General features: G+C 36.5%; 6 protein-coding genes and 1 long non-coding RNA gene across 7 annotated transcripts in view; 4 read left to right on the top strand and 3 right to left on the bottom strand.

Moving 5' to 3' along the window:
• LOC121422060 (beta-1,3-galactosyltransferase 1-like) overlaps nt 1-1,817 on the top strand; it is a 2,514-nt gene extending 697 nt beyond the window's left edge. Inside the window, exon 1 of the mRNA XM_041616863.1 lies at nt 1-1,817. This exon is cut by the window's left edge and continues 697 nt beyond it. Within this exon, the coding sequence (XP_041472797.1) occupies nt 1-745 (745 nt within the window). The 3' untranslated portion in view covers nt 746-1,817.
• A 16,431-nt stretch (nt 1,818-18,248) lies between these two features.
• LOC121421542 (beta-1,3-galactosyltransferase 5-like) lies at nt 18,249-20,182 on the bottom strand. Its single transcript, XM_041616284.1, has one exon. The coding sequence runs from the start codon at nt 19,941-19,943 to the stop codon at nt 18,768-18,770; it is 1,176 nt and encodes a 391-aa protein (XP_041472218.1). The 5' UTR covers nt 19,944-20,182; the 3' UTR covers nt 18,249-18,767.
• An 8,511-nt stretch (nt 20,183-28,693) lies between these two features.
• LOC121421900 (lactosylceramide 1,3-N-acetyl-beta-D-glucosaminyltransferase A-like) lies at nt 28,694-30,313 on the top strand. Its single transcript, XM_041616702.1, has 2 exons — nt 28,694-29,300; nt 30,285-30,313. Exons 1-2 carry the CDS (start codon nt 28,694-28,696, stop codon nt 30,311-30,313), a joined length of 636 nt encoding a protein of 211 aa, XP_041472636.1.
• A 9,247-nt stretch (nt 30,314-39,560) lies between these two features.
• Nucleotides 39,561-42,267, top strand: LOC121421592 (lactosylceramide 1,3-N-acetyl-beta-D-glucosaminyltransferase A-like). Its single transcript, XM_041616345.1, has one exon. It carries the CDS (start codon nt 40,053-40,055, stop codon nt 41,127-41,129), a length of 1,077 nt encoding a protein of 358 aa, XP_041472279.1. The 5' UTR covers nt 39,561-40,052; the 3' UTR covers nt 41,130-42,267.
• A 13,076-nt stretch (nt 42,268-55,343) lies between these two features.
• Nucleotides 55,344-69,157, bottom strand: LOC121421515 (epoxide hydrolase 1-like). The gene is made up of 7 exons (XM_041616257.1): nt 68,681-69,157; nt 66,712-66,880; nt 65,413-65,527; nt 62,544-62,673; nt 61,538-61,743; nt 57,566-57,797; nt 55,344-56,644 (listed from the first exon to the last, which is right to left on the bottom strand). The coding sequence occupies exons 1-7, from the start codon at nt 69,010-69,012 to the stop codon at nt 56,443-56,445; spliced, it is 1,386 nt and encodes a 461-aa protein (XP_041472191.1). The 5' UTR covers nt 69,013-69,157; the 3' UTR covers nt 55,344-56,442.
• A 19,025-nt stretch (nt 69,158-88,182) lies between these two features.
• Nucleotides 88,183-90,772, bottom strand: LOC121422017. Its single transcript, XR_005971057.1, has 2 exons — nt 89,934-90,772; nt 88,183-88,265 (listed from the first exon to the last, which is right to left on the bottom strand). It is a non-coding gene; the product is annotated as an uncharacterized LOC121422017 (long non-coding RNA).
• Nucleotides 90,773-113,297: 22,525 nt separating this feature from the next.
• On the top strand, nt 113,298-143,186 carry LOC121421513 (tetraspanin-18-like). Its single transcript, XM_041616256.1, has 8 exons — nt 113,298-113,373; nt 130,075-130,180; nt 132,547-132,676; nt 133,683-133,762; nt 134,297-134,506; nt 135,517-135,618; nt 136,662-136,748; nt 137,334-143,186. Exons 2-8 carry the CDS (start codon nt 130,118-130,120, stop codon nt 137,388-137,390), a joined length of 729 nt encoding a protein of 242 aa, XP_041472190.1. The 5' UTR covers nt 113,298-113,373; nt 130,075-130,117; the 3' UTR covers nt 137,391-143,186.
• The last annotated feature ends 993 nt before the right edge of the window (nt 143,187-144,179 follow it).

Here is a 144,179-nt window from a genome sequence, read left to right as displayed (position 1 = left end):
CCATTACTACAACCTCACCATCAAACTCGTGATGAGCTTAAAGTGGGCGGTCAATTTCTGTAGCGACACCGAGTTTGTGATGTCCATTGATGACGATGTCATGCTTGACGTTGTGACTCTTGTCCGGGATTTAGAGTCGCTGCCGATGGAGCGTCAGTCGGACTTCTTCCTGGGGAAGCCAAACATCGGCCCACCAGACCGAAATGCGTACAGCAAATGGTACATCCCGAGAGAGTTGTACCCAGAGGATACCTACCCAGTGTCACCGTTTGGTCACGGATATGTAATGTCACAGGATGTGGTACAGAAGCTCTACGAAGCCTCCACAGAATGCCTTCCTAGGGTTCCATTTGATGACGTCTACTGCGGAATGCTGTTGCAAAGGAGAAACATCGAGATTGTCGACAGACTAAACTTCTACAAAGAGCTTCATCCGAAGAGACGATCCAAAGACTACATGAAGCTACAGCTCTCCGAAAATGAGATGAAGCGTACTTGGAATTGCATGCGCTTGGAAAACCTCTATGGATCCGCCCAAAGGTTTACATGCGAAAATTCAGTCTTATTTATACTAATATTGATTTCATTACTCATTACCATCATTGTAAGGAATTGGTACCACCACAATCTGGAACATAGTAGAACGCTTTCGAGGACACTGGGTTTCAGTGGCCTCATACTCTCCATCTCAAGAAAAAAGTTAGGTAGTAAAACATTTCAAGGACGCAATTTTTCTTTCGTGTAATATCAGGATATAACATGGTAAATTCTTAAGAAATTCTTAAGATATTGTAGACGTCATCTTTGTATCGTGCTAACAGGAAATGAAGGAAGGTTCCATGAACATTTGCAGAGCTTTATCTCACAGGAGTCCACTCATATTGTTTCATTTGTGACAAAACAATGGCTAACAAGAAAGAAAGATTTCAAAGTTTTTAAAATGAGAAGGGAAGAATTCTGAGTTCAGCAATGGAAACAATACTGCGATGTGTATAGCGTCAACCTCTTTGAAACATCTTAAAGTGAGATAATGATTTGTTAATTGCTTGATGTCGCTTAACAAGAAAACTGAGAACAATAACTAATGACTAAATGACATGTCATTTAATAATTAATGTGTTTTATATGGTTCAGACTGTAAAATACAAATTGTACATGGATAGCTACTTCAATAATCACCCTAAATATATACTAACTGTGAGTGGAAGTTGGAAAATGATATTAAGGTTATGTTTGATAAGATTCATGTCATAAAGAAGTGATAAGTAGATTTTAATAATCAATCCCTAATCATGAATTGGACACGGAGGTGCCGTGGGGGCTGTGGCCGAGTGGTCTAAGGCGCCTGGCTATACATAGAAAGTCCGTGGCTCGATCCACGGCTGCGGCACCTATGCCCGTGAGCAAACATTTAATGTATAATGCTTTTTTTATCCTGCTTTCAAATGGAAATGCTATATGCATTATTGGTAACTTGGTGTGCACTTTTTTAAAAAAGAATATGTTTCAGAACGTTGGATCAAATTAGCAACGCGTGACCATTAAAACGACGCGATCACCTGACCTAATGTCCTGAAAAATCACAAAACACTAAATTCATGATTGTGCAATTCAATTTTAGTTGAAAGAATGGATTTCCTTTGATTTTTTCTGCACATTTTAGTTGAAAGAATGCAAGACGATTCAACACTGCAAATGTAGAGTAATACAGGGTAATACCCGTTTGTTGAGCAATGTGGAACAGATCGAGCATACTGATCTTATGATTTTCATTACAGATCGAGCATACTGATCTTAAACAAATAGGAGTAATGCCGAAATTTGTTAAACAAATGTGGAACTTGTTGACACAATGTGAGCTAAAAAGCTAGCTTCGATGCGGAAATGCAGATATGTTGTTCAAACTTACGCAGCTTTAACCGCCATTCTCTTCAACAGTCCTACATAATTATCTGGGGGGAGGCGTTTCATGAAAGGACTTGTCAGACGTTTTATCCCACAAGTCCCATTTTATCCGACAGTTACCATAGGAACAGTGCCTCTCAGCCAATCAAAATTATGGAAAGATGTCAGATCTGACAACTTGTCGGATGAAAATATTGATGAAACGCTCCCCAGGACAATTATTATTTTCTATTTAATCAACGTGAGGTCAACCCATTGAGAGGTTCTAAAATTTATAATACACTAATTTTGTAAGCCATAGGTACAGTGCTAGAGTGCAAGCAGATCATACATGGGTTCCTTTACACGGAGGTTTGTGATTGATTGCAATTATGAAGGAACGCTCCTGATTGGCTCTTGGTCAGTCATTTGAACGAAATGCGCATGCAACAATGATTTTGATTGGCCATTGGCATTTAGCGATTGGTTGTAAATCTCTGTGTAAAAGAACCCATGATACCTGGGCTCTGCATTCAACACAATTGATTGCCATGGATTGCAGGTATGACGGAAACTCCTGATTGGCTATTGCTATTTTGCGACTGATCGCAAGCCTCTGTGACACGGGGACAGGAATGTAATTACAGTTTGGAGTTACTTTGCCACTTGTTTTTCGTATAAAGGAATTTCGCAATTTTTGTTCGTTTTTGCTTATTTGTTGTGCTGCATTTGATGATATTGTCATGTTTTTCCTCAAACTAATGATGTGAACGTGATAATGTACCCTACCTCCTCTTCCATGCAAATAGGTCTTATTCTAAACCAATTACATGGTTTCATGAATTTATGTTTTATTTATATGTTATGATAATATATATATACTAATAATTAACAACATGATTGTAATGTATCTTACACTAGAAAAGGTTGAGTAAAAAAATGAAACATTACCTACTATTGTTGAGTTAAAAAGGAAGTTTGAAATGTGATATGCGACGAAAATTATGTTCGGTTGATAAATATTCATATGCATTGTTGAAATTTACGAAGCATATGGGGTTGACTCTGTTCAACAAAATCATTTTTCATCTTAACTCAGTGTAAGGTCAAACTTCATGTATATAGTGCCGATAGTTCTACTATTTCAGTTATACTCAGAGCGATAGAAATTTAGGTATATTCATGTGAATTTAATTGTTAAATGTTAGCAGATGATATATGTGTGGCCCCGTTACACAAATGTTTTGCGATTGATTGTAAACATGAAGGAGTACTCCTGATTGGACTCTGGTCAGTCTTTTGAACGAAATGCCCATGCCACAATGATCTTGATTGGCCATTTCCATTTAGTGATTGATTGCAAACATTTGTGTAACAAAACCCATGTCATCACACTTTGCTTCTTGCAAGTTCTTAGGATATTGTCATTATGTATTATAAAAATCTCATTTTCATTTTAATCTATTTATTTATCCAAAGTCAAACAATGGCTAATAAGGACTGATAATTTATTATTAATATTGAATAACAATAGATCCATTTACATGGTTAAGAATCAAATAGATCATGAAAGCATTTTTAATAGTCACCCTATAAATAAAGAGTCATCTTTGAAAGAAGTGGGAGAGCCACAAACGTAGTAAGGTTACAGTTGAGATGATTCACGCGATAACTATGATATATCTCTTTTGAATAATAATGATAATACGTAACTCATCATGCAGGCCTATGTATAAAAGTTTAGAGGTATTGACCAAAGTGGCCACAAAAAATGACGCTCTCAGAAATTGTTACGATTTAAGAATTACTCAGAATGATAGAGATTTGGGTATATTCATTCTTGTTCAGTGTTGAAATTCGAACAGATCATACATGGGACCCGTTTCACAAATGTTTGTGACTAATTGCAATGATGAAGGAACACTCCTGATTGGTTCTCGGCCAGCCTTGTGAAGAAAATGCGCATGCATCAATGATCTTGATTGGCCATTGCACTTTAGCGATTGATTACAAGCATTTGTGATACTGAACTCCTGTTTTAATCATTGTTAGTAACTAAAATACCACTGCCTTGATTGGTACTTATTTTTGTTTCTAGAAAGATGGTGGTATATAAATATCTATCATAATTTTTATTTCCTTTAGAAATTTACTGAATTTCACTGAATTGTATCATATTCATTGGATTTTATTATATTTAGTGTTGTTGTCTTTTTATTTAGCAATAATGACAAGGATATAATATCAAACTATATCTCCCGTTCATGCACATAGAATTCATTTGAAAACATTTATAGTTTAATTTCTCATTAACATTCGATTTGTTTATGATTTGTACGAACGTAAGTGATTCATATTTTTTTTAAACTGATAATGTAATAAAATCAACATGACTGCCATGCAACATAGCAGATACGCCTGTTATATGATAAAACCCGCTTAACACTTACGTGCTTAACGTCATTTGAAATAATTATGATTTATAACTGTGGTTTTCTACAATGACATACAGTATCCATGGAGCTATTAGCTCCATGCAGTATCTATTACTCTCCATTGTACAATTGAAAGTTTGGTGCGTGTTTTAAGCAATCTCTCTGACGATATTAATCAGAGGAACCGTCCAATTCCTATCTTGCCAAGCACAGTAAGCAACACATCCAAGTGACGTCATAATACTTTTAATAACATGCATTTTACTCAATGACAACTCAATGACATCGCAGCATTTTTATCTTAAAATTGGTTTACATTCATTCATTTTTTTAATGTGAATTTTCATTTCTTCCTCCTAAAAACAAGCAAAAAAATATTTCGTTGAGTCTTAGGCCTACATATCACAGAAAATAGGAATGTCAAATTATTAAATAGTTTTCCTAATCAAAATATACAATATGATGATACAATTATTCCAAACTTAAATGGGTACTGCAGGCTGACGAATATGATTCGAAAATTGGACAAAGAAAACACTCCGCACACCCACCCACATCCTTCGAAACACACACATGTATGTGTGTGTGTGTGTGTATTTGTGTTAGTGTGTGTGGTGTATGTGTATGTGTTTATAGATTATGAACTTTAATGGGATAATTCATTAGCCTCAATTCTAATGGATCCTCTTTAAAACATATCATGTGAAGATTATGCTCTATTTGTTGGACCGGTATTTTAATGAATTGTATGTATTTTTTTTTATACCAATTTCTTCTTGTCTTATGCAGCCTCTGAATTGTGAATTGTTAACATTTTTGGGGAAATTGAATTTTTACTTCCTTTTAAATAACATGATAAGCATAATGTCTCATATTTACCAAGGTTAGCCACAGGGCTTCTGCTTATAGCTGATCTTCCAGTGGGCCTTGCATATAACATGCTCATTCCTCATTTTATTTCGTTTTAAATTGCCAAAATAATGTGTATAATGAGTGATATTTAAGTTTTCCTATAAAACATTCAGTATATTTTATATAGTTAAATGATACACTTTTTGCTAAAGTCATCCCAAGGGGTCAAAATCAACAGAAAATCTGGTACGTACATACATTTTAACCAAGTATATTGACCCTTTTACCAGAATATGTTTTGATCGCATAATCACAAATACATTGTTAATTTAGACCGATCGTATTGTAAGAGCTTATCATTGTGTTTGTTTTTATCTTTTTAATTCAATAATGTATGCTTTCGTATTTCATATTTTAACCATGCCATTTGCTTTTCAAAGCTATGAAGTTGGAAAAGTTGCAAATTTGCTCTTATATGACTATGTTATTTACTCTGTAAACAGTTGAATTTGTTGAGTTGTGTATGTTTCTCTATATGTATTTGCTACTTGTCTTGAATGAGGAAATATGTAATGATAATGATAACAGTGGTAAGGTGCTTAATGCGAACTTGGATGTTACAGGAGGGGCTATTGGTAATATAGTTCGATGACTGTGCTATGATTCTGAAACGCAATAAATACTGGTAACCGCATTTGCAATTCAATCGTTCGCTTAATTTGATAGTGTTGTTTCATCTGTTTGTGACAAATGCATAAATTATCTTCTATTTATCATTCTCCGCACGAGCATATTTCCCATAATGCAGTTAACATTGTAAATTTCGTGTGTTTGCACGAACCATGTGCGTGATTCAGTTGTACGGTTCATAGTGAAACTAGTCGACCGTGAATGAAGTTTATTGCATCAATATATCAGGGAAATGCATATTCTACTGCAATAAATTCCTGTGGCTATCATACCGGAATAATTATAACAATACCGTGTTACTGTCCATTCATTATGATTTGTAAAGTAAAATCGTGTACTCGGCCTGGTTTGTAATATATTGCTGCACATAATGTAGACCTTGAGTATTCATACAGTGAAAATTCAAATTCAAAATAATTTCAAACGGAAAATTATAACACCAAATCACTTCATGTAATTACAAAATGTAGTGAGTGCAACTAAGAAACTGCAGTATGTAAAAACGTAATTTATATTTTTTTTGTAGACAGATCGTAATAAATAATGCATTTTATTAGAATTTTTGCACTGTAAAAACTGCGGTGTTAAAACTGACACCAATTGGTGTTAATAGAGGACCACACCCTGAGGTGTTAATATTACACCCTAGAGATTAAACATAACACCAAAGAGTGTAAATGTAACAACAAAAGGTGTTGTAATAACACCTATAGTGTAAAACTAACACCACCAATTTAACACCGGTGTAAAATAACTGGTGTGGTCCTCTATGTACACCGGTTAACACCACAGTTTTTGCTGTGTGGCAATCAAGCATTTGAGAGTTCAAATTCGATCAGTTTCTTTTTACTTCAGATTGGCAGCATGACATTTCTCTTCCACTGCGATATAGTTTTGCTATATAAAGTTTTTTTCCTTCTTTTCCTCATCGCAATTTTTGCCGCAAGCATCATTTCGGTTGATGACCTGAAAATTCATTTTATTTTGTAAGGGCGCACTACTGACTGACGCGTATGCAAATCAGTAAAAGAAACACAGTAAAAGAAACACATATGCAAATAAGTTAAAAGAAACACGTTAAAAGAGACACAATTGCTCATAACTACGTTGATAAAATTCTAAAATCCGCTTTGGTGCTGTCTGGTTTGGTTAGTAGACTTGTGATACAATCATTATATTTATATGTCTGTAATACTTTCACTGTTATAAGATATTGAGCCTGTTCGGGGGCGGCTCTTTAGACTATTTCGAGTAGGGCAAGATTTTCTCTTTTTTTTGGGGGGGGGGCTCTTATTGAATAATTGGAGTATCGTACATAGGCGGCGGAAGCGGGGGGACGTGTCCCCCTAAATTTGAGGTGGGGGACGACCCCACCCCCCTAAATTTGTAGTTAATAACCTTTTTTTTTTACTTGTCAACTTTTTCCTGCGTCCCCCTTCCTAAAATTTTTGATTGATAAGCTTTTTTTTTTGCTTGCTTGTCAAAATATTTGGTGGTTCCTCCTAAAATTTTTGGCTTCCGCCGCCAATGGTGTTGTAGCGTTGCACAGTCCATTCTCTTCTTTCTTCCTTTTTATTTGTCTTTCCACTTTCCATCCTTCTTTTCGATAATTAAGTAACATGTGATTTAGTGCCGCCCCTGTTCATTGACTCACACTTCAACACAATGAATATTCCGTGTGTGTGTGTGTGTGTGTGTGTGTTTCTGTCTCTAACGACGATCACCATGCATTTCAAAGGCACAAATATGAATATAAATTGTAAAAAGCCATTGATCGAGGTTCTCACAGTCTACTGCGTTTTGTACTGAACTGTGTAAGCGCACACGGCAATCATATTCAGAGAGCATTTGAATAAAACTCGCGTTTTTCAAAATGAACTGTGAAAGAGAAATATGACAAATACAAGGCTTCCTCATTGTATTCCCACATTTACTGGGTACTGGTAGAATAGGGTCCAATTCATGGTGTCATAACACGCAACTCATTCAGGGACTGACTGTATTCAAACGACGGGATGCATGTAATAAATGGCAATATTTATTTTTACTTGATCAATCGCTTAGCTTTCTGTAACAGGCAGGAGTGTTAGAGGGGCGGGAAACTTTTCCATTTCCTTAGGGACTTCCCCTTGAAAAGTACTTTAAAAGGAAAAAAATAACATAAAAAATATCATTGAAAAAATTAACATGAATTAACATAAAAAATCAACATTTAAAATTGACATAAAAAAATCAAAACATACATGTATCTGATAACTTGTTTTTTGCTATTACATGTGCTGCTTCAGATAGGTCCATGAAGGAGTATTGTTTAGTGAATTGGGGGTTTTATGCCTTAAACTTGTACAAGAATACTTATCAAACTTTGTCGATTTATGCAGTTGCAGTCACTCTCATTATATCGACCCCAAACATAATACATTACATTTGGTTCGGCTTGAATGGGTTTTGGCATTACGATTTTCCCTAAACTGGTAATTTCATTTATTTAATTCCACTCTGTGATTTCAAAGTGAAAATATGATAACAATATATATCATCTTTTACTATAAATGATGTGAAATAAATAATAAAAAAAAACGGAGAAGGATGCGGACAATGCCGTTAGTGATATGACGCACTGCAAAAACTGCAGCGTTAATTTAACACCAGTCCGGAAACTATATATGACACACCGGTTTGGTTTTGGACTAATTCAAGGTAGGCGTGTATACAACACCAATTAGTGTTAAAACATCATCGACATACTTTCAAACCGGTGTTGTTTCAACACTTCTCTGGAGTGGTCCTAATATAGATTCCGAACTGGTGTTAAATTAACACCGCAATTCTTGCAGTGCATGCTTAGCAGTATTTGAGGGGAGTAGAAAATAGGCCTTCATTACACTAAAATGGCTGCATTCGTCATTTTCCTAGTCGTTGGATGTAACGAGCTGAAGTTAATTACTGGCTTCATTTTACCCCCTATGTGTTCCAGGTAGCTGAAAGATAATGGCATCACACTGGATGTGATTAATCAGCACTTAAGATAAAAGGATGGGTATTATTGTAAATGCTGATCGGAGCTGGTTGAGACTCCTTCGTTAATAGATAGTATCATTACATTATCATAGTCCCTGATAGGGGTCGCGGATCACGGACGGGGGCCTTTTGGGGATCCTCCCCCCCCCACACACACACACATACACACCCATCCTTGCACCCACACATCCACTTTTTTATAATCGTGCGTGTAAAAAAAACTTACACAATTTTTTTTTTGGGGGGGGGTATCTAAAGTTGGTGAAATTGCATTTTTTCTGTGCTATTCTTGTTTAGTCAGCCCTTCAATGGACACTGGCGGAATTTTTCCACCACTTAAACCTCGCACACTGTCTAGCACAGTGGCGTATTTAGCGAAATCGTGAGAGGGCACATTGCAGTGTATTGGGTGAATTTACAAAAAATTGCAAGGGAGCAAAGCGACCGTGCAACATTAATAACTTTTAAAAAATGCAATCTGGTGTTATTTTTATTGAATATTTAACATACTTTAAAACAATTTTCAGAAAATATTCTCATAATTTACTAATTTTTCTGTTTCTCTCTCTCTTTCTTTCCTTTTTTCTAGGTCGTAGAATTTTTACTTTTCTTCCTTTTTTTTTTTTGGGGGGGGGGGTTAAGTGCCCAAGCCTCTTTCACCAGTTGTCTGTTTATCATTTATCTCTGGACTACAGTGAATTCTGTCATGTGGCTTTTATAGGGGTCATTGTTCAACTGATCAAGCCGATTGTTTTACACTTTGGGGCAAAACTGTAACGAGAACAGATATAGAGTGGAATGCGAAATGTCTCACATAAATATTTTCATGGAAGTTGGACAATTCGTTACCACTTTTAATAGTTTCTACGCAAATCACCTTCTTGCTAATTATGCACGTCATGACTTCTAAAAAAATAACAAATTACTTCATGAGAAATTGTCGTAGCATATTTTTTTGCAATAAGTATACTAGGACGCTCATGGCTTTTCAGGCGGAGGGGGGGGGGGGGCAAGGAGTGAGGCCAGCCCCCTATGTCATTTCAAGTAATGAATAGAAGAGGAAAACAGAAGGGGAGGGGGAATCTTCAAAATACACCAGCATTTTCCCTGCACACCACTCTCCAAAAACTGTGGTGCTACCCAGTGTACATAGAGATCCACACCAGCTATTTTACACCGGTGTTAAATTGGTGGTGTTAGTTTTACACCTATAAGTGTTATTACAACACCTTTTATTGTTACATTTACGCTCTTTGGTGTTATTTTTAATCTCTAGGGTGTAATTTTAACACCTCATGGTGGTGGTCCTCTATTAACACCAATTTGTGTCAGTTTTAACACCGCAGTTTTTACAGTGCATATATGATTCATCGTGAAAGTTATATAATGATGTAATATAGTGGTCGTTTCTCACTCATTCACCATCAAAATACACCCAAGCTAAATCCTTTACATAATTATATCGGATATGTAGTCCCTATCTGCATGCATGGTGATGAATTTGGGCGGTGGCTTGTGCTGGCTGGTCGCCATGGTGATGAAAGAAATCAATCCTTGCGCTTCGGTTCCCTTCGATATTTCAAATTGATTGATCAGAATGATGCAGCCGTGTATGTGACCCTGAGAACGTCTGCTGACTTCACAATGAGCACGCTGGGAGGCTGTACCCAGCACGACATTGTATAGCCAAATGTGTGTGCGTGGGGATATGTGGGTGTATTTCAGTGCGGGGTGTAGGCGTGTGTGGGGAAGGTTGTGGGGCGGTGTATGTGCGCGTGTGTGAGTGAGGTTGTGTGTGTGTGTGCACTGCAAAAATTCCGGTGTTGATTTAACACCAGCCCGGAATCTATATATGTCCACACCAGAGAAGTGTTGAGACAACAACAGTTTGGAATCAAACCGATGCTGTTTTAATACCGATTGGCGTTAAATAAACACCTTACTGGTGTTAGACCAAAATTAAACTGGTGTTGTTTAACGTACAGTGTATACGCTTCTCTGGTGTGGACATATATAGATTCGAGGCTGGTGTTAAGTCAACACCGGAGTTTTTGCAGTGTGCCGTTGTGAGAGCGTGTATGAGGGTGGGGTGTATGGTCTAAGGTGCCTAGCTGTATACGGAAAGTCCGGGGTTCGATCCCCGGCCGCGGCACCTATGCCCGTGAGCAAGGCACTTAATCTACAATGCTCTTTTTTCCTGCTTTCAAATAAATGAAAACGCTATATACATTATTGGTAACTTGTTAAATAATAATAATAATGTGTGCGTGATGTGGGGTGGTGTGTGAGGGGATGTGTGTGTGTGGAGTGAGGGAGAGAGGCTGTGGTGAGGGCGGATGAGGGTGCCTGCATGTGTATGTGTGTTTTGATTGCGTGTGTGGGGATGGGAGGGTGCGTGCGTGTGTGGAGGCGCGTGGCCGAGTGGTCTAAGGCGCCTGGCTATACATGGAAAGTCCGGGGTTCGATCTCCGTCCGCGGCACCTACGCACGTGAGCAAGGCATTTAGTGTTTTGGCATGAGTAACGGATCAACGAGTGATGATTATTTGCGTCTAGACAGACGTCACCATGGGAAGGACGTGACCAGCGCTGGAACTTCGAACCTCTCCATCAATGTGTAACTTCCCCCTGTAATTTGGATTACAGACAATCGCCTTTCTAACTATCATTTAGCCTAATTTCCATTGGACCGTGTCCTAAAACTCGTTATGATAACAAATTTGCAGTAACAGTTAAAAGCTACTGAAATCAAATCATTTTTTTTGGCTGATAGCAAATTTGTTTTAAAAAATGGTCAATTCGTTTTAAGTGTTTGCAGTGAAAAGCTTTTTTTTGTGTCAAATTTGTATTCCAGACAAGCAGCCCCTGTTTAAAAAATGGCTCCCAACTAGGGCCCTGAGGTCTCAGACATAAGGCTTTTCGCTCCTCGACACACGGCAGATTCAGAAACATAGAAAAGTTATTGAAATGCCCCTCATGACAATGAACAACTCAGGGGACCGTTTCATCAACATTTTTGTCCGACAAGTTGTCAGATCTGACATCTTTCCTTGATTCTGATTGGCTGAGAGGCACCGTTACTATAGTAACTGTCGGATAAAATGGGACTTGTCGGATATTAACGTCCGACAAGTCCTTTCATGAAACGCTCCCCTAGACCAACGACATATTTGCTATTTTCGTCAGGTCCAGAACTTAGAACGAATACCAATTTTCGACAAAGACCTCCCAGCTGTTCTTTTATTTGTCATTTTGCGGGCATTTTCTATACTCTGTTCTTGAATCCACAGTGAATCTCGGTGTGGAAACTCCCTCTCGAGGCGTTTTTTTTTTAAGAACTGCTAATCGATGACGCGTGCTTGTATCATCAACGGTTCAAAGTAAGAGCGATTGTGCCGATCTTTATCACAATGAACCCATTATGAGTCAAAGGAATTTACGCTACAAATAAATCGACGTAGCTGAATGATCTAATGAATGGTAATGTACTCCTTGGAAACGGTTGCCTAGCAACATGGTTTCCATAAATACTGCTGCTGTTGGGTTTAAAATGATACAGGGCCTTTTCACCCGTGAATCTTGAATCATCATTGTAATGATGATTGTGACCTTGATCAGCGTTCGTAATCTAATCATGTTCTAGTGTGGTTTCACACGTGCTAAATATTGGTCATTAGCCTTATTTTTCACTGGAATTATCATTCAAATTACGATATTTTTTAAGTGTGAAAGGGTGGACAGACTATGAGGAATGAAATGTTTAACTGATGAAGGGAATAACAGAAGCTCAATCACACATGAAATAGTACAGCAAACGGAGAGAAGAGGAATTTAGGAGACACAACAAAGTGGAACTGTACTCAATGAGGTCTTGTAGTGCACTGGTTTTATTAGAGGGCTGCTTTGCCACATCAGAATTAAATCATATGTTCAATTTACATATATTCAAATTAAGTAAAATCAACCAATCAAATTAAAGTACGATGATTCACCAATCTGGCGGACTGTACTTTAATAACCCAGTTCGTAGTTCCTTTCTGCGCATGATCAAAAGATTCTACGCATGATCAGAAGAAGGTCATTTGTACTAAAGTGACATGGTGCTTTACAATCTCATGAGATAAGCACCAACTTTGATGTCTTGATTATTCATATATTCTTTTGAATTGTCGTTTTCATTTACATCCACAAAAAACAACAATGCTTCCACGAACGACTTTAAGAACCCCATGGAAGAACAGTGGTATCTTATTGATACCGCTAAAATGGGCCATCCTCCATCTGTATGTTATGTTAAATAGATCATGTATATATTTTATCTTTTTATATGGAAATAAATACAAACAAACAAACGACTGGTATTTCACAGTTTGTCAAGTACATTGTGCAACATGCTAAGATATGCATTTAAAGTAAGAATGCAACAAATACCTTCATTAAGTGTTTATTGGTGTGCTATTCTAGTCACCTGGTCTATTCAATTTCTTCATCCTGCTAAGTAAGTCAAGCTTACGTGTGTAATATCTTGCTTTGAAATATGCCTATCATGATGAAAGAAATGAAAGGTCATTTGACCAAAATTGCCCATGGAGTAACTACGAACTGGTCTATTGATGATGATGATGAGTGGTGGAACCAACTAAAAGTGGAAGAGTCTAATTCATGAGTGGACGAGATGAATAAGATATTGGGACGATTATATAATAAGAATGCTGAACAAAAGAATCAGATGTGGGAATGTCATGAATTAAAGCATCTCAATAAGGAAATAATGATTAGAGAAGTAGGTTGAAAGTCAAATGAAAATGGATCACAACAGAAGCATCAAGAACGTAAACAAAGCCGAACTAAATACCAAAGTTGGAACTGTAAATAAATAAACTATAAAAGGAAACCAAATGTCAAAATATAAGTCCTACACGACAAACAACAATTCTCTTTAATCAAAACGACGTAGCCTATACGAAAAACATTCTCTTTCAATATGGGATCTGATAGATCAATATATCTGTATGAAATCGAATTTCAAAAAAAAAATCCGTCCTAAAGATTTGGTAGTTCAGTCTTTGTATTTAATCACTGTAAGTAGTCCAATTCCACTAACATATTTTAAAATTTAAAATGTAGAACTTAACATTCAGAATTTAATTTTGAAATTCTAAAGTTTGAAATTTAAAATTTAGAATTTCAAATTCATAACTTATAACTTAAAAATAAAAAACAAAATTATTATTACGTCAGCCACTATGACTATGACTGAAAATTACAGATTCAGAATTTAGAATTTGGAATTCTAAATTTGGATTTTGAAATTGAAAAAAAAACATAATAAAAAATCAATTTCAAAATTCAAACTTTTATATTTAAACATTGTTATTATTAGTTATAATCCAGCAAACATGACAATCATATAGATACATACACATATCATATTTACCCAGCGCCGTGGGTTGTATAATACAGTGCAATTTTTATCATATTTGTACGTGTATGTGATTCACATACAGTAATGTACATGTAGTGTAGACACACACATAATATGTCCAAATACAAATAAATCAATGTCCAACGTCGGCTACCCCTGTCACGGTTAAACATTAATTTTATTGCTCGCTAGCAAATGGAAAAAAATATTATATCCGGTGAATGTCACTGGCGTACAGATGGGGGAGGGGCTTGGGAGGATTTTGCAACCCCCCCCCCCCCACCCATCTTCACGGCCAGCGGGGAAAGAGGAGGAAATATATTACAGTGAAATATCTTCTTATTTTCTGAATACTATGTCAAAATCCATCAAATACTTGGATTTTTGTAATGCAAATGTCTAAATTTTGGCTCGCTCGCTTCACTCGTTCTCAACTTCTTCTTGAATTTACGTGATACGCCATATCGAGCGAGCCCCCTCGAATTTTTTGGCTCGTTACGCCACTGGTGGAAGTCACATCTGGTCGCTGTAACACAAAGTTTAGCGATTAATCGCTAAATGAAAAGCCCAATCATATTCCTAGTTGCATGCGCATTTTGCTTAGTAGACCGACTATGAACCAATCAGAATTGTTCTTTGAAATTAGCGATCAATCGCTAAAGTACCTTTTTAGTGACGGGACCCTGAACGTTTTAAAAGGCGTAGGCCGAGTTATGTAGACTGACAAGAACTGCGTTAAAAAAAAATAACTCTTCATATAAAGAATTACTAATTCTGTCAACAAAATGCAATATCTTGATACCTGGACTGGAATGCTTAAAAATATGAAATAAGATTGCCGGAAAAAACGACTGCACAGCAAAAACTGTGGTGTTAACCGGTGTACATAGAGGACCACACCAGTTATTTTACACCGGTGTTAAATTGGTGGCGTTAGTTTTACACCTATAGGTGTTATTACTACACCTTTTGTTGTTACATTTACACTCTTTGGTGTTATGTTTAATCTCTAGGGTGTAATTTTAACACCTCAGGGTGTGGTCCTCTATTAACACCAATTGGTGTCAGTTTAAACAACGCAGTTTTTACAGTGTGGCTGCGCGTATACAGTACGTCGGCATAAAATGGCTGATAGTTTATTTCTGACAACCCCAATATCATTCAATATAATGGGATGTTGCAAGGAACTTGAAATTGATCGCGAGTCAATTTTATGTCCCAAAATCAATACAAAGTCATGCAATTAATTGCAAATTTGCAATTGATTTATGGTCAGCTTTCTGTATCAAAAAAATATATATTGATAGTTTGTTTTAGTCAAATTCGATTTATTTCTTGTAAATTTTTAATCTGAAATTTGCAATTGATTGCTGATATTTTTTTCAACACCCCCTAAGTGTTGACTAAAATTTATTTGATTTGAAGATAAACTTATGTTTAAAGTGATTGGTTAACATTGGTTTGACTTTTAAAAAATCTGAGTTACACAAGGTCACACTTGTCAACTGTGTCTGTGATATGTTACAAAAATGAAGCCCAGAAAAAATTGCGTTCAAAAATAATTATTTACTGCTTCAAAAATTGAAATAATAATGGCTGTTTTCAGGGTTTATAAGTTCTAATACATGCACTTGTACACATGTTTCATCTTGGTTTGAGAATTTTTTAAATCGGCTGCTCACAAAGTTAAACAATACCTTTAATGACAGTGTCATACATGGTAGTTTGTACTTTGTTCTTGTGTGTTTTACAAATCATAGTAATATGCAGCAATGATCAAAGTATGTATCAGTGTTGTGCCTGGCGTTAAACCACACATTACAACTGCGAGTCTGTCTTTTTATATACGAAACAAAAAAAAATAAAGAAAACGCATTTGTGTTCCTTGCTCTGATTTGCATATGTGCTTGCCTGCAAAAACAAAATATATCCCTCAACAAATAACTCAAACGTTCATTCTATTGTCTTAGTGTATATTATGAGGCACATTATGTGATACTTCAAGTGTTAACAATAGAGAAAATTATATTCATGTTCCTTCTATTACTTTACAGCTTAATTATTTGTTAGTGCTATTCATTTTAATACGGTTAGCACACATGATATCAGCTGAAGATTTCCTATTGGCAAGTTCAAGTATACAAATGTAATACTACAGGTATAAAAATGTAAAACCAACATACATGATTGAACAATAAAAACAAAGTAAACATATCAAAGTGTACATTTTATAAAACATTTGACAACACGATTATTAGCACACTCGAGCACCCATAAAATACTCCCACTCTTTCCCCAAACGCATTCATTTTTGTTTCATATAATTATGTAGATATTGAACAAATCAAGCAAAGGTCAAGATCAAAATCAGTATGTCTTTGAATCATGGAAAATTAATATGATATGCATATGAAAAAAGTAAAACTAACTTCTTTTTTGTGCTAGTTGAGGTAGTTCCTTAAGTAAAAGGAAGATTTTCCAGTGAAAGAAAGCTACAATAAATGCGTTAACAGATCATCAAATCATTACATATATGAGGCAATGACATCATATGAGGTTGTTACACTAAAGACCATTTAAGTAATTTCCTCTCGACTTTAGTAATTGGATATATACGTGATTGTTATTGTTATTATTACTATTACCTCAGTCAAAGGTTTTTTTTAGATAAGCCTACCCATGAAAATCGCAAGCCTTTCTTTTTAAATTATGTTACCCTTGATATCAAATTTCATAACATACTTCTATACTCTCATTTTATACCTTTATAGTTGCCAACATCTTGTAGTTTATGGTAAATGCAGTTTACAGAAAATTGAAAGTAAAAAATACTTCCTTATTACTTGATTCTCACCGTGTCATATTCTTTTCGAGATTTTATTTTTCAAACGATTCCCTTCCTCGTATTTCCATCTAATTGAGTTCACTGTAATATTTCTTTCATGAAGCAAAAAAAGAAGACTTACAATGAAAGTGAAACTCCACAAACATTTAAAGCAACTTCCTTAACACAGATAGTAGGCCTACCGTGTTTTTCTTCATATCTCTTCTCCGCGAATCCTAATGCAATTACACATCAGACAGAATATACATGTACACTTCTGTGGGGTTTGTTTGCCAAGCATAAAAGACAGGGTAAATAAGCCTGTTCACGGTTGTAAACTGCGCACGAGCTGAAAAGGGTCATTTGAGATAAACCATGAAGGTGGCTTTCAAATTCACTGACATAGGCAGATGTGATTTGATGATTATTTATGTATTCTTTTCAAAATATTCATTTTATCACATCCAAGATGAAGAGTAATAAATAGAACCTTTATAATCACTGGTATTTGACAGTAGCCTAAACAATAGTCAAATGTGCCAAAGGCAGACAATAAAACAGATTTCCAAACTTTATCCCTGATGTACTATTCTAGTCACCTGGTCTATACAATGGCTTTTGTTCTGGGAATTTGAATACTCTACCGGTAAAGCTTACGCAACATCTACATTTGAAAATAATAGTGTTTATCCTAATGAAAAATCGCAAATGTCATTTGAGAAAAGTTGATCATGAGCTAACCCTGAACTGGCTTATTGTCGATTGGTCTGCAATCACCGTGGCTACTGACCTCTTGGTCTCAGCCCAGATGAACTAATCCCATTTTGTCTCCAACCAGTTCGTTCAACAGGGCCGTCGCCAGGGGGGTGCGGAACCAAAAAAAAAAGAACCAAAAAAAATAAATAAATAAAAAAAATTAAAAAAAAAAAAAAAATTAAAAAAAAAAAAAAAACCCGGAGTGGGGTTAGGGATACTTGAGGGCTCTTTTGAAATAGATCTGGCCGGCGGGCTATATAACTGCATGAAATTGAGTTAATACGTTGTTTTTTGTGTTTTTGTGTTTTTTTTTCATAAAAAGGACCCCCCTAGAAAAAAGCTGGTGACGGCCCTGCTCAAAAACCCTTTGGACTAACTGCCACTTTATCTTTCCACCACTACGTCTAATATCCATTAAGGCTATACCCATTTCGTCTAATGTCTACTTAGTCTTTATGGATATGTCAAACTATTTATGAACCAAATTCTCATTTGACAAAGTAAAAATAAAAACTAGATAAGGTGGATATTGGACCAACTATTCAGCTTCATAAGCAGATGATGAAGAATGAGAAAGTGAAGTGCATCATTAAACGACAATTAGGCTTGTAGACCAATTGACAATATACAGTAATGTGCAAAGGTTAGCGAATCAAACCGGAAAATGATCATATTTCAAAGTGTTCAGGTTCTGCCATGTATTAGATATTAATTGTGAAGTAAGGAAACATAATATTGCATTCAATAAAAGTTGTTTATCTTGGCTCGCCAAGCATCGTAGTGCTGTTGTCTACATTCAAAAGTCAGCATGAATTAAGGAGTGCATTTTGTGGTTGTGTTCACTAAGTTTTGAGCACAACTGCAAGTCTTCCAATGTGTAACTATGAGAGAGTTATCTGGTGGTCAATACTGGCATGGTGAAAATACTTTACAATGATGATTATAAGTAATGATAGTAATATCAACCAAAACAATACTGAATTGGTACATGTGAAATTTGGGAGGTTTTCGGAAAGGGTCCCGAGGCGCATGGATTCCCAAGTTCGTTTCATGGCCCCCTCGGAGAGTTCGAGCATCACGTAGTCTTTGGATCTTCTCTTCGGATGAAGCTCTTTGTAGAAATTTAGTCTGTTGACAATCTCGATGTTTCTCCTTTGCAACAGCATTCCACAGTAGACGTCATCAAATGGAACCCTAGGAAGGCATTCTGTGGAGGCTTCGTAGAGCTTCTGTACCACATCCTGTGACATTACATATCCATGACCAAACGGTGACACTGGGTAGGTATCCTCTGGGTACAACTCTCTCGGGATATACCATTTGCTGAACACATTACGGTTTGGTGGGTACGTGTTTGGCTTCCCCAGGAAGAAGTCCGACTGACGCTCCATTGGTAGCGCTTCTAAATCCTGGACAAGAGTCACAACGTCAAGCATTACATCATCGTCTATGGACATCACAAACTCAGTGTCCCGACAGAAGTTGACCACCCATTTTAAGCTCATAACGAGTTTGATCGTGAGGTTATAGTAATGGTCGGTAAAGTCCACTTGTAAGACATCCCCGTACAGTTCAGCTTCTACCCCGATGGCTTTTCGGTCCTGCTCATCCTCAGTGTTTCCCAGGACAAACAACACCCTTGCGGACACTCTGTACTCCTTGATACCACTGGCATAGGTCTCTCGTATGGCATCCCTGTGCGATCTATGAGAGGGTGCGGACTTCACCAAAACCAGCAGCTTGATCCTGGTAATCCCTTCCTTACACGTATCCATCGGATTGATCGGAAAGTCATAGGAATCCACTTGTAGGGTCCCTGGTGTCCAATGAACGGTCCTCAGCCAGCCAAACCCATATGGATTCTGATCAACGACTAGTAGAAACATCCAAGCAAAGCTGACCAGAAGAAAAACGGACAATGTGACCATTGCACAGGATATCTTCGCAGAACATTTCGGCAATCCATAAGATGACATGCTGGTAAGCACCTCGGAAAGAACAAGCGACGATTGGAGTCTGTTTTGACGCGTTCTGTTTCTCATAGTAATTATATACATGTATATATATACTTCAAACAAAGCCCTCCTTTTCTGCGTTGGCCTTGCGCCGAGTCCACACTAGGCAGAGATCGTGATCATAAATACTGTATAATGAAGATATGAGTATCGTAAACACTTTATGAATTCGGTAATCAAATATCCCTATATTAATTCAGAGTTCAAGTTATGAATGTTTACTCAACAATCGACCTAGTTGGTCAACAGACACGAGTTACTATTAAGACTGTTGGCCTACATACTCTTATGCGGAAGTAAAGGGCGCTTACATGGCAACAGGGGCGGATCCAGGATTTTCCCAGGGGGAGGCATTGTTGTACTGGATAAAATTTACAAGATCCCCCTCCCCCCCCCCCAAAAAAAAAGGGCTTCTGACGATTGTCTGCGTTCGCGGAGCGGGGGTGGCCGAATCCTTTCGATAAACCGGTGAGCTTTTCTCGAAAGGGTGCGTTGGGGGAGGGGAGTCAAATTAACGCACCTTTTCTTGACAACCGGGGAGAGCTTTTCACGAGAGCCCGCGCTGAGTAGCCTCTTGTACCAGTTGTTTATTTGTTTGTCTGTGTAAGTTTGTGTGAGGGTATGGAGATCTAAAGGTGACGTGAGGGTGTGTAGGGGGTGTAACTGAAGAAGGAAAGAAGGGATAAACACAATTTTTGCATTTTTATTTTAGGCTTATTTATTTCATTAATCTCAACGGCGACCGGTTGCCGTACATTGAAAGCCCGTATTAAAATAACTTGCTTCAGTGGTGTACAGATGAGGGGAGGGGGGCTTGGGGTCGCTTGCCCCTCAATTTTGTTTTTACGACAAACACTAAAAGAGAGAAAATAAAAGAGAGAAGGGTGAAATATAGCATTTAAAAAATATTATACATACATCATTGAATATATGTCATCATTGGATTTTCATTTTTGATAAATATCACAATTTTTGCTCGCTCGCAATTATTTATATATTTTTGCCCGATACACCATATCTGGCCCCCTCAAAATTTTTGGCCCATTAAGCTACTGATTTCTTTCATCACACTTCTATGCAAATGCAAATTTATTCAGAATAGAATACGCTTTTCCTCTTATGCTATTGTTCTATATGGCTTTGATGAATTGTGGGGGGGGGTTCTAGAATTACTTCATTGTGCAATTTTATCGAAAATCACGAAAAACTGCTTCTCTCTTATTTTTCTTCTAATGATCAGTTGCGTAATGAGACAGAAATTTTTAGAGGGCCAGGTATGTCATATCAGGTCAAATTTGATCAAAGTTGTTTAGCGAGCAAGCAAAATTTTGACATTTTTATTTCATAACTCCAATATTGTATCAGATATTGACATAATAATATTCAGAAAATGATATCGTATTTCACCCTTCTCTCTTTTTTTCTTTCTATTTCTTTTTTTTCTTGGTCGTGATTCTAATAATCTATTAATATTATATTGCTGTAATTATTTGATGAATAATTTTCAAAGAAACGGTTGGCTCAGGAAACTATTTAACACAACATTTCATGAAACCTCCCCGTAATGGTGCGTTAAATTGACTCCCCTCCCCCAACCCACCCTTTCGAGAAAAGCTCCCCCGGTTTTATCGACAGGGTGCGGCGGCCATCCCCGCTCCGCGAACGCAGACAATCGTCATAAGCCCCCCCCCCCCTCCAAAAAATAGTTTTTCTACCAAATCGAGGTCATATCTTCAAGGAAAAAATTGACAGGCATGCAACCAAAACGAAAAACAAACAAAAAATTTTCTTCCTTCCAAATCGAGCAAATCCAGGTCAAATTCTTCCATGAAAAAGTTGACAAGCAAAGGGTGAAAAAGGTTCCTCAGTAACATATGCATGATCTCTTGATCCGCCGCTGCATGGAGAAATATGTAGAGTTTACACGTGGGCAGAAATAGACTAGATCTTGTGTGCCCCCTTCAAGCTTTTTTTTTTGCTCACTACGGCACTGCTCATTTATTTGCTTAATAGTTTGTTTGTGTTTGTCACCTTAGACACGCTTATTCTAGCATCGGGGAGTCCCCTCCGAGATCCCCCTGTCAGATTCCGTTTTCTTATTTCGTGTTGACTTTGGTTTTGCAAAATCATTATGTATGGAATGGAGAAGTGTGTCATTTATGAGCGACAGAAATTAGCCGGTTCACGCGATAAATTACAATGTACTATATGAGTAGAAATGACAGTGGTAGTACGAGTAGTTTTTATCTATTCATTTCACATCTTTATACAGAGTAACCAATTCAGCTATACACGATAAAAACATTAACAATGATGAAAAAGCTGGTTTAGAATTGGGCCCTGTTAATTAAAATACATACAAATTATAATGGTAAATATATGGTTCATGGTACAGTACATGATATGCAAAATAGACAAGAAATGAATATTTAAAAATCCCAACACTGTGCCGTCATCAGATTCATCAGAAACACATGAAAGCACCCAAACCCACACACACACACCTACTTACTCACATACTATGGCACATTCTGCAGACTCGTACTTACTTGTAACATACAATACTTAATTTTAACATTATTTTATGATTACATATTGACATGAGCGAAAACATATTATGCAATTAAATGATATGCGAATATTTTTAGGAATTCAGAAGTCGTTTGAATATTACCAATGATTGAGCAGATCGAATGTCTTGAGATAAACAGTCCCATTCACTTATACCTACCGGTATAAATGTATTTTGCAATACTGCGTTTTGAGTTTCGGGGCTCGTAGCATTAATCTATTAGTTCTTCGTGTTATACGCACTGATACATTATCATTAAAAATAAATTTGGTACTTAAGTGTGCAGCTTATCCATTTTCACACTTGTATAACATACGGGCATGGTGGCTCAGCGGTAGAGCGTCCGCCTCATGAACGGGAGATCGTGGGTTCGATCCTCGGCCGAGTCATACCAAAGACTTATAAAAATGGGACCTTCTGCCTTCTTGCTAGGCGCTCAGCATTTAGATTGGAGAAGGGTAATAATAACATGTTGTGTTATGAAGGGCCCGCTGGTAGAGCAGTTTCCTAACTGAAGTGGCTACCCTGGGTAAATAAAACGTTATTATTATTATTATTATTATTATTATAATGTAGAGTTCCTGTACAATTCTTTTAAAGAAGACTAGGATAGGATTTGAAAAACACGCTTTGATGGGGTTTCCTGTGTATGCATGTATTAGAACTAATAAACCCTGAAAACAATCATTATTGAGAATAAAAAAATAAAAATACAAGGCAAACCCCGATTTTGTAAATAGGCGTCTTATAGACACCTAAATAGTACACATAAGTATATGGGATGAAATTAAGATGGTGTTTCCGGTCACTTTATATTTCAATTTTTTAAGCACTAAATAATTATTTTTGAACGCAATTTTTTCTGGGCTTCATTTTTGTAACATATCGTAGACACAGGTGACAAGTGTGACCTTCTAGCTTAGATTTTTTAAAAATCAAACCAATGTTAACCAATCACTTTAAATTGACTCCCCTCCCTCAACCCACCCTTTCGAGAAAAGCTCCCCGGTTTTATCGACAGGGTGCGGCGGCCATCCCCGCTCCGCGAACGCAGACAATCGTCATAAGCCCCCCCCCCCCTCAAAAAAAAATATTTTTTCTACCAAATCGAGGTCATTTTCTTCAAGGAAAAAATTGACAGGCTTGCAACCAAAACGAAAAACAAACAAAATTAATTTCTTCCTACCAAATCGAGCAAATCCAGGTCAAATTCTTCCATGAAAAAGTTGACAAGCAAAGGGTGAAAAAGGTTCCTCAGTAACATATACATGATCTCTTGATCCGCCGCTGCATGGAGAAATATGTAGAGTTTACACGTGTATAACCGCTCACAATGTATGCTGCACGTTTATGTAATTTTTGCCCCGTATTATAATTAGATTCAGATCTATACGACCACAAATTTGAACAATACATTGCACGAGGGAGAACAAACCCTATGTATAATCGTTGAAGTTGTTCCACATTAAGAATTAACCCAAGCTTTTGTTTCATTACTTTTACAATTGAATCAACATGGTTTTTTGAATGTCAAAGTATCATCAATTATCACGCCCAAACATTTGTGCTGTGATGCAAGCTCTAAAATAGTGTTGTTGATTATTACAGATTTTGTTTTGGCCTGCAAGGTTGATAACCGCTGTCGAGAACCAAGAAGCATTACTTTGGGGGTTTATCATTTAATATCAATCTCTTTTTACATGTCCACTCATATACATCTTTCATTGCAGAGTTAAGCTGATTTTCTAGATTCTATGGTATTACCGCTAATATACAGCGTTGCACCATCAGCAAACCTAACAATCTTCCCTGATTTGATACTAGAAGCCAGATCATTAATATAAATTGTAAATAGAAGGGGCCCTAAAACTGAGCCTCGTGGGACCCCAGAACAGGTTGATTTTATACTCGCTTTGATCCCTCGTATACAGTGCGTCCCAAAAAAATCTGTACACTTTTGAAATTGCTGCCAAATAGAAAATGTAGCACTTTGGGGAAAAAAACATATATGGAAAGCCAATAAAATAAACTTTTACATGACACCAAAAAGTTGGAAAACTATTCATGCTTGAGCGAGCACTGCCGCTGAAAAAAGGGGAAGGAAATTAGGGTGGGCTGGAATTAGACTTTGAATTTATGTCAGATTTTGAGAGGCAAATCCTTTCGAACTTGCAAGGTTAAGGGCGTTGTGATAAATTAATGATCAACCGTGACCAGTTTTGGTTGCTTAAGCAAATCTTTTAAATTATTAAACTGAACTTTTATGCATGAGTGAACATAAATTACACTTTTTGGGCAGCATTTCAACTTTATCATTTGGATCTCTTTTGGGGCAGCATTTCAACTTTATCATGTGGATCTCAGCAATGTGTTCATGGGAGTCGGGAGAATAGGGGGTGAGATAGGACTTAAGTGGGAGAAGAAGGTTGATGGAATAAGGGTCAACAGAACATTCAGCCGGGCCCGCCCCCTCCCTCTTTCCCGCTCTCCCCTCCTGTTGAGAGACTGATGGCTATTGTCATGTACGCGTGAAGTCCAGAGCAGAACGTTGACTAAATGATTAATTCTGAATTGGGTCATCAACTTTTTCCTATCAATCATTTAATCAACAATTTATCAGTAAATCAACTCATTCAATGTGATCAATCAAATATTCATTTTTTTTATAAATCACTTCCTTACCATCAGCCACCGGTCACTTGGCAGTTAAGTTTTGAATAGAGAGGGTGGCTGGGAAATGGAGGTGGAGAGGGAAGGGTACATATGACTTTTGATTTGAAAAAGGACAAAAAGAAGAGGAATGCCTTTTTCACCAAGTCTTAGCATATCTCGCCCTCTTGCTTGTAACAGGTACCATCACATTACTCTGACTCTCACGGACACACTTCTGAGGTCCACAAGATGAATATGCTACACTAAAATTACAATTCCTGTTCACTCATGCATTACATTTCAATTTAGTAACTCGTGAAATTTGTCTAAGAAACCATAACTTATCTCATTCATAAATAGCATGACACCCTTAGCTTTGTAAGTTCCAAAGGAATAACCTCTCAAAAAACTGTAAGGCTAATTCCTGCCCAGCCTAGCCAAGCTTAGTCTCTCAGGAGAAGAGAAGGGGGTAGAGATGGAGGGAGGGGTTGCTAAATGTTCTGTTGACTTTTATCCCATCAACGTACTTCACCTACCTAAGTCATATTACCCCCCTCTTCTCCTGACTGTCATGAACACATTGTTGAGATCCACATGACAAAGACAAATGTTGCGCTAAAAATTGCAATTCATGATCACTCATGCATTAAATTTCAATTTAATAACGCATTAAATTTTCACAAACAACAAACAGATCACATCTGATCTTTAATTCACAATAAACCTTAATTGCAAGTACCAAACAAAAAAACCTAAAAGAAATTGGAAGGCTAAGTCCGGCCAATTTAACTCAATTTAACACCGGTGTAAAATAACTGGTGTGGTCCTCTATGTAGACCTACACCGGTAAACACCACGGTGTTTGCTTTGTATGTAACCTCTCGTGAACCCCCCCCCCCAAATAAAACAATGTCTTATTCATTGCCGGGTTACCCTGTGTTTAGAAAACAAAATGAATAAATGTCGAAATGAATTTGCGTATTTTCTATTTTCTATAAACTTTTCTCAACAGGATAAAACATTAATCAGCTTGCAAGCTAATTAACATTCTGCATAAAGAGGAAAATCAATAAATGAATGAATTAAACGAAAGCGCAATAATGTTCTTGCAAATCGTGTGATTAAGGCATGTTAGGAATCACTTCGCACACGCTTTCTGTAACACAGATAATCTATTATCAAAAGCTCTTCGTAACAAAGTAACCTTTGTCGTAGTTCGGTGATCACATCAGCAGTGTTGTCCTTTACTCTGGACGAACGATATATTTGCAATTTTCGTCCGGTCCGAATCTTTATGTGCTTTCCCAATCCACCAACTTTCGACAAAGACCATTTAATCTTTCCATTGTTATTTGACGGCGATATTCAACAGGTTCTCAGCGTTGCATAAAACGTCTACGCTGAGGGGTGGATGCTAAAACACGCTGAATATTTCGATTTCCTGATACGTAGTTGAGGGAGGTGTATCGTATCGCCCTCTTACGGTGGGTCTGTTAAAGTCATAACCAACCTTGATGCATTGATGGGGGGGGGTATGCATATTTTCATCTGTGATCAAAGCATTGATACAACTCGTTGGAGCGTGGATTCGGGTGGAAGGCTGGATGGAAATTCTATAATAAATGCGTCTGAATACATCAGTGTATTGTCGAACAGAAGCGAGGCTGAACGGTTAAAGGGAAATGCTAGCCAAAAAAAAATGTTTTGTTTCTCTTGCAAGAGGATGTTATAAAGATCAAAGAAATATACATGTGGAAGTAGTCTTGAATCAAATCTGACAGATTGCAATTTTTCTATTTGTGTAGGGTCCTTTCAATTCTTCTGCATTCATGTTTTTGGCAAAGCATGTAATACTGTAGGAGCAATTCTGTAGATAAGCATGGTAATCTAAATAAATTCGATTCAAACTCCAGAATATCACGACGACGTTTAGAAAGTTCAAAAACTATAATGTGTTTGGTATAGTGGACGAATATGTATTTTCACTGTGATTTTTATTTTCCTTTTTTTCTGTGGAAAACCTGCATTTCCATCAGCACACGAAATGACACTAATTCGGGATATAATACCAGCCTTTCTTAATAAACAAAAAGCGATCACATTGAGGTAACAAAGAATAAATTAATGAAACGAAAAAGACGGGGAAATACTGCTAAATTGGTCAGTGCCAATGGCCAAATGTGTTTTTTCGCTGTGATTTTTTGTTTATTTTTTTCTGTGGAAAACCTGACTTTAGCACACAAAGTTACTCTGACTAATTCGGTTTATAATACCAGCCTTTCTTAATAAGCAAAAAGCGATCACAGTGGTATGATCAAAGAATAAATTGATGAGACGAAAAAGGCAAGAAAATACTGCCGAATTTGTCAGTTCCAATAAATAATGTACCCAGACAAGATTGTTTTACATTTTAAAAATGGCTCTTTAGTGAGTTTAATCGAAGAGGATCTCATGCCATTGGTACACTGTAAAAACTGACACCAATTGGTGTTAATAGAGGACCACACCTTGAGGTGTTAAAATTACACCCTAGAGATTGTACATAACACCAAAGGGTGTAAATGTAACAACCAAAGGTGGCATAATAACACCTATAGGTGTAAAACTAACACCACCAATTTAACACCGGTGTAAAATAACTGGTGTGGTCCTTTATGTACACCGATTAACACCACAGTTTTGGCAGTGTACACTTGATGCTTAATAATAAGCTTTCATGCTTTCTTACATATCTGGTATAACATTTACCAACACTAATAAGCAAACTTGACTTCAGGAACAATGGTTTTAAATATCTTGTCTCTATTTAACTTGTTTAATGGTTCTATTTATGCAGTACAAGAACTAATCCAGAGGAGCAATCAACTGGGGCAAGCATTAATATGAAAGCAATGGAGAGCAAATAATTGCAGCTAAAATAAGAGCGTTACTAACATTCCATTGTTGTAAAAATTATGAAAGATCTATCAGATCATTTTTCTGGGCGACGGTGTACAAGCAGACGTAACATTGGTAGCACTGTATAGAATTTTCACTCGGAACCAAACAAACGCGCCCGTGTGGTATAAAAACGGTTCATCATTGCTATATACCACGGGGGCAAAGATGCGGGTCGATATAACATTTTATCAACTGGTGTCTATTCCGAATGGTATTTCTTCAAAATGCGTCATGTAAACGTTTATACAACTAGCATCACATGGACAAGGATAATTATCATTTTAGATATGCATAGGACCTACGCTCGGTGGTTGAAATCCTAAATACTGGATATACTTGGCTGTCAACGCGAACACAATGATGTTACACATGTAAATGCCACGATATGTATTCGGTTTATATTCTGTTATACACAATTTATATGATCGGCCGGAAATCGTGGAAGAGGGTGAAAGTGGTGGTATGTTGGATAATTTTCATCATATGCATTTTCAAATGGCTCACCTTTCCCAGCAGGTTTATAAAAGTTCCTGTAGAAGAAAACCCGATATCAGTTGGTTGGCTGAAGACTGTTCGTTGGACACCTAGGACGCTAAAAGTAAACATTTATGACTTTCTGATAAATCCCATGGATACGTGCAAAGTAGGAGAGAGCAATACAACATTACTTGTCTTGATTAAGTCAGCACCGTCGCACAGACCACGAAGAGACGTGATTCGGGAGACATATATGAGTGACATCAAGAAGATGAATTTATCCGCTAAGGTGTTATTTGTCCTCGGAACAACAAAGGTAGCACAGGACCAAGAGAGCATCAAGGACGAGACTGAGCTCTACGGAGACATTCTGCAGGCGGACTTCAAAGACCACTACTATAACCTGACAATCAAGCTTATTATGGGGTTCAAGTGGGTGACCAACTTCTGTAGGAGCACTGAATTCATGATGTCGATAGACGATGATGTGATGCTGGACCTCGTGACCCTTGTTCAAGACCTAGAGGGGTTACCTTCGCGGAACCGCACCAACTTCTGCCTAGGTGAGCCAAACGTGGGCAAGCCAATACGAAATACGTCAAGCAAATGGTACTGTCCGAAGGCGATTTACCCAGAGGACACCTATCCGGTGTCGCCGTATGGCGCTGGCTACGTCCTATCTCAAGATGCAGTCCAGAAGCTATACAATGCTTCGAAGAAATTGCTGCCTGTAGTGCCTTTTGATGATGTGTACTGTGGTATGCTCTTGCACTCGCAAGGAATTTCCATTGTTAACAGAGGAAAGTTGTTCAAAGAACTGCATCCGCACACCAAGCCACCGGATTACCTATGGAGCCAACTGTCTGTAAAGCAAATGAAAGTACACTGGCATGCCTGGATAACCTCTGATGGCAAAGCGAGACAATTTCACCGGAGGCAGCGGAAACCTGCTCCTTCAAATGCATTGGTTTTAATACTAATATTTTTATCACTGTTTATTCTAATTTTCATTTGTTGCTGCGCACATTTCCTATCATGAAGAGCTTACGATCTCCGATAGCAGGTTCCAGGACCGCGGTTCGAGATCTTTGAATACAGAGCTTCCACGCGCCATCCAACTCTGGCAATGCATACTGAAAAACCAATGCTGGTCATTCTTTACCTTTTGGTGATGTCTTTTTCTGAATAATGTCATGGAAATCGTAAGAACGCAAAAAGGTGCAACGTTCCAGCATGCCAGATATGAGTATTCGAAACGGCGATTTCTATTGAAACAATATAAGTTATCGCCGTTCAAACGTTCAAACATGTCAAATACTTGGACAATTTGTCTATCCCATACTAAGATCGTTACTGTCCGATGGTTGAAAAATGAACAACACACGGTATATACACGATTAAAACGCTGATTACCTTTCAAGCATGTTTAAGGCCGTCACTCTGACAATAAGTTGTTTAAAGTTTTAAACAAGTTGTTTTAAAAAAAGTTTAAATAATCACCTTTTTAGCAAGTTTAAACAACTAAGAGTGACGGATTTAACCAACATGCTTTTTTTACTGTCTAGAATCACAATTAAGATTATCATCATAAGACCTAGTAAACACAAAATGGGGAAATTCGTTTCAAAGCGAATTAAATTTGGCGCACACCTGGCGCATGAGGTTTTGATTTTATTTTCTTTAGTTCTCCTGAAATTCATCCATTACTTGGAAAAATTCCCTGCATCTATGTGAAATATTAGGTAAATGGTCACCTGTTGGTTTCAGTTGACTACCACTTCCTCGACGATATCTATGGTCGGGTGCCTCAACAAAACTTGGGGGACAGAATTTATAAAGGCACCATTTTTTTACATGTTGGTCACAAAAAAAAAAACTGTATCAAGAGCACCAATTCGAGAGAAGGATCCAAGAAATCGTTGATTGGCATCCTATTTTAAGAATGCTAATTTATGCAAATTTTAAGCCGAAAAACCACCAAAAAATAATTATAGGGCCTGTCTCATTGTAGAGAAAAGCCCGATTTACTGAATAAGATTCAATTTTAGACGGAGCATCAAACGTAATTAGGATTTCATAAAAAAAATGTTTGACAAAGAAGATTCTATTAAAAATGCTAATTTATGCACATTCATATGCTAATTATATGAAAAAATCGCAAGTTAAAAACAATTTCATGGTCTAGCATTTAAAAAGTTGTAATTCCTTTGCATATTCATCACTTTTGAATAGCGCAATAGCTTAGAATAAAATTCTATCACATGGGTGACTGAAAATCTACCTAAAATGCTAACATCCATGCAAATTATTTAGAAATTTGCATGTACATGTAAGTGCAAGAAACGCACAAAATCAGTGCAGATTTCAACACAAAGCCTTTTTTATTTTGTTTATTCCTCCTTATTAGATGGAGCATAATACTACAAAGTGCATGTGCAAACAGAGTGGCGAATTGTCACTTTTAAAGAAGGCTAATATTATGCAAATTTTATGAAGAAAACACAAAATCTACCATATCTCAACGTGGACTAATGATAAAAGCCAAATTCTTGCATGTAGATCATTTCTAGTTGTAGGATTCTATAGTATGCTATGAAACATACTACTTTGGTTCTATTGAAAAAGAACCATTTACACAAAGTGGCTTGCAGGACAACAGTTAGTAAAATCAAATTCATGGGATACCGTTGAAAAGGGTAATGGTTTTGACTAGTAGTCACTGTTGAAAAGAGCATTAATGGACAAGTCCATCCCAACAAAAAGTTGATTTGAATAAAAAGAGAAAATCAAACAAGCATATCACTGAAAATTTCATCAAAATCGGATGTAAAATAAGAAAGTTGTGACATTTGAAAGTTTCGCTTTATTTCACAAAACAGCTATATGTACATCCTGGTTGGTATGCAAATGGGGAGTCTGATGACGTCATCCACTCACTATTTCTTTTTTTATTTCATTGTATGAAATATGAAATATTCTAATTTTCTCCTCATTGTCAAGTAATACAACGATTAATTCCTCCCCGAACATGTGGAATTGGCATTGTTTAATACTATATGGTTTAGTCAAGTTGATCCTTATTGTCAAATCTGTAAAAAATGAAATAATGTATATTTCAAACAATAAAAAACAAAAGAAATAGTGAGTGATTGACATCATCGACTGACTCACCTAGTTGTGCATGTCACTGTTTTGTGAAAAATAAGCGAAATTTTAAAATGTCATAACTTTCTCTTTTTACATCCGCTTTTTATGAAATTTTCAGCGTTATGCTAATTTGATTTTTCTCAATTTATTCAAATCAGCATTTTCCTGGGGTGGACTTGACATTTAACTTTGGTAAGGATTCGATGTACTGGTGACCGACACTCAACTTTGAGTTTTAATTTATGCCAATTTTATCAGAAGCACGTGGGCAATTCCAAGCTTTGCTTTCCAGAAGGTTCCCATTTCATTTCACTGTGTTGCATTGTCACTAAATTGCTTTACTTTGTAATTTTGTTCAAAATTTGAAATGAAATAAATTCGTTATCAATCAATCAAATGCTGATTTACATGTGTATATAAATTACTGCTCATTAAAATTTTATGCATGGTTTTAAATGACATTTCTTGGAAGAAATTTGAAGATACTGTTTATTACATTGAAATATTGATTTATGCATAGATTACTAATAATTAAAATATTTTTATATTGGCGTATTTCTGCATGAAGGTTTGAATTAAAAAAATATTTATTATGTGAAAACTTTGAACGTATTTATCTGACAGACATCTACAAACGTTTCACCCTTTTGCATTTCATATTGTTTATGACATTGAAACATTGATTTATACATTTTTTTGTAAATCACTAATAATTCGCATATATTGATTAATTCTGCGTGAAGATTTGATTTTCAATAACGTTTCCTATGAGAAATTTGAAGGCATTGATCTGACGGAGTTTAAACCTTGTTTTGCATTGTCATAGTAATTGTTTTCAATCAAATCCAAAGGTCATTTGATATACATGTAGCACCTTTTCCTTTCGGTTGTAAAACGCGCTATGCACACACAACTCCAAGTTTAGGCCACTAAAACAATAGTTTAACACCTCAGAATGGTCAGCTTAGTCCATGCATGGACCTACTAGAGGTCCATGGTCCATGTCATTCATTGTCCTTTTCAGTAATTTTATGGGACTTACTGGCTTTCTTGAATAACAGAGGAGGCCGTCTTCACAGTATAGCAGGAAGGTGAATTCCATAGCTTTACAGGGAAGGAGAATTCACCTGCTGGTGCCCGTTTCTCAACACCGTCATAAGTCTAACTTCTTGACTAAATCGGAGATAGTGAGCTACTTGTCCGTTAACCGTTTCACGAAGCCCTCTTTACCAAGATCGGGTACAACAACCTCACTAAATATTTATGACACCTCCGAACCTGTCATAACTTCTTTCTTAATGACGTAGTGGCATCACGTGGGTAGACTATGACATGCAAAAGTGCCGAGAAATTTAAAAATTATAATCTTACGTAATCAATCATAGAGGTTGAAATTACATCCCAAAATAAGTGGGATAATGCATTCAATGATCATTGTAATACAAAGTAACTACGAAAACTGTTGGTACAACGCCACAAAACCATTCATTTTGAAATAGTAAAATAATTTAATCGATAAAAATTCTACCACGTCAGGCCATCCATAACTGGACTTGTATTTGTCGTTTTCAGACCCTATTGACATTCGGATAAATTCTAATCTCTAAGTTATGCATAGAATTTGTCAAATCATACATGTAAGATCGGTATCAAAGATTTATAAAAAAAATGTTAAACTATATTTCGATGATGGTTGGAATCGTAAAACATTGTATAATTATCATAATTTTACAAATAAAACCGTTATGGTTTACTTTCGTAAACTATTAAAATTGGATATCCCGGGGGTACCCATCTCAACGTCCACATGTGATTTTTTAGCCATGAAATAAATTATTCATAATTCAATTTTTCAGCAATTGAATGCCCCAGTCTTCATGGTCTAAGTATGTATGATGCATAATTTACCTGTGCTATTATTTTTAAAAGATGTAATTCCCAATTCATCACAATATTTGCAATTTTGTCATAATTTTTCTTTTTGAAAATTATGCTATTTTGTGACTAAGGCTACGTCTCGTCTGCTCTTTTTACCGATAGTATCGATATCAAGGTATTTTAGTTAGGAAGCCTTTCGTGAAACAGGTTTAGTAAGATTGGAACTAACTCCGTGGTTTGTGGATAAAGATATGACTAACTTGTCCAGGTGTTGAGAAACGGGCCCCTGGTATCTTAGAAAGATGCTGAATGAGCCAAATCACTTAGCGTACCTAAGGGGGCAGACTACCCCCCCCCCCCTGACGAGTCACAACTGATCCAGGGGACGTGCCCCTTCCCCTTTTGAGAAGAAAAATTAATAATTTGTTATAATTTTTGGCTGAAGACCTTTTTTTTTCTTGTCAATTTTTTTGCGGACGAAATATCCTCCAAAAAATTTTGCGTCTCCCCCCCCCTTGGAAAATCCTAGGTACGCCGCTGACCCAAATTGATGAAGATGAACTAGTAGCACGAACGTGAGAGCTGTGAATATTTTTTATTGCTTTGAAATGTTGATTTTTGCATACATTATTAGAAATTTACATAAATTGGCATATTTATGCATGGGATTTTATAATCAATTCTTCACGCAAAAGAAGCTCTGTCAGGAAGTTAAGGAGCATGGATCTGACGTTGAACGCGGGTAGCAGCAACTCCCATCTTTTAACATCTTTTGGTCTGACGCGGCCGGGGTTTGAACCCCCGACCTCCCGGTTGTGAGACGGACGCTCTACAAACTGAGCCAACACACCAGTAAAAATTAAATCTAATGATTCTACACCATTTTGTACTTATTCTGAACACATGTGAGATTGGTTACATGACATTTGCTCCGGCGACAATTGCTCCAATGAAAAATCTGCACCGTATTAAAGAAAAACATACATCTAACCTCCAAAACTCAGTAAAACCTAATCCTTATCTTCATATTGTATTGAACCAATGACTCTATGATAATAATAATAATCAACATTTATATAGCGCTTAATACAAAATGTTTCTAAGCGTTGCATACTATTACCCCGGCTTTAGCACGGCTACCCTGATCGGGCGCATCGAGCATTCAAGGAATTTCTTCCTACCAGGTACCCATTTACTACACCTGGGTCGAGAGTGGCAAATGTAGATAAACCGCATTGCCAAAGGACGCTATTGCTGCAGTGGGATTTGAACCCCGGATCTTGTGGTTCACAGTCCGGAGACTTATCCACTGAGCCACAACAACTCTACAACACCTCAACAACTCTATGACAAACTCTAACCCTATACCATGAGATATCAAGACCGAAGTAAATGTCGTGGAACCAATCTCACGCAATGTTGCCTCTTCCATTATAATCACAAGGGTATTCAAATCGACCTGTACGACAAAGGAGTCTATCATTTAAAACTGGGAGGATCAAATATATTGCAGCATAATATTATTGGCAACAAAGTGAATTTTCAGATGTTTATTTGCTGTTGATTTTTACTTTTATCATCAAAATAGGGCTGATCGAAAAAGATCTATTTTATTCCCGCCACAATGTGCATACCTCGCCGTTGATTAATTGAAACTATCTTTTTATATCAATCATGCACATTTAGAATGCCACTTTCGCAAACAAATACTTAAATTTCTCTCCATTCCTATTTTTCCACGACATTGTAATGCCATTAACCGTGTTTTTTTTGGGGGGGGTATTTATCAATTGAATACATATTTTATTGATTGAATGAAACATCACGTCTGATAAACATGATAATGTTATTTGTACTCAGGCACAGATTCAGGATTAACCAAAGGGGGATATTTTTGTTCCAATAAAAATACACAAGCAAAAAAGGGGGTCTTCACTCGCTTATATGCATGCGACATTTTTCTCATTTTTAGGGGAGGCATGGGCCGGATGAGCCCCCCCCCCCCCCACCTGGATCCGCCTGTGTTTGTATTCGTCATTTCATTGCAGTTGGGCTTGGGTTGTGGGTTGCTACGTATTTCTACTTTTATCAAACCATTTATCTATCTAACTCAATCCACAATAAAAAAAATAATAATATCATTCTCATGTGACGTGTTTGATGTGTCTTAGGTGATCTGTGATACAAATCCTTACAAAGAAACATGTGATAACACATTATCCAGACAAACACAATGAAAGTTGTTTTTTATGTTCATTTATTCAGGTTACGTTTCATTATACCGTACTAATATCGATATTTCACATTATTTTCTGTTTGCAGCAGTAATTGATGAATGATATACATTTGTATGTCTGTATTGTAACATCCCATTCAAGATCACTTATAATTTATATTTTTGTACCTTGTTTTACATGTTGCTATTTTTCTTATCCTCAAATATTCCTCAATTGTATGTACGTTTTGTACTACTTTGTATATTTGTATTGAAAGGGAATATTGGCAGATGGCAATGTTGTTCCAATAAGTTCTATTCAATTTATACATAAATATGCAAGTATATACATACGTCTATGTATATTGATCAAATGATCCCCCAAAAATTGGAGCCGTGCCATATTTATTTGACCAAAATTAGTAAGTCATGAAAACAATGTTTATATGACATGTCCAAATCGTGACTCTAATTGTCTATGTAGTTTTGTTTTCTGGGACTTCAGGCAGTATTTCTATAGGCCTATATTTCCAAGATAGTCTAATACAACTTGGCTATATAAATCCATTTTGTATTCTATCAGTTTGGACTTATTGACGGTTGATATACACAGCACTAGGTTTAATACCCACCTAGCATTATGCCCAGACGATTAATTTCCTATTCTTCTCCATATTATCTTGAACTTTGTCAAGTCAAAAATTTATTCGTGGACACTTCATCTATAGGCCTATATATAAAAGAGTGGGAATAGACCAGTTGGTTTATTATACGAAATGGGGGAACAACTGGAAATTAGACAACATGATAAAGATCCAATGATTGTCTTGAACTTTTCCAAATGAAAATTGATTCGTGAATAGTTCCTCTTGTATAGAAAGTATGGTGTCAAATGGATATTAGACGAAATGGAGGCAGCCTAACGGGCAATTAGATAACGTGATAAATAGGCGAAATGGCAATTAAATCCACCGATTAGTAGGTTAGTTAGTCAGTCAGTCAGTCAGTTAGCTAGCTAGCTAGCTAGCTAGCTAGTTAGTTAGTTAGTTAGTTAGTTAGTTAGTTAGTTAGTTAGTTAGTAGACCATGTGGCACTGGGGCCAAGCGGAAGGTACATAGACGAAGTGGGAGTCACTGTAGACCAAGTTACATTTACCATTATAAATATTATCTTGCATATATCTTGCCCTATACCATGTATACTGTGTTATCGTTGGAGTTCGCGTTTTATAATATTTCAATCAGCAATCACTGGTCGGAGGGTTTCGTATGTATTTTATTTCAATGCGAAACCCGCATATACTTTGCATATAAATAGGTGGCCAGTGCACCTTTGAAAGCATTTGTTTTCATCCACGTAAACACAAAAGCTTACCGTTTGGTTGAACAGCTGATGTTTTTTACGATTGATTATTAATAGTAAATGCAAGCAATAGTAGAAATCATCCCCATGATCAGATGCAGAGTTTAGTGTGACGGGGTCCTGGCATTTGGATCTGGAATATTATAATAATATTTTGTAGGGCGCTTTATACTGGTGTTTCAAAGCGCACAGGTTGGCAGATTATATACAGTCAATCGGTCAAAAAAAAATTATGAGAAAATGAGAGCTTTCAGTGACGATTTGAAAATTTCTACGGAGGGAACATTTTGGATATGAACTGGGAGTTTATTCCAGAGGGTGGGAGCAATTACAGAAAATGCACGATCCCCATAGCGGGTCTTAGTGCGAGGGCCATGAATTAAATCATTGGAATATGATGAACGTAAGGATCTGACAGAAGAGGAAAAACGAAGGGAAATTAAGGTCTTGGAGATATTTGGGTGACATATTATTATGGGTAATTTTGTATACAATGAGTAGAATTTTTTCCAAGTTAAGCGTGTAGTCGTGAATAAGGGTATGCACACTGGCAGTCTTGAAATAAAATGAATTGAATAAAAGACGCGGTGTGTTACTGTCATGATTGTTGTCTATTATGTGCGTTTCTTCTATAGATAAAGCATTTGGGTGGAGCCAGGAATGAACTAAAAGGGGAGGGTATTAGACCAATGGACTTTGCTATAGTACTTCATGAACATGCTTATATGTGCGTTCGGGCCGTATAGTCGCCCATTTGTCGTGTCGTAATGTTTTATGAGAGTTTTTCTCATTGAGAGAGAGATTACGAGGTTACACTTGGGGAGTGCATTGATGTGTAATTGCAGTATGTTATATGCGGCCGTCCAGACCCCCTTTCAACCCCTTGCCAGCAGTTCCCAAGCATTTGATTTACAACCTTTTACATTGATCAACCCCTTCTCCTCCTTTCCTAAGCCCCTCATTTCAGGCGTCAGCCCTCCTAGACCCCCATTAAACTATTCTAAAGTACCTCCATTCGCAGAGGGTTATCAAGTTCTGAAGACCCAGATTCCAAGCAACTTCAGTTCTTCTGTGTATGGTTTCAGATTTGGGGGCCAAACACCCTATCCTATCCAATTACGAGTGCCCCCCCCCCCCCGAGATTACCTAGTGTCGTCCCTTTTGTCTTGCAGCCGACAATCATTTATTGATAAGAAATGTGATTTGCTTGCCATCATGCTTTCCTCAAATTTGTTTCTTTAAATGAGATTATATTTTATTGAAATCCGAGTAGTTGCTTTTTTATGTTAGTTGTGATATTGAAAATCTTAAGTGCTAAAAGCATGGTGCATGATAATACTCGCCGTACAAATAACGGGTAAATTTTGTTCTATTGAAACCAACTTTCTTCGTTGTAATGATAGGTATGAGAGGTATATATCCTTTTCGTTAGTATCATATTATGTGATTGCTATTGATATTATCATCATTGTAATTATTATCCCTATTACTATCACTATCATCAATTTGGAAACAAGCCAAACTACAAGTACGCTTCACTATTAATTTTGTAATGATTGATTGTTACGTAAATGATCATAATAATGATAATAATGATACACCACCATTAAAACTGGAATAATAGTAGTAATAATAATAATATAATAATGAAGTAGAAGACGAAGAAAGAGAATGTAGACAGCCCCCATCACACTTATTCCGAATCAAGCAGAATTGGCCGGAATGAAAGGACTACTGTTTGACCACCAGTTGGTCATTTAAATCTACTTCGAACACCGTTCGAAATTACCCCTCGAATGTTTTGAACATGGCCAAAACCTTCGGGGCGTCCAAAAGAAATGACTCAGAATGCAGTCAGAATATTTAGAATGCGCCGAGAATGTCCAAGAATTTAGCACGAATTATCAATCTGACTCCATTGTGGTTCATTTTGACTAGTGTATGATGATTCACCTGGTCAATTTACTGAATTTCAACTCCAGTTTGGTGAATAAATAAGTTCCTCTTAAAAATTTCTAGATTTTTTGAATATTTGTTTCGTTCCAGCTTCTGCTTCATTCCTGCTGATTCCGAATAAGTGGGGGCTTAAGGGGGTGTTGCAAGAAAATATTTGCGATCAACTGCAAATATTCTGTTGCAAATTTACAACTGATAGATCAACGTTAGCTGTAGCAAATAAGATTACACTTTTTGTTTCAAGGAGGGGATACGCAATCAATCACTGATTTACAATTAACTACAAGATATGTGATTGATTTAGGGACCAAAAATAGACTTGCAATTGATCGCAAGTTTCTTGCAACACCCCAATAGTGTAATAACATCAATATTTCTCGGATGAGTTATTGTTCTTTGACGCACGAGGTTTTTTTTAACAATTATAAACATTTAGCAATTGGCACATGATAAGGGAGGATATGCACTATACCCAATACTGAGCTAAATCTCTCAAGGTAACTGAACCGTTTGGAACACTTCATTGAGTTAATATAATATAAATCACGGAAGACACTCTCACTTCATTTTGCCTTGTGCAATAGTGTATAACCACACAAGCCATAATACCCTCTTTTGTTGGCCTATAGTAAAATGCTTTCCATTCGATGGAATAGGGCGTATGGTACATACTAATGCACCCTTCACTGTCAACGTGTAGATATACCAAGGAAGGGTAAGCGAGGATATATAACATTTTAATGCACCTGGTGATGAAGCCGTTGTATATTTCGGAGATATCATTTATATAAACTACTTCACTGCCTGATAAGTTATTTAAAACAATACCCGATGCAGCGATTATTATATTCCAGCTCTTGTTGGCCATTGAGCCGATCGGATATATTTGAAATACTGGGGAATACAACTCGTTGTTGATAGACATCGTCTTTTGAAAGTGGTTACTATCTTTATGGTGCATACGACAAAGATGAGGGGTAGAATGTTTAAAAGGTTGTGGATCGTATCCGCCATATCCGTTTTTCTACTAGTTGCATACTCTAGCATCGTTCTAGTACCCGCGAAGGAGAATCCTCTGGAAGTTGGCTGGCTGAAAGATGTCCATTGGACGCCGGGAACGCTGAAAGTGGGTATCTACGACTTCTTGATAAACCCGTCGGACGCCTGTAAGTTGGGAAGCAGGGATATGACATTGCTACTCCTGGTCAAGTCAGCGCCCTCCAACAAACCCCGCAGGGATGTTATTCGAGAGACCTATGTAAGTGGTATCAAGGAATTGAACTTACCCGCTAGGGTGCTCTTTGTCATGGGAAACCTCGAGGACAGCATGGAGCGAGAAAGCATCAGGGAAGAAGCTGATCTGCACGGGGATATCCTCCAGGCTGACTTCAAAGACCACTACTATAACCTGACCATCAAGCTCATCACGGGTTTCAAGTGGGTGGCCAATTTCTGCAGGAACACCGAGTTTGTGATGTCCATTGATGACGATGTGATGCTGGACATCGTGACCCTTGTTCAGGACCTAGAGGGGTTACCTTCCTGGAACCGTACCAACCTCTGCCTCGGTGAGCCTAACGTGGGCAAGCCGATCAGGAACGAGGACAGCAAATGGTACTGTCCGAAGGAGCTATACCCAGAGGATACCTATCCTCTGTCACCATTTGGCGCGGGTTACGTACTGTCCCAGGACTCCGTACAGAAACTCTACGTCGCATCTAAAGTAGTGTTACCCAAAGTGCCTTTTGATGACGTCTACTGTGGCATGCTCCTAGATGCGACGGGGATCGCCATCGCCGACAGAGTCAAACTATACGCTAAACTGCATCCAGATCGTAAACCGAAAGACTATCTAAAGAGTCAGTTGTCTGTGCATCAAATGACAAAAGCCTGGGATAATTGGGAGGACTTCAAGGACGTCAGTGAAAGGGAAAATCACAGAACTAAACGTGCAAAATTATTCATTTTTCCATTTTTATTAGTATTGCTATTATGTATGTTTTTCATTTGTACGATTGTGCATTGCTGACCTCGGATATTTGAATTTTCTGATTCAAAATTTAATAATAGCATTAATTTCAATAACTATATCAGATCATCATTGATGTAATAATGGGGGTATACACAAGCATATTGTTTTATATCTCAGCATCCAAGTTAATCCAAGTAAATAACAAATGTATGAACGAAAAGCGAAATATTTAGGTTTTCTTCAATCAGATTTACAGAAGAACATCATCAACTCACTCAACTTCCTATTTCATATTCATGTTGAAAGTTTCACCGAAACTATATATAAGCAAAATCTTATTGGGTTTTTTTTAAGTTTATACTCTTTATGAATGCTCTGTGCTTGTATTTATATATTCGAAGTAGTGTGTAATTTCGAAACAAACCTCTTAAAGGAAACCCCAAAACCAAGAAGAGAAGCAATCTTATTGGAAAGAGTAACGAGAGGAACAATTTAAAACACGTCTAATCAAAATCGTGAAATAAACAAGTTATGGACGTTCAAAAGGTCTTGTTGTACTTTCTATGGGGATTCTCAAATTGGCAAACATGCTTCAAAATGGCTGGTTTGTGGACAACTCTCCATTCGTGGTGTACACATTTTTTTATGAATTTTCCCATATTCTTTCAAATTGCATATTGGGAAAATATAATACACACCACATATATCAAGGTCAGGAGGAAATGATGTGAAATATTTAAAATAAAAGGGAAAAACTCAAAAAAATCTCATAAAACAAATGGAGAGTTGTCCACAAAATCAGCCATTTTGAAGCATGTTTGCCAATTTGAGGATTCCCATAGAAGGTACAACAAGACTTTTTAAACTTCCATAACCGATTTTGACGAAACTTGTTTTATATTGTTCCTCTTGTTTTACTCTTTCCTATGAGATTGCTTTTCTTCTCGGGTTTTTGGTTTTCTTGAACTTTAATAAACAATGTACTAGTTAGCCGTCGACATTGAGATTTGAAATAGGAACAAGACGGTAGCTCTTTTTTCCCCAGAAGAAGCTTTTCCTAGATGTTTGAAGGAGGAACATGGTCGTCTGTACAGAAGAGTTGGGCATTCTTTGTGATTAAAAACACCCTGGCAGCAAAAAGTTGATTTGAAAAAAAGAGAAAAATGCAACTAGCATAACACCGACAAAAAGTTATGATATTTTTAAAGTTTCGTTTAATTTCACAAAACATATTATGCACATCTGGTCGGTATGCAAATGAGGAGACTGATGGCGTCATCCACTCACTTTTATTTTCGTATCTATTAAATGAAAATATGAAATATTCCAATTTTCTCCTCATTGACGAGTGAAACAATGATTAATTCCTCCCTGAACATTGTAAAAGTAGCATTGTTTAATACCATATGGTTCAGTCAAGTTGGCCCTTATTGTCAGATCTATAAAGAATGAAATATTGTATAATTCAAACAATAAAATCAAGAGGAGTAGTGAGTGAGTGAGTGAGTGACATCAACGACTGTCTCATTTGCATGTCACTGGACATAAAAATAACTGTTTTGAGATAAATAAGCGAATCTTTGAAGCATCATAACTTTCTTATTTTACATCAGACTTTGATGAAAATTTCAGCGTTATGTTTTTTTTCCTCTATTTATTCAACATTTAATTCAATTAATCAACACTTTTCTGGGGTGGACTTGACCTTTAAAATCTTTTCTATCTTGAGTGTATATTCCGTAACATGTCCCTTTACGAAAATGCCAGCTTATGGTCATGCCGGGATTTTTTTTTTTGTGACGGCAAAGTCAAGTATAGGTGGAATATACATTTGGACGTAAACGGGTTTTAATATTTTTTGGCCCAAAGACACCACAAATGTTTAAACCCCTTCGTGGTCACATAAATTATGCCCCACCTAGCTGACTAGTTTTTTCTAGCTCAGGACGTTTCACAGGAAATTGATGCGATTTTAAAGCGCTTTGGCTTGATCAGTGTTATTTTGTTACTTCTACGGTAGAAAGGGCCAACGTTAGAATAGAGTACAAAATATCAAGTTATTATATCGAATCTTAAAATGTTCTATTAATCTGGTAATATTTTGCATTGTTTGACTTTGTTAATGTATACTGTTTTTCTTTGAAATAAAGATATGATTGCAATATTGGTTTATTCCCAATTCGTCCAGTGCCAATTCGTCCAATTGCCAACTCGTCTACCATCAGTTCGTCACTATCTACATGGTCTACTTTCATTTAGTCTAATGCCATTCCGTCTAATAGGAGTTGGTTCAATAGCAATTTAGTCCATATTTGGTCTAATTGGACTAAATGTTCAATTCTGCAAAATGAATGAAAATGAAATGGACATTAGACCATCTGGTTATGAGACGAAATGGTCATAGACGAAATGGTGATTAGACGAAGTGATGATTGGACCAAATGGTTGAAAGGCGACATTTCGATGGACGGAATGGCATTAGACTAAATGAAAGTAGACCATTTGGTGAGTGGACGAGTTGGCAATTTACCGCAATGTTGAACCCCATTGGTCAGATGAAACTATCACCCAACCTACGATTGACATTCGTCTTAAATACCATGAACGAATTTGAGTTTAACCAAGATTTGGTTTACATCAGCCACCTTAAAATGGAATAAACATGCCAAAGAATATGGAATATTTAATGCTGGAGTGAGGTGGTGGAAATTAATATAGCATTTCATTGTTACCATTGAAAGATAATCATATTATTTTTTATAAATAAAAATCGATATATCGATGCGGAAAATAAATAATGTTCCTCGTTGAATTCTAGCTTTCTATTTTAGATTTTTAATATTTTCTGTCTGATTTAAAACTTACACAAAATTGGACGAGTCATGTGAAAGTCATGTTGATTGAATGAATGAATAAATAGATTAATGGATGGATGGATGGATGAAATGATGAATGAATGAATGAATGGATGGATGGATGAATGGATGGATGGGTGGATGGATGGATGGATGGATGAAAGAAGAAAGAATGAATGAATGGATGGATGGATGAATGAATGAATGAATGAAATGAAAGAATTAATGTATGCATGAATAAATAAATGAATTGATGGATGGATGGATGGATGGATGGATGAAAGAAAGAATGAATGAATGAAAGCTTACAAGGAGGAACTGAAACCTGAACAATTATGACGTCATTATGTGGACCTATAGGCCTACGCATAGAAGTACTGTGCCTAAATTGGGAGACACTTCCTCTTTAATCTGTATATTTGGAATATGATAGGAAAGAACATAAATCATACAATGTAGCATTTGGTACCGTTCCTGAATAAAAACCGAATAACTAAAGGTAATCATTGCACACTCTAAATTGGCAACGCTATAAAATAACCCATTTGAAATGAAGACAACTATTTCACATTTTGACTCTTGTTAAATCCATATTCATATTGATGATGAATGAAAATGGATCGAAAATTAAGGATTGTTGCCGATTTGAAGAGAAAATGCAGATTAATGTACTTACCTTATGAAAGCTATATTCAACTGTATCAATTGATTGTGTAATGAGTTATATTAGGCCAAAATATGTTTTCTAAAGTTCCGCGTATTAGGCCTAATTGAGAATTTGAGATGCTTCAAAACCACTTTCCACAAATGTTCTAAAAGCTACCAATTAATGATACAAACAACAAAGCCGGATTCTATATTCTGTCCGACTTTTCGTTCGAACAAGATTTAGGTTTTGTTTCATGAAGACACATTATTATAACAAATGCACGATTTCTATAACAATTTTACTATCAGCCAATTAGATTGAATGATTTAGTAGCTTTTAACAATTATTTTAAACTTTTCAATATAATAAGTTTCATTAAGTGGACCCAAACCTAGTTTTTTTTCAAGACGACCTTAAGATGACACCCCATCTCCGTCCTTGACATTTAGTAGTAAAAAAAAAACAGAAGTGGAAAGAAAGAGAGAGAAATAAAAGCATAAACAATAAAGGATTTGGTCTTGTAACCAATGTGTTGGCTCAGTTGGTACAGCGTCCGTCTCACAACCGGGAGATCGAGGGTTCAAACCCCCGGTCGCGTCAGACCAAGAAGACATTAAAAGATGGGAGTTGGTGCTATACCCTGTTTGACGTGATCGTCGATCTGGCGCTACACAATAATAATAATAACGTCATATTTTTACCCATAGCCACCTCAATTCCGCAAACTGTTCTCCCAGCGAGCCCTACTTAAAGGTCAAGTCCACCTCAGAAAGATGCTGATTTGAATCAATAGAGAAAAATCAGACGAGCACAATGCTGAAAATTTCATCAAAATCGGATGTAAAATAAGAAAGTTATGACATTTCAAAGTTTCGCTTATTTTTAACAAAATAGTTATATGAACGAGCCAGTTACATCCAAATGAGGGAGTCGATGATGTCACTCACTCACTATTTCTTTTGTTTTTTATTGTTTGAATTATACAATATTTCAATTTCTACGAATTTGACAATGAGGACCTCCTTGCCTGAAGCACAAAATGTTAAAATAATGGAATTCCATGTGTTCAGGGAGGAATGAAACTTTGTTTCACATGACAATGAGGAGAAAATCAAAATATTTCATATTTCATATAATAAAATACAAAAGAAATAGTGAGTGATTGATGTCATCAGTTCCCTCATTTGCATACCGACCGAGATGTGCATATAACTGTTTTGTGAAATGAAGCGACAATTTAAAATGTCATAACTTTCTTATTTGACATCTGATTTTGATGAATTTTTTTAGTGTTATGCTTGAATTATTCTTTTTTTATTCAAATCAAGTTTTTGTTGTGGTGGATTTGTCCTTTAACATGATTATGTTGTTATTGCCCCTGCTTTAGCACGGCTACCTTAATCGGGCGCTCGAGTATTCGAGGAATTTCTTCCTCCCGGGTACCCATTCACACCACCTGGGTCGAGTGCAGCACAACGTGGGTAAATTTCTTGCTGAAGGAAAACACGCCATTGCTGCCGGGCCCACGATCAATTAGGTACTTCTATTTTAAGATTTCATCTCGAACACCAAAAAAAATTGTTTTTTTTTTAATATTACCCCTGTAATTCAATTGAAAAGTAATTGCGAAATCGATTCAGACAGATCATATAAAATTATTTTCCTTTATTCGAATGGAATATCATAACATCGGTCGGTTTGGAGTCAGTCTCGTATAGGTGTGACTGGAGCGCAGGGCGCCAAAAGGCTTTGGATTCCCGGGGGGCACTTACATTGACGAGTGGATACAATGCGCGACCAAAAAAAAAACACATAAAAGGGGATGTCTTTTTCACGATAGGGCACGTTACGTACGTAACGTGATAAGGGTATCAAAAACACCAAATAATGAAAAAGGGGTATCTATTTCGCTAGGAAAGCTACGTGTTTAGGGTCAAATTTTCGGGGATGATAAAACGAAATTAAAATGTTTGATAAAGGATGTCCTTTTTGCCCCAACACTACTTGTTTAGAGTCCGATTTGCGCGAGTTGTGGAAGATGGGGTCGAACGAAACCAAATTAATGATGTGTTAAGGTAAAACCGACGACCGACGGACCCGTACGTGACAATATATCGCTGTACTTGTTTAGAGTATCGTTTTGTTTTCAATACCTGTTAAGGGTAGGGTTTGAGACACCAATACTTGTTAAGGGGTGCATTTTCAGAATATGGAAAATACGTGTTTAGGGTGCTTTTCAAGACCCCATGGTAGCGCATGGTATCCACTCGTCAATAGAAGTGGCCCCCGGGTTTGGATTGAAATAATGTTACTGTAAAGTTATATACAAGCCAGTTCGTAGTTCCACTCTGCGCATGATCAGAGGAAAGTCATTGGTACTATACTCAAGTGACATGTGGTATAAAATGCAATGAGATAAGCACCATCTTGATGTCTTGATATTCATATATTCTTTTGAATTGAGTTTTTCATTTGGCACAAAAAAACACCAACGCGTCCACGAACGACTGGTATTTCAGTTTTCCAAGTACATGAAATGTCAGCATGCTATGATATGCATTCGATTTAGAAATGCAACAAGTACCTCATAGATTGTGTTCATTTGTGTGTTATTCTAGGTCTCTTCGATTTCTTCATCCTGCTATGTAAGGCATGCTTACGTAAAATTTTGCTTTGAAATCTGCCTATCATTGATATAAATGAAAGGACATTTGACCAAGAAGTTTCTAGACTGGAGTTCCAACAGGCAACAAAATCAAGCAGCTGTTCATTTCTAAAGAAGCACAAAAGAAAGAACGGCAATAAGGACCTTTTGATGTCCGTCTTCGAAGCCGCCAGTTTCAGTGAAGAAATCCGAGGAGTGAAATTTTACGAATATCCATTTGGATCAATTTTCCATCTTTTATATTAATAAACAAACAGAAATTTGTACGTACACATGACAAGACATCAATAACCAAGCACTATTACGCTGAGATATTTGCCCAGATTATATCAATTTACCTTTTAATTTGTGGAAAAAGTAAGAATTTGACCTTTACTGAAACCAGATTTTAACACTTTTCCGATCGTTTGCGGCAAATGAAAATTTCATATGTGGTCGATGGAATATTGCTATTCATTATTGTGTATGACAGATGAGTGCCCACACATGCATGCCCAGTCGAGGAAATTGGAGTCATATTTCAGGACATATTGCATAGTTTATTTTCGCATGCCTCCGAATTATGTACTACACATATAACCAGACCAGATGCGGCGAAAAAGTAATTATCATCACAATAGCATATTTCCCTTTATGTATGACCTATAGCTGCAGAGTCAGGCGGGAATCATTTGTCTACACAATTATTGCAAGAGATGTTGAGCAAAGTGCATGCCTGACATACTTTCTGCTGGCGGCTTTTAACCTTGTTCAAAGGGATTCTATTTGCTGTTACTCCATCTCATTTGAAACCTCCTTGATTCGACCAAAATTGTGCATGAAGTACTGGTTGTCCATGAACTGGTCTATAAGACCTGCCCTTCCCTTTAAAGAAACATGAAACCAAAACACTTCAATAGACAGACTTATTACCCATTCATAGACATAATAAACCTTTGATGAGATAGAATAAGGTCATTAAAAAAAAAATCTGCGCTATTCAGTCTGACCGATTTCCCTTTGGCTGTTCAACAATTTGATTGAACTGCTTGCTATTGATATCAGTGACGTGTGGATACTGAAAAGGGTGTTACGTAATGAGTGGATTGGGAAATCGATGGGCAACCATGCATGCAAATAGTACTTGAATTATTTGTTGTAGTTGGGTTTTTTTTTTCAAATTCTACTACGCTATCGTAACAATCTCGTTCTCAGTTCATTTCAGTTCATTTAAAATTCCGTATAAATATGACACAAATTCACATATATAATGGGAAGGAAACGATTAGTCTGCTGGGCAAACCATTCACTCGAGTAAAGGGTCTGAATTGCAGCCTAATCATGTACTGAAGGCCCTCCCTGCATTGAAACAGCAAGTTTTGTATGTGCTAGTCTTTGCGTGGAGACACAACCTGTTGATCAAAGTTTCAATCAGGGTCTGTGCCTGCAGACTAGGTAATGATAATGCACTATATAAAGGAGTTAGGAAAATTAAGCACCCCCCCCCCCAAAAAAAAAGCCTGCAGATGGCGTGTCGAGTCGGCTGCCCTTTAATGCCATAAACTTTAACTAGGTTAAGTCATGTTAGCGAACCCCACCCCCTTCCCCAATATGAATTTCCGACAAGCAGTAAAAGAGAACAATGAAAACGAGGAAGTAATTGGGAAAAGAAGAAAGAATTGTATCAAAAAAGAGGTCTCGATTGTATATAAACTGTTTATAATATCAAATTTCTAGGTAAGTTCACGCCTCCGTCAAAATTCCTGAATCTGAATATTAATCAATTAGCGTGATGGTGTTGAATACTATGGTTGTGCCAACACCATCATCAATTGTTACCCTCAGCCCCCAAGAAATTAATTTGGAAGAATGGAACAAACATTTAGAAAATATAAAAAGTAACCCTAAATTATATTTGTCGTATGAATCCTATTCAAGTCGTAAAGTGGGATACTGACAACTTAATTTTATCGTTCGATCTGTCGCTAAGCTCGTCCACATAGATTTAAAAAAATATCAAATGTGGTGGACGTCGGTTGAACTTTTTGGCACAAACAAACACATACACGCGTCAATTAGAAAATGGCCTCCATCTCCACCTGAGTTTTATTTTAATTCGATCAGAAATATCAGGGGCGGATGCAGGATTTTGCAAAAAGGGGGCAGGTTTTACCGAGGAAAATTTGACAAGCCAAAAAAAGGTCCTCGCTTTCAAATGGGGGGGGGGCACACTTGTGTTAGAATGGATCGGTAGTGTGCCCCCCCCCCTCCCCCTGGATCGGCCAGTGATATATATGTGTGTGTGTGACATATCCGAATGACCTTCATATAACTGTAGATGTTCAACCCCACCAATTTAATTTCCCTTGTCGGGTGTAGATGAGTTTTGAACGATAGATAGATAGATAGATAGATAGATAGATAGACAGACAGACAGACAGACAGACAGACAGACAGACAGATAGATAGATAGATAGGTAGATAGATAGATGTATATTTATATGTGTGTGTGTGTCTGTCTGTACAGGCCTCATGGACAAGTTCTCATAATTCATGGTTATTTTCATACACTGGTTGGTTGTGAAACTGAATACGAGCCTTTCTGAGTTCATGTTTAAAAATAAATATGCATGTAATTCATGCCCAAAGTGTATCCGTTTAAGAAGTCGGCATTAGTACGTCTAGAGCGTTAATGTGCCATCAAATAATTATGAACAATTTACCATTTGGGGATTTCCCAGATACATAAACTACTGGGAAAGATGCTAGAAGTGATTCGACATTTTGCCAGTTAAAAATGAAACCTGATTTTTTTTTTTGTTTTTCATAACGCCTACAGCTGTTGTTGAAAAACATTAATATCCGCATTGGTTATTAATACTGGCGTATGGATGGGGGAGGAGGGGTCTTGGTGCCATCAATGCCCCTACCCGGCCGCATAAATAATCCCCCCCCCAAAAAAAAAAAAAAAAAATAAACAAATAAATAAATAAATAAATAAAATAAAATATATTAAAAAAGGAAGGAAAAGTGTTATAACTTATATAATTTTCAAAATATATTGTCAAAATCTGTAATTTCATATTCTTATTAAAAAGTTCAGAATTTTTGCTCGCTCGCAACTTTTTCATGCCCCATTCACCATGTTTCACCACCTCGGGGGGGGGGGCTCGTTTGTTGCGCCACAAATTATCATATATTTCATATGGTATGAGCACTCTGACAAACTCCTCAAAATATTTTATGAGGGCTTTTATTCATTTTATAATATATTCAGTTTAGTCCTTTGGTTTTCTATATTCTTTCTAATTAACATTTTTTGGGGTAGAATCGACCATTAAAATTATATCATCGAGTTGACTTGAAGATTGAGAACCATAATGCAGAACACTGGCGTAAATCCCGGGGGATGAGGGGATATATCCCCCCACTTTTCGAGGAGGAGGGGATGGCCCGTACAAATACCCCCCCCCCCCCCCTTTACGAAAGAAATGAAAAAAAACACAAGAGATAATTGTTTTATTGGTGAAAATTCTTCCTAAAATACCGCTAACAAATAAAACAATATTATTGAATCATAAAATGCAAATAGAGCCAGTTCACCATTTCCAAACGAAATACTTATGTCCTTATTATATAATAACATTGAAGAGAAACCCCATTTCCTCTAATTCATCAATGTTGTGGTCTTTTGGGAAGGGATTAAGGAATGTCAAAAAATTTTGAATGTAATCTCTAATAAAACCATTAAACCATCATGGGGTAAAAAAGATAATATCGGAGGGGTATTTGCCATATGGACATAAAGTGACGTAACTACGGGGGGGGGGGGGGCACATGTCTCCCTCCCCCCCCCCCCCCCCCATCGGCTGACCATATATAATAATTTGCCCAGGGCCTACGTCTTCATTGTTCCTGGTGCTCATATAATCCTGTAGTACTAAAACATCCCCTTTTCAAGTAAATATAAACCAAATATATTTCCCACCACTTGAGTTATCATTGTTTATGTATATTATGCTTCTTTTACATGACTCAAAAAGTGATTGCCCCATGTTCAGGTCTTCGAATATAATTTTTTATGAAACATTTCCTATCCGTGATTATGTTAACATTAGTGGATTGGTGAGATATGTCTGCTCTTCATGAATTCCTAAAATCAGTCCTTCTCCTGATCTGAATATCAAAAATTTTCAGCTCGCACTTCGCACTCGCATCATTTGGTTAATGAAATTCGTATGGTCCTAGCTAATTCCTACAAAGAAACCTTAAAATGCTTCGCTTCAGGTCTGAATTATCTAAATCTTCAGCTCGCGCTTCGCGCTGGCAATCGTTGATTAGTGAGATGGGTATGATAATCATGATTGCAATAAATACAAAAGTGTTTCATGTGTTCAGCTGTAATTCTGATAAAATCCGCAAGCGCTTGTCACTCGCATGAGATGACTATGGTGAGATATGCATACTCTTAATGGATTCCTAAAATATATTCCTTATAATCTCGCTGTTTGGGGTCAAAAATATACAAAAATTTCAGCCATTGTTTAGCGAGACAGGTACCTATCATGATTACACAAATTTGATTATGATGTCCCTTTTTAGGTGTGAATATAAATAAATCAGCTCAGTGAGATAGATATCCGTTTAATGACATTGTCCTTCAAATGTCTCTATTAGGTCAGTATAACTGGCAACTGAGCGCGTTTCGCGTGCTCACTCAGTGATTCAAAAAATTTGCGGGTGCCCCCCCCCCATGCTGTAACCCACGGTACGCCACTGTGGACATATCAATGACAATTTCTTGCATATCTAAAATCCTGATTGCAAAAAAATGCCACAATATTTCAGTAATCCCCCACCCATCAACACGGATTTACGCCAGTGATGCAGAAGACAAAATCTGAGATGACATCAACTGAAACTGATGAGGATGAAAACACAAGATATTAGATGTCGTCAAATCAACTTGATGAGGAAAAGAGAACAAGATCTTAAATGTCATCAAATTAACTTGAAGAGGACAAGAAGATCATAGATGTCATCAAATTAATTGATGAGAACAAAAAGACAAAATTTTAGAAGTCATAAAATCAAATTGAAGAGGACATTAAGATCTGTGACACCATCAAATTAACTTGGTGGGGACGAGAAGACAAAATTTTAGATGTCATCAAACTAATTTGAACAGGGCATGAAGATATGTCATCAAATTAACTTGATGATGACAAGATCTTAGACAATCCAGTTAATTTGAAGAGGACAAGAAGACAATATCTCAGATGTTACCAAATAAACTTAAGGACAAGATCTTAGATGACATCAAATTGACCCGAAGAGGACCAAAATACAAGATCTCAGATAAAATCATATTTACATGAATAGGACAAGACAAGAGCTTAGATGTCAGCCAAGTAACTTCAGTTTGAGTTAGTACAGTTTCAGGTCAAAAAGACAAAATCTTATGTCATCAATTTTGCTTGATGACGAAAAGACAAGACAAGATAGTTAAAAAGATAAAGAAAATGTATGTATATTAGTAAAATAAATCTATGATTCATTTATTATTCAAATATCAATTATATGGATCACATCCATCTTGTACATCAAGTATAAAATCTTCAATCTATCATATACATCATTATCACACACACAAGTACTAGTAGGCCTAAATTCACAAATGTAGTTTCAACTATGCGAAGGTACAAGACCATGACAATTCATTATCACGCTTCATTCCAAGCATGGAGCATCATTATTTAAGCATGAATTTAGCCTTTGCCAGTAGCGTGCATAATTGAAGTTATCTTAGGGGCTTTTCACACGTAAATCTTAAATCATCATTGTAATGATGCTTGCAATTCGTCTTTAGAATCATCAGACCTTTCACAAGTTCAAATACTGTAATTTGAATTCATATTCTTGAGCGAAGGCGGTATAGTGTATTTTAGTGACTTGTCAATCAAAGCAATGTGTCACAAATACAAACTGCAATGAATGCATGACAATTGTATTACCTGCGGAAGTGCTTGAAAGGTCACGTACGCTCCATCCCTCAAAAGATGTTTAGGAGGTCAAGCCTTTCACACGCAAAATTTGTACCATAATATGAGTGAAACTTCCCTGGAATTCACCTCCGAAGTAGAATTTGAATTTGTGATTGTGATTAGCGTTCGTGATTCTCGTTTGGTTTCACACATGCTGAAAATTTGTCATTAGAATTATTTTTCACTGGAATCATTCAAATTACAATTTTGGTAGTACCGTGTAAAAGGGTGGTTAATGTACACAATAGTGTAATTATCTGCATACCCAATGACTTAGTACCATAGTACAGTTGAGAACACCTTCATCAATTTGAGGCATTTTGGATGCTAAGGCTCTGTCACATTGTTATGTGCAAGACTTACATGACTTGCGGTAACTAAGTTTTGCTACCCTCAGGTCACCTGCATTGACAGTATCTCACATGCAGTTGCCCGCAGGAGCGTGCGCAAGTCTAATTTGCACGTAGATAACTTTAGAACATGCTCAAAACTTTGTTGCGGGTGAGTTGGCAGCAATCACCCACAACTCACCCACAAAAGCTTGCATGGGACGCTGTGACAGGACCTTAAATCACTAAATCAACATGAATCATTTGGCTTAATCAAAATCACCATGTAAAATTTATAATTCAAATCTTCTACATCATCAAATCTACTCTAAAAAATGAATTATTTGAGATTATAAATAATAAAATAGAAAAGAAGAGTGAGTGTGTGACAGCACTGACTCCCTTATTTGCATACTGATCAGGGGCATGTTTCACAAGACTTGTTACAATAACAAATTTCCAATTACAGTTTAAAGCTAGTGAAATCAATCAATTTGATTGGCTGATCATATGCTTGTTATAGAGACTGTGCATTTGTTATTATAACAAGTCCTTAAGAAATGGGTCCCAGGATGTGCATAAACAGTTTTGTGGAAATATGTAAAATTTAAAAGGCCAGGGCCCTGTCTTACAAAGAGTTGCAATTGATCAAATCAATCGTGATTATGGATGGCCAGCAACATAAACATCTACCAGTCATGTTCAAAATGTTTTCTAGCTATGATACATATTCATGCATAATTATTGTGAGACTCTTATATGGCTACAAGAATGCACATTGGAATCTCAATACTTTTTTTGTATCATCGTAAAAAATGAAACAAAACTTAATAATAATGGTAGTAAATCATAAAACAAAATCTGTTAATTGTTAATAAATGAATGACCAAGAACCTTGGTTTCATTTTTTTCTTGGATGCAATTTACATGACCCCTAATAGCCCTATACAATATGAATTCGGTGGATTCAAAATATGATGTGCCATCTATCGGTTGCAGTGAACAGTGGGGGTCAAAATCACATACAGGCGCAGGTGTTTAGTTTACTGTATTAAATGTGACTGAAATGCTTTTAAAATTAAAACCATATCGCAAGAATTCACCAAAAATGGTCTAACTTCACAAAGAAATATGCGGGCAAATTTCTCTACCTCCTGGACCCTAGGAAACAGATTGATCGGTCAAGCCGCATCAGCCAGCGCTTAATTATCACATACATATATGCATGCACTATATATAGCACCAGTGCGCGCAACAGATTTTGACTATTTCCCATAAGGCATCGCAAATTTTGGCCTGTCCACTGCAACCAATGGATGGCGCACCCTGTTGTGGATCCACAAGAACTACAATAATGACCGGTGTGTTGGCTCAGTTGGTAGAGCGTCCGTCTCACAACCGGGAGGTCGGGGGTTCAAACCCGGCCGCGTCAGACCAAAAGACGTTAAAAGATGGCAGTTGCTGCTACCCTGTTTGGCGTTCAACAATTAAAGGGATAGAGCCTCGTCGATCTGGCGCTGCACGGTGGCTGCCGGGCCCACAATCAATTGGGCGAAGCAAATTTTCAGAGTATTTCATTTCATGTCTATTTCGAACAATAAATTATGGATGGATGGATTTTAATAGAATTCAATGATGCGGTAGGTTTAGGATAGGGTTACTATAGTATGAAATGCAAGGTTGAAATTATTAATTAGATTATTTTTGTGTGGAAATTACAATAGAGCATATTTTCAAGGGAGTATATGTCATGAAACCAATAAAAACAGGATCCAAGATAAATTTGCAATCAGTAGTAATCACCAATGCACCAGGGATAAATGCTTGATCTAAAGTTCTAAACCCCAAAAAATCAAGAGTTTAATGGCAGTTAACACACATGGCAGTGTTATTTAATGTGGCTTTGATGTTAGCAATGTCAACACACTGCCTGTTGCCACATTATTTTTTCAAATGATAATTGATGTTAATAAAATGGTATAAAGCTGGTTGGAATGGTTTGGTTGAGACCTTCTGGAAGGCCCCCATCTTGAGGACACAGTACATGATACCATATAATTTGAAAAGTATTCAATGATTTTTAATCAATGCAAAATAATTTCATCACATATATATCTTTTCATCCCATTCAAATAGTATCATGATTACTGAAGAGTTTTGGAGACCGCCTAATGAGGGGGCTCCACTTTTGGGAAAAAGTTCCCTCATAATTTTGTCAAAGGTTCATTGATTTTGATCAAATGGGAACAAAATTTTATGGAAAAGTTTCAGTACAAAGCCACTGAGAGGCCCTCCAGCTTACAGACAACCTATTCAATCAATGCCACATAATTTTATTTTATTATATTATTATTCTAATCAAAGGCATTATGATTTAGAAAGAGTTTTGAGAGACTGCCCTCGAAAGGGCCTCCACTTTGTGAACGAAATTCCTGAAGCCACAAAATTTTGTCAAACATTGATTGATTTAAATTTATGCTGCATATATACTGTAGAGCGCTTAGAGATTTCTGACAAAGTATTTAGCGCTATATAAGCAAGTATAATTATTATTATTATTAAATCAACTGTTACCAGGGTTTCTGGATCAGATTCTGTTTAAAAAGACCTCTAGATGATCTCCAGCTTGCGAACCAAATGCAAAATCAATGGCACATAATTCTATCAAATATCTGTCTTATTTTCATCAATTTAGTACCATGACTTTTGGAAAAAGTTTTGGAAGACAACCCTACAAAATACCTCCACTTTATGAAAGAATTTCCTGATGAAGTAAAATTTTGTCAAATAATTTCTTGATTTAAACAAATGGTATGAGGATGTTTGGAAGAATTTCAATTCAACACCCTCTAAAGGGCTTCCACCTTGCGAACAAACTGCCTGATGTCTTCGGCCAGAAGCTGAGGTTCTTCGAAAGCAGCAAAGTGTCCACCTCGGGGCATGTAATTGAAACTCATCAGGTTAGGGTTGTAGTGCTTGGTGACCGCCCTTATATTATAGAAGAGTTCATTGGGGAAAGATGCATAGCCCATAGGAACCAGGTTGGCATAGCTACAAGTAAACAAAATAAACCCAAAAATGAATATATTTTTCATCAAAATCATACCAAGACCGTCTCGACCAAAAATGAGCAGTTTTCGGTAATCATTGAATTAATTAGAGCACTACTACTGCAAGTATTATATGTATTGGTTATTTAATCACAAATTTGTCTAGAGCATCAAATCAACAACAGAAATTTAAGAATGCATTGTCAGTAATATACATTTTCATCACAAGTAGGTGTTTATTATCGTATTCCAAGACCAAATGAAAAAAAAGCAAATGTAATCAATCAAAATCCTTCAAAAAGCATCTAGACCAAAAATCAGTTTGGGGTATTTTGTTGAATTAATTAGAGCATAAGTATTATTCATATTGATTATTCAGTCACAAATTTGTTCAGAATAATCAATTGCACAATTCAAATAATATGTTGTGGATAATGTATTTGACCATTTTCATTACATGCAAGTGTTCGATCATCTGAACAAGTGGACATCCTGCAATTTTCTTAGAAATATGTAATAACCTATCTGAAATTAAAGCTAAATTATAGTAGTTGCAGTAAAACACTAATTTCGTGTGGATCTAGATCTGGTACAGTACATAAACTGAACTTTGTGAAATCATAAATCTAAGCTGAAATACAATCACACTGAAGATCGCCAACACAGATAGGCACAAGTGAGACAGTGTATTATTATTGCTGGAATAAAGACCCGACGGAAGTGACCGAATCTGTGCTTATTTTTTGCTTATTTCTCAGCAATTACACAATTTCTTCCAGAATCCTTTGGCACATATTTTATATTCATACAAACAGACACTTGGGTGGTCATTATATTAGATTCTGTAAAATGTCATTTTGAGATTGTTACCAGAACTGGAATTTATCTTTAATATCACAAAAATGTTTCAACCCATACTCACATTTCATGATACTTTCTTGAATTTCCTCCAAGCTCTTCTTTGTATAACCTCATGGAAGAAGCAATGTTCCCGTTGACCCAATAGATCATCACGTTGGTTAATAGGTCATCCAGAGTAAATGACTTGGTCAGTCCACCATCCGGTAAGTCACGCCATTGTGGTATCGTCCATGTCGAGAATTTCTCCAGGATGTAGGCAGCCAGTCCAATCGGTGAATCATTGACTCCCTGTCCTGTAGAATATTGAGTAGAATTGAAGTTATATGCTAAAAAATTTATTTAGTGGCTTTGAGGATTGCACTAAATTTTGGATAGTTGAAGGCCCTGTCTAGGAAGAGAGGGAGAGAAATTTTACAGAATAGTATTGATAGTTTTCAGTTCTTGTATAGCACATTATACGTACCATTTAAACTCTCTTAGGTTCATGACTTAACTTCTCTTTGTGCTTCTATTAAGGGACTTGGATATAATTACCCTTCTTATAGCCCAGAAGCATTTTACAGCACACAAGCATTCAATGAATGAATTCCTGCCAGGTTCCTCTGTTCACTCGGGATGAGTGCAGCATAATGTTGATCGATTTCTTGGTGAAAAGAAATTACAGCATGACTGAGATTCGAACCCATGACTGTTTCAAATTCCAGACCAACCATTGGGACATATGCTCCACTAAATGTAAGAATGTAAGCAGCAAGTTAAATTGAACCCTAACAAAGTCTGAACTCCAGTTCAATTTTTTTTCTAAACCGGTGTTACTTAATCTTGTTTTTGTAAACCTTGTTTCTTAATCCCATTTCAGGACAGATTATCCTGTGAAACAAACCTGGGCCTCGTTGCATTAAAGTTACTATTATGTTAACTTTGTTATCCAATGGTATCTTCCCTGAAATCCTTGTTTTTGATTGGCTGCTATCTCTTGCAGCGGATCAATCATCTTATCCGTCACTGGTAAGAGACGTTCCTGGCCTCTCTTATCAAAAACAGAGATGAAAGGATAGTACTGACTTAAGAATGTAAATCTATCAATTAAAACCAACCTGCTGTCTGAGGCTTTGTAGCCTCCAAAGGCATGTAAACCCGTCTCTTGACGCAGATCGACCATCTAATCAGTCACTGGCAAGAGCCGTTCCTCGCCTTTCTTATCAAAAACAGAGACAGAAGGACAGTACTGACCTAAGAATGTCAATGTATCAATTTAATCCAAACTGCTGTCTGAGGCTTTGTAGCTAGTCTCTTGAAGCAGTGTTAACATCTTATCCTTCCATCGGAAAGGACGCAAATGTTGGTCCCATGTATAGGAGAGTCACAACCTATGCACGTTAATACCAACATAATATTTGTCAAAGAGTAGGGTGTTCACCCTGTGTATTGCACCTGCCGGACCCGGCAAAATTCAGGTCAAGTGCGCAGGAGGGCCCTGCATTGTATACATCCAGATCCAGATCAATTGAAACCAACTTGCTGTTTGAGACTTTGTAGCCTGTGTATGCACGTAACCCATCTCTTGAAGCAGATCAACCATCTAATCAGTCACTGGCAAGAGCCGTGCCTCACCTCTCTTATCAGGAACACTGACATAAGGCCAGTACTGACCTAAGAATGTCAATATCTCAATGGAATCCAAACTGCTGTCTGAGGCTTTGTAGCTAGTCTGTTGAAGCAGTGTTACCATCTTATCCATTACTGGTAAGAGCTGTTCCTGGTCACTCTTATCAGGGAGATTAAAGGAGAGTACCAACCCAAGAATGTAAATCTTATTAATTGAAACCAACCTGCTGTCTGAGACTATGTAGCCTGTATGTAGCCCGTCTCCTTTAATAGGCAGATCAACCATCTTATCCATATGATTAATGGTAAGAGCCGTTCATGGTCTCTCTTATCAGGAACAGACATGAAAGAACAGTATTGACCTAAGAATGTAAATATTATTAATTGAAACCAACCTGCTGTCTGAGGCTTTGTAGCCTGTATGTAGCAGCCTGCATGAAGCAGATAGCCCATCTTTTCCATCACTGGTAAGAGCCGTTCATGGTCTCTCTTATCAGGAACAGACATGAAAGGACAGTACCAACCCAAGAATGTAAATCTATCAATTGAAATCAACCTGCTGTCTGAGATTTTGTAGCCTATACATAGCCCGTCTCCTTAGGCAGATCAACCATCTTATCCATATGATTAATGGTAAGAGTCGTTCACAGGGACCTGGGAAGCGGGGGTGCTGCGTGTATTATTTTCCATAGGCAGCACCCCCACGAAATCAGGTTCCCTCTGTATATTTTTAATATGTTATAATGAAGAGATGTATTTTTCTCCATAATGAAAGACCCTAAATAGGAGGGGGACATTTGATATTGTGTCCCCCTGTCCCCTCTGGGATTTGTGCCCATGTGGGTTGAAGATGTCACATTCCCACTATCCTGTTTCTTGTGTTATTACATGGAATCAACATTGTTCCAATTTTTTTCAAACCAGTGTGAATGATATGTCTCCCTTATAATGAAATAAGTTGCAGTAAAGAATATCTAATTGACTAAATCAGTTGTCAATTCAACTGTTTTTGGTTCTTGAAGGGAAACTATTGAATAAACCTAATTCTATATTATAATGAAATCCAGAAGAACAAGTGGGGATATGACATCATCGGTTTGCTCATTGGATATTGATGAAGACATGCTTAAAACTGTTTCACTGGAATAATGATAATCTTTAAAATGCAATAACTTTGATTTCCTTGTCGGATTTTGATCAAATATTTATTCTTATAAATTCATCAATTGTATATAGTTATATAGGCTACATATTCTGTTCATGATTAGAAAAGTGCTCAAGATGTCCTGTTTTTAGGTTTGAAATCTCATTTTATTTCCGCTCGCGCTAGCATCAATTGTATAGTTATATAAAGTGCTTAGAATGTCTCGTTTTTGGTGTGAAATCTCAATTTTGTTTCCGCTCGCGCTTCACGCTCGCACCAATTGTAAAGTTATATTCCTATCCTCTTAATAATTAGGAAAGTGCTTAGAATGTCTCTTTTTTGGTCTGAAATCTCAATTCTGTTTCCGCTCGCACTTCGCATCAATTGTATAGTTGTATACCTATTCTGTTCATGATTAGAAACGTGCTTAAGATGTCCCTAAATAGGTCCGAAATCTCATTTTTTATTTCTGCTCGCGCTTCGCGCTCGCATCATTTGTATAGTCATATACCTATCCTTTTCGCAATTAGAAAAGTGCTTAGAATGTCTCGGTTTTTTTGGTCTGAAATCTCAATTTTGTTTCTGCTTGTGCTTCGTGCTCGCATCAAATGTAGAGTTAGATACCTATCCTGATCATGATTACAAAAAGTGCTTAAAATGTCCAGTATTTAGGTCGGAATGTCAAAATTTTCAGCTCGCACTTGCATTATTTGATTGTTGATATATGTATCGTCTTTAATAATGGGTAACTACAAACAGTCCCTATAACACGTCGCTTTCGATCAGGCCAGAGCATATATGAAATATATCTGCTCGCGCTGATCACATTCGCAATTATTATTTGTTACATCCGCATCTTGTTCAGGACCACAAACATTGCTCAAACTGTTCAATTTTCAGGACAAAATACATAAATTCCCCCCTCCCAAAAGCTCGCGCTTCGCCCTCGAGTTCTCTAATTATAGATCTATGTTCTTTTATAAGAAGAAAGCTAAGAAGTAACTGTCATTGTAATATACATATATCTATTATTCAACCTATTCAATCTATATATATATATATGTGTGTGTGTGTGTGTGTGCCCTTATAGAGGTGTGTGAGGGTGTGTGTGTAATTATGGAAAACTCAATTGTGTCCCCCCCCACCGTTGAGGAGAGCTTTCAGCACCCCCATGAAAAAATCGTTCCCAGGTCCCTGGTCGTTCATGGTCTTTCTCATCAGGAACAGACTTGGAAGGAAAGTACTGACTTAAGAATGTAAATCTTATTAATTGAAACCAACCTGCTGTCTGAGGCTTTGTAGCCTGTATATGCATGTAACCCGACTCTTGAAGCAGATCGAGCATCCTATCCGTCACTGGTAAGAGCCGTTCCTGGTCTCTCTTGTCAGGGAGGAAGATTGAAGGGAGGTACTGGCCTAGGATGGGGTACAGGAACGATTTCAGGTTGGACTGGGCACCCATGTTGGCATGGTACCCTTTCACGTTGCTGTGACAGAATAAAGAAAGGTTTCTATCATCAGGGGGGTGTTTCACAAAGATTTAATTATGACTTAGATTCGTACTTAAATGCCAACAAGTATATAATAATAATAATAACTCAAAAACATGAATTTGTGTACAAATCCAATGCAAATAGTGTTTTCAGCCAAAATTCATAAAATGTACCATTATTTTGCCTTTTCTCGCTAAAATCAATTAATTTTACCTTGTTTATGGCCAAAATAAAGTCCCTGACAATTTCCATTGAAAAAACAATAAAAAAAAGTAAAAAACAAAGAAATACATAAGAAATTTAGAAAACAATAGAATACATAAGAAAAAAAATGTGATGTTGAAATTTTTGTAAAATAAATTTGATCAGATGCCTATCTAGAGTATGTGAAACAAAAATTAGCATTTTAGGGGCATTATTTTATTGATTAGAGCAAACATGATTTTACGCATAAATTAGCATAACTAATGAGCAATGAGATTTTTTTGCAGAATTTGATATTATAGTTTTGTAGATAATGCCATGGGTAATGCATGTGCCAATTTTCGTCGCGATCGACGGCTGAGATCAGGTGTCGAAATAGCCCAGTCTATATAGGGTTGACACTAGAACCTGAACATAACACCAGTGCTAATGGGTACTAATTACCTCGGATAAATAATTGCCAAATTTAAAGATTGAATAGTACTGTAGCACCAAGCATAACCACCAGGGATAAATAGATACATGATGACCATACCCAATGATTAACACTAGCACCTAGGATAACACCGGTGCTAATTGGTGCTAATTACCTTGGATACATGATGGCCATGTTAAGTGTAATGATACTTCCCCAGTCGCCCCCTTGAACATAGTACTTATCAAACCCAAGGCGAAGCATCAGCTTGTTAAAGATTCCTGCTGCAGCATAAGCTGCAAATCCTGTCAGATAAAAAGAAAAAGAGAGAAAGGGGTTAATTTTCAATTCAATTCTTACAAAGAAGTTGCTTCTTCAACATGATGATATGCAACAGTTATATACTTAACATGCAGCACTTAATATACTAGTACATTTAGTCCTGGGAATGTTTTTAGTGTTCTATCAAAGGCATGCCAGGGTAATCCAAGTTCCTTAAGAAGCACATAGCAATGGTAAATGGCTGGTGATATGCACATACCATTGAATATTGTTTTCAATATCATTTTTATTTTATTATTATATAATATTTATTATTATTATCATCATATTGTGTTAATAATTATCATTATTATTATCATCATCATTATCATTATGATATTATCATTACTATTATTATCATTATTATTATCTTTATTAATATTATCATTATTATTATCATCATCATTATTATACATGTAATCATAATCATTATTATCATGATTAATGTATTGTAAAAACTTTTCTATAAAGCACTGCCTATTAATTGCAGGCTTTAGCATAACTACAAATAACAGGCTTTCTCATTTCAAGGAATAAAGTCCCACCATTTACCTCAACTGGGTCGAGTATACCAAACATAAAATCCCTTCCATAGGCCTAATCTGCATAATACCAAGTTATGTAAACCATTGGAGCATAAGTTCTTTGTCTTCAACTACTTAATTTGTCTTGGTACCAAATAAACCTCCTTGACTCGTCACAATAATTTCCAGTTGTGGTAACAGTAATTTAAACAAAATGATCAGAAGTGTTTGTATATTCTAAAATACCCGGTACGAGTACGCATGTGATCTAAAGTGCTGAAAAATTTAGCAAAATTTCTGTTGCCTCAGGTAGTCTTTTAATGTATGATACACATGGCCATTTTTCTGGTCCAACAAATTTCATGATCCTATTTATTTCACAGCATTTGCTTTAAATCTGATGGCCCTGTGAAGGAATTTTCTGCAGTGGTACACTGCACTTACATAGAAATAACAGCCATCCCCCCCCCCCCCTCCTCCTCCTCCACTTCTCCTTTCTCCATTATCATTTTGAAGAGGAACTGACACTGCTGTGTTACATTTAACTTAATACATAAAAATTAACAGCACCCCCCCCCCCTACACTCCTCCACTTGCTGTACATACAGTACAATATATTCCAGTCAGGGGCGGATCCATGATTTTCCAAATGGGGGGGGCACATTCTCCCCCAAGGAAAAATTTTACAAAAAAAGAAATGATTTCCCCCAAAAAATAAGGACTTTCATCTAAAAAAAAAAGTCAATAAAAAACTTTCAAAGGGGGGGGGACACTTCTGTTTAACTGCATTTTTACATCACAAATTTTAATTGTGCCTCTCAAAAGGGAGTAATGGGCTGGCTTGTCCCCCCCCCCCCCACCCTCTGATCTGCCAGTGATTCCAGTATAACAAGTTTGGGGGCCATTTTATTTATTTTCATTTTTTTGTGTGTCATGGCTTTAAATGCCCATTTGATTTGATTGCCCTCAATTTTCCTCTGATTGTCCTTGGGTATTTGTGGCACCCTTTTGTATTCTGTTTCCTTCTGTTTGTGCTGCAACAGAGTAATAATGTACACCTTTGTAGAAAAGTTGCCTTGTCCTATACATATGCAAATTTAAATCCTGCACAATAATCTCAGAAGTCAGTCCACTGTGTATACATGCTGATTGTCCGTGGTAATTGTAATGCAAACTGATGTTTGTACAAATTTACAATACCCCCACTAGCCTAATGTTTTGAAGATCTGCTTTATTCTAAATATATACAAATGTACATATCTTATACTAGTTAAAGTTATACACTAAAACTGGACTTTGATCTGTATGTATACCTCCACCTTTGCACTGTGTTACATTATCTTTTGTCAAGGCACTATCTTAAGCAACACTCGTGATATTTCAGTCGAGACAAAATGGCAGAACTTATTAAAGATTATCAATGGGTGAGCTTAATCAAATAAACAATGGGGGGTCGCAGACGACATGCACTTGTACGTGTACATTGCTCTCCACAAGTGAGACCAAAAGAACTGAAAGTCGAAATATTTGTTGGTTTTAACATAGGCCTAAGGCATACTTATCTTTATAATTAGTTTAGGATGTCAAGTCAGTATAAAGAATTCAAATGTTCAAAACCAAATGTCACAAAACACAGCCATACATATCTAGCCATGAAATTATTTGGCATTATTGCTCATAAAACAACAGTGATACTATGTTTAACCATGGAGCTAAATAGCTCTATGGTTTAACACAATAATAATCCTATATGTGCTCCACTAATCAATGAATCTTTACATAGGAAATTAACCAATGGCCTACATAATTTTTATTAGATTGCAATATATTCCTGTACATTATAAATCATATAAGCCTTGTACATGAAGCAGATTGGCTCTCGCCTTGTACTTGGAGGGCCATGTGTTAAAATCCCACTGCGGCCTTGCATCCCTTGGCAAGGTATCAATCTACACTTTGCCACTCTCCACCCAGGTGTTAAATGGGTACCCAGTAGTATGCACATACATGTACATGTATGTAGTATGCCTAGCAATTGAGGCTTGGAACTCTTGTTGAAATGCTCCCTAGGGAGTGGAGAAAGGGTATACATTGTAAGCAGACAGCCAGGATCCAATGACCAGGGTAATAAGGGTTTTATCATGAACTATATAAGCTGAATATTTTTATAATATCCCCAAAAGGCCTCAGAATACTTACCTTGTTTGTGAGGTGCTTCAGAGAATCCATAACCAGGAATACTTGGGCAAATGACCTCAAAGATGTCCTCAGCTGACCCTCCATGGCTCAAAGGGTCAGTCAACATTGGGATCATCTGGAGGGAAATGTATAAAGAGAAAGGAAAATTAAAAGTGAATGAAGTTCTTAAAGCAAGATCAACAAACATTAGAGAAATATTCGACAAACAATAAGAGAGTTATGAGCATTTGAATGTTGAGATAATATTTATAAAGCGCTTTTTGCCCGCGGATACAAAGCGAGCTACTATTACCCCGGCTTTAGCTCGAGCTACCATCACCGGCACTCAGTGCATCCAAGGAATTAATCCTGCCGGGTACCCACTCACCTCACCTGGGTGGAGTGCAGCGCAGGGTGGATAAATTTCTTGCTGAAGGAAAACACGCCATGGATAGGATTCGAACCCACGGCCCTCTGTTTGAATGGCGAGAGTCAGAACCACTAGACCATGACGCGCCCGCAAGATCATGTATGCTACGAAGATCCTCAGTGGCAATGCGAACCAGATCTCTGATGTCATACATGAACAACTCCCCCCTTTGGAGACTGAAAATATACCCCAAAACATTGCTTTTCGCTCATACTAATGTTATGACAATTTTCATCCAGTCATCCTTGATCTTGTGAAACCTTTATTAAATCAAAAAATAAGAACACACTTGGTCTTGAGTTAGACTACATACCTGCAGATAATAGACAAAATTAAAGTTTCAAAGTTAAGAAATGGGGAAGTTTTATGTGTATGACACCACAGACCTTGGTCGCATTGCCAATTGATGGATAGATCTAGATAGAGTATTAGTGATCTCAATATTCAAATGCTCATAAGTAACTTTCTTATTGCTGAAATAACAATCTTCCTCAAAATTTCGGATCCGTAGAAAAAGGACTTTTTGTCACACTACATTAGATGTCTTAGATTTAACAGTTTTATATGTTTTATGATGCATCATTTCTGTAAAAAAAAATATCATTTTTAATTTGTACATGTATGTCTCGTCTATCATTTATGATTTTTAAAATAGTATTTCTGGAATTACAAGATTTGTATACACATGTATCATATACATCCCAGTTCAAATTTCCTCATAAAAGTTTCATAAAGGACTTTTGTAATTTTTCCTTATTATGGCAACTACCATGGTAACAGGGCTCAGCAGCCAATCACAATCATGGTTCTCATTCATGGTAGTTGCCATAAGGCAAAGTTATCATCGTTTAACTTTCTATGAAACAGGCCACTAAACATTTTAGACCCACCTTATAGAATTCATAAATTGATCCTGGCCACCCATGGACGATGATGATGGGCTTAGCCTTCTGTCCAGGCTTTAGCTTGGGTTTAACATGGACGAAATGAACATCAATACCCTCGATATTGGTCAGGAACTGATCAAACTGATTCAACCTCTTCTCAGCATCCCTCCAACTAAAATTAAAAGATCAACAAAAATACGATAAATTTCATTTTTCAGCCATAAAAACATACAAATCACACAGGATAATTAAATATAAATAAGTAAAAATGTCAGAAAAGAAGGAGAAAGTAAAAACTGATTTTCCATGGGTCTGGGGTCGCAAAAGTATACTACATGTAGTAATTACTGCAGGGCTCGAATTAATCCAAGGCCATCCAAGGCCATGGCCTTAGATGCCCTCAGAAATGGCCTTGATGCCCTTTCAAATATTTGTAGACTTAAGGCCAAAATAACTGCCCTTTTTTGCTGTGGCCTTGGTGCCCTGCGGTAATCCAGTGCATGTGCCCCATTGAAAAGTGCATTTATTATTGATGCCCTTTTTTGGTGGCCTTGGATGTCCCATAAAGTGAAAACTGCCTGCCCTTTCCCTTAAGTGCCCTTTTAAAAAATGGCCTTGCCCCTTTAAATTCTTAATTCGAGCCCTGTTACTGTATTATCCAGAGGCATGCAAACGTTCATGGAACCAGCTCCCTGCCAGTGTAACATCTGCTTCTTCTCTGGAACAGTTTAAGAGGCAGCTGGATGGGATAACGCGGCGCCAGGCTTAGATGGAAAAGGAGTTAGTTTTTACTTGCACAAGGAGCACTTTTACCTAATATGTACACCTTTAACCTCATAAGCATATTACTGAGGTTTGGCAATGCAGCATGGCACACTAGTTTTATCAGCACTGCACAAAGTACAAAAATACTCTACCCAGAGGTCTGTATTACACCCATAAGATCACAGAAAATGATTGAGAAAATATTGAACATTTACCAGTATACAATTAATCAAAATTCAATTTAAACACACCCAACCATGCAATGTTACTGAAACTCATTAGGCAAGACTCAACCCCATACTCCTGTACGGGTGTAGGATTGGAGCTGTGACTTTCCTTTTTCCTTTCTCTATCATCTCCCTCCAAATTTTTCAGCCTATATCTAAATATATTTTCAGTAAAAGCCCTGAATTTAATATTGAAACACACCTACATGATATTAATCCCAGTAGGGTCTACCATAAGAAGAAAAAAGAAAGAGCGAGGAAAGGAGAACAAAAAAGTAAGACATTAAAAGAAATATGTATTCGTCTTTCAAGAAAACAAAAGATTGTGTATGATGGCAAAAGCAGTCAAATTGACTGGTTGCCAAACAAAAAAGGAGACCCCCCCTACAAGCCAGGCATGGTATTGGTAATAATAAAACAGAAAAGAAAAAATGTAGAAAGAGAAAAGAGATATACATTACTGAGTACTTTGTTAATAAATCTCAATATAATAAACAGATATTAGGTCCTAGCTACATGCAGGCCTCTTAACTTTAAACTTTCCATGATTAAAGTGATCAATTCAAGTTTGAACCATACTAGTTAAATAGGATAAAACATTAGGCCTACCCAGTAATAAACCAAACTAAGCATCCATTTTCTACACAGATAAAAGTATATATTCCAATTCATCATTTCAGCTCTTATAGCCAAGTTTTAACGGAAAAAAAAAGAAAAAGAAAGTTTGTGTCTCTTGGAATTTTGGACAGCACGCTTGTAAAACATTTATGACAAGCAATGAAAGAAGATAAGATTTATTAAAAATATAGGATTCGGAAGCGTATTGAATATTTGCATTGTAAATTGGGCCAGGGCTGTGTGACAAGGCGCCACTAGCCCCGCCCACTTCCATTCTGGGATTGAAAACTTCCAAAACTTCAACTCCAAACCCTTTTTCATTTTGTTAATAGCGTTCTCGTATCCATCTCATCTCTACTTACCTATATCTCTCAAGCCAATATCTCTGGACCTGTTTCATATAATCAGAATCAAAGCCATAACGAAAAGCAGCATCCTCCACGCGGTCCACAAAACGAGTATTCCGAAGCCGGGCATCCAAATCATTCAGCACTTCGTCCGACACATTCACACGGAACTTGCGAACGGAGGTGTCCTGTTTGCTCCCCGAGACTTCAGGCAGGCCTCGACCCCACCACTCGTCTCCGATGTCTGAGGGCGGCGCGGCTTTCAATGGCGGGTTCAAGGAACTGTGAATGATATACCCAACAGCAACTGCGGACAAAACGATGAACAATGTCAACTTCCAACCCATTTTGACTGAGTGAATTATCTACCTCCTTGACGAAGAAAATAGAATATTGAGTGTTTATTGGACGTAAATTCCCGCCAGCCGTCTAAGTGATACTGATATGAACGCAATGATTACACGGACGTCCCTGGATATTTCAATCACTGACCTCGGTCGCGCAGGTGAGGGAGGGGCCGCGGCGGAGGGGGGGGCCTTCATCATTGGCGGCGATCCACGCCCCTCCCCCAAATTAAATATTGTCTTTCTCTGACTGACGAACTGTACAGTCAGAGACCATCGAGTCTCAATCAATAAAAACCAAGGATAACACTGAAAAAAGTCAGCAATGACGGGTCAGTGTCGACAACCGTTCATTAAGGCCCCCCCCCCCCTTACCCAGTCTTATTTTCGATGAAGGGGCCTGTAGTTTGGGGAATAGATGTCACCTAAACTACGAATGAAATCATTATGATTCATTTGAAATTTTGCAATGGCTGCATGGGTTAAAAGAGAGAAAGAAAGAAAGAAAGATAGATAGATAGATAGATAGATAGAAAGAAAGAAAGAAAGAAAGAAAGGGATAGAGAGGGTTAGGGAGGGAAGGAGGGATTAAAAAGAAAGAGTGAATAAATGGATCTTAAACTCATTTGACAAAGGGGAAGTAGCAAAATGGGGAAAATGGAGTTTAGTTACCTGTTTGTTTTTTCTTTGCTGCTTAACAGTGTGGACTTGCTGTCAAGACTCTATGTAAAACGTCAAAGTAATAGCAAATTGTTTAACTCAATAAGTCTGATCTTTTTGGGGGGGTTGGGTTTTTTTTGTTTTCCAAGATGAACTCCAGATAGTTGACCAACGAAGCACGACACTAAATACAATACTGCTACCATTCCTACTCAATTGCTTTTAACGTCATAGATAAAGAGCGCCCTCTTGTGAAGAAGACAACTGAGCATTAAAGGGGAATCCAGCCTTTGCCAAAAATTGACGGTTGGAAAGGAGAAAAATAAACAACACAGAATGGTGAAAGTTTGAAAGAAATCGGACAAGCAATAAGGAATTTATGCTGGGAATTTATGGCTCCTTTAAATTTGAGATCACTAAGACTATTAAGATATCAATTTGGCAACTGGGTAAATAAATTAATTATGAGAAGGGGCAAGGACAACTTTCTCAAAATCCATGTACTTAATTATCAGGGATTTGTGGTTTTCTCCTAAATATTAATTCCCCTGTGGCAGCAATCTAAACATAACCCAGGTAGCATACTATCTTTATATGGTCTCACGAAAAGAATATAATCTTAAGTAAAAAAAAAAGTGGGGAAAATTACATTTTAGCCATTTTATGTATTGGAGTACATCTAAGAGTAGTCCTTGCGCTACATCACGATGACATTACATATGCGGCCAATTTGAAGTCTCAGTATGGGTACACACTTAAAATGTTGGGCAACATAATGTCCACACAACAATTGATTAAAAACATATCCAACTCTGGGTAGTTTTCAACCAGTACTTTGTAGTGTTCACCCAAAACACACATTATTGGTTTAAAACTATCCAGAATTGGATAAAGTTTTAACCAATATTATTGTTGTCTGGACAGTGTGTTGCCCAACATTTTAAGAGTATAGTAATTACCAATATTTATAATTTAAACAACCATAACTTTCTTAATGTTTGTCCCAAATATAATTCAAAATTTCACCTATTATATCAACTTGTCTGGTTTTTATATTTCCTCTTAAAACTAGTTTTTATTCGGGATTAGATCTCCCTTTAAGGCGGCAGAAGATTTTAAACAAGATCGCAGTCATGTCGTGCAGGGGCAGCAGAACGATTTTGAAAGTGGGGGACCGGGGGCTGACCATGCTAAAAAAAAAACACAATCAGATGGTAAGTTTTATGTATAAGTGTGTTGTAGTCAAGGCTCAAACCTCCAAGGCCAAGGCTTTAATACCCAAGGCCAAGGCTTCAATAACCAAGGCTGAGGCCAAGGCATGGAAACCCAAGGCCAAGGCCAAGGCCTGAAAACCTCAAGGCCAAGGCCAAGGCATTTCAATTGTACAATATATGGAAAAAAAATAGACAACAATGCTTAGGCGGCATACATGACACACAGGACCAAATGTATAAAAGGTGTGAGCGAGCAAAATTTTTTACCCTTGTACATTTAAAACGAAAATAATTTCATGATAGATCATGTAGATTTAGACATAAAAACATTTAATTATTGTTCTAGGCGATTCACATTGCAATAATTATTATTACCAAGGTGATCTGATCCTGGCATGCCCATTCTCAACATATGTCTTTCTCCTCTACCTGGTACAGGGGAGGCAGAATGTATATTTTTTTTTTGGGGGGGGGGAGGTCAAAGCCAAAAATGCACTTACAATATAAGTCAAAATGAGAATTTTGGTGCAGTTCAGCAAAGCTTTTTTAAGTGATTTCTAATTGATAAGACAGATATTTTGATTTAGGCTTTAATTTCCCGCTATAGAAAGCATAGCGAGCAAGTGGTTTTGAAAAAAAAAATCAATTTTGAAGTTGTAAAACTCGATTTTGGGTCAATTATGGTGCTAATCACTGTTAAAAGGGCATCCTTGCGAGATGTAATAAGAAATGAAATTTAAATATTTCGAGCTGTTTTTGTAATCATGAAAAAGGTGTGCATCTTACTAAACAAATTAACGCGAGCACAAAACACAAGCTGAAATTTTTACTGACCAGAAAAGGAAGCTGTTCTGGACTGCATTTAGTGACTCATAAATAGGATACATAACTCACCAATCAAATAATGCGAGCGCAAAGCGCGAGCTCAAAAATTTGTAATATTCCGACCTAAAAACTAGACATTCTAAGCATTTTTTTTTGTGTAAATTGAATGCGAACCTTACTTAACAATAATTTATGCAAGCACAATCCAAAATTTGTTGATTTTGAAACCTAAAATTTTGCTCTGTATGCCATGCTTGGTCCCTCAAAATTTTTTTGGCTCATCATGCCATTGATGCCATAGCCCATTTGGAAATGACGAAATTGAAGTTTGTGTTCAAGTTTACCGAATCTTTTCAGAATATCATTAAGACTTAAAACATTCTTGTTGGTCAAAGAAAATAATACAAGGAAAACCTAATGGAATAGAAATCAACCTTGTTATCATTCTTTAGAGTAAGCTATTTTAAAGTATGAAAATTGTTGTCAAAATTGCAGTCAGATCTGTCAGAATTATTCCTGTCATAAAATCACTATAATCAGTGGCGTACCGTGGGTCACGGCATTGGGGGGCACCAGCAAAAACTCGCCTAGTGAGCTCGCACCAGCAAAAACTTGCCTAGTGAGCCCGCGAAGCGCGCCCAGTTGCCAGGTATACTGACCTAATAGAGATATTTTTATAAGGACAGTGCCAATAAACGGACATGTATCTCACTAGTCAAATAATGCGAGCGCGAAGCGCGAGCTTAAAACTTTTGATATTCAAACCTAAAAAGGGACATTACAATAAATCTTTTGTAATCATGATACGTACCTGTCTCGCTAAATAATGCGAGCGCGAAGCGCGAACTGAAATTTTTGTAAATATTGACCCCAAACAGGAAGATTTTAAGGACTATATTTTAGGAATCTTTTATCTATTAAGATTATACACATCTCACCATAGTCATTTAATGGGAGTGCCAATAAGCGCTTGCTGATTTTGTTAGAATTACATTTAAACATGCACATAAAGCACTTGTAATCATGATTAACATACCCATCTCACTAATCAAATCTTGTGAGCGCGAAGCGCGAGCTGAAAATTTAGGAAATTCAGACCTGAAGAGGGGCATTTTAAGGCTTGTTTGTAGGAATTCAAGAAGACCTTACGTAGTTCACTAACCAAATGATGCGAGCGCGAAGCGCGAGCTGAAAATTTTTGATATTCAGATCAGAAAACAGAAAAAGGGACATTTTAAGGACTCATTCTAGGAATTGATGGAGAGCAGACATCTTTCACCAATCCACTACTGCGAACGTAAGCACGGACAGGAAATGTTTTATATTAAGACCTTAAAATGGGACAATCACTTAAAGTATTCATTAAAAAGAAGCATACTATTGTACATGTAAAAGAATAACTCGAAGTGCGAGGAAATATGTTTGGTAGTTTGGTGTATATTGACTTGAAAACGGGAGGTTTTAGTATAACAGGATTATATATCTCGGTAAACAGACAATGGGAGCACCAGGAACAATGAAGACATATATGCCCTGAGCCAATTATGTTTCATTTATATGAAAAAAATGTTTCTTATGTAATGTAACATAACATAATTATAACATTATAATGAACATTAATGTCTTCTTTCCCACTACGTTTCTCTTCCTTTCTCCCTCTTTTCCTCCTTTTTTTAGTCAGCCGATGGGGGGGGGGGGCACGTGCCCCCATGCCCCCTGTAGTTACGCCACTGACTATAATCCTAATTCATAATTCATAATCATAATTATTATCATTATTATTGATGTTGTCATTATCCTTATTAGTCATGATTACATCATATTACCAATAAATAATATTAATTTTCATCACTTCTCTTTGTTACATAATTATGTGATGATAATTGCAATTGATGGCACTGCTAAGTACACTTACTGCTTCTGCTGCTGCTGACTGGTAGTATTTAGTGTCATTAGATGTACAGAACAACTGAATCATTTATAATTACTTTTATAAAACAAATGAAAGTACAAAATACAAAATGCCTTGAAAAAGCCTTGAAAATGCCTTGAAATTTCAAGGCTCAAAATCCTCAAGGCCAAGGCCAAGGCCCTCTCAAGGCCAAGGCTTGAATGTTCAAGGCCAAGGCTTTGAAAAAGTAGGCCTTAAGGCGCCTTAAGGCCAAGGCCGAGCATCAAGGCACTACAACACTGGTACACAGTTTTGAGAAGTGGGGAGCTGAATCCTACGCCCCCCCCCCCCCCCCCCCCGTTCGCGGCCCCTGGAATAGAGGGAGGGTCAATGATGAGAAAGAAAGAAAGAAAGAAAGAAAGAAGGAAAAAAAGAAGGAAGGGAGAAGGAAGGAAGAAAGAAAGATGGAAAAAAGGAGGAAGGAGGGAGGGAGGAAGGAAGGAAAGAAGGAAGGAGAAAGGAAGGAAGGAAGGAAGAAAGAAAGAAAGATGGGAAAAAGAAGGAAGGAAGGAAGGAAGGAAGGAGAAAGGAAGGAAGAAAGAAAGAAAGAAGGAAAGAAGGAAGGAAAGAAAGAAAGAAAGAAAGAAAGAAGGAAAAAAGAAAGAAAGAAAGAAATAAAGAAGAAAAAGGAAAAAAGAGGGAGAATAAAAATAAAAGACCTCCTCGCCTCCTGATTGGTTACTTTGCTCATGATTCTTTTACAGATTCGTCGACCATGATCCTTTAATTCTCTTGCCAAATTAAGCCTACTATAAAATTACACGCATCAACAATTATTTATTAAATAATATCTAACTTTCTTAAATATAAAAAAAAGTCCCAGTCCTTCGGAAATAATATCTACATTTTCCGTCACTTGAATTCAATTCTCATGTTATCTAAGACGTTTCCTTATTGATTTGAAAACAAAATAATTAACTTTTAATTCTTCGGTTTCTTTCAGCATGTTTACTTATCCTGTTAATAATTATCAGAAGTGCTGAACTGATATCAGAAATCAACACCCGTCATTAAAATTGCGGTTCTTATATCATTTTATAGTTAATAAACATTTCCTCAAAGCGATAATGACTTCAAAAAAAAAACCGTTTGGGGAGGATGCGATATAACCCGTTGCTTATTCTGGTATAGGACTATCTGGAAGAGTCATAATGAGAATGCACGCAAGCGTGATATACTAAAAAAAAAAATCTTTTTCACATTTGAGCTACCAAACCAAAAGTGTTTATTTGTTTGTAATTTATTTTCATCTACATACAAAAGTTGCCAAAATATTATATCATGTCAATACGGAAATACGACAATAAACCACAGGTGGTATATACTTATTTAGTGAGGAGTAAAAAAGGTGTAATAAGCCGACCACAATTATGACAATAATTATGACAATCAACCTCTACGTAGCCAGAACCCCCCCCCCCCCCAACGGATTTTATCCACTGATCTGGGGCCCGTATACACAAAGCTTCGCAATGATCGTAGAACATTTTTCTTGCATATACAATGTACAATCAATCGTGAATATCAAGCGTACGATCAATCGCTAACATTTGGGTTACGGGACCCCGGATAATGTTTAATCAACCAGACTAACTAGCATGTGCCAAAAGCGGGCAGTATTCGAAATTTAAAAATTATATCCAGCTTGATAGCGATAACAATTAATTTGCTCTCAGCATTGATTATTTCAGCAGCGTTAGCCCTTACTGCCCCCAAATGTGTATATTTCCACAAAAGAAAGAACGTGTTCAAGTGAATAGTAATCAGGCTTCTTTGATCTTTTGTTTGATAGATCTAGGTTATAACAAAATACTTAAAAAAATGAATGACATGGCAAAATGATGAAGACGTTTATTTCTGATATAGGCATAATGATAGTAAAATATATTACAATTGTATTTTGATTTGATTAGACTTTGATTTGACTTTATTTTACGTATTTCACAATTTCAAACAACAATATAAAAACAATATCAGAAAACTAATAAGAATACAAATCAGACAAGGCATTACAATTATTTGAACTTAAAGAAAATAGCGATTTGGAATTAAAGACAATTAAAAAGAGTGAAATATGAGGGAACCTGCATAAAAAAGCAAGGCTTGTTAAGTATGCAGAATTGGGGGATTTAAAAAAATGAATTAAAAAATACAGTAAAACGAACGAAATTAAACATATAACAAGTTTGAGATGGGTGCATTCAAATAACATTTCTGCTCCTAGGCCCTGGGACGATTTTTTTTAATAGGGGGTGCTGCTTTGGGGAACAAAAACTTGACAAGCCCAAAAATAATTTGTTCAACAGCCCTAGACCACCCCTCCCCTCACCAATATCAATGCACTTTCCTATATTGTTTTATAAGTGGTCAGGAGCAAATACATCAAGTTCCGCAATCCAATTCAAATTCATTTATTTCACATCTATAAAAAACCACACAAGATACAATCAAAGACAAACACTCTTCAGAAAACTGCTCGTATAACTGCAAAAGATCCTGTCATTGATATCATATTCTCAAAGCTAGATAATATATCTTTTTAAAGGCCTGTATTTGATTTGAATTTAATTCCGTTTCACAATTGAAAATGATTAACAAATAGAAAAACATTACATGACATTATATTTTTAGGAACACAATTAGAGAATTACCTCAGATAATTTTTGTATTTAAAGCAGGGGCGGATCCAGGATTTTTCAAGAGGGGGGCACATTTTCCCGAGGACAAATTTGGCAAGCAAAAAAAAGTTTCAACAAAAAAATAAGGACATTTCGTCAACGATAAAATTTGACAAGCACAAAGAAGAAGAAAAAAAAGGTCTTCACTTTCAAGGGGCGGGGGTGCACTTCTCTTTATACGGCATTTTTACATCACAAATTTTAATTGTGCCTCTCAAAGGGGGGCACGGGTCGGCTCCCCCCCCCTTGATCTGCTAGTGATTTAAAGTAAAATATGTTACATGCATGCATGGAGTGCCTGTCAGGGCGAATCCAGAATTGGTAAAGAGGGGATCGGGTAATTAAGTAATTATCAGCCCCCCCCCAAGAAAAAAAAACACACACAAAGTAGTCTGCAGGCACAGACCCTGATTGAAACTTTGGTCAACAAGTGTGTCTCCTCGCAAAGACCAGCACAAACAAAACTTACTGTTTCAATTCGAGGGCCTTCAGTACACAAGGCATGAGTAGGCTGCAATTCAGACCCTTAACTCGAGTGAAAGTTTGCCCAGCTTACAACACACAAAGAGTAGAAAGATGGGAATTTAATCATAATCACTCACGTTTGGTTTACATTTTTTCTTCAAAAATTAAAGGGTCAATGAGACCCCCCCCCCCCGAATCTGTGATAAAAGTGCCTCCCCTAAGTGAAAACGATTCCGATTTTGACAGGAACACATTTTTTTTTAAAACAAAAACCGAAGACTTTTTATTCAATTGTCATAATTTTCTCCAGACAATTATTTCCTTGTTTATGTATATGATTGATGAATTCTTGTTTGTGGGATAATTTTTAAGAAATCGACCCTGAATATCCTCTTAAAAATATCACTTTCAGCAAAAACTTGAGAAGTATTTCCACTTTGTCATTGTTTAAGTGGCAGAAGAAGTCATCTCCTTTCACTAAATAATGTTCATGTCATTTCCTTGTTTCAACATGTTCAAGTACATTGTTTATTCTGTCATACTCATCTGTGTTAAGATGGCCAAACACCCAGATCCTTATATCGAATATCAAATATTTAAGACGGTCAAGTTTGATACACACGCCACCGGGAGAAAATGGAATTAGAAAAAAAAAACAATTGAAATGTACTTTTCATTTATTCCTTTACGCATTCGCACATTGTGTACATGAAATTGTCTATTTCATTTTCATCCATGTATCTTTTATGATTATGAATTAATTCATTTCATGATTCCGGTGCAAACTTTCAAGATAGTTTTTAAAAAGAAGTCACTTTTTCATGTTTTTGGTTATGTATTTTGTAGAAATAATTAATCTTTACTTATTTTTCTTCGATTAATTTAGCGAACTTAATTTTACTTTTAAATTTTTTGCGGTTCCTGTTAATAATTGATTTTCTGCTTATCTGTTATGTATTGTAATGCGCAGTTGAGTACATCCAAATAGAAATTGCGCAATATAAATTTACAATTATTATCATTATTATTATTAAACTTGAAGTATTTGTTTGTGTCAGGATTTTGGGGGTAGGGGCACTGAGGAAGAGTTGTGTGTGTGTGTGTGTGTGTGTATATCACGTGTGTAAATCCAGGGGAGGATGGAAAATGATGCGGGTATTATACCCCCCCGCCCCCGCCCAAATACTGTTCGGACGGAGGGGGGGGGGGGGGGTGTCATGTATAATCACCCCTCTTGCTTTCAATTCAGAACGGTTAATTTTTTTTGTCATTAAATGTTAATACTACTGCTTATGAGTGAATTTAATTGAAAATACTATCGAAGTGTTGCAATTAGCTTTATTTTGCATTAAAACCGTTAAATTCCTCGCGCGGTCGCCCCGCTCCCTCGCTCAATGTTTTCAGGCGAGAATTTTGCCTTTACTGCATGTATGTCAGCGTATCCCGCCATGCACAAGCTTTTGCTTTGGGGACTTATACGTACACCTTTTCTACACTATATAACTGGTATTATGATATTTATATTTTTTATAACAAATTGATTTGTATGAGTTTGTATTTACGAAATGAACAAATTTCTGAAAAGGAAGAAAATAAAGTTATGTCAACCGTGATGGTTAATGAAATGAATTTTGTAACAAACCCAGGTAACAAACTCCTGCTTTGCCTTTATTGCAAATGTAATATCCGTTACATCACAAGAGTATAGTTACACGACGCCAATGACTTTTGTTTATGATCATATTTTTAAAATCATCAATCAGGACAGCAATAATTTCCATACTACAATTTTATCAAAAGGGGAAATACCACGTTGGTATAACAATCCAAAAATATTTCCAATGTGAATAAAATTTTGAATGCTGCACCATCTCTGAAAATAATTTTAATGGTTTTTCAAAATCTGTCCTTTCTGCAATCATATACATCCTTGTTTTCTTTCCACGTCATTGGAACATCGTTTTGTGGTCTGCGATGGCCTATAATTCATTTCATAAGGCAACTTTATTCCCAATAATCATGATCCCATCTTTTATTTCTCATCTCACCTCTAACAATGAGTTTTCGACTAAAATATCAACTGTTTAACCTCATATGGTCGGTCTGATTTAACAATTTATATTTCTTTTTAATTTCATTCTGAAGTGACCCTTATATTTTCTTCAGACACATATTTCCCGTAAACCCCTGAAGCAACTCTATCAAGGCTTACTCACTACGCTCGCTCATCGCCAGCTTTAAGTTCCTCACATAATATACTTACACTTTATTGAAAGGCGTTTTTAGACACCATTTAACAGTCTCATGTTCTGAAAATTTTCTCGCTCGCTTCGCTTCCTCGCAGGCCTTCATTGACATGCACGGCCAACTCAGTAATGTAATTCAGTAATTTATATGACAACAGAAATTTCTGCACCAGCCATCAAAAATAAATTGTGACATAGGGTAGTATTATGTACACGATGTATATACCCCCGGAAACGTATAGCCCTTAAGCGTGGCGATGTCCCCAAGATTTTGAATTTCCAGCTCAATATATTGCTATCACCCCCGACTGCTCTAACCGGATTTACAAGACTTGTTGGTATCTGATTATATAAAAAAAATATAAAAAATTAACCTCATTATCATTCGGATTTTTTTTTTCGTAACTGTTATATAACATGAAGCTGTACCCCTTTTACGGGCCTTTTTAACTGTTGCCATTGTCAAACTAAACCAAATACTTCGGTGTCTGTTACATAGGTTGTTCTGCTGAACTCCGTTCGGCGCCATTCACCTATTACAGGAGCAATTTTAAAAAGCAAAAAGTAATTAAAAAAAGATATTTAAAAACTCCTCCAAATTAAACACAGAATGCTGAAGCAGTTGCTAGCTGTCTAGGTCACACATGATCTTCCGTGATATCAAGAGGGCGGGATTTAAGAGTTACAGCGCCTGCTCCAGTGGTGGGCGTGGTTCAAGTTGCCTTTTTTTCGACTCCCAGCCCCGCCCCAGCCTCCCCGTTCTGTATATATAAAAAAGCGTTGAAACAAACAAAACTGATAATTCTCAAACAAACATTAAAGCTTGGATTCAAAATAAAGCTACCGGTATTATACGTTTCTTGAAATTGAAAAGAAAAGCAGAAATTTTGAAAATAATGAAATCGATCTTCGTGTAGATCTATAGCAAGAATAAAACGGATGCGATCTTGAACGCAATGACAAACTGGCCACACCCATATGTAGCTTATTGTCAAAGTGCGTTCGCGCATGTAAACAAAAAGCACATGCATTGAGTCTCCGTAGCGTATTTCCGTTCTGATTTCGCCGCGAAGTACAGTACGTACGTAAATAACGTACGCATTCGCTATTAGCCACATACCAACGAAAGGATTCAGACAACATTCTGTGTCGGATTTACTTCTAATTTGGCCGTTTCTGTGGATTCTTATCAGTGATTTAGCGAAAGAGGAGGGCTGGACATTTAATAGGATCTATCGAATTGGATTGGAGGTGAGTTTTCTTTTGGTATTCCTAGCTATTACCCCTTTAATACTGTACAGATTAGATTAGAAGTACGATGGCGAGCGAGATGGGAGAAAGTTGTTTAATTCAACTCAATGACAATGTTGCGGGAATTCAAATGAATTGGTGTTTCAATACAGTGTGGCTGCATTGTAGATACACATGCTACATACCGGTAACTGTTAAATCTACACTCACTCATGCATTTTTAGTGAGCCCCTCTAATCTTTCTTCTGCAACAATATGCCCTGTATACTACTAGTATACATGTAGATCTAGATCTACTGCCATGACTACATGTAGACCAAAAGCTTCGATCTCTGTTATGTTGGTTGTTCAGCTGAACTCTGTTGGCTTCACTCACCAAATACAGTGTACGAGGAGAAATTTAAAAAAAAATGTTAAAAACTCCTCGAAACAGACGGCTGCCAGCTGTCTAATCTACTGCTAGATCTACATGGTCAAAATATATTCTACCGGTAATAATATGTTTGACTGAAAAATATGCTGATTTTGAAATTTGAATATTTTTTCGTAACATTTTCTAATTTTTCTCAGTTCTCCTCAGACCATGGCTGCTGTGCAGGGGATGCCTTGGAGCCAGACAAAGTCTTTGCGGAGCATATCCCTGAAAGAAATAGACCTATTTATCGGTTTAATAGTATAAGCCCTATTAAGTCTAAGTTAGTATTAGTACCGGTATGTAAACTCTAAAAGACCAAATAAATACTACACAAGAGTCCAGACCAAAGGCAAGAGTTGGTTGTTCCGCTGAACTATGTTGGCTCCACTCACCTAGCCCCTAGGAAAATGTCAGAAATTGTTAAATAAATCCCCAGAGACGACAGTAATTCCGGTCTAACTAGAGACGAGTCTAGTCGTTCTAGAAACTTCTTTTTTTTCGTTAATAAGCCATGAATGAGTCTAGCTAGTGAAGTGTAGATCTAGTTGGGCGGCTAAGTTAGGCCTATGCTTCACTCTTTTGAACCTTTTAGCTGGTATAGATCGAATTCATGCCTGCCCCTCATGAATTTCAAAAGTTTAATTTCACAAGTTTGACATAAAGTTGGTAGATTTGAGATTTTGAGTGAAGACTTGCTTTGGATTGACCTTTTTTGACTGTCTTTCTGTCTGTCTTTCTGTGAAGATATATACATGTATCGAGGGGATTATTATAGGGGTAAATCTACTCACATCACAGTACTGTGTAGAAAAAAAGTGTACATTGTAGGTTTTCAACATGCAACATACAGTATATACACTCACTAGCATATAAATGGATGGTTGGGGGCATGGATCCCCCTAGTAATAGAATAAAGTCAATAAATAAATGAGAAATGGAAAAAAATACAAAAATAACTTAGAAAAAAACTTGACCAAAAAAAACGAAAGAAAGGGAAAGTAAAAAAAGTGATGGAATACCTGTATGATCTATCATCTGAATATTAATATTTTGTCAAAATCTTCTAGCTTAAAATCTGCATGTAATCACAAATGACATTTTGGTATTATAAAAAAAGTCAAACTTTTTGCTTGCTCAGTGTTTAAACAAATTTTGCCCCATAGATACACAATATTTTGACCCTCAATTTTTTTTCTTTTTCTTTGCTCATTGTGCTAATGAATACATACACTCCAGAATGTCTTAATAATAGGTAATTGTCTCATTGGAACAAAAGACGCTCCACCTATTAAGAGGCTGTTATTTTCTTATTCACCAGAGCATTCAACATCTAATTCTGAGCATATTTCTAGAGGTTCTCTTTTGGTCTACATGCATATTCAGAAATCTTTCACACAAACCTTTTTTTTTTTAAATAGTGTAAGGAAAGCAATTAATTTTTTTTGCCAGTGAACTATGTGAACTGTAGACTGGAATAACTGTCGTTTCTGGGGATTTCAGACGTTTTACTATCATGATCCCCTTCGGTGAGGAGAGCAAATGTAGTTCAGAGAATCAACCACTGTACAGAGACTGAAGCATTTGATCTATGCTGAAAAATTCAAACGTAATAATCAACAAATTTTCAGGAAAATGTGTAATTACAGAGTAGAGTAACAAGCAAATGAATATCAGTACTGAAAAAAAATTGCATGTCTGTTTGTTTTATTGATGTCCCACATGTTTTTCTGCTTGTGTGAAAAGAAAGCTTCACCAAGAAAAGTTTGTGATAATGAAACAAATATAATTTCAAGCAAACATGAATTGAAATTGGGTTTTCTATTAAAATGTAAGCAGTTTGGTGTATGATAACATTAAAAGGAATGCTTCAAACCATTTCCTATCGAATAATAAAAAAAATAGATTTCTGCACTGGGAATAATTTTCCTGGTATCACATCGGAGTTTGCTCCACATCTTTTTAAAGCATGCTACACAATTTTTTTTTTATATCATAGCACATTAGGATAGTCCAGTCTAACCTAGTGAGGAGTTTTTCTTCTTATGACTTAATATGATAATCAAATCCAAATTATTCCCTGGATACCAGAACTAAAACTTAAAGGTCAAGTACACCCCAGAGAAATGTTGATTTTAATATAAAGAAAAATCAAACTAGCAAATGCTGAAAATGTCATCAAAATCGGATGTAAAATGAGAAAGTGACACTTTAAAGTTTTGCTTATTTTTCACAAAACAGTGATATGTACATGTACAACTCAAATGAGAAAGTCGATGATGTCCCTCACTTACTATTTCTTTTGTCCCTCACAATACTATTTCTTTTGTTTTTTATTGTTTGATTATACAATATTTCATTTTTTATAGATTTGACATTAAGGACCAACTTCACTTAATCATATAGTATTATTAAAACAATGCTCATTCCACATGTCCAAGGAGGAAATAATTGTTGTTTCACTTAACAATGAGGAGAAAAATAGAATATTCCCTATTTCATATAATGAAAGACAAAAGAAATAGTGGATGACATCATCAGTCTCCCCATTTGCATACCCACCAGGATATATAAACTGTTTTGTGAAATGTCATAACTTTCTTATTTTACATCCGATTTTGATGAAATTTTCAGCATTGTGCTTGTCTGATTTTTCTCTATTGATTCAAATCAACATTTTTCTGAGGTGGACTTGACCTTTAAGCAGTTGGTGAGAGTACATGTACACGTACATTTAGGGTCGTGTGCATATAACAGCTTGATGGGGGAGGGGGGCTGTGTGGGTTATCCTGGACCCTAGGATGTAGTCTGTATTTTTATTTCAAATAAAACCATCATATAAATATACTGCAGTGTCAAAAATACCACCTTCACTCTCAAATTCTGTGCCATGATGGGAAGTTGCTATGGCAACCCATGCCCCACCCTAAAAACCTGTTGTGACTCATGACATCTCATCTTCATTCATTATTCATGGATTGCCTGGATGATTTGTAAAAAAAAAGAAGCTAAATGATGGCATGGTGCTATATGTGTAGTCTGCGGGCACAGACTCAAATTTGACACTTAACAAATGATACAAAGTCTCGAGTATAGACTAGTAGGCCTCAAAGTAAATGTAACTCTCAGCCTGTTAGTCTGCGTTTGGAAGAAGCAACCACAGATTATGAGTTTTTACTCTACATGTAGTCTTTACTTCAGACTCTGCATTATGAACTATGGTAAAAATCAAAGGTCTGTTCCTACAGACTAGCATGGCTTTTCTCCCCTATCCTAGGTAATTAATCATAAATGTATCAGCCATTCGTCATTTTGTGTGGGTATTTCCTATACAGTAGGTAATCCTGCCTGTAGGTTTTTGCAAATTTAATTGCAGTGGAGGTGATTAATGAATTTTCTCCCGGGTAAAGTATGAAATCGCTTGTTGGAGCCACGGAATGACTTTTACAAGGTCCTTGAGACCAATCAGTTATTTGTAGAAAGTATTAGAATTAATATTCTAATAGGAATACTATTATTTCACATCAGGGCTTGTACAGTCACTGTGACATATTAAGTTTTATGTTTAAATGCAGGTCTACTGCACATACATGTACATGTAGGGCCTATCATACAAACATGCAGGCCTTCATGTTCATTACGTTAACCAGTAAAATCAAGACAATTCAATACATCCATTTGGCCCTTTATTATGAACAGTTTCAATCCTTATTGTGTAATGTTCCAGTATTAAAATGCCCTTTACGGATCTCCATATATCTAAAAATAGGCATTTGATGCAGATACAAAATATACATGTACATGTACATGTATGTACTGTACTGCAGGTACATGTACAGTACATTTCTGCATGTATTTTGTGTCAAGACCACATGTACTGATATTATCATTTCATCACCTTTGCTCTACACACTTTCAGTTTTATGTTTTTCTCACTTTCAAAAAAAAAAGACAGTTCTACTTGCAATACAAAAACATTTATAGATCAATGCATGTAGGCCTAATTGAAAATCAGAATAATAAACACAGAATACATGTACATGTACAGTTGTATGTAAACATAAATCACTTTTTTTGAACAATGTTACATAAACTATAATGCTTGTACAGTATGTACATGTACAGGTAGCTGGAAATGGAGAGGTCCACGGAGAAGCAAAGATTGTTCATAAAAGAGGCCGTTCTCATTACGCTTTCTAAAACTAGTTTACTGGAAACCGATTCAGGAAACCACTTTGGAAGATCGCTTTGCTAGCATTCTCACTTGGTCGCACGAAAGTGGTTTTCAAAATCACTTCACGTAATGCGTTCTTGTTGCTATGGAAACGCTCTCAGTGGGGTGAGACATTTCGCGCGAAATTCGAAACCGCAGCATAGGCATTCTACACCTGTTGTGTGGAGTAGCGTGCTCAAAATGTGCGAAGATCGCTTCCCGAAGATCGGTTGTGTCCTCACTTACGCTAAAACCAGTTTAACGAGGCAAAGCGATCTTGAAAACTACATCGCGAGGTGGTTTTCCAAACTGGTTTGGAAGATCGCTTCCAAGACCGCTTTGACCGTTCTCACTACGCGTTAAACTACCGTACATGTAGTTTCCACTAAACTAGTTTCCAGTAAACTAGTTTTAGGAACGTAGTGAGAACAGCCTCAAAGTCATGGACCCCTCAAAGAGCTCAGAAAAAAATGAACTGTACATGTTTACACTACAGGGTTGTACCTGTAGTCGAAGCAAGTAATTATTTCAGGAGAAAGCCTGTAAAATAAAGATTTATGTTGTCACCAGTATTTATCTTACATTTGGATTTATCAAACTTGACGTTGTGAAATCGTGAAATCTTAGCTGAAAACCAATTATAACTCTGAAAATAACTTAGTATTTACACAGGAAAAAGCACCTGTGGGATAGGGTATAATTATTGCTTGGAAAAATTATGAAAAATACCTGACATTTTAGGAAATACTGTGCTTATTTTTGTTCATTTGTCAGCACATTAATAGTCATTTTCTTACAGATCCATTTGGCTCACATTTTTATACATACAAACCCCGGATACAAAAACACTTAGGTGGTATTTTCATTGGATTCTGTTCAAACTCATTTTGAGATTGTTAGCACTTGTGATATTTTCATTCAATTTAAAGAATACATCCTTACAAAATACAGATACATGTATTTAGGTACAGTAGACCTATAAAAATATTAAGCCCATGTGTTATTAGGGTCATTCCATGGGGTTGGGGCAAAAATTGTGACATCAGGGTCAAAAAATAGAAATGTAATAAATGAAATGTTTTATTTCTTATATGTTTCATGGGACAATCCTTCAACTAAATCCACTTACAGGCATTTCATACCACCCTGCATATTGGAGTAAACTGAGAAATAAGATTTGACAAAATACCACCGTTACATGGACATCATTTATCATCCTTACTAAGACTATGCTCTCCCACTGTCAAAATAAAGGGTTTGATCTCCATTACTCTTGATAAATATTTTGCTAACAACATTGTTAGTCACTTTATTCCACACTTTCCAACATGGCATATATATTTTGAAAGATTTAGCATCAATAAATGGAACTTGATGCTCTGTGTGTATACCAGTGCCATGTTCTGTGTCGTTCTTTTTTCTCACCAGTCTAGAAAATTGAATTTTTGATGGCATGTAGAATTAAATAGTTGAGAGAAGTCATGCCTCAACAGAATGGAATATTCTCTTTGGAAAAACTAAACTACTCTTTCTGGCCTAACCTTCTATTTTTGGTGTTACCACCGTTACATGGACATCATGTCTCAGTAACAGAGGTATACTTAGAAGCAATGTTAAGTTAATGTCCATTAATGGCCATTACACACCAAATTCCACTTCATGCCTTAAAATATTTGCACAAGATCAATTCATTACACTAAAGAAAAACATTTTGCATGTCAGATTCTTTGCAAATAAAAGCAAATTAAATTAGAGTTTAAACAAGGAAAAATGTACAAAATTATTGACAAATTATATTTAAAATCATACTACGATAATCCTCAAGTTTCCACTTCCGTCTACCTCTGGAAACATTTATGTTTCTGCCTAAAGGGAAAAAAACGAAACAGTATTATCTTATGATCTCCATTTCTTTTTACTTTAAAATAACTCCTTCAAGATTCCACTTTCAAATGTACATACCACCGTTACATGGACATCATGTCTCAGTAACAGAGGTATACTTTGAAGCATTGCTAAGTTAAGGTCCATTAATGGCCATTAAACACCAAATTCCACTTCATGCCTTAGAATATTTGCACAAGATCAATTAATTATACTAAAAAACATTTTTTCATGTCAAATTCTTTGCAAATAAAAGCAATTTAAATTAGAGTTTAAACAAGGAAAAATGTACAAAATTCTTGATAAATTTATATTTAAAATAATACTACGGTAATCCTCAAGGTTCCACTTCCGTCTATCTCTGTTTCCAGAGATAGACGTCTGTCTAAAGGGAAAAAAACAAAAGAGTGCTAGCTTACATGTATGATCTCCAAATCTTTATTACTTTAAAATATCTCCTTCACGATATTACTTTCAAATGTACATACCTCCGTTACATGGACATCATGTCCTTGTAATGATCATATTGAATAGTATTACATGTACTTGCCATTCTTTTAGTATCAACACACTAATGCGAGTTAACTCATCTTACTCAAGTGTAGAAATACAACATCTACAGGCAAGCTTCTAAAATGCATCAATGAACAGGTAAAATGTTTTTTTTTATTCATACATGTACACGATTATAATTTTGATACCTTTGATACAATACTCGGGTGAAAAAGATGTAGGGAAAAGGTACTAGTTTAGTTCCTCTAAGCTACATGTATGGTTTTTCAAGACAAAACAAGACAAAGTTGGCATGCAATTCATGGACAATGCATTAATACATGTACCTTACACATATAACTTGTTCAATTTGTTTACTCTAACTTATTTTACCTCAGTTACATGGTAATGTAGTTCTAAATAACATTAAGTAAAATATAATCATGTCATCACTGGAATAAATGCATTGGATAAAACATTAAGTTCCAGCATGCCAAAAGGACAATTGTAAAGTACTTAGTGGACAAATTGAATAAAAAAACTTACACCTGTTGTTTGAACATAGAGTTGTGAACAAGAAAGTAAAATGTACTATTTCTACTAAGCTATTCTAATAAATGTTCAAGAATAACACTGCAAACTACAATCTTTTCCTTTGGTTAAAAACTCTATGGTAAACTTCTTACTGGCAAATGCAAAAAAAAAATTATTACACTGTACACTAAATCTGACAATAAGAAATAACTTGCAATATTTCTCTCTGCATTCAGGTTACAAGTTTATGAACTTCAAGAAGATCGGTGACCCAATGACAACTGTCAGTTGGGAGTTTGGAAGAGGACTCTGTCAATGTCACAAAATAGATAGAGGTAGAATTGTGCCTCGCCATCAGGCCAGGAGTACAGGTCAACGGATTGACACTTCATGTACTGAAGATATACATTTTTACCTTCAACAGAGGCTACCTGTAGTTATTTGAGAAAAATATTATTTGGAAGTTTGACTATTTTTTACACAATTCAAATTATTACATTTTATTTTTAATCAACAAAACTTGCTGGATTGTTTCCACGATATTATATATTATTATATGAAATCACTTACCCATGTACATGTCTTGACATTTTCTCATTAAAGTAAGGGGGTGGATTACTAGGGCAATGACAAGGAATCTGATCTGTTCTTGCAAAATACACCCTCGCTTTGTATTTTTTTTCATAGCAATTAGAATTCATCATTTCCTAGTTCATAAATTAAATATAAAGTTATGTTTTATACAAGGTTTTTGTATTTGCTTTCTTGTGGTCTACTTTGTTTTCACAATACAATTACTTGCCCATTACCGATACCTTTTCATAAATTATCTATTTCGTTTGTCAATGGATGAATTTAATCTAATTTTATTCTGCATTATAATCAAGGGTGGTTATCTCGACAATTCCATTTAGTTTTGTATGACCATCCTATTTAATTTTCATCTATGAAGTTTAATTGTTCAAGCAATTACATAATATATTTATGTTTTATTGGAATTAAATGAATTAATGGAATTCAAATCTGCAATTTACCTTCTGATACAGCAAATAAACTCTTGTGAAACAAACTCGATTGTGTCACTTTTTCTTTTCTTCGCTTGTACATGTTTTTAAAATGTCGTTATATTGCAATAAAAATAATCACATTGAAAACAATCACAAAGGCTTTTGCTTTCTGATAAAACAAATACCCACCCCCTCTCCTGACAATTGAATAAATATAAATTAAAATACGATTGAAAAAAGTCCTTAACAACTGAATATATAGAAATAAAAAAAATACAATTGAAAAAACGGAGACAGAAATGAGGGAAAAAGAATAAGTGCTGAAAAGTATACCAACATTCAACAAGATGAAGTTTTGGGAAGGTTAAGCCTACAGCTAAGAATTACTAGAAATTGAATTATTCCCATGCTTCATCATACACAAAGCCCATCTACTATGTGTAGGGGGGGTTATAACAGAAAAATTATTTTGCCCCTCCCCCTCCTTTCGGGCTGGGATCAGCTGACGAGCAAAAAAAAAAAAAAATTTTTTTTTTTTTTTGGGGGGGGGGGTCTGCCTCCCCCGTGGCGCCGCCACTGGTTCTAAGTTCTCATTTTGTTTGCAAATTCAAAATTGATCATCAGGTCTTTGATACCCATATTACCTAGAATCAGTAGGAGCCAATTTAAACAAGGAGAAATTTGTACCAAATTTGAGATGTCACCGTCATGATCATCAGACAGTGAAAGAGCTGTTTCTGAGTATCCATTGGCCTATTGAATCAACATATTTTTGTGTAAAGAAAAATCAACTAAATTACGATTGAATCATGTCAGCTACCATTCAAAATATGTTTGCACGGAATTACAGTAATAAAAGCATTATTTTCTTCGGAACCATTCAGCAAATCTGGAACAAACACGGCAATGTCTCAATCACATATTTCACTTACACGAGAAGCTATACGTGGGACCGAAGTGAAAGATGGTGGAAAATTAGCGAGATTTTTCAAACTTAAAAACACTTTCTGCATGGTAATATAGTTCCACATTTTAAAGATAAGGTTTAACTAGTTTCAAAACACGAGTATCGGGATAAATCTCCGTACTTACGTCGCTTTGAAAGGGAAAACATCGTGGATATCCATTCCACCGTTACAGAGACATTGCAGGAATATTCCCCATTGCAATGCTTCAAAACGCCCGCTATCATAGCTGTTCATGTGCATGTGGATTTCGGCTAACATCCCGTCCGTCTGATACAACGACGGTCTCTTCTCCGGTGTCTCCTTCTTACATACGCGATGAAATGTGATCCACCGTTACAAATTTGGCCCGGACATCGCCCAAAACATCGGCGACCCTCGATTAATTTAGATGACATTACAATAGGTTTTCAAAGCTAATCTTTTGATGAACAGTTGCTTACTGCCTGCCCTTTATTTCTGACACATAACTTTGGAAAAAATGATTTCTGATTTTTAGATATTTACCACATTACCGCCGTTACAGAAAAAAATAAACGCGGACATCGCATGTAACGGTGGTATGCCGAGTTGTAGGAATGATTTGTGATATGAAGTCTCTTTTCATTTGCTATCCCATTACTGTTTTGTTATTAAACAAATGTTGCTTTATCAATCATGGCCATTTGAATTTGACTAAGTTTATCTTTTGATTAGATATCTTCAACTGAAAATGACCATTTTGGATGTCACACTTGGTACCCCAAAAAAGAGTCTGGACATCATCATTTAAAGTCTCACCATCAATAATACTTGCAGTTCAACATTTTTATTTCTGCATCAAGTAATTGCTTACATAACTGCCTTCCAACAAAAGCACATTGCAACATCAAAACACCAAACACATTTTCAGGATAAAGCTAACAATTCATAAGGAACACAAAAAAGTGCTGTTGCCCCAACCCCGTGGAATGACCCATTTGCAACTCTTTGGAAAAGCCTATTTTTATGTATTTAAATTTGATATTTACATGTAGGCCTACACTGTATAGAATAGGAAATATAATTTTTTTTTCATAGGGGCTTTCTTTTTTAACATTGGGGCAATTGCAGAAATGTTGGGGCTGTTTCTTTCATTTTACGGGCTACTTTTTTGAGCAACATGCAAAATACATGTATGCAGTATTAAGTCAATTATTCTGTCATAAATTAGAATATTGATTTTCTTGTATTTTGTTTGTGACAGATCTTGGGATGACTCAAAACTTAAAAAGAATGATGAGGGCGAAATCGCCATTCACCTCCATGTATTTCCTATTCCTACGCTGACAGTGTATTACAGAATTGAGGGGGCCACAAATGAAAATAAAAATTTTACCCCTGCATTGACATTGTACTGTACATTGGACAGCACACAGAAAAGTAGGCCTAGCTATTGCAATGTTCACTCGTATTTTACTAGGGTGTGTTGGCATTGCCCTTGGGCATAAAGATGGTCTTGTGTAGCATTCAGAAATATTTTTATCAGATTAGGAGATAAAATTTCTTGGTAATCTACTCACATGCCAGAGGGTCCTGTGTGTCCAGTGAAACACTTTTTACATAGGGCCTATGTTACCATACTTCTTGAATCGAGGGGTTTCAAACAGAAGCTCCTTTCTTATGTACTGTGGGCCTACATGTACAGTGTAGAGTATTTTATTTAGGACTGGTCTATGGGGTCTTTCACACTTCCATGATAACTGATGAAAAAATACTTAAATTTTTTGCCAGTGTGAAAGCAAGGCATATTTAATTCTTGTAAATGCACATTCTTGCTGTTTCTGCCAAACCTAGGCCCTGTAGTTTGTAGAGATTTAATACATCAAAGGAATTGATTTGGGGCACAATTTACAAATAATCATGCCTCAATGCAATCAGTAATAATATCTTCAAAAGTATTAATCTCTATAATAAAAAGCTTTGTGTATTTTATGGAGCCCAAGTATTAACTTAAAATATTTGATAATAGTCATACAAATAAGTACCCTTGACTTGTCAAATCATTGCATTCTCAAAAGCTCAAAACTACATGTAGTCTGCAGGCACAGACCCTGATTGAAACTTTGATCAGCAAGTGTGTCTCCACGAAAAGACTAGCACATGCATGTACAGGGCCTTCAGTACACAAGGCATGAGTAGGCTGCACATTCAGACCCTTAACTCGAGTGAAGGGTTTGCCCAGCAGACTACACAGACCCTGGTTTGGAACATTACATGTACATGTAATTGGTGTTCACACAAGACTAGCTCCCTTGTATTGGTAGCACAAATAAAACTTGCTGTTGAAGAGTAGGCATTCTGTAGTCTGTACACAAGTCTTCGGCATGGCAGCAACTTTGGCTGCATTCAGACGATATTCCTTGAGGGAATAAATTGCCCAGCAAACTGTACACTGTTCATGTACAGTGGTTTTTAATACCGGTAATAAAGCTTCATTCCATGCTCGAGCTAAAATCATCCTATTCATTCTGATTCTGAGAGGAACATGGTTTCTACTTTCTAGAATACAGTAAAGAAGCCCTGGCATTTTCAAGAAGTGGGCCAAAATTTCGATATCGAGCGATCTTGTAATCAGTAGCTGACAAGGAGCTGCCTTTATTGGCCCAAGTTTATTTTAAGAAATAAATCTAGTGTGAACAGGGTTTACACTCTAGTAGTACCTCTGTGTGAACAGGATAACACTGTAGTTGAACTGTGTGAAGAAAGGGTGTCACAATCAACAGGTGTACTGCACCTTGTACATTGCATACATGTGCAAAGTGTGAATACATGTACATGTAGGTGTAGTGTAAATGTGTGATGAGGTGTCTTGGAGGGTGTGAAGCAGTCTTCTTCCGGGTCCCGTCTTACAAAGAATTGTGATTGATCCAATCAATCGCAACTATGGAAAGCCAGGAAAGTCAACATGTGAAATGCATGTTTGTTCCAAAAAAATTCTAGAATATATCATAAAATTCATTGATTTCTTGACAATTTGGTGTGTTCTCTTTTGTTTACAGAGGACATTTTGCAAATTTCCTGTAGAAAAAATTATGACACTTATGGATTTCCATAGAGTTACGATTGATTGGATCAATCGTAACTCTTTGTAAGACGGGGCCCTGTTCTGTCACAAAGTGGAAAGAGAGAGAGACATACAGAGAGTGAAGGGAGGGGGCGAAAAAATTGAGAAAAAGTGAGAGAGGAAGAGGAGAGCTAGATGAGTATTGAAGAAAGATGCAAAGCGATAAAGAACAGAATAATAGAGGGGAGTATTAAAGAGCAAGATGAGGGAATAAAGAATTGCTGTTTAAATTCTACAATTGTTATGAAAATGCAAAGGTTGTTAAAATCAGCAAACTCATGAATGATGAGAAAATTGGCATCGACTTTGTCAGAGTCTGGTCAGAAGACTAGCATGCATAAGCCTTCGTGTGTAAATTGAGGAGATGGCTGGAGGAATAATGGTGAAATTATGCGGGATTTTAGACGGGGGAAACACTGGCAAGAACCACGGAGAGAGGCCACCGTATGAATAGACACAGCCTCAGCGCAGGCTTTGGGAATTGGGGAGGTGCATTATGCACGCATCGTTGATCGAAGCATATACAGGCACGGGTGGGGGACGCAGCGCCAAACGGAGGATAATGTTTTCCACGATACGAGCGAGATGAGGAAGAGAGAGAGAGAGGAGGCTGTTGGCTTGAGAGTGACCTGAATTTATGGAGACGTTCGTTTGATATTTACGAGGGGCGAGAGTGTTATTGTGTGTGTGTCTGTGGAATAGTGTAGTATATATGCACAGTTGTTTGATATAGTGTATTGGTTGCATTGCTTCATCAAGGGTTATAGAATAGGATAATCTACGGTAGATGTAGAAATAGTACTTACTCATCATGCCATGTTGTGATGTTCAATTACACACCCAAAATGTACATTTTAATGACATACATCAAATACATGTAGAGTTGTTCTTTTTTAATTTATTTATGGATGAATTATTGGAGCTGATATCTTCAAACATGTACATGTACACATGTATGTACATGTGTTTAATATCACTTTTATGTCCATCTACAGGTATATGTTTGTACATCTTTCCTTTCAAAGTAAACTTCTATTCTTGCATCTGTTGAAAAGTTGTTCTCGACAACCAGAGAGCTTGCCAGAGACTTGACAGTCATACATGTAGTGCTCAGCATTATATTGTGGCCTACAGCTAGTATGCAAAAGTGGCTACCAAATGTAAATATATTACATTTATTTAAATATATTACATAATATTACATTTATGTAAACTAGTACACTTTTTAATATTATTTTGTGATAAATTATATTAATTAGCCTACGTATTACATTAATGTGGTACATGTATGGGGTGATTCCATACGTGTCGTACGGGACATTTAGAGAACATTTGACAGTTTTTGACAAGAAAAAACAAAAAATATTCCAGTAACTATAGGTGGTCATCAACTACTACCAGAGTGTAAGAAAAGCCAAGACTTAACATGACTTGAATTCACATCCTGTATAATACAGATTAAAAATAGTAATGTGTCGTACGGACGCAGAAAAAGTGGCTTTTTTAGAAACCTCAAGTTTGTACTCAAAAGTCTGTGAGTTGGGCAGATAAATTTCATAGAAACTGAACTCAAATTGACACTCAATTACCCAAGAACAAACACATTTACAAAAGAAAGCAAAATAAACATTCATGAATAAATAAAGCAAATTATAATTTTCGAGAACATTGTGGCGTACGGGACATTCAAAATGTGTCGTACGGGACATCTCTAAATTGAAGCCAAACTTTCTTACTTTATGTCACTTTGACTTCTTCAATCACATCATTTGGCTGATGATAATGATAATCCCATCAAACTAAGATATTCATTAGGTTAGAAACCGCTATTAGGTGAAAATTTCTATCAATATATCATAAACAAAATAATGTGTCGTACGGGACAATTGTGTGTCGTACAGGACACTTGTGTGTCGTACGGGACATCTGTGTGTCGTACGGGACACTTGTGTGTTGTACTGTACAGGCACTGCGTGTTGTACTGGGCAGCCTGAATAAATAAACATGAACTTTTTATCAATCAGAAGGAGCATTGCCCCTAAATTCTTGCTTATTTATGAATAATCTTTTAATAAGCAGTCATTCAGGACAATACAATTAAGTAACCTCAATATATACAATTGGGAGCAATATGTTATAATTGTTTTCATGATGGGAAATGTACAAGTGTTCACAGCATTTTTACGAGCTGAAAAACTTCAGGTTTTGTGTGAAGTTATATTTTTGGGAACTAATTGATGATTTCCAAACACTATTTAAATAATAAATGAATGAAACTTTGTGTAAATTATGGGGCTAAAATGATCATGATATTATGATTTTTTATGTAAAATGTATATCTACTTGATATATGTCACAACTGTCACTTTTTTCCCTTTTTTTGGTCTCAATTTTTTTGTCTAAAGAAATGCGGTTCTACTTTTTCAAACCCATCTGCATTTCATGAAACCATATGGTTTGTTTTATTTTCCAGATTTTTTTTACAACTTGAAAAAGGAGTTTCAATACTGTATATAAAAAATAGTAATCATCAAGGGAAGTCCAAATAGATTATCATGATGATTGATATTTCTTTTTACATCTTATAATAATTCCACATTAGCATGCAAGAGGAAGTCATCTTCCAGGCTAGGTTGAAATATAAAAGTTTTCTTTTCATGCTCAATGAAAAGAAATTAACCTGCTCTGATCAGTGAAAATCACCAGTTTAGCTGAAGGGATTCACAAAAGAATAAGCCTACATGAAATCAATTAAAATGTTTAGAATCACCTATTTCATGTTCTATGGAGATAAATAAAGTACTTTTTCAGTTCACTTTATGTTAAATCAATTAAATAAATTTAAATATGCCTACTATTTATGGTTTCTGAATCCAAATCCTGCAATTAGATGCATTATTATATTGTGTGTCGTACGGGACATGTCCCGTACGACACAGCGTGTGTCGTACGGGACATTTTTTAATAGGACAATAATTGAAAAATGAAGGGCAGTAATTAGATTCTTATGGGATAAATCGATCACCTATGGGTCAAACAAAGAGAAACTCATTTTATGAAATTGCATCATCAAAAATAAAATTGTAGGAAAAACTTTTGCATTGTCATGTGTCGTACGGGACATTGCCAAAAATAGGTTCGGAAAAATCAGGGCTGCCCCTATTATGGATCGTGAAAATGTTGTAGATATTATATGGAGCCATCGATGATATATTATTCTATTGACCTGCAATATTTTCAATCTTCTCTTGCTTTGCAAATAATTGTTTCAGGTGGAATTTGTACTTGACTATTCAATGAGCAAAATTATTGAAAATTTAAAATTCCATTGTTCTCCCCCAAAAAAGTATATCTGTCTTCACTTTTTGTTAAAACTCATAATTTTCATAAAATTTAGGTATCATAGTAAAATATTACACTACTTATGACTTATTGAAAGCATGTTGAAATTTATGATATTTTTGAAGTTCTAGTGTGGAATCGCCCTATGCATGAATATTTACATGGTATCATGTACATGAAGGTTGTTTATGCATACATGTACTATGTAGAAACTTTTATTGAACTACTGTACATTATCAAATACATGTACATGTATTTATATGTACATGTACAATTTATTGTACATGTACAATGTGTACATGATAATATTATACAATTACATTTTTCTACATGTACATGTGCATGTTATGTACATATCTGTGGGAAAGGTCCTACATGTAGTACTTTGATTACAATTCATATGTATTGTACATGTAGGCCTACATCTACAGCAATGAGTTGTGTTTGTAGTTTTGTACACTCTTATACTGTACATGTACATTAGGCCCTCTATAAAAGCACGTTGTCGTGCAGTACCTGCAAATTTCTAAAGTGCATAAAAATAAAAATCCTTTTCATCTGTTTCCTTGACTTGAGTGCCCCATCCAAGTGCCATTATCTCACTAGAATAATCGGTGTAGTGTCACTCTTGTCAAATTAGATTGGATTACAGTACATTGTAGATTGGATACAGTCTTGTCTGTCATGTTCTGTATATACATGTATGTATGTGGGTATTAAACTACATGTAGGATGATTTTGTAGTGCTGAAGTTTAAACATTGCCATAACCAAGGCTCCACACAAACTTTCTTTTCTTGGTGGCCCGATCGGTCCACCAAAATCATCCATTTCATATTTTTGATGGCCCGTAAAGCAAATCTAACAGCCCTTAAAACAATAGAAAGAAACAGAATTTACGAAACTTTGGTAGCCCGGTTGGCTTTTACAGAATTTTTGGTGGCCGGACTTTCATATTGGTTGCCCCTGGCCACTGCTAATGTCGAGCCCTGCCATAATGGAGTTTCTCTTGACAAAGGTTCTGTGGGGTGGTGGGTAAAGAATTACTATTGTCTTCATGTTGATCAACATATTATAAATTGAGATTCAGACATTGACATTCTCATGTGAACACTGCTACATGTACATGTACATTGTAAAGTAGAACTCCCCTTTTATATAGTGTACATGTTCGTACATTTTGACAACGCTCATTAATGAAAATCAGCTACATGTACAGGAAAATCAGATTGAAATTGAATTGAAACTTTATTTACCACAATCTTCATAAAAAACATACAAATCATGAAGTATAAATATTTCAATAAAATACATTATAACAAAAGTGAGTATATTTAAGAATAGTGGAAGGATCACTGAGAAGTTACAAGGAACTTATAAGTTAGTGATCCTGATCCAGATGAAAAATTACATAATGTACATGTCATGTACATACATGTACATCCTCCTCATCATCATCACCATCGTCCTTTTAAAGTTGACCGAGTGATATGTGATATAATCTGAGCCACTTGAAAAAAATATCAGTCATCATCATCTTTATGATATATAGACCATAACATTTCCATGTGAACATCACTCTCTATGGCAGGTTTTGACAAGGCTTAATGAAGAAAATCGAAACTCGAGCCACTAGGAAAAAAGATATGATTATACCAATCATCATCATTATCACCATTATCATCATCTTCATCATCTTTATGATTTAGACCATAACATTCTCATGTCAACACAAGGAGCTTCCTTGGTCAACATCATCTATGGCATGTTTTCACAAGGCTTATTGAAGAAAATTGAAACCTGAGCCACTGGAAAAAAGATATGATTACATGTATACCAATCATCATCAACATCACAATCATCATTATCGTCACCATTATCATCATCATCGTCATCATCATCTTTAAGATTTAGACCACAACATTCCCATTTGAACATCGCTAAATAGGCCATCTCGTTGGCTTGTTGAGGCTTATTGAAGAAAATTGAAACTTGAGCCACTGAAAAAAAAGGATGATATAATTATTCCAATCGTCATCATCATCACAATCATCATTATCATATTGTCACCATCATTATCATCATCCTTTGACTTCATGAATAGACCGTAACATTACCATATGAACATCGCTAAATGGGCCATCTCGTTGGCTTGTTTTGAGAGGCTTATTGAAGGAAATTGAAACCTGAGCCACTGGGGAAAAAGATGAAATGATCATACCAGTCATCATCATCAACATCACAATAGGTGGTTTCAAACCGCCTCAATCACAAGAATCCCCGTTAAATTACGATAACTTTTTAAGGCTTAAAAATACCCGTTAATTATTCCTGCATTCACACCGCCCCGAAACACATCCTTCGGGATAAGTTCCCGAAGTTACGAGCATGCGCAGTGTGGTCTGATAAGCAGGCAAGGCGGGAGATTCAAAATCACTAGCCCAGCAGCCACCCACGCCGCCGCGCCCAACGACACGCTGGGATAAAGGTTCCCGTAACTTGCTTTCACATCGCCAAAATACCTGCGACCTTGGAAAAATCCCCACGAAAGTTCTCGTAATTTCGCCAAGTACCTACTATTTAGCGGGTATTTTCTTTCGGGATATTACGCGTACATGTAGTTTGCTTTCACATTACCAAAATACCTGGTATTTTCTGATCGGGGTAAATTTCCCGATCAGAGAATACCTGGAACTGGCGAACTTCGAGGCGGTCTGAAACCACCTAATCATCATTATCATATTCATTGTCACCATCATTATCATCATCCTTTGACTTCATGAATAGACCGTAACATTACCATATGAACATCGCTAAATGGGCCATCTCGTTGGCTTGTTTTGAGAGGCTTATTGAAGAAAATTGAAACCTGAGCCACTGGGGAAAAAGATGATATGATCATACCAATCATCATCAGCAACATCACAATCATCATCATCATGTTTATTATCATCATCATCTTCGTCATCATCATCGTCATTTGACTTCATGAATAGGCCATAACATTCCCATGTGAACATCGCTAAATGGGCCATCTCGTTGGCTTGTTTTGACAAGACTTATTGAAGAAAATTGAAACCTGAGCCACCTGAGAGGCTAGTGGCTGAAACATGAAGGAGATCGTTCATCACCCTACCGAGTGCGAACGCTGATCCCCCCAGGAGTTATATTCCTATTGCAATAATCATTGAGCATCAGAAGGTGGTGACGAAAATTACAACCAGACCCTGGTTAGTATGGGTATTCCTCGACTTTTTTTATCTCCGTTTTTTTTTGTTGTTTGTTATTCATTGTTCAATACTTTGATGCATGTTTCTAATCGTACATTTGTTACACGCCTTTTTCCCGATTATGTCATAATAATGCATTCTCTAAACATACTTTGACTCAATTGAGATTGCTTTATTCAAATGTGAATGTTCGACCCTGACCGGTTTAAGTATAGCTTGTCTTTGGCTAAGCGACGCTCTTGTATTTTTCATTGCTTTCATGGAAGCTTTTAAAATGCTCATTGCCAATTTTCTCTTGTGTTTTCATGAATTTTAAAATTTAGACTGGCTGATTGGTATTGATTGGCCTGGTATAGCGTACTCTCCTTTGTTATGTATTTATTGCTCTGGTGTATATTTTTTTTTCATAGAAAATTGCCTGTTTGCATGTCTTTACCAAAATTAGCAACAGCAACAATTTTATCTATTTTCAATTGTACGTGGCAAAAATTATTGTCGCCTCTTTTCATGTCCACAATATGGATTTTGCTTATATTGATATGCTTAATCTTGTTATTTGCCAACCTGTATGGGGTTATCGTTATTTTTCATCATTTGCATTTCTTATATTGATTTTTTTCTTTGGGCATCTCTCCAGTAATTATCAATGATGTATGTTTACCATCTTTGCTCTCTGACGCGTTTGTCCGCTCTGCCTACGAAGATTTCTGCTAAATGCTGCCCTCTCTCGAACTTTTATGAATTCGTTATTTGTTTTTATGTGTTCGTGTTTCTATGTATCTCTGTTACTTATTTGTTCCCACACAGGACCTTTTATTTTAATTACTCTTCTTTTACCAACTCAATGCCGAAAGTAGTAGTGAATGTTGAGACACTAACTGTACTTCCGTGAATACATTAACTGATATGCCGTTTTATTCCTTGAGTAATGATGACCTCTCCATTAATTTGAATACACATAATTCAAATGGCAACCCTCAGGCTAATTTGGCGTACAACCACTTTGTAGCAAACAACATCAATGCATCATCAGAACTTCTAGATTTTCACACTGATCATGACTTAATTCGCAATCCTTCATCAGAATACATCACTGAACTTCAATTCAAAAACACTAGTAAACAATTCTCCAAAGATATTTTTTCTTTATTACATTTAAACATAAGAAGCATAAATAAACATTTCGAAGAGTTCCAACTGCTTTTAGACAATAATTCATCTAGACATTCGTTTTCCATTATTGGACTTACAGAAACTTGGTTAACTGATGAATCCAATATTCCATTTGCATTAGATCAATATGATTTCGTTTTTAATAACAGGAAAGATAGACATGGCGGTGGTGTTGCGTTATATGTTTCCCACAATTATGAATACAAAATTCATGACGAAATCACTACTATGAATGAATATGTAGAGTCACTTTTTATCGAAATCAATGTCCTAAATTCCAAAAATATAATTGTAGGTGTTATATATAGACCACCAAATTCCAACCACAATGATTTTTTACTTTATCTTTCTAACTTAGTTAGAAATCCATTGTTGGTGAACAAAGATGTTTTTATATTAGGAGATTTTAATATCGATATATTGAAGCATGACAGCAACAATACTGCCCATGAATTTCTTGAAACATTTTTGACTTCTTCATATTTGCCATTAATATCAAAACCCACTCGCATTGCAGATCGCTCTGCAACCCTTATTGATAACATATTTTGTAACATCATGCCGTCTCCTGATTCTGAAATAATACTATCCGATCTGACAGATCATTTTCCCATTATGTCACATTTTCCCCTTAAAAATTCGTGTATTAATCCTTCCAAGCCATCAAGGCGGAGACCTACTCCCGAGAATCTTGCAAGATTGGGTGTTTCGTTAGAATCTGTTGACTGGTCGCCTATTTATAACAATAACGATGTAAACACATGCTTCAATAACTTTCTTAATATTTTTAACAGTGAATTAGACAAGCATATTCCAAAAGTAAAAGATAAACAAACTAACTACAAAAAATCACCGAGACTTCCTTGGATATCCAAAGCACTTTTGCGTTCAATCAACAGAAAAAACAGTTTATATTATAATTCCAAACTTAAAGGTACTCTTCAGGCAAAAACTAAATACACCACATATAAGAATACTTTAACTAAAACAATACGTTTGGCAAAGAAAAGATATTTTACTGATCAAATAATTCTGTATAAACACGACATTCAAAACACATGGAAAGTTCTTAAACAAGCCATGAATTTATCCAGTAACAAGTCCGATATAACTGAAATTAGGTCTAACGGTGATATTATTGGTGATCCTGAAAATATAGCTAATATTTTTAATGACTATTTTTCATCTATAGGAACTAACCTAGCTCGAGACATCCCCCCTTCAACAAAACACTTTCATGATTACCTAGGTACACCTAATTCTAGTTCAATATTTTTCACTCCCGTAGTCAAAAAAGATATTACTGACGTTGTATCTAATTTGAATAATAAAAAAAGTCCTGGTTATGATGATGTCAATAACTTTATTTTAAAAGGTATAATATCTGAAATTATCGATCCTTTGACATATATTTTTAACCTTTCTCTAACCTCCGGTCAAGTCCCTGATCGCATGAAAATTGCCAAGGTCATTCCATTGTACAAAAAGGGTGACAAGTTAAGTGTCAGTAATTATCGCCCAATTTCTTTATTATCATCCTTGTCAAAAATTTTAGAAAAAGTGGTTTATAGCAAAACAATTGATTTTTTTAAATCTCACAATATTTTTTCTAACTTTCAGTTTGGATTTAGAGAAAAACACAACACAGAACATGCACTATTGAATTTCGTTGATAAAGTGGCCCACGCTTTTGATAATTGCTCACATTTAGTCGGCATTTTTCTGGACTTCTCCAAGGCCTTCGACACCATTAACCATGATATCTTATTACATAAACTTTCTCATTATGGTGTGCGCGGGAAGGCCTTGGAGTGGTTCAGAAGCTACTTGTCCGACAGACGTCAATTTGTATCTTTGAATGGTCATGCATCCAACATGCAATACATTAATTGTGGAGTCCCGCAAGGCAGTCTGTTAGGCCCTTTATTATTTATCATTTATATTAATGACTTTTGTAAATCATCTGATATCCTTTCGTTCATTCTTTTTGCAGACGATTCTAATATATTTTATTCCCATAAAAATCCATATACCTTAGTAAATACTGTTAATAATGAACTTTTAAAAGTCACACAATGGATAAGATCCAACAAATTGTCTCTTAATCTACTTAAAACTAAATATATGCTATTTAGCAATTCCATTGATACACTTCCCATGGACATTGTTTTAGATGACACTAATTTAGAAAGTGTCACATTCATTAAATTTCTCGGTGTTACCGTTGATAATAAGCTTTCCTGGAAATACCACATAGATTGTATATGTAAGATTATTTCGCGAAATATTGGCATTATCAATAAACTAAAATATCATTTTTCGTCGTCATCACTTTTAATGCTATATTCTTCCCTGATCTTGCCTTACTTGAATTATGGGATACTTGCCTGGGGCAGCACCCACCAAACCATTTTAGATAGACTGTTATTACTGCAAAAGAAGTCCCTTCGTGTTATTCATAATTCAGCTTTTCGTTCACACACTGACCCACTATTTTTTGATAGCAAATTGCTGAAGATAAGCGACCTATACTTATTTCATTTAGGACAATTTATGTTTATATTTGACAAAAACACACTTCCACGTGTATTTGATTCTATGTTTCCTCTTAATCGGTCTTTTCATAATTACCCTACTAGGCAATCTAACGAATTTCATTTACCCCGTTTTAGAACTTTATTGGCAAAGAGTACATTTATGTTCGATGGTCCTAGATTTTGGAACTCCCTCGACATTAACATAAAAAACAGCCCTTCCATACATTCTTTTAAAAGAAAACTGAAAAACTTCTTACTTCAATCCTACCGAGGTCTTCATTACTAATTCCCGCTTGTTATCATCTCCTCTCAGACTTCAAGTTATGTTTTTGTCTTTATCATTTTGTTTTATCCTCTCTTTTCGGTCGTAATTTGTCCTGATTCTATTTTACGTTTATTCTACTTTTGTCGTCCTGTTTTGTTTTTTCTTTTTTTATTTTTATTATTTCTTCGTTTTGTCTTGTTCTGTGAGTTATCCTGTTCTTTTTCATCTATTCTGTAAATCTTCGTAGGCAAATAGCAACCATTGCGTCTCTCTCTCTCTCTCTCCTCTATTCTCTTCCTTTAGGGGGGTTCACATTATACAAGCGATGCTTTTGAGTGAATCCCCCATTTCCACAGATACTTTTCTTTCCAAAGTATTATAATTTTTTCTATAAAATATTTTGTATTTTTTTTTATATGTTATTATCATTAATGTATTGTAAATATTTGTTAAAATGTATGAAAATGATTTGTATATTTGCTATTTCTGTTGGAAATAAAATCTGAATCTGAATCTGAAATCGGGCATGATCAGGGTGTGTTCACATTCATAACATTGTGCATTTGTAAGATTGAATAAAGGCAAAAGACAGTAGTTGCAATGCTCAAACAGTTTATATTTCATGAGAAAGTCTTTTAAATCAAGGTTAATTGTCATGTAGATCTGGTGCATTCAAACTTACATGTACAGGTACATGTATATAATTTGTAAAATCATGAAATTGATAGCTCACAAGTCGATAATTCTGATGATCACTAACACAGAAAAGCGTATGTGGGACAGACAGTGTATTAATATTGCTTCGAAAAATACCTGACTTTTGATGGAATTCTGAGCTTATTTTGCTAATTCTCAGCAGTTACACATTTTCTTCCAGAGACATTTGGCACCTATTTTCAATAATCAATACACATGTACATGTACAATGCATGTACATGTAGGTGGTAATTTCATTTAATTCTGTTTGAACTCATTTTTAGATCGTTACCACAACTGGTATTACAGGAGGTGATGTCTCACTTCCTTGCATGTACAGGACACCTGTACATGATGAAGCTGTTTTGAAACTTTAAATTGAGTTGAAAAAAAAGAAACGTTTATTAAAACGTAACTGCTGTTCTAATTTCAAATGACCACTATTAAAGGACAAGTCCACTCCAACAAAAACTTGATTTGAATAAAAAGAGAAAAATTCAACAAGCATAACACTGAAAATTTCATCAAAATCGGATGTAAAATAAGAAAGTTATGACATTTTAAAGTTTCGCTTCATTTCACAAAACAGTTATATGCACATCTCGGTCAGTATGCAAATGAGGGAACTGATGACATCACTCACTCACTATTTCTTTTGTATTTTATTGTATGAAATATGAAATATTTTGATTTTCTCGTCATTTTCATGTGAAATGAAGTTTCATTCCTCCCTGAACAAGTGGAATTCCATTATTTTTACATTTTGTGCTTCAGGCAAGGAGGTCCTAATCATCAAATTCGTAAAAATTGAAATATTGTATAATTCAAACAATAAAAAACAAAAGAAATAGTGAGTGAGTGACATCATTGACTCTCTCATTTGGATGTAACTGGCTCGTTCATATAACTATTTTGTTAAAAATAAGCGAAACTTTGAAATGTCATAACTTTCTTATTTTACATCCGATTTTGATGAAATTTTCAGCATTGTGCTTGTCTGATTTTTCTATATTGATTCAAATCAACATTTTTCTGAGGTGGACTTGGCCTTTAATGCATCAAGTGCGACCGTGTTCTTTTATGAAACTGGGAACTGTTGGGTGTGTCATGTTTACATAAAATTGTAGTTTTCATGTGGAATTTTGTTATTTGTTTTTCTTGTGTGGGCAATGGTTGTGTACTTGACCTTTATTATGGGAGTTTCATCATGATTATTCAATTCATTTCATCTTGTTTTGGGATTTTACAAGTTTTTGTACAGTTGTACTGTATACAGTGTGTGCCAAACAATACGGCTATTTAAAATAGAAAAAAGTTTGAATAATAATTTTACAATTTTGTGTATACATAGTGTAGTGTACATTCGGGTATGTGCCTCTTCAATGCAGTATGGAAAAACATTGGAAATATAGTGATTGTTTTTTTAAATAAAAACAATGCGATTAATCATAAAACAGGATTGGTAATTTTACAAGGAAATCTGTCTAAGAAGTAAACAAAATCCCAATGTTTTAGAGTGATTGGTTAACATTGGTTTGACTTAAAAAAAATCTGAGCTACAGTACATGTAGAAGGTCACACTTGTCACCTGTGTCTGTGATATGTTCAAAAAATGAAGCCCTGAAAAAATTGCGTTCGAAAATGATTATTTAGTGCTTCAAAAATTGAAATATAAAGTGACCGGAAACACCATCTTAATTTCATCCCATACACTTATATGTACTATTTAGGTGTCTATAAGACGCCTATAAAAGATTAACTTATTTACTAAATCGAGGTTTGCCTTGTAGTTTTAGCTTTTCATTCTCAATAATGGTTGTTTTCAGGGTTTATCAGTTCTAATACATGCACTTGTACACATGTTTCATCTTGGTTTGAGAATTTTTTAAATCGGCTGCTCACAAAGTTAAACAATACCTTTAAAATGGTTACATGGTAATTCGAAAGTAGGATATACTTGGACTTTGGTCAAACCATCTGTTGCACAGTCATCATTTTCTCTTTGTTTTCAATTGCCTTTTAATATCAGGGAAGTTCCCAAAGATTTTAGTTTTGCACTTGATTCATAAAAAGTGAAATTCAATCTCATTTGTTGGACAGTATTGCTTTATGATGTTTACACATTTAACACAATCAGACAATAAAATCAAATTGGGCTACATGTACATGTATAATGAGTATAATGATTCAATATTATAAAAGAAGAGGGTTTTATGGAAATATTAAAGATTTTATCTTCTCTTTGGTGTAGACCTTAAGTTGGCTCAAAACCATGCCTTTGAAGTCGATCTTATATTTTGCATTACGAAGGAACAGATTTGTACACGATATCACTGAATATTACTGAGTACTGTACGTTGAAAATCAAACACAAGGACATTATTTGTCGTCAAATAATTATTTTGGGAGTCTTTTTCAATCTTATTTGGTACATGATTTGATCGATACTTCACTTTGTTGTGTTGAAGTCAGCTCGAATTTATTTTATTGTGAATTTCGATACCACAATTAGAATTCAAGTTCAAGTTTAGGACCCAACATACATGTACCATACCTGTACATTGTACCAGTACATTTTATGATGTTATACCAAGGTTTTTACCTGACTGCTAAGAAAGCACGAATGCCTGTGAGCAAGCAGCCAGGGGACCATCGGCTTAAGGTCCTCTCCGAGGGACCTGGTAATGAGGATACATGTAAATACCTTACCAAAGGGCACCAAGTGGGAATCAAACCCGGGTCACCTGAATCTGAAACCCCCGCTCTACCGACTGAGCTATCACACCTACTACACAGGCTAATCTGCAATCACAGACTCAAATTTGACACTTGATAACAAAAAACATGTCTTGAGTGAAGGCAAAACTCCAAACTACCTGTACATGTACTTGTAGTCTCTGTTTGTGTCAAATAAAGGTAGAGCCAGCCACAGGTGTTGGAAGCACAATTTGGATTGCTTCCCCTACCTTCAAAAACGAATTTGAGTTTGTAAAACTGATCCAGATCACATTTTTAACAGATGTCTCAATATTGGTGAGTGACTTTCAGGACCATGTTCATTCTATGTTTGGTGTTATACTCATGTAAGAATTGATCTAACACCAACACCAACAGGTCAACACTGAACTTGAACTCACCCAGTGTATATTGAGTCTGTGACTGCAGACTACATGCATGACCTGTGGGTAGTTTTCCCAGTTCATTTCAGCTTTTTCCCTCCCTATTTTTACACCTTTGTACTCATAGGCCTTTACTCATTTCCTGGTACTTTGGTTTATAAATTCCATTGTCATATATCTTTGATACAATGTAAATAGAAATAACACCATTATAATTGGTATTACAATGCCATTAATCTCAATAGAAGTTGACAGTCAAGGACTGTTGAGCTACTGTAGTCCTATATGTACACACTGTATAGCCTGCAAGCACAGACTCATATTTGCGGGTCACACACTTCAACGGATTATATCATGTCTGAAGTGAAGACTACATGTAGATGCCGAGATGTATACTGTCAATAATGGCACATTGTACATGTACATGTAGAGCCAACCACAGTACATAGTGAATCTACATGTAGTCTCACTACTTCAGTTCAGACTCTGCATTATGTACTACAAGTATGTGAATTGCAAACACCAAGGGGTCTGTGCCTGGAGACTACACACTGTGGTTATCCCCTTTCTTTGATATAATATCTCATAGATCTTCGATCAACAACCTTATCGTTTTCGGGAAGTAATCTTCCTATCGTTTGCTGATATCTTATTCCTCAGTCTTTTGTTTCATATGTACTTTATTTATTTTCTTTCTTTCATAGAAAAAAAGGAATGAATATAAAAGAAACAATAAAAATAGATAATAATAATAAATAAAATTGTTACCCTACTTTTCATACATTGTTTGGCAAAAATAGTTGATCATGACTTTATATTGCCAAATAAAAACAAGGAATGGAATGGAATGGCTATTCTGATTCTTTAAAACTAAATGTAGGTTTAAACCAAGTTATCTACACTAGAATTTTAAACCACACTTCAATTGAATCATTGTCTTCATACTGTAATATTTCATCCATTCCATACTTGTAAGAGTTCTAATGTACCAATTAAGTAAAATAAACCATATTTGTCAATTTTCCCATTCTTCCCATTTCACGACTACCGGAAAATTATATTCTTGAAAACTTTTTTTTGATGCAGGATATTAAAGAATAATTTTTAATTGATGAATAGACTGACAACTGGCACTCCATAAAAGTTTTTGAAAAGTTCAGTGTATACATGTAATGTTAACACAAGTTTAACTACATGTATTATGCATGGCTACACTGCATCAGAATCCGCCCACAAGGTTACCCATCTGAACTCCACATTATGTTTAAACCTTGTACTTAATATGTTTACTGTGCTTTTTGAATGCTGGTATTAAAAAAGAAAACAATTTGTTACCATATTGCTTGAGATGCACTTGAAAACATAGGATCCATGCTGGAATTTGAACCCACAGTCATACATTTACATGTAAGTACATCACACCCCACCCCTCCCCCCCCAAAAAAAAGAAATCAAAATGTTCATGTATGATTAAAAGATAATTCACAACCCCTCCCCCCCAAAAAAAAAAAAAAATAAATGAATAAATCCACCCCCATCTCTTATCTAGAGGTACATGGCACTGGCATGCTTTGATCATACACTGTGTACATTACATGTAGGTCCGTCCATGCTTTGATTGAGGTTCATCGTGGATGGTGACAAAATATTTCTTCCCTCGTTCAGTACCCCAAACAGGTCAACCTGGATGATATTAGTAATGAAGCAACATCTCATCACACTCACAGCATCACTCATTATAAAGTCAGTCTACATATCTGGGCCCGTCTTACAAAGAGTTACAATTGATCCAATCAATCATAACTCTATGGAAGTCCCATCATTGTCATAATCATTTCTACTGGAAATTTGCTCAATGTCCTTTGTAAAAAAAAAGAAGCATAATGAATTTTCAAGAAAACAATGAATGCACATGAATATACTGTACATCATAGAAAATATTTTGAACAAATCTGCATGTTGGATGTTGACGTTGCTGGCCGTCCATTTTTGTGATTGATTGGATCAATCACAACCCTTTGTGAGACTTGGCCCTGGTATGGCATACTATGGGTATGGTGTTGGGATTTACGTGTACACCGACCCCCCCCCCCCCCCACTTGTTAGTCATTTGGATGCTCTCATAAAATGCACTTTACATTTACACTTGGCTTTTAAAGCCTCTGTCGGTATGCCAGCCGGATAGGAAGAAAAGATATGGTAGGAGTAGTAGGCCTTAGCCTTACATTCAGTGTCACATGCTAAAATGTACTCATGGTTCGGTTTTCCTACATGTAGATACATGTAGATACATATATAGGCCAGTGACATTATGACACCGTTCCCATTTCGCTTTCTAAAACTAGTTTACTGGAAACCGGTTCAGGAAACCAGTTTGGGGATCACTTTGCTAGTGTTCCCATTTGATCACCCGAAAGTGGTTTTAAAGACCACTTCATGCAAAGCGGTCTTGTTGCTATGTTTCGAGCGAAATTTTACACCGAAGAGTAGGCATTCCACGTACAGTGTGGGTAGTACTAGTAGCGGGCTCAAAATATGCAAAAATACATGTTTCCATAAAAAAGTAAGCTAATTTCAGGACAGTAGTGAGAACGGTGTCTACCCATATGCCAGTTGCATTTTGACTTTTTCTGCATGTATTTTCAGCCCTTCTCTGTCACTTTTAAGTATACCCCTCCCCCTTGTCCCTCCCCACCCCTCTTTTACTCTCTTTCCTCCTCTCCCTCCCCTCTCTTTCCCAATCCCCTCCTGCCCTCTGCATACATGTATCTCTCCCTCTCCACCCCCCCTCCTCTCTTCCCCTGCGCTTCTTCCTCTCCTCCCCTCCTTCCCCCTCACCTCTCCCCTCCCCTTCTATCATGTCTACATGTATCTCTCTACCCTCTCCACTCCCCCTTCTCTTTGCCTGTTCTTCTTCCTCCCCTACTTCGCTCCCCCTCTCTCCTCCCCCTCCCCTCCCCCTCTCTCTGCCCCCTTCTATTTCTTCCTCATGTTTAAACACCCCCCCTCTCTTTCATCTATGATGCCCTATAGGTACATGTATTCCATCCATGACACAAGCCATTATTTTATTCTCTGCAACCTGTATGGTCTTGACATGATTTATGATTCCTCAGACCAACATACCATTCTAGATGGCTCCCTTGGGGTATCCTGGTATTTCATACACAATTTGAAAGTTGAAACTGTCCATGATGAATTTTATGACTACTGGGAGGGAAGAATATCAGGGGAGGGGGGCGGTGAGATATTAGAAGATGGCAATGATTGCAAATTCAGTTTTAGGCTGCGTTTATGCGACCTCAAGTCAGAATCATGATTCAAAACACAAACATGAATCACACATACCACTGCAGAATCAGCGTTTAGACAACCTTCATTCCAATGCTGTTTCTCCTCAGATTGGTTGTTTTGTGTTTGTGATTTGAAAGACGTTTATTTTCAATTTTGACAATTAACGCAATCGTGATTCTAGGGTAAAATAGTAGCGCATAAATGGACTTTTACATGTACATGTAGGTCCCGAAGTCAATCCTAAAAATGCACTTAATTGGATATCTGCATTGTATTGCTGGTCCAGTTCTAGCATGAAAAAAATACAGCTTTAATTGATGTGCCATAGTTAAAATTGATATTGATTGTAAATATGCAATTGAAGCTTGCACTTGACAGGAAAGAAATGAATACAGCGTGCTTTTAACAAGGATACATGTATGAATCATTTCCACATTTACCATCATCATCCTCATCATCATGATACCTCTGTCATCATTACTATCATAATTACCAAACGTTATTGTCATCGGCACCATCACCACCACGATCATCATGATCATCGTCGTCGTCATCACCATCATCATCATCTTTGCAATTATCATCACCATCAGCATTTTCAACCTCACCATCATCATCTTCATCGTCACCATCATTTTCACCATCATCATTATCATTATAATAATCATCATCACTATCATTGTAATCATCAAAATCACCATCATCGTCGTCACCATCATTATCACTATCATCATTATCATCATCATCATAGTCATCATCACTATCATTATCATCATCATCAAAATCACCATCATTATCACCATCATTATCATCATCATCACTCCATCAAAATCATCATCATCATCACTCCATCAAAATTATCATCATCGTCATCATCATCATCATTCTCATCATCACCATCACTTCATCATCACTCCATCAATATCATTGACAGGTCATCTTCATAATGAAATACAAAGTATACTGTACATGTAGCCTATAAAATATATGTTGCATTTTTAATTCTACCATAATAAAAAATGACAATAAATCGAACATTCACCATACAACTATGATGTATGGCTTCTGTTAATTATGTATGTGCCATTTATTCAGGATGTACATGTACCATTAACCCTCATAATGATCACCCTTGGAATTTTGTAATTTTCTTTAAAAATGGATGTGTGAAATTAACAGATACTGTGGTAGTTAACGTGCATTTAATAATTTCCCTCAGGAATAATTATATTATTTATGATACAGTCTTCATATTTGGATTGAATCATTTATCTATGGAAGAGTGATAATGAGAGGAGAATTGGGGAGTGATATGAGAAGTCAGTTTCAAACCACCTCGATCATAAGAATTCCTGTTATTTATGAGAACTTTTTTCAGGATAAAAAATACCCATTATTTATTCCTGCATTCACAATGCCCCGAAACAAACCCTCCAGGAATAGTTCCTGAAGTTACGAGCATAAATTTGCAGTAGGCCCATGGTCTAATAGCATGCAAGGCGCAGCATTCAAAATCGCCAGCTCAGCAGCCACCCATGGGCCCGCGCCAGACTACATGTACATGCTGAGCTAAAAGTTCCCGTAATTTGCTTTCACACTGCCAAATTACCTGTAACCTTGGAAAAATCACCTTGAAAGTTCTCGTAATTTTGACAAGTACATGTACCTAATATTTTCAGGTATTTTCTTTCAGGGAAATTATGGATAATTTGCATTCACACTGCCAAAGTAACCTGGTATTTGCTGATCAGGTTCTCCGATTTATAGAAAATACTTGGAACTGGTGAACTTCCAGGCGGTCTGAAACTCTGAAACCACCCAGTGAGAGAGTGATGGCAGATTGAGATGGAGGTGTGATATGAGAGACCATCAGTACATTTCCGTTCCAAGGCATAGAATTTTGTTCTTATCGAAAAAAAAGGAGAAAGAAATCCACTCCAAAGCTTTGCATATTTTTTCGTTACGCCGTTCCGGTCGCATTGATTGCTGCAATTTTGGTGAAAAGCGGCAGTCGAGCGCTGTCCGACCATCGTCTCTGCGCGAGCGCACCTGGTGGAGGCCGCGCTAGCTGCATCATTCACGCATGCCCGTTCCATAGGGGTGCATACGCACGTACTCACACGCTGGCGATCCGTTCCAAGGACCCCCGTTTTCACAAAATTGTAGTTCAGAAGCCCGTTCCGAGGACCCTCTTTTTTCCAATAAGCCCGCTCCAAAGCCCCCTTTTTTTGTCTCGCCCGTGGCACACCCCTAACATTTTTTTGGTAGAGTGCCCCCCCCCCCGGGCAGTACATACATGTAGAGCCTTATTATAGCTGGAAAATCACAGGCCCAAGGCCGGCCCGGGGCCTGCCTCGGGTAGGAAAGAAAACAGATCTGTAAACTCGGCGAACCAACCTCGGGCCACCTTTTAGCGAACCTACCCGAGACCACCTCTTGAAGTATTAAATGTACATGTAGTCTAGGGCTGGACTCAGGCTGGCCGAAGGCCACTGATTCATAAAATGCAAACCTCCTCCTATCTCAAACCCGTCTAGTACATTTGCATTCTTTCTAGTATCTATGTACATGTACGTTTCAACTGTTGGATTGATTTTAAGCAATTGTATGATTTCAGTTTTTTTGGTTATGTGAATTTGTGAACACAGCTATTTCCTGAGCTTGTATTTCTTACTTAATTTCATTCTTTACATTTCAATGATTGCTATACTACTCTAATCACACATGTTTACATGTTCTATAATTTTCTTCATTTTGGTTTTGTCTCTTCCAGACTTCATACAGATTGTGAACTCCAGACAAGTCAAGCTTGATTTGATCATTGAAGGTAATAAGATATGTTTTTGCTTTTGACAATGCAACATGAAATTCCTCTTTTATTATAATAGCGCATATCCTGTTTTTGTTATTCCTGGATTACTTTAGCATGCCAATGACTAAAGCTGCAGTTTACATGTATATGTACATGTAGTTTTGATAAAGTGTAATCTTGATGAATGCATTTGATTCATGCATCATATGAGAGATTGTGTTTGATTTTTTTTATTATTATTTGTGGATGGAAGGTATGAGATGTGATGTTACTCAAAATTTCATCAAATTATCATGTCACCAAAAATTACTCAACTGTTCATGCATGTACAAAGTACATCAGTACATCCCAATCCAACTCCAAGGAAGCCAAGCCTTGACAAATTCAGGATTCCTTTCAAATGGAGAGAGCATAAATACAATGGAATGAACCTTCCATCACTCCAGGGTCATATAGACTCATATTACATCTATTATTATACCAGGGGGGTGTTTCACAAAGATTTAAGTATGACTTAGAGTCGCACTTAAATGTCTTGTTGCGCGCAGTATAAAAGGCGTGACAGCATTGGCCAGATCATGCCAAGGGGACTCGCACTACTGCGTATTGATCAATAAGATTGCGCGTTGCATATCATGTACGCGTCTACATTTAAGTGCGACCTATGTCATACTTAAATCTTTGTGAAACACCCCCCTGACCAAGAATGTGAACTTGAACTCCTGGCCTAGATGCAGCGCTCCAAGGGTACTTCTTCTAATACTCCCGGGGGACCCGTTTTTATAAAAAGTTTTATTGATAACAAATGCAACATTTCTCAGACAAATATATTGCTCTGAACAAAATGGTCAGATTTGCAATATCCCGTTCTTTCTCTGACACAGTGGTACATTTACATGTACGCCTATTTGAAAGAATAGAGTGATTTGTAAACTACAACATATAACTTTGATTGTGAGAAACTTGTGCTGTACATGTAGGGTGCTCAAGGCCGAAAATGATCTTAATTGAACATTGAAACAAGCAAGACAAAGGAATTTAATATCAGAGGAGATTATTAAACAGTATTATAAATAAGCCCATGGTTCGTGGGAAATAAATTGTCACGAACATGCTGTTATACGGCTTTCATGAATTTTTGGGAGGAGTGAGCTGACGATTTCATCTGTCTTTTTTCCTTTCCCTGCATCTGGTTCACTGTAATGATGCAACAATTTTGTGTAATACCAATGAACTGGAATTATTAGGGCTCCGTCTAACAAAAGAGTTATGATTGATGCGATCAATCGCAACTATGGACGGCCAGCAACATCAACATCTATTTATGCATGTTTGTTCAAAGTATTTTCAAGCTATGATGTATATTCATGCATTCATTGTTTTCTTGAAAATTCACTGTGCTTCTCTTTGCATACATGTACAAAGGACATTGTGAACACAATTTGTAGATGAAATTATGACATTGTTGGATTTCCATAGAGATACGATTGATCGGATCAATCGTAACTCTAAAGACGGGGCCCTGATTTGACAAAGTTTTTTCGGTGTGTTATGCATGTTTGATTAATACACAAGTGATTCAAGAAAAGGCCGAAATACATTACATACACACGTATCCGATACTGGGAATGGCGGGCATGTAATGTGTGATGAGTACTACAGGCCGTCCTTTCCCATGTAGTACTCTTTCAAACATATGAGGTAATTTGTACATGAATGTAGGCCTATAGGGCCCACACTGCACAAGACAGCTCCACAAATTGTTATCGCCAGAATTTTACACAAAGCTTTTTTTTTAGACAATGAATCACAGAATCGGATGCGCTTTTCACTCTGACAGAGCTTATATCCTGCGGCTGCCAGTGAATAGCAAAATATAATGAATGCTTTTCCATTGTATAGCCATGTCTAATTACCTCAGCTGCTAATCAAACTGCATTGTTGCAGGGAGCTCTTCTGCAAATCGTCATGGCAACTCGTCTACCATTCCAGGTCGTAAAGCCATGTATTATTCACTGTCTCTGTCAGGGTTGTAAACTCAAAATTGATTTTCGTCACGCCTCCATCCCGCACCCTCGGCAACAACAGGCAACAGCCGGTACCTGGCGTCGTCGCTATGGTTCGAGGAGAAGGACAGGCACTCATCGGGTTGTGAAATCCATTGTGACATAAAAATGTGAAGAGGTGTTTTTGAATTTGCAGATAACAATATGGAAATATGTTCCATGTTCAAATTCATCATAATTAAAGCATGCATGGAAAAAGTATGTCCAAGGACATACATGTACATGTACAACTACGTACATGTATGTACAGTTTAGGGGAAGGCGGGGTAAGTTGAGCATAGGGGCAAGTTGAGCCATCACCCCCAGGCCAATAATGAATGAGTCAGACATTTTAGTGTGGGGGTAGAAAGGTATATACAGGTACAGGTGTATAGGTGAAAAATATTTCCCAAGAATCAAATTTAAAGGCAAGATACTTTAATATTTCTACAATATTATTAGTCATGTCAATTCTAACATGCAAAATGCAAAAAGTGTCACAACTTGTAATACCCCGCCTTCCCCTTCATGTATTTTCCTAGTACACTTTTGTACTTGCAGGCCTACACCTTCTGCAAAATGCTATACATCGTACCTGTATGGTACCAGTGACTTTGGCAGCATATTACTTGCCAGCAATATATTAAGCAATTTTTGTTGAAATTAAAAGCAAAGGTACAATCCTGTAGAAGAATGATAATGATTAAAAAATACACACTGAACAATCGCCTATTAGTTGCTATCCACCCTAAGCACCCAAATGTGGCTTTACATATAAATGTACAGTACATCTATGTCAATATTTACATTGTATTAATAGATACACTGTACATTTGTACACTTTTGATAAGGTGTTACAATGTCAATGATACTAGATTAAAGTGTTATTACTAAAGATACTAATTGATAGCAAATGTACACAGAAGGATGTGTTCACGCTATTGGACTTACAAACACGAACCATAATAAAGAAATTAACAATTAAAAAATATATATAAAATGAACACTATCGGATGTGTTCACACTATGGATACAAATACGAACCATGTTAAGAAATTAAAAATTATTAAAGCATAAAATGAACACAATAGGATGTGTTCACACTATTAGGATCATAAACACAAACCATACAGTGTAATACAAAATTTAACAAAAACATAACATGAACACTATGATGTGTTCACACCATTGGAATCACAAACATGAACCATGATAACATGGAATTTTGGCGAGGTTTATTTCTATGACGATAACATATTAGTCTGGGTCTGAAATCTGAAATGATGTTCTCTTTTTACAGTACATTGGATCTTATATTTTTTTATCAACAAAATAAATGCTGCAAGTACTCTTTCCATTTGAAGATTAATCCTTTTCACTATATATCAACCTGCAAAATACTGCAATTTTGTAATAGGCTTTTTACACAGGATTTTCTTAACCCCGGACTATCGCTAACCCCGTACTATCCTTAACCCTGTACTATTTCTTTTCCTTTTCACACATGCCAAATTGTTTTTGCTAACCCCGGATAAGGAATGCTTGCTTTTTACACACGAAACTCGCTAACCCCGGACTATTGGTAGCTCATGAATATTCACGAGCGCACTGAGGGGTCATTCGGGTCATATCCAAAATCGCTGACTTCTGGCGCGCGCTTTTTTTTCATCGCCGTGATCGCTGTTCATGAATATTCATTATACTTACCTCTGATTGGACAACAGGGCCGGCTCTGTTGCGGGGCATGAATGGGAGCGCTTAGCCCACTTTCGTTTTACACATGCGATCTTAACCCCGTACTATTGCTCTTACATGTAGCACCGCAATTGGTGGGATAACCCTGCTTTTTTGCAGGGCCAAATAATCCCGTACTATAGGTGGGGTTAGCCCACTTTGCAAAAACGCTGTGTAAAACGAAAGTGGGCTAAGCTTAACCCCGTACTATAGGTGGGGCTAAATTGCCATTTAGCCCCACCAATAGTACGGGGTTAAGGAAATTTCAGCCTGTCTCAAAAGGGTATAAATGAGGTTGGCATCCCGGGACCCGGGGCTTTTGGCATCCTGTTTTCTATTTAATAAACATCAATATGTTGCAGAATATATTGAGCTATGCAAGGAGAGTTGTCTTGAGTAGAGTTTGCAGTACACATACATTGGTAGTCTGCGAGCACAGACTCAAATTTGACAGTTTAACCAATTATCCCATGTCTAGAGAGTGAAGACTAGACTCCAAACTCTCTGTGTGGCCAAAGTACACAGTGAATCTAGTCTCACTACTTCAGACTGCATTATGCACTACGGTATACGAATCATGAAAACCAAAGGTCTGTGCCTTCAGACTATGATGTTGGTCTGTATACATAAATGTATTACATACATGATGTAGTCTGCAGGCGCAGACCCTTGGTTTTTGCCATTTGCATACTGCATAATGCAGAGTCTGAAGTAGTGAGACTAGATTCACTACATGTATGTACTCTGGCTGGCTCCCATTTGTTTTTTGCAAATTGCATACTGCATAATGCAGAGTCTGAAGTAGTGAGACTAGATTCACTACATGTATGTACTGTGGCTGGCTCCCACAGAGCCTTTGGCATCTACTACATGTAGTAGTCTTTTACTCTAGACCCGTTCTTGTTTAAAGTGTCAAATATGAGTCTGTGCTTGAAGACTAATGTCTATGTGCTCTCAGCAGTAGGCCTACATGTTTATGAGGGAGTGTGTGTTTGTTGTACGCTGGTTCCGCATGTGTCTGCTGGTGCCATTAAAATAATTAGAATACTGATGATGTTGTAATGATGCCTGTGTACAAGGCTCCAGCTATTAATGAGCCGCTGAGCGAAAATCCACCCACCCCCAGATAGTGACTCAAGAAAAAGCCATCGAGTTGATGTCTGTGTTTATACTCATGAAAATATAGCTTCCATTTTAATAGGCCTACTGTATGTGTGACACGCATAATCAATACACAGAGCTGAATTTCCATGAATATTTTTTTTTCAGGGAGGCCACCATGGTGTCAAAAAAATGAGGGAAATTTTCATCTGATACCTGTTATTATAAAATACCCTAAAAAATGACAGTCTGATAATTGGATATTTAATTCTCAGTCTTCCAATCTCATCAAATATTTTTTAAATGCTACATGTACAGTGCATTTACACTACATATCCAACAGTATTCAACAGTAGTGGAATGTGCCAAAAAATTTGAGGCGTTTATGGTTTTTGTCTCACCTGCGAAGCAGAGTGAGACTATAGGCGCCGCTTTTCCGACGGCGACGGCGGCGGCGTCAACATCAAATCTTAACCTGAGGTTAAGTTTTTGAAATGACGTCATAACTTAGAAAGTATATGGACCTAGTTAATAAAACTTGGCCATAAGGTTAATCAAGTATTACTGAACATCCTATTAGAGTTTCATGTCACATGACCAAGGTCAAAGGTCATTTAGGGTCAATGAACTTAGACCATGTTGGAGGGATCAACATCGAAATCTTAACCTGAGGTTAAGTTTTTGAAATGTCATCATAACTTAGAAAATATATGGACCTAGTTCATGAAACTTTGACATAAGGTTAATCAAGTATCACTGAACATCCTGCATGAGTTTCACGTCACATGTCCAAGGTCAAAGGTCATTTAGGGTCAATGAACTTTGGCCAAATTGCGGATATCTGTTGAATTCCCATCATAACTTTGAAAGTTTATGGATCTGATTCATGAAACTTGGACATAATAGTAAATTAGTAATCAAGCATCACTGAACATTTTGTGCAAGTTTCAGGTCTCATGATTAAGGTCAAAGGTCATTTAGGGTCAATGAACTTTGGCCGAATTGGGGGTATCTGTTGAATTACCATCATAACTTTGAAAGTTTATTGGTCTAGTTCATTAAACTTGGATATTATAGTAATCAAGTATCTCTGAACATCCTGTGCGCATTTCAGGTCACATGACCAAGGTCAAAGGTCAATGAACTTTGGCCGAACTGGGTGTATCTGTTGAATTACCATCATAACTTTGAAAGTTTATGGATCTGATTCATGAAACTTGTACATAAGAGTAATCAAGTATCACTGAACATCCTGTGCGAGTTTCAGGTCACATGATCAAGGTCACAGGTCATGTAAGGTCAATGAACTTTGGCCATGTTGGGGTTTTTTGTTGAATAACCATCATATCTCTGTAAGTTTATTGGTCTAGTTCATAAAAAGTGGACATAAGAGTAACCATGTATCACTGAACATCTTGTGCGAGTTAGAGTAGTATTCAAAGTCAGCACTGCTGCTATATTGAACCACGTGGTGCAGGTGAGACGGCCAGAGGCATTCCACTTGTTACATGTATTATATCCCCATATCGTGGCGATAAGACTGAATTCCATTGGATATACAAAATAAAACAATACATTGACAAAATGATTTATAGTCAATCAAACATTATAGATAAAATGACAAAACACATCAGGTAGCCTGATGACCAGAGTATAGTGAAAAGAAGATTCAACAGAGGAGATGAGGTAGATACGAAGGGTTGAGGAAAATAAGAAGGACAGAATAGAGGGGAAGAAGAGCTATAATAATAATGACAGGATTTATAGCGCACGTATCCACCTTGCTAGGTGCTCAAGGCACTCCTATATTACCCCGCTATTAAAGCTAGTCTACTGATTCTGGTGTGCGCACAGCTTTTTGAGGAATTACTTCCTTCCGGTACCCATTTACCTCGCCTGGGTTGAGTGCAGCACACTGGATGAATTCCTTGCTGAAGGAAAACATGCCATGGCTAGGATTTGAACCCATGACCCATGAACCTTGAAAGGCGAGAGTCAGAACCACTAGACCTCGACACAACTATAATACACAGCAGATATAATTCTGATTTTAGCCAAGGGGATTAAAACTAAGAGCGAGAAACACAGACCCTGTTTAAAGTAAAAAAAAAAGGCAGGACCGAGTTGCGGCCGAGCCTGGTCTAAAATTCACTGTAATGCAAAAAAGGCCAAATGCGTGGTCGCTGTTGACTTTTTTTGGTCAAACATGTAGCTCGTTAAATGTGGCCGCGCATTTGGCCCAGCGCTGGAGGTTGTCTCGGCCCAGCCTTTTTTCACTGTAAACGCATGCAGGGCCAAATGCGATACCAAACGTGACTCTGGAAGTGAAATGATTGTTACGTCATAGAAAATGTCCTCTAGCTTCGCATGTCTCCACGTGTCCCAGGCTCGCCACAAAACAATTGTTTGTTTACATGTAGAGCGTCACTACGACAAAGTATTGAAAGGCTAAAATTAATTTACATGTAGGCAGGGTCGAGCCGCCACTGTAAACGCACAGAATAGGGAGGCCGAGAAGTGCAATTCAGCCCGAGCCCGGCCCTCCACTGTAAAATGGGGTCATTGCTCGTTAAATTGAGACATGGGTGTATGGGGCAGAATTTCTAAAAGGCTGCACAAGCGAGTGTAGCAAGTGAGTAAAAGTTGACCTTTTTATTGTAAGATCTAATTTTGTGATAGATTTATATAACATAGTATTCAGAAAATGTTATAGTACATCACTTTTCCTCTCCTTTTGTCCTTTTGTTTCAATAAATTGTAAGTGTCTCTGAAAATTTAAAGTGTCTTACTAATACATCCTCTCCTGAAAGAAATAAAAAATGAATCATCACGAACCATAACAAATTGAAATTTATCAATTTTATATTACATGGAGCAGCTCCTCATAAATGACGTCACAAATCAAAATTAAAACTTTTTCAAATTTAAATAACTTTCTTAATCTTTGATGCATTTTCCTCAAGCCTTCTACTGTTTTATGTTTTTCTGCTATTTTTACAACAAAATTTTTGTCGGAGTGAATTTCCAATTCAAAGCCCTCCTTTTCCTCTTAACTTGGATTTTGTTTTTAAACTCATGGGCCTGTATTCTGAACCCTGGTTTAAAGTTGTGGTTTAACCATGGAAAGCCAATTGGAGCACAAATCCCTTATAGTACACATTCAATTTATCAACTCATATGACACTCAAATTGTTCATAATTGTCTGGGAATGATACCTTCAGTATTTTTCTTCATTATGAAAGTAAAAGGAAACAAAATAGTAAACATAAGAAATATAAAATATAGACAGAATTTTTGAACTTTTGGCTCCCCATAATTTTAGCACGTAGTTAAAGGGGAAGTTCACCCTGACAAAAACTTTATTGTAAAAATAGCAGAAAAAATAATATAAAATATTGCCGAAGGTTTGAGAAAAATTAATCAAATAATTAAAAAGTTATTAGAATTTCAATTATTTGATTTGTGACGTAATATGCGAGCAGCATTCCTACATAGCGAATGGTAAAAAAACAATGAAATGTCATTTTTAAAGAAAATTGAAAATGGTTTTCACTGTACCTTTTGTATATCAATAGACAAATCATTTCACACCCAATCATGAATAGAAAACAAAATTAAGTCATCAGGAACCATGCAAAATTTAAAATTCATGCATTTTATATTACATAACACATGGGCAGCTGCTCGTTTATGACATCACAAATCCAAAACTTTGAACTGTAACAACTTTCTTCCTCTTTAACGGATTTTCCTAAAACCTTCACCAATATTTTTTACTATTTTTTCTGCTATTTTTGCAACAAAGTTTCCTTCAGGGTGAACTTCCCCTTTAATGGGCCATGGTCACACTGTGTCCCCTGTCTACTGTACATGTAATACCATTAAGGTGCTTCAAACACAGCTCCCTGGTAATATTACGGTAGATTTTTTTACATGTTGCCTGGTCAATACTAGTCTTGATCAGGGCCCCCGTCTTTAAAGGACAAGTCCACCCCAACAAAATGTCCATTTGAATAAAAAGAGAAAAATCAAACAAGCATAACACTGAAAATTTCATCAAAATCGAATGTAAAATAAGAAATTAATGACATTTTAGATTTTCGCTTCATTTCACAAAACAGTTATATGCACATTTTGGTCGGTATGCAAATGAGGGAACTGATGACATCACTCGTTCACCTTTTCTTTTTTAATCTATTATATGAAATATGAAATGTTCTAATTTTCTCATTGTCCTGTGAAACAAAGTTTCATTTCTCCCTGAACAAGTGGAATTACGATTATTTAACATTATATGGTTCAGTCAAGATGGTCCTTATTGTCAAATCTGTAAAAATTGAAATAATGTAAAATTCAAAAAAAAAAAAAGAAATAGTGAGTGAGGGACATCATTGATTCTCTCATAAATTGTGCATGTTACTATTTTGAAAAAGAAACAAGCGAAACTTTAAAATGTCATAACTTTCATATTTTACATCCGATTTTGATGAAGTTTTCAGCATTATGCTTGTCTAATTTTTCTCTATTTATTCAAATCAACATTTTTCTGGGGTGGACTTGTCCTTTAAGAGTTGCGATTGATCTGATCAATCACAACTACGGACAGCCAGCAATGTCAACATATACTGCATGTTTGTTGATTTTTTTTTCTAGATCTTCATGTTGAAATTCATTGATTTCTTGACAATTGGGTGTGTTCTCCTTTGTTTAAAGCTTGTGTATAGTTTTGGTAAATCCACCAAAATGCACCTATCACTATTCCAATTCATTGCTAGCTAATATTAATGGATATGCCCAATAACAGTTATGATGTGGAGGATATGAAATGAAAATGTGTTTTACAGGATAAATTTTGCGATTTTACATGGAAATTTAACTTGATCGGGTCACCCGATCAAATTAAAATATCTGTGTGTTTTTGTCTTTCAATTAAATCCTATTCCAAATCATGGAATGGGCTGAAACTTTCAAGATATGTTCTTTGTCTGTAACTTTTGGATATCTAATCACTAAATTTATAAGATAAGTGCTTGAATGCCCATTTTTAAAATTTAAAACAAGCATCGCCGAGAGAGGGCGCTATATATCAAAGATTTGAATATTTGAAATTTTCTCAGAGAAGTGCAGTTGGAAAAATATCTAACGGTCTCTACGCTTCAGTAAGACTGTCATATTAGATGATATTCGATTATCAATCACATTATTGACCCTTTACCAAAGCTATACACAGGCTTTAAAGAGGACATTATGCAAATTTCCTGTAGAAAAAATATGACTCTGATGGATATCCATATAGTTACGACTGATTAGATCAATTGTAACTCTTTGTAAGACGGGGCCTGGACGTTTATATTTGTTTGGCAACCCTATGTACACTTCCTCATTGCATATGGTATACATGTACACACTTAAACACTGGTCCCCCTTTTTTCATCCTCGAAAGGTGAAAAAAAAGGAGGATGGTTGTCGTGGTGTAAAGAGTATACCATACATGTAGCTGGAGGCGGTGCTGCATGCACCAGGCCGAGTTTGCTCAATCTCAAGATTTTATAGCCCGATCAGCCCTCATCGCGATTAATCTCGAGATTCAAGAAACCCCGTCTCCACCAGCGCAAGGAAGGAATTCATGCTCAAGCGAGGCATTGATGCAATATGGTCCCACGCCGTAAATAAATAGTCCAGAGTCGAATCTGAGTGCATTTGCACCTGCAAATTTATAGCGGAATATAGCGTGCTATTTATCAAATAATTCTAATTTGACTTAGAATTGCAATCTTAATTAATCCAGCAAACTATCGCGATGATTGCGTCTCCATCACAAATAATCTTTAGATTGTCCAGGTCGGGATAATTTGCTGGATCAGAAATAGCGCGCTAATTTGAAAACTCGGGCTGGTGCAGACAGCCCTAATGAATGAGTGTAGGGTTTTCCGAACAAATATAAACGCCCAGATCTACAATCTAGACTTAGGTCAATACCAGAAGGTGTGCGAATTGGTTTAAAATACCATGAAGTCATTCAAGCAATGAAGAATGCACTACTGTATTGGTTCTTTCACACCCGTGTGATATTGCAAGTATCTGTATAAAAAGGTTGTTTGGCCTCAAAATGAAACACGTACATTACCTAAAGATTTACTTTGTGTATTCGCACCCGTCACGATATGAGAAAGAAATATGAGATTTCTATCTTTATCTACTAATTTTGTCTTGTTAACCCCCTAGATTATGTTTAATAGATGATAATCTGATAAAATTCACATCATTAAAGATAAATTCCAGTTTTGGTAACGATCTCAAAATGACTTTTTACAGAATCTAATATAATGACCACCCAAGTGTCTGTTTGTATGAATAAAAAATATGTGCCAAAGGATTCTGGAAGAAATTGTGTAATTGCTGAGAAATCAGCAAAATAAGCGCGGATTCGGTCACTTCCGTCGGGTCTTTATTCCAGCAATAATAATACACTGTCCCACGTGTGCCTATCTGTGTTGGTGATCTTCAGTGTGAACATTTTTCAGCGTAGATTTCAAGATATCACAAAGTTCAGTATTATGTAACTGTACCAGATCTAGATCCTCGATGATATACGGACAATTAAGCCTGGTTTCAGACTTTCTCATGAAATCAGTGTTTACTGCAACTACTGGCATTTCTCTTTAACCATATGCGCTTAAAATACACTTGCTTTCCTACAGCGTATATAAAAATGTTTACTCTTTCGTGGAATTTACCTGAAACCAATCCACTAGTAAATTCCTGTAGAAATCCTTGCAAATATTCATGCAATATTGAAAAGCAATATAAACTTGCTGGTACATGTATTTTTTTCTCCAGGATATTACAAATACTTTGGTTTTACTTGCAAAGTACATTGTAACTGGCACATCTATTTTCTGATGCAAGTATAAAAAAATCCTGGTACTTTTGATCTGGTACATGTATTTTTCAATATATGCTTTAATACATGTATTCCTGGGCCCTATTGGATCTCAAGTTAGATCTAACTCTGTGCTAAATTTTCGGAAGCCGGAAAATAACATCACTCTGTTTTTATTTCCCCTTGCATTCATGATGAAGAAAAATACATACGGGGGCGTTGCAAGAAACTTGCGATCAATTGCAAGTCAATTTTTGTCCCGAAATCAAGCATATGCCGTGCAATTAATTGCCAATTTGCGATTAAATAGTTAAAGGTAAATGCCAGTTTTGGTAATGATATAAAAATGAGTTCGTACAGAATCCAATGAAATGATCACCAAAGTGTCTGTTTGTATAAATAAAGAATATGTGCCAAAGGATTCTGGAAGAAATTGTGTAATTGCTGAGAAATAAGCAAAATAAGCGCGGATTCGGTCACTTCCGTCGGGTCTTCATTCCAGCAATATTAATACACTGTCCCACGTGTGCCTATCTGTGTTGGCGATCTTCAGTGTGAACATTTTTCAGCGTAGATTTCAAGATTTCACAAAGTTCAGTTTATGTAACTACCAGATCTAGATCCTTGATGATATTCTGACAATTAAGCCTGGTTTTACAGACTTTCTCATGAAATCAGTGTTTACTGCAACCACTGGCATTTCTCTTTAAACCACAACTTTAAACCCGAGTTCAGAATACGGGCCCCAATGTTTTTGGTGATTGGGTGGGTATAAAAGCCCCCTGTGAATATAGAATTCTTTTTTAGAGTCAGACTTGTGAATACAAGTTGGAATGTAAGGTGCGTGTCATCAACTATTGTTGTTTTTCGATTCTATTTACGGTATTCTTCTCTTTCATTTCCTTTCACTCTAAAACATTTTTGTTGACTCTACCGTGCAATTCACTGATCACATGTGGGTGTATATGTACACTAGCTTTACACATAGATCTGATAGGGGTGTATTTTTCTGATAAATTTACATGTAATTACACTGTGACAAGCCATTTATTTTTCTGAGGCAGTTTTTGAAAGCCAATTTAATTAAAAAAAAATTTTTTGGGGGGGTATTAAAGTCTGTAAAGTTCATTCACATCAAAGGTTTAGGCTACATGTAATGTATTTGTTGAAATAAAAAAGTAACAGATTTCATGTGCATGTATATTTACATGTAGGCATACATGTGTGTAGGATAGATAGGCTAGATATTATGGAGCATGTGGGTGATGTGGGTCTTTTTTTTATTCTAATGCTTACGTTACACGTACAGGCAGGGGCTGCGGAACGGTTTTCAAAGTGGGGGGCTGACCATGCTAAAAATCATAATTGGATGGTCATTTTTGCGTTTTTGTACACGATTTTGGAAAAAAAGTGCCCCCCAGCCCCCCCCCCCCCGTTCCGCGGCCCCTAACAGGGGCCACAGTTCAAAGATTTTCGAAAATTTGGACGGGGGGGGGGCTGACAATGCCAAAAATCACAATCTGATGGTCAAATTCTTTGCTTTTTTACTCGGTTTTTAAGAAAATCGGGGCACCTTCCAACCCCCCCTCCCACTCAACTTGTGTAGGCTCCTGATGTGCATGTACTGTACTCTGTACCGATATACAAGGAAAGGCTACAATTATATCGTCAAAATATATGGTCTGTACCCAACCCAATAAACATCTACTTTTAGGGTACAAAGACAGAATACAATTATCTTGTCATAAACTTTCTGACAATAATCATATGTACATGTATAACATGTACATGTGCATGTTTGTGTTCTCAGGCCATCTGTTAATGTGGTACTCGGGCTGAATATTAAAGTGATAGTGAAATTGTTAAAATGCTGAAAATGTCATCAAAATCTGCCTTTAATCTGGTAACAAGTACATGTATGACCAAAGTTCAAATTGAGAAAGATTTTGTGGAACAATGTCCTATTATAAAATGGGTTGAGACCACTGACTCTAAGAGGTGTATAAATTACAATAAACTATTGTTTTCATGTGCATGTAATCCTAAAATAAAAATTATCAAGTCATTTCATTGTATTAAAATCAGGTCAAAGAATGTACTCTTCCAATCAATCAACTGCACCTATATGCCTCCCAGTTCAATGAATTCATGTTTATTCTGTGGGTGACTTCTAGGGAGTGGCGTTCGAGTATTATTTTAAGGTCAAACTGTGAATATATTTGGAGTCTCAACTGCATACTGCACATGTGCGTAATAACACCCATACTATATGCAGATCAATTTCGATGCGATGCAATATGTAACACCATCACAGTTGAATTGAGAAGAATAAATGATAAAATACTTGACAAGTGAAGCATGCTCTGATGCCTACAGATAGCAAAGCATTGCAATAAAGGTGGTAGAGACAGGAATAGAGTAGCTTTAAAGGGAAACATCACTCGGATGAAAGTAGTCAGTTTGTCAGCTGCCAGGGGGGGGCTTACATTGATGAGTGGATACCATGCGCGACCAAAAAAACATGTAAAAAGGATGTCTTTTTCAAGATAGGGCACATTACGTACGTAACGTGATAAGGGTGTCAAAAACACAAAAAGGGTATAATATACGTGTTAAGGGTCAAATATGCAGGGAGGATAAAACAAAATCAAAATGTTTTATAGACTAATAAAAGGATGTCCTTTTTGCCCCAATGCTATGGATTTAGAGTACGATTTGTGCAAGGTGTGGAAGGTGGGGCCATACTAAACCAAAATAACCGACGACCGACGGACGCGTGACATAACAATAAAATGTCTCAATAAAATGTCATTTCAGGGAATACTTGCTGAGAGTATTGTTGTTAAGGGGTGCATTTTCAGAATATGGAAAATATGTGTTTAGGGTGCTTTTCACCCCCCCCCCCCCCCCCCCCCGTTCAGCTGTCTGATTAATTCTTGCAATTGCAGAGCTGCCAAATTATACCACAGTCATATTTGATCTATGGCGGCCGTACGACTAGTCGAAAACAGCAGATTTAACATTTTTTGTAATAGCCTCATTATAGGTGGTTTGAATAAAAATAACAGCTGTGTTTAGACTCTTCGTACGGCAGCCGTAGACCAAATGTGACTGAGGTATATTAGTAGTACTGCTTTTCAGTATAATGAGAACACTGGTTTTATGCAAAATACTGTTTCTAAAGTTTTGTGTTTTTATCAATCATATAGAGAGACAAATATCTTCCAATGTGAGTGTCATTTCATTTGTAGAGCTGCCAAAAGTACTGATTGTTTTCATTACTGAAAAATGAGAAGAACTGATGGTTTTCATGCAAAATACTGTTTCTAAAGTTCCAGTTTCATGTGTTGTCCTACGGTATTTCTTTGGAAATACCTATTTCCTCAATAAAATACCTGTACTGATTTTCAGCTTTTAGAATACTGAAATGATCTTGTTCTGGTTGGCAACTCTGCATTTGTGATGTTTGGTCTGACAAATCTTGATACACTGTAAAAACTGTGGTGTTAAAACTGACACCAATTGGTGTTAATAGAGGACCACACCCTGAGGTGTTAAATTACACCCTAAAGATTGAACATAACACCAAAGAGTGTAAATGTAACAACCAAAGGTGTTGTAATAACACCTATAGGTGTAAAACTAACACCACCAATTTAACACCGGTGTAAAATAACTGGTGTGGTCCTCTATGTACACCGGTTAACACCACAGTTTTTGCTGTGTACGGAACATTAAATGTACAATGTACATGAAAGAAAAACATATACATGACGTACAAGTGAAGAAAAACTGAAGTCAACAATTATCGAGTAGGCCTACAATATGTTTTACTCTATTAAATCAATCAGAAAAATAGGATAAAGACATCAGATAAAAAGTTCATAATCTACATATCTACTGTACATATACAGGAAGTTTGCTTTAAATGTTTATTATTGTTGGTCTTTTTCTGTCTAATTTTTAGATTCTTTATTTCTTGGAAGTCCAAAACTAATACTACAGTCATAAGGGCTCCACTTGACTTGAAATTCATAATAATAATTATACTTATATACATGTAGCGCTTAATACTTACTTTGTCAGAAGTCTCTAAGCGCTCTACAGTACATGTATATGCAGCATAATTACCCTGGCTTTAGCAGTGCAGCTGTTATGCGCGCTGCGTTTCAAGGAATAAATTCCTGCCAGGTACCCATTTACCTCACCTGGGTTGAGTGCAGCACATCAATTTCTTGCTGAAGAAAATTACGCCATGGTTGGGATTCGAACCCAAGACCCTCTGTTTCAGAGGCCGGAGACTAATCCGCTGGGCCACAACGCTCCATCATTCCATAATCAATGATTGTGATTGTGATTTTTCTGCTGTGGTCAGACATTAGAACTGTCTCAAAATGTCAAATCAAATGATTATTGTCTTTCTTTTTCAGATTTTGTTTCCTGGGGAGACCAAACTCAAACTGCATTACAGCGCATACATTCGTAATTCCGAATCTTCGTTAGTCCGAAAACGAAATAAGGTTCGTATTTCCGAAGGTTGGTAATTCCAAAGGTTGTAATCCGAAAAGGAAATGAGGTTCGTAATTCCGAAGGTTCGTTAGTCCGAAAACTAAATGATTAAACCTTATTTCGTTTTCAGACCAACGAACGTTTGGAACAACGAACCTTGTTTCGTTTTCAGATTACCGAACCTTCGGAACATCGAACCTTATTTCGTTGTCGGATTATCGAACCTTCGGAATAACGCCACAAATTTTCGGATTAACGAACCCTTTTATGTTTTCGGATTAACGAACATCGAGGTATAGACAATTAACGTGTTTCGGAATTACCAACCTTCGGAATAAAGAACCTTCGGAAGTGTAACCCATTATAGAATCATAAAGCCTGCTTTTGACTATTATAAATTACAATAAAAAATCAAATGATTGTCATTTTCTTTTTCTCTTCAGATTGTAATTGTTTCTTGTATAAGACCAAACTCACCCTATCATCATGCAAGGCTGTGCTCAGAACTGTCTCAAATTCATCTTGGTTTTCTTAAACCTTCTCATCTTTGTAAGTATACAATGAAGGTGGCTTCTTACATCCACCCCCCCTTCCCTTCTCACCTCCCAACAACACCCTTCTCCGACCCCCCCCCCCCCTCCAAGCGCACCAGATGTCTTAAATTGCATTACAGGGCCTTCTGGGGTTACGTATGGCCCCACCCCCAGCCTGATGAAAAGTAAATACATAAAAATGGCAAAATCAGCAAATTTCAACCATTTGACATTTTATTTTATTTTAAACTTTATTTGCTTGCATGTCAAATTTTCTCCATTTTGGGAGTTAACCTTTCTTGTCAACAACCAAATTTTTGACAAAGTGAGTCCACTTCCACATGAAAATTTGCAGTGCACGAATTTGTACACACTTTTATTGGTTCAGTTTTTATATGTTTTTGTATAGGTATTTTCTTTAAAAACAATTAATAGCCCCTGTGCTTCCAACCTTTTGCCAAAAATTTGAACAAGGCTTTCGATAAGGGACTGCAAATAAAGAAAGATCATTTATAATGTGTTCATTTGTGATTATGTGTGGGTGCATTTATCGCGGCTTACAAGCAATTATCTTTACCAAACAAATACGATTTGCGATACTTTTAAATTGTTTTTAAGGACTCTGCTGATTAGATTACCAAAATACATGCACAATGTATTTCCTCTGTAGTTCTATGTGCGTACACAAATGTACATGTAATTGCTTTATTAAACATTTGAAAGGAAATCTTGTACCCAGATTAGCAGACTTGGGTCTACAAACTTTTGGCAGTTATTATTATTGCAACTCGAGGAGGAAATTGATTCAATCCAAAACAGATAATCTGGGCCCTGTTGTATAAAGAGTTACGATCGATCGTAACTCTATGGAAATCCATCAGTGTCATAATTTTTTCTACTAAAAATTTGCACAATGTCCTTTTTTATGCAAAGAGAAGCGCAGTGAATTTTCAAGAAAACATGAATATACATCACAGCTAGAAAATATTTTGAACAAATATGCATAATAGATGTTGATGTTGCTGGCCGTCCATAGTTGCGATTGATTGGATCAATCGTAACTCTTTGTACAATAGGGCCCTGCTCTCTTTCTCTCTGCCTTTGACAAACTCATCCATCCTGCCGGGTAAAATGCCAGTTCGTCTACTGACATCTCATCCATTCACCCCATGGTCTACTTTCATTTAGTCTAATGCCATTCCATCCATCATCATTCTGTCTAACAACCATTTGGTCCAATAATCATTTGGTCCAATCATCACTTTAATATCTAATCACCATTACGACTATGACTATTTCATCTCATATCCAGTTGGTCCAATATCCATTTTGTTTTCGTTCATTTTGCACAATTAACACTTAATAGTCCAATTAGACTAAATGGTATGTGGACTTAATTGCTATTGGACCAACTGGTTATTAGACGGAATAATAATAATAATAATAATAGGCATTTATATAGCGCCATCTATCTAGAAATATTCTATTCCGAGGCGCGTTGCTAGTATTATTATTACCCCGGCTTTAGCTCGAGCTGCCTCTCAGCACTCATGCATTCAAGGAATTAATCCTGCCGGGTACCCATTCACCTCACCTGGGTCGAGTGCAGCACAATGTGGATAAATTTCTTGCTGAAGGAAATTACGCTATGGCTGGGATTCGAACCCACGACCCTCTGTTTCAAAGTCAGAAGACTTATCCACTGGGCCACAACGCTCCACATGGTATGTAGACCATGTGGTGCGTGGAAGAACTGATGGTAGACCAAATTATAGTAGACAAGTTTGCAATTGGACAAATTGGCATAGGCAAATTATAAACAACCATTTGGGGGAGGGGGGGAGGGTTACACTCAACAGGAAAAATATCTGGGTTGGTATCCTATTCTATACTTGGATTTGAAAGCAAATTTTCTCCAAAGTATTTTGCATGGCTAAAAAATTCAAGACATTCAGGTATCCAAGATATTTTGAAGCCAAAATTCTTTTTTTTTAAAGGCACATTATTGTTGCATAATAATTCTCAAGTACAACCTTCATGTATAGCATCAAAACCACTCCAGGGGAGTTGCACTTTAAATGTCTGGTTGCGTGCGGTATAAAAGGTATGACCACATTGGTCAGATCATGCTATTAAGGACGTGCACTAAAGCGTATTGATCAATAATATTGCGTGCTGCATATCATGTTCGCATCTTCATGTAAGTGCAACTCTAAGTCATACTTAAATCTTTGTGAAACATCCCCCTGTATAAGGATTTTATATCAAATGACTTGGGCTGGAGGGCTGCTCGCATGTGACGTCACAATATAAAACACTTTAAGAATCTGTAATTATTATATCATGAATTTTGTGTTTTTATCTTTTTTTTTTCCTGAATAGCTCTGCGGTGTTGGCCTGATAGTAACCGGGACGTTCCTAGCTCTTGGTTTCACTGATTGGATTAGGATCGAAGATGTAGCAAACCTTCTTCAAAATGACCTCCTCCGGGTCGGTGCTTATGTTATCATCGGTGAGTTTTCCACGCTTCTAACTACTTGTAGATTGTTTCTTAAAGCTGTTCGTAAGCTGCACGTGACTTTACGCACTACGAGTGATCGTCTCTCATGCTAAATGTTGAATGTACATGTAATACACGTAGCACCCAAGGACATGTTGCACTTGTGCATAACTTTGCAAATAGCTTTGTGTTTCAAAAAGCTGTTGGTAATTTGCAAATCACTTTATGCATAATTGGTGGCCTGTTCTTGTGGTAAATGATATGCACTGGATTTTCATACTTGTTTAGGTCATATTAAGAAATGATCAACAGTCATTCGTAAAGTAATTTGTAACTCGCAAATGGCTTTATGAAACACACCACTGCTCTGTTCTAGAGAGAACTTTGAAAAAGTCTAACATCTGTATAAAATAGACAGGAACTAGATAGAAATGATGAGGCTATGGTCTTGATAAGATGGTGCTGATGGTGGTAGTGGTGGTGATTGTGATTGTGATGATGTTGATGATGTTGATGATTGTGAAGATGATGAAGCTGATTGCAAAGGAGATGATGATGGTGGTGGTGGTGGTGATGATGATGATGGTGATGATGATGATGATTGTGAAGATGATGAAGCTGATTGCAAAGGAGATGATGGTGGTGGTGGTGGTGGTGATGATGTTGATGATGATGATGATGGTGGTGGTGTTGGTGATGATGATGATGATGATGATTGTGAAGATGATGAAGCTGATTGCAAAGGAGATTATGATGGTGGTGGTGATGATGTTGATGATAATGATGATGATGGTGGTGGTGGTGTTGGTGATGATGATAATGATGATGGTGGTGGTGGTGATGTTGATGATGGAGTTGATAGTGATGATGATAGGGGGATGATGATGATAATGACGAAGATGGTGATGACGATGATGGAGATCATGATTATGATGACGTTCATTCATTATAATGTGTCCATATTGATGTACTAATATTTCATACATATAATCCTGTTTCCTTGTCATTCAACACTCAGCTGCTGGTTGCTTTGTCGTCATTGTTTCTGGATTCGGCTGTGGGGGCGCCTGTTGCGAGAACAAGTGCATGCTGGGAGTGGTAAGGTTCTGAATTTTATTACATTAATCAAAAATGATAGAAATATCCATAATGAATAGAAAAATATTAACACCATGCATAAAACTTCCCAATAATAGTTAGGCACACTATTACTTGTCTTTCCATGTCATGCTGAAGAAAAAGATAGCACTAATACTACAGAGAAAAACTTGACCTACAGCTGTATAACTGTATTCTCTTCTGCTGGGCGCTCATAGCGCTTGATAAAAAAATAAATGTCTCAAAAGTTTCAATGTCTTGAAACAGTACTTAAAATCATCATTCAGTTCAAATCAAATATTGTCCTAGTAGTGCAACAATTATTTTATTCTTTTGGCGACGTTAGAGTGGGGATCAGAAGGTCTTCAGTTAAGACTCGAAAGATGATTGGGTCTCTGCTCTCGTTATAAATTGGGGAAGGCTATTCCATAGGTTTGGTCCCGGACGTACATGTGAAAGGCTCTGTATTTATCAAATTCTGTTTCCATCTGTGTCCAGATTTTATTTCTTTTCTTTTTTTTCGTTCTCTTTTAGTACTTTGTGCTCCTCCTGTTAATCTTCTGCGCTCAACTTGCAGCCGGTATCCTCGCCGCGATCTACTCGGCCGAAATCAAGGACTTCGTCACCAACGAGGGTGTGGATTTCCTGAAGAATAACTACAACAACACACAAAATGCCACCGGTAGTGTTGACTCCTATGCTAACGAGCTCGGCACAGCTGCGTGGAATGCTATCCAAGAACAGGTTAGTTTTTAAGGATGTCATGTGATAATGATACTTGCTTTAAACAGTATAGCCCTTAGCACCTACTTCATTAGATGTCTCTATAAAGCGCTCTACAATAAAATCAGGCATAATTTCCTGGAATAGCTTGCCAGTGCATCACCGATTATATTTGTCTGTAGAAGTCTGTGGGTGCGTGGTGGTCTAGTGGTTCTGACTCTCGCCTTTCAAACAGAGGGTCGTGGGTTCGAATCCTAGCCGCGGCGTGTTTTCCTTTAGCAAGAAATTTATCCACTCTGAGTTGCACTCAACCCAGGTGAGGTAAATGGGTACCAGCAGGAAATAATTCCTCGAATAGCTGTGTGCACCTGAATGGGTAGCCTAGCTTAGCCGGGTAATAATAAAAGCAGGGCCCGCTGGGAGAACAGTTTTCAGAAAAGAAGTGGCTACCCTGGGTAAATATACCATTATTATTAGTAGTAGTAGTAGAATTATTTAAGCAGAATTTAAAGACTTATGGTAAAAATCTTGTCTTAGAGAGCAGGATGTATAGGGAATTTTGATATCTCATTCATGCAAACTTCTTCAAATAACATTTTAGTAATAATGATAATACACGTTGCATTGCCAATTCAAAGTTTATTGATGTATCATTAATTCAACTACATGCACTAATATTCAGAACCAGCTTTGGGTTCAATTCCCAGCCATGGCGTGTTTTCCTTCAGCAAGAAATTTACCCACATTGTGCTGCACTCAACCCAGGTGAGTTGAATGGGTACCCGATAGGAAGAAATTCCTCGAATGTTTGAGCGCCTATTTGGCGGCTCGGCTACAGCCTGGGTAATAATAATTATACCAAATAAAAGCGCAGTAGAGTATATTAATATAGTAGCTGCGCTATATAAATGGTCCATAATATTGTTAATTGTCAGACTTCATTTTTACCCCAAATTGACTCGCAATCGATAGCAACTTTCTTGCAATTAGAATAAAAATTGATTTTTCTTTTTGTGAATTCCTTCCTTCAGCTCGATTGCTGTGGTGTGAACGGTATACAGGACTATCAGGAGAACCCGTATGTGAATTCAGCTGAGATCTTATCATGCACGTCAAGTGATGGATCCCCCAGGGTGAGTCATTATACCCTACATTATTTATTACCCGTATCAGACATCTGAGCAGGGCAACTTGAATGTATTATTGCCTGCTCATGACTGTGATCAAATGGTGGGTCAATAAGTTTCCAAATGTTTATCCACGGACCCAATTTATTGCCCGCTCAGGAAAGTCAATGAGAAAATGCATGGAAATGTAGCGGGCAATAAGGCAGAGCTAACATCCGCGTATTCTATGCGTCCTATTGAACCGTGCAGCAACATATATGTCATGTTAAACAAGATGAGACAACACTAGATACTGCGTCCCCAGGACAGAGAGGTGTCATTTCAATTACATTACAATGGTAAAGTTCAGAGGCCCAGTCTGCTCAATATGAGAAACTAGATTCCCATTCTTAAAGGGTAAAATGTCTGACTTGGATATTAAATGATAAAGATATTGACTGGCGTTTCTTTTGGGAACATAAAATATATTGCGGATGATATATTTCATGTTCCCCTCAAGGCCAGTCAATATAGTTATACCCTACATAGAATACATCCTGTATAATGATTGGTTCAAATAGCATCATGTTTACCTTTATACATGCAACCCCTGTTTTTCTCCATTTTTTTCACTTCATCAACTGCTGAAGCTCAGGCCATTATAATTTGAGGACCTTACTATTTTGTTTATATGAACCAAAGAGTTGACTTACGGGGGGGGGGGGATGCCAGGCAAAAGTATTTTTTTTATATTTTGGGGGCTATTTTTCTCAAGCTTCTTCTTAAACATTGGAAAAGTTAATAGTTAGCAGTGAGTGAGGGTTTTCCATGGCACTTTTTTTTCATTTTTCAGGGCTCTCTTGATCATTTCTGGGGCGAAAACTCTAAGAGCCCCCATGTAGTGTTTCGCTGGTGGATGCCAATATTTCATGTGCTAGCCCTATTGTTTACTCATTCATTTGAAATTCTACATCATTATTTTCCTTTTGAACTCAAACTGTCGGCTTTGATATGTTTTTTTATTTGTTCGTTTAGGTGGTTTGCAATGTTTTTGTTTGTTTGTTTGACAGGAGGGTTGCCAACAGCCTCTCGAATCATTGCTTGAGATGTACTCCACAGTTATCGGCGCTACTGCCATTGGTGTAGCCTGTCTGGAGGTAAGACTGTCCCCTTTTAATTATTGGCTTTTCAACAATTTCAAAACAATCGGCAAAATTACGATAATCATATACAATCATATTGAGAATAACATAATGCATAAGAAAACAAAAAGCAAGAACAACAGCTTAGAAAACGGAAGCGCGGCCACTGGGAGATTGCGAAACACCCTCAGACTGAGCAAGAATGTGATAATTGCAATACCTCACATGTGAAGGCAGATACTTTTAATATATCTAAAAGGAAGTGAGGAAAATAAATCATCAGGTAAGACTTTTACGTAGTAAAAGTATTGTAGGCATGTGCTTAAGATGTGTGCCATAGGGATCATTGCTCTTGCCATTGTAATCTGTCTGTTGGTAAGATAATCACTTGGTAAAATTCTTTATACATTGTAGGCATTTGCTTGAGATGTGTGCCACAGGGATCAGTGCTTCCGCCATTATTGGTTGGAAAACCTACAATGTATATGGAGAGAAGATTGATAAAGAAAAAAATCTTTTGTGATTGAAGTAGCCTTCCAAATGACTAATGTCCCGATAACTATATAAAGTAATTTTCATAATTTTTTGTTTTATCTGCAGCTCTTCTGTATGGTCTTCGCCGTTTGTCTGTGCAGAAACGTTGGTCAAGATGACTAAGATCGCCAGAGTCATTCTTATAGTAGTCGATCTTAAGTAATACAGGTTGTAAAACCTCAAAAAAGGGAGTGCGGAAAATTTCTAGCGTAACATTTTTTTTTATCACCACCAAAAGATGCTTTGTAATGGCCAACTTACTGTCTGGGATGGTTCGGTACTGTGAGGTCAAATGTCATGGGGTCAAAGGTCATATCCCAATGTCAGTTGGTAATAACGTGATACTTGTTTTGTGTATGAAGTCAAGCAGTGTAACAACTTATGTTTAAAGTTTGCAATGATCGTTGGCGAAGAATTTGCAAGAACGTTTGGATAGCCCGTGGGTTGGTATGTTTCTTGTTCTAGTGATGTATTGTAGTGTTGTGTGTAACGGAAGAGCGTAAAAGCTCTAAGCAGTGTGAGTGGGCTGAATGCATAGAAAGTTATGAATTGTAATACAATGCTTGTTTAAACAGACAGAAAGTTGGTCATTCTCAAATTATTTTGTCACTTTTAATTAATTCGCTGCAATTCTTGCATATTTTCTTTTGCCATGCTGTCATTTAAGTAACAAGTGTTGTACCCGTTTATATCGTGGCATCGTTTAACATCATGATCATTAAAAAAAAAGAGTTTTTTGTTTTTATGAAGTAATTTGAAATATTCAGGTATGTTTTTTTTAATTACTCACTTCTTGAAAAGTACTGATTTTTCTGAATAGTTTTAGTTTTTTACTTAAAAATTTTCCATTACTACAGCTATTAGTACTATAATTGACCATGTTGCGTCATGTGTTATTATTCCCCAATTGTAATTCTCATATCACAGGTTGAAGTCTGCATTTGTCAGAAGAATGTCTTTATACTGCATGTAAATTTTGGCTGAAATTCGATTAAAAAAGAAAAAAAATTGAGGCTTTTAGGAACGGGAAACATTCAAAACATGCTGAAAAAAACGTTAGAGGCTTTTAAAATCGATAAGTAAAGTTGTACATTTTTCTGTAAATTGTGAGGTTGAATGTGGTTATGCATTAACATATCCTTTTATTGCTGTAAAATGAGGCTGTATGTCTTAACATGCTGAATAAAAAATGAGGCTATGGCATGGGTATAAAACATTGTTTATAAAAATTTGGAGGCTATTATTATGCAGAGGTGCATAATATGCTGGAATACATTAAGGTTTCAACAAGATCAATATCAAACTATTGTTTATTTGACAGAATATGACTGAAAATACCTTAGGAAAATAGACTTAAATGTATTAATGAGGCTGAACATTTTTTTATTATTAATATGGAGGCTTTAAAACGGTTTTATTGATACAAAAGAAACTTTTAATACCAAAAAACGAGGGGCGTTGGTTGCATTGTAATTCTCGAATAAAGCTGAAGTATATGATAATATATTATTTTTGTTTTACAGTATTAGACATGGAATACTACAGAATGTATTGAAAAGAGGCTGCCCAATATAGCTAGGAATAGATCTCTATTCTCAGATATATGGAAGGGAATATTGTTAGGGTATACATCTATCTCCATTCACATTCATTCCAGAGTATTTTGGAGAAATAATCATTTTTTATAATGAAGTTGAAGAAATATTAGTCAGCGTTTCCTTTGCCTTTTATGAGGGTACAAGTATGTCCCAATGGCGATGATTATAGTTATCTACTGTATTCCTATACAGGTTTTCTGCATATTTTCATTTCTTACAATTGCTTTTAGTTTCAGTATGAAATCTAAAAAGATGTTGCCACTCCCAAATGTTCATTCTTTTTTCTCATATTTTATTTTTTTAAATATAGGAGCGCAAGGTGGATATGTGCGCTACACGAATCCCCTGTATTATTATTATTCTGCATAAATTATACTTTCATCTATAAAACTGGAAGAAATTCTCTAGCACTTTCATTTTTTTATTTGCACTTTAATATGATATTTGACAGTACAGATGATTATTCAAGAAGAAGTAGCTATATTGTACAAGTAGTCTCACTCAGTGCTGTAATATATTCTGCATTCAAACATTATGTAACTAATAGATTATGTGTGTACATGTATTAAGTGTATTATTAGATGTTGTATGTACTATATATAAGTCACTTTATGGGTGTGTGTATAAGGGGGGAAAATGTAGGCAAAGTCTACTTTCAAATGAAATGATTATAAAAAACATAAGATCATTTTTCCCACAAAGAAATGCTAAACGGGGGCAGTGCCATTTATATACACAGTTTTTCTTTAAAATGATTCTTTTTTTTTATTGTTGAGAAATGAACTGATTCCAAAGTCTGATATGGTTATCTATGAAAAATCATGAGTAACTGACCCATACATGCAAAATGGTGTTGGGGAAAATAAATCAGAATGTGATACAGTATATGTGTTCATCCTTAATTGAATTTGAGGATTGAACACATCTATGTGATTATCTCTTTAAAACATGTGTCTCAATGATTGAATTTTGATAGATGACCGTCATCTAATATAGCCTGTCTGTTGATAGGTACGCATCAAATGGGGGCGCTCTTTACTACTACTCATTTATAGTACCATAGCGATGTTTTAAATTATTAATGTATACATGTATAGTCGGGATCTATCGATTCTTCAGATATGTTCATGTGGATTTTGTGAATTATTGTTTGTATGGCTACGTATACTGTATGCATGATGTCGGTAGGTGCTTTTTTTCGTCTGTTTCTAGTTTGTTTGTGCCTTCTTTTCAGTATATACCTCTAATCTCGGATCAAACGATCGATTCTCTTCAAAAGTAAGACCAGATTAGAGCCGAAATAGCGTGGATTTTCATTGTTTGAAAGCCAACGCTTTTTTGGCACTTATCGAATAGTATCTCTTTCCATGAGTATACATAAATGAGTTTTCATATCACTATATGAAACTCTGTATAGAGCCATAAATGACAAACAAACAAATTGGTTTTACAATTATAGAATTAAAGTGTCAAATGACTAGCTTCTGTCATGTGATAAAGGTCTAAAGTCATGTGACTCAAGTGAGGAAAAAAAAAACATGTTTATCTTTTTATATTACCCAGGATGTACACATTTCATATCAGATATTTGGAATTCTATTTTTTAAGGCAACAGAAAAATATTCAAGAAAGAATTTTGAAAAAAAAGAGAAGAATCCCATGTACTGCTTTCTAATTAATCTATAGCATATGAGAAAATTTGGGGGAGATATGTTTTAAATTATTTCTGCGATATTTAGAGGCGGAGTCACCCGAGGTTCACAACGCACAGCTTTTACTCTCGGATTCACATAGTTTACTATTCAAGTTTATCCTGCTAAAAATCCCTAAACCAAATAATCAAATCGATTAGTGGCTCTGTGAAAAAAAAGCATATTTCCTAGGCTAGAAAATTAATATTAAATACCTATTGATTGACCAATATCAAACAGTTATGAATACATGTAAAGCGAATGAGGTATCAAGGGTATTCTGGCGGGCCAGATTTACTTCTGAAAATAAGCACAAATTCATTCATTTTTCTCCTTTTTTTATGAGCATTTCCACTCTAATGCCCTATTAGAGCGGGGCTATACACCATGTGTGTGATAGTAGAACTTATACCACTCTTAAGAGGTCATCACGGTTGGTTATTAGAGTGAGAGATTGTTTTTACTTTTCTATTCGTAAAAGAAGCAACTCAATGTTCGAGCCCTTGTAAACTTTAAACCTGAGCTTTAATTCTGAAATAAGAAGAATAGAACAAATTTGTAATTCTACAACCTGTTTCAAACCTTGAAATCAACAGCCTTTGAACTTTCAACTCTGACCTTTGAACTTTGTGACTTATATGGGTGACCTTTCACCCTCTAGTCTCTTAACTTTATACAACAGAATCCCAATTCCTCAGCAAACAGTCATAGATTGTTCTTTAATAGAAGCTCTATATCACTAGAATTTATTGTACTACATGTAGGTACTATTAAAGGCACTTTAATTATGTTAGATTTATGCACAATTTTGAATGTATTTGGATGTATATATCTATATATGATTCCTAGGTATAGGTGGCTGCCATAGCTAGTACAGGTACAAGCGTGCCTAGGGTAAAAGAGATTATGCTTTTTGACAATATTTGTGGTGTTACACGAAGATTTAAGTGTGATTAAAGGTCCTGCTTTATAGGAATGCCTAGTGCATGTGATCTATAGCGAATCTCCGCATTAATCAGATCACGATCAATGAGCGTACGCCCTGAACAACATGTGTGTTGGCATTTATGGATGACTTTTAGTCACACTTACCATTTAGTCTTTGTGAAAACCCTGTATTGTATGATTATGATGAAAATTATCTTGACACATTCATATCAATTAGCTAGTAATTTACTTTTTTCTTCATAATATATTCTTTCTATTAAAGAAAAAAATCAAAGACACTACATCATTTTAGGATGTGCAATTAAAGTTCTGAACTGAAATCTGGATCAGACTTTTGTCAAGTATTATTAAGGCATTATATACAATGGAATCTTCCATCAAAATATTGAGGAAAAATATGAAAATTGATTTAAATTAGGTTTGTTGGAGAAAACTGATAGTCACAAATGCTGAATGCGTTCTGTGTTGAATTAAAGGATCAATTAAAGAATATATTCACATCATCAGTATCTATTGACATCAGTACTTTGATTTGAAATAATAGTACAAATATGTAAAATCCTTTAAGTTGTTCAACAAAAATTGTTTAATCGTCATTCTTTGTGGCAAAAGCTAATGATTTACAATACAAGCTATGGCAGTCACCCTTCAACTAAAAATGCAGTGTATTTGTTTGTATATATTGATATTGGTCATAACTTTTTTCTTTTTTTTTACATGCCGTGACTTTTGATTCAAATTCTCAGTGTTGGCCCAAATAACTTTGAGATGGTACAGAGATGTTAGCCCGGAACTCAGTGGTAGATTGGATTGGATTGTTGTAGGACCTGGTCTTGCTTGGATTAGTGTCGGACCTGGTCTTACTTAGATGATGGTGGACCAAGTCTTACATACAATCATCATGTAGGATCTGATCTGCCTTGGATTGGGTTTAGACATGGTCTTACTTGGATTGACTTTAGACCTGGTCTTGCATGAATTCATGTTGGATCTGGTCTAACCTGTGTTCAAGTCGGCCCTGGTCTTGTGTTCAAGTTGGACCTGGTCTTGCATGGAATAATGTCGGATTTGGTCTCACTTTTATTCATGTTGGACCTGGTCTTGCTTGAAATCCTGTTAGACCTGGTCTAACTTGAAATCATTATGGATCTGGTCTTTGTTGGATCGATGTTACATTCAGAGTGTATACAGAATACTGGAACAATTTCTGCTGCATGGTAGGACTTTAAAACCAATCAGGCCTCCGCGTCACATATCCTATGGAATCCCAAATCTGCAAGAAAATATACTGAATTTCTTGTCTGTCCAATGGTCTACCCATTTTTCACTTAAAACCTGTAACTTCGGGCAGCATACATGTTTTCATGCCCTTTTAATCAACATTGCCCCACTAATATAGATCACTAAAAAAATTCACATCAGGGTTCTTGGTGATATAGACAACAGTACGGTCAAGTGTATAATCGTGTTGGGAATGGTTGTTGGGATTCGATTTGTTTATGTGACACAGGCTTTGCTAATCTTACATTGCCAGTTCAATGTAACATCAATCCAACATAGCCGTAGGTATGTTTTTGTATTTGAATGAATGTCATGGGATAAAGGTTGATGATCAATATGGCAGCAATCACGTATGGTCCGATTTTTACTTGATATGAATAAAATGAAATTAATCTCCCCTATGCCTTCTCGGCTTTGTGTCGTTTATTTTGGTTTCGTTGGGTTTTGTAGAAGGGGAGAAAGAAAGAAAGAAAGAAAGGAAGGAAGGAAGAAAGAAAGAAGAGAGAGAGAGAGAGAGAGAGAAAGGAAGGAAGGAAGGAAAGAAAGAATGGCGGAGATAGAGAGGGTTTTGGAGTGAAGGAGGGATTTAAAAGAAAGAGTGAATAAATGGATCTCAAACTAATTTTCAGAGAGAAAGGGGAAGTAGCAAAAGGGAGAAGAGAGATAGAATGATATTTGAAAAGAGAGAGGGGGAAGAAGAGATAATGAAAGGAAGGGGAATAAATGAAAAATTGAAAGATTGATAGAGAGGGAGAGACGTGCAAAAAATGTGAATTAAGATACAGGGGAGAGATGAATATGATATAACCCCCCCCCCCCTTAAAAAACAGTAAAATGTATGGAACGGGGTATGGAACTGTGTTGCAACATTACCATTGAAACGGCTGTGGTCCATGGGATAAATGGCTCCAAATAACCCCCCCCAAAAAAAAAAAAGCTCTTTGATATATGAATAACATGCTCATGTTTTTTTTTATATATATAATTCAGCTTTTATTGATAAAATAATTATACAACAACAAAACATGCTCGGTTTTACCTTGGTATAATAATTTTGAAAGGACCAAAACTGAAATATAGGCATAATTTTGTGGGAAGTTTGGAGTAGAGACAGAGAGATACCATATAATTATGATTCACTGTAACTGCAATTTCAGAGGTAACATGGCAAATATGAATTTAAAAAAAAAAATCCAAATATGCTTTATTAAAAGTACACAAATGTCCAATCAGACATAAAAAAATACATTTACAGAGATAAAATGAGATGGATGAATGATGGGAAGCAATCGTTTACTTCAAATTTGAGAAACCAAGTTTATTCACATCCTTGAAGAATTTATCTTTTATATATATATATATATGATTATTTTGTATGATCGTTGAGGAAAATC

The sequence above is a fragment of the Lytechinus variegatus genome, chromosome 9, assembly GCF_018143015.1.
Source record: "Lytechinus variegatus isolate NC3 chromosome 9, Lvar_3.0, whole genome shotgun sequence".
In the NCBI taxonomy this organism is placed as follows: Eukaryota; Metazoa; Echinodermata; class Echinoidea; order Temnopleuroida; family Toxopneustidae; genus Lytechinus; species Lytechinus variegatus.
This window is presented reverse-complemented; position numbering and strand designations above follow the sequence as displayed.

Excerpts from the sequence above, each read along its gene's own strand:
- LOC121421542 (XM_041616284.1), bottom strand. The coding sequence starts at position 19,943 with ATGTATATAATTACTATGAGAAACAGAACGCGTCAAAACAGACTCCAA.
- LOC121421900 (XM_041616702.1), top strand. The coding sequence starts at position 28,694 with ATGGATACGTGCAAAGTAGGAGAGAGCAATACAACATTACTTGTCTTG. Across the intron at positions 29,301-30,284 it reads TTTTGATGATGTGTACTGTG|GTAAATGGTCACCTGTTGGT; the intron begins GTATGCTCTTGC and ends GTGAAATATTAG.
- LOC121421592 (XM_041616345.1), top strand. The coding sequence starts at position 40,053 with ATGGTGCATACGACAAAGATGAGGGGTAGAATGTTTAAAAGGTTGTGG.
- LOC121421515 (XM_041616257.1), bottom strand. The coding sequence starts at position 69,012 with ATGGGTTGGAAGTTGACATTGTTCATCGTTTTGTCCGCAGTTGCTGTT. Across the intron at positions 66,881-68,680 it reads TATTGGCTTGAGAGATATAG|TTGGAGGGATGCTGAGAAGA; the intron begins GTAAGTAGAGAT and ends TTTTAATTTTAG. Across the intron at positions 57,798-61,537 it reads TACAAAGCCTCAGACAGCAG|GACAGGGAGTCAATGATTCA; the intron begins GTTGGTTTCAAT and ends AATATTCTACAG.
- LOC121421513 (XM_041616256.1), top strand. The coding sequence starts at position 130,118 with ATGCAAGGCTGTGCTCAGAACTGTCTCAAATTCATCTTGGTTTTCTTA. Across the intron at positions 132,677-133,682 it reads CGGTGCTTATGTTATCATCG|CTGCTGGTTGCTTTGTCGTC; the intron begins GTGAGTTTTCCA and ends TTCAACACTCAG. Across the intron at positions 135,619-136,661 it reads CAAGTGATGGATCCCCCAGG|GAGGGTTGCCAACAGCCTCT; the intron begins GTGAGTCATTAT and ends TTTGTTTGACAG.